The sequence below is a fragment of the Tenrec ecaudatus genome, chromosome 15, assembly GCF_050624435.1.
Source record: "Tenrec ecaudatus isolate mTenEca1 chromosome 15, mTenEca1.hap1, whole genome shotgun sequence".
NCBI classification, from domain to species: domain Eukaryota; kingdom Metazoa; phylum Chordata; class Mammalia; order Afrosoricida; family Tenrecidae; genus Tenrec; species Tenrec ecaudatus.
In genome coordinates, this window is record NC_134544.1 from 2,405,026 (window position 1) to 2,546,216 (window position 141,191).

Here is a 141,191-nt window from a genome sequence, read left to right on the forward strand (position 1 = left end):
GTGTAAGCACTCCTCCACCAGGGCTCCCTATCTCTCCTTGGGGATGGATGATCCCTATGGTCTTTACAGACCACAATGCACCTTCTTAGTGTGCTGGCGGGCGCTTGGAAGTCTCCACCCTTTGGCTATTGTGAGTAATGCTGGGTGACCGGTGGTGCTCTCCCTCTTGAGTCTTGGTGGGGTGGCTGCAGAGGTGGGTGGGTGTCCAGTCCCATCATCCTCACCATTGTTCCTCTGCCCGAACCCGCTGTGTTAGCTCACCTCGTTCTGCTTTGCCAAGCATGAGGTCCTTCTCCAGGGACTGGTCTCTCCTAACAATGTGTCCACAGCATGTGAGCCCGTGTCTCCCCCGCCTTGCCTCTAGGGGAGCCTTCGGACCGTACTTCTCCCCATGCAGAAGCGTTTGTTCTTTTTAGCAGTCCATGCAGTGCTTTGTTCTGTTGTGCTGAGGGAGGGTCGCTGGGGGTCGGAGTTGACTCGATGGCATCTAACAAAAGCAACACCACTCACACTGCGTCGGATCATATCGTGAGGCATCCTGGCCCAGCCGAGCCAACAGGATACCTGACCATCACAGCTGCCAATCAAAACGTCCACTCTTTGAGCCCATCCTTGGCCCCACTCCCTGTTTCCATGAACACTGCTGTGCCCTACAGGGTCCCTGAGTCGGAAATGGTTGGCTGGCGCGCTCAACAGCAGGTGTGAAGGGAGGCCTCTGTGGTTCTGCTCACCATCCTGAGGAGCAATGATGTGGAGCATGGCGCCATGCCCTGTCAGCCACCCGCACTCTTGCACTCACATGGCAAAATGTCTAGTGGATGCGTCCTGTGCGTTTGTTTGTAAAAGCCATGTCAAGCCCTTTGAGAACTGCGGGAGAGCAATCGCCCCAGAGTCGCTCACCATCGTCAGGAGGACCTGCGTGCACCACGTCTGTGGAGGAACCCCAGTCTAAGGGGTGAGGATGGAGGTACACCTGTCCACAGACAGCTCCTCCCTGGAGCCAGTCAGGGAAAGTTGCAGACTGGAGCTTTGCCCTGGTGTCATGGATTGGAAGTTAACTCCCAATGCTCGTTATGAATCCTCATCCCTGTACTTGTGGATAAGGAGCCTTATGATGTCCTGGCTTTGCTGGAGATCAAACCACGTGTCTTACTGAGGAGCCTTGGTGGCATGGCAGTGCCATGTCGGGCTCTTAACTGTAAAGGTCAACAGTTGGAGATCGGCGGTAACTCTGTGGGAGAAAGATGGGACCGTCTACTCTGGTAGATGTACAGTCTCAGAACTTACAGGGCAGTGCTACCCTGTCCGACAGAGTCACCATGAGTCAGCACAGACTCCACGGCAGTGAGGTTTTGTTTTATTTGGGTCTCATTGCAAATGTTCCATTTGGGTCATGAGTTTGGGCCCGTGAGTTTAGTATCTGCCTGGAGCATGCACACACGCCACCTCCCTGGAGCCCACCATGGAAGGCCTGCACCAGCTGGTTGTTCAAGGCAGCGAGCTCTCAGAAACACACGCTGTTGTCTTGTTGATGTACATAACCCACGCAGCAAGACGCACACCGATTCCACAGCAACAGGGCAGTGACATGGCTCCCATTCTTCCAGACCTGCCTCCATTCTCCCCCTCTGTGTTGTTGCTCCCTCATGAACGCCCTGCCCCAGGAGGTTCCACAGCATCCTGCAGGTGGCTATTGCCACTCAATGCTGTCTAGTTTGGAAAGAGCTTGGCGCTCAAGGCAGGTGTTCCTTACTATTTCAGCTAACCTTGTTTGGTTTTAAGAAGCAGCCAGGGGCTGGAGGGGAGGAGATACTTGTGCTTTAAGGTCTAAGGGTAATCTTGGGACAATCGTTTCTGGGGTTCATTGAGCCTTCTGGAATTCTGGAGTCCATGAGTATTTGAAATTTTGCTCTGCATCTCCCTCCCCCTGATCAAGATTCTTCTGTAGGATCTTTGATCAAAATCTTTCCAGATGCATCCAGTCCATGTGATCTTGGAGAAGACGCCAATTATTCTCGAAGACCATTAGCCACACATTCCTTCTACTCTTCCTTTCTGGACGCCCTTTCCTTCTCTGCTCCCACAGGAGAGCCACCAGTTGTGCCTTGGTGGGCCAACAAGCTTGTGTCTTCTCAGTCCCTAGAAAGATACACTACTAACCAAAGGTTTCTCAGTGAAGCCAGGAGGTAGAGGCTTACGGCAATTAACCTCGTAGGTGCCTAAGCTGTCAGCATATCCGATGCCTAGGAGTTTTAATCGTACATGCCTACGTTTTATAAGCTACCACCATTTTTTAAATGAAGCAGTGCGGGCTTTTGTTGACAACAGTTTTATTAGCACATACTATATAGATGCCATACAATCCAATAGTTCAGTCGTATCAAGAGTTGTGCAATCATTTCTACATCAATTTCAGAACATCCCCCCATAAGCAGTGAGTTTTTACTTCACAAATGGGCCTGCCTTCGTGTGGAATTCCAAGCAGTCGCAGCCACACAACCGAAGGAAACACTGCCACTGTCCTTAGGCTTGCACCCACTGTTGCAGCTACTGTGTCCACTCAGTTCCATTCCTCTCTTTTTGCCACCCGTCTGCTTCAGCAAGCATGATGTCGTTGCCTCTAGGGAATGGTCCTTCTCATAACCTGTCCAAAGTGCTCAAGACCCAGTCTCGCCCTCCTGGCCTCTACGGGGCACTCTGGCTGTACTTCTCCCAGGACAGATTTACTGGTTCTCCTGAGGTCTGGGTAGATCCTTTGGGAATACTAAGCAGCGACTCTCCAACTCACATTCTGCCCGAGGTTCCCCGTAGGGCTTCCATGAAGACTTGTGCCTGCTAGGGACCCAGGGGCATGGGAGGTTCACATATCTTCTGAAACCCTTCAGGTGGACAACAACACTGCTATTAAGGAGAACATCTGAGGTAAGGGAAAGAGCCTTAAGGGCTTCTTAAGGACTGATGACGGAGGCAACTGTTGACGTGATAGTGATTTCACTGGTGCCTGGGTTTGACCAAGTTCTGGTCTCTATTAGTGGCCCATTTAACTTATTCCGAGGAGGACGGCGATGTGGTAAAGGCTGCTGCTGCCTCGGAGGCCATTTTGACTCATGGTGACCATGGGAGTTACAGAGCACAGCACCCTCGAGTGCTGTCCCGTCGAGTTACAGAGCACAGCACCCTCGAGTGCTGTCCCCGTCGAGTTACAGAGCACAGCACCCTCGAGTGTTGTCCCCGTCGAGTTACAGAGCACAGCACCCTCGAGTGCTGTCCCCGTTGCCTTTTCATGGGTGCAGACAGCCAGGCCCTGTCTTCCGAGGTACTGCCGCGTGGACTGGAGCTGCCAACCCGGTTAGCAGTTGAGGGCAAACGGCTGGCATCACCTATCATAAAAATTGGCATCCTGACCAACTCCAGTGTAAACTTCAGAGCCAGTAATTCTACTCCAGGCTATGCAAGCAGAAGTGGGTTCCCATCAGGCGCTCCCTGTCCTGCCACTGTCCCCATGGTAACCACCCAGCTCCTTCCTGCCTGCGCCTCTGCCTGTCCTCCATCACCCTGTGTGGCCGAGTCAGTGGGCTTGTAGTGACCCTGCAGCACTGGGTGGAACTGGCTGTGGCCTTCCGAAATGGTAACTCTTTTTTTTTTCTTCCAGGTCATATAATCATTTAATCTCATCTCCTAAACAATGTGGTGGTGACTCTAAGGGTTTTTTTAAATTGTTTTATTAGGGGCTCATCCAACTCTTATCACAATCCATACATGCATAAATTGTGTAAAGCACATGTGTACATTCATTGCCCTCATCATTCTAAAAACATTTGCTCTCCACTTAAGCCCCTGGCATCAGCTCATTTTCCCCTCCCTCCCCCCTCCCCCTCCCTCATGAATCCTTGATAATTTATAAATTATTATTTTGTCATATCTTGCCTGGCCCAATGTCTCCCTTCACCCCCTTTTCTGTTGTCCGTCCCCCAGGGAGGAGGTAACATGCAGATCCTCTTCATCCGGTCCCCCTTTCCAACCCACCCTCCCTCCACCCTCCCAGTATCGCCACTCACACCCCTGGTCCTGAAGGGATCATCCGCCCTGGATTCCCTGTGTTTCCAGTTCCTATCTGTACCAGTGTACATCCTCTGGTCTAGCCAGAATTGCAAGGTTGAATTCAGATCATGATGGGAGTGGGGGAGGAAGCCTTTAGGAACTAGAGGAAAGTTGTATTTTTCATCGTTGCTACATCGCATACTATCTGGCTTGTCTCCTCCCCGAGACCCCTCTGTAAGGGGATGTCCAGTGGCCTACAAATGGGCTTTGGGTCTCCACTTCGCACTCTCCCTCTCATTCACTGTGGTGAGATGTTTTGTTCTGATTATGCCTGATCCCTTCAACACCTCGTGATCATACACGCTGGTGTGCTTCTTCCATGTGGACTTTGTTGCTTCTGAGCTAGATGGCAGCTTGTTTACTTTTAAGCCTTTAAGACCCCAGATGCTATATCTTTTGATAGCCGGGCACCATCAGCTTTCTTCACCACATTTGCTTACGCACCCACTTTGTCTTCAGCAGTTGTGTTGGGAAGGTGAGCATCATAGAATGTCAATTTAATAGAAGAACATATTCTTGCACTGAGGGAGTACTTGAGTGGAGGCCCTATGTCCTTCTGCTACCTTAATACTAACCCTATAAATATATGCACATAGATCTATTCCGCATCCTCATATATAAATATATTTGCATATATTCATGTAATTATCTAGACCTCTATGAATGCCCTTTGCCTCCCAGCTCTTTCCTCTATTTCCCTTGACTTTCTTCCTGTCCCACTATCATGCTCAGTCCCCACCAGGGTTTCAGCAATTCCTCTTTGTTACATTACCCTTGATCATGCCCAACCAGGCCTCCCAACCCCTCCTTACCACCGATTTGGATCACTTGTTTTTCCCTTGTCCCTGGGTTTGTTAACACCACTTCCTTTCCCCCCACCTCCCCCTCTCCCATGTCCCCCCGGAACTGTTGGTCCCGTTGTTTTCTCCTCCAGATTGTTTATCCAGCCTATCTTATTTAGACAGACTTGAGGAGATAATAACATACACAAAAACAAGACAGAGCAAAACCAACCAACAATATACAATAAAACAGCCACCACAAACCAATGACAAACAAAAACAAAACACAACAAGAAAGAAAAGCTTGTAGTTAGTTCAAGGACTGTTTGTTGGTCTTTAGGAGTGTTTTCCAGTCCAGTCTGTTGGGGCACCACGCTGTGGCCCCAAAGTGAAAAGGTAACTCTTTAGGGATAGGGAGCACCTGGTGGGTTCAGACCACTGATCCTGTGGGTCCCAGCCCTATGGATAACCACTGTGGGATACGGCGGGAAATGGGGTCACAGTTGTCCTTTGGGGTCCAGCTCCTCTCCCTCAGTGTCCTCTTGTCAAGCTTCCCCCAGGGGTGGCGTGTGTGTGGGACCTCACTTCTCCTCCAGGTTGACTCAAGTTCAAAGTGAGGATGGACACTCGGGCTGCCCACCTCTGTCTCCTGAGTCTGGCTGCCTGAGGGCTGCTGTACCCACATCTGCCCGAGTCCCCGCTTTCAGCTCTTTGGGGGAGCTGTCTAGGCGTGGGGTGGCTGTGACGGGAGGCACGTGCAGGCCATTTTTTTCAGCTCTGTGTCTTTTCTATAGGAGGCAACACTTCGCCTGACCCTAACCTCCACAAGCCGCGTGGACTCCTTCTGCCAGAATTCGGATCAGAGGAGCAGGCTTTTCATCCCTTTCCAGGGTGTGTGACGTGGCCCCCTAGCCCCACCCACCGCCTAAATGCCAGCTCTGCTTGTCTTTAACCCTGTGCACACCGGCCAGAGATGGCAAGGTACCTGGGGGTGGGTACCTGTTGAAGGTACTTGGAGACAGCAGAGGGACCAAGACATCTCTTAGGAGGTGTTTCGACCATGACGAACCCTGAAGCATGGCCGCCGCATTGGACCCTTAAGTACCCAGTGGACAGAGGTCAGCTCCTTTGCATGTCCTGGGAGGGAACCTGGGCGTGGGTGGCCAGAGGGTCCAGCAGGACTCAGTGTGCTCTTTCATTCCACTACTCTCACTCCCTCCCACCACCACCCCTGCCCCCCAGACACAGGCCTGCAGGTCTTCCAAGGCCAGGTCTCACCCACTGCAGGCGCTGGCAGCCTGAGTGAGTCTCTAGCAACATGAGATGGATGGTAGGAGCCATGGGGACTCTCAAACACAGACCCACAATGTTGGGGATCTAAGGCTGGCCTTAGAGCAGTGGTTCTCAACCTGTGGGTTGTGACCCCTTTGGGGGTCAAACAACCATTTCACAGGGGTTGCCCGATTCATAAATAGTAGCAAAATGACAGTTATGAACTAGCAATGAAAATAATTTTATGGTTGAGGGGTCACCACAACATGAGGAACTATATTAAAGGGTGGCGGCATTAGGGAGGTTGAGATGGAGAATGTGGGTAGACACATGAAGGTAAGGCTTCTTGAGTGGGTGTATTTTGTTGTGTGCCTTTCTCCTCCCAAAACAAAAGGAAAAAATAAAGGCATGGGAAAAAATATATATGTGTGTGTGTGTACATATGTTGTGATTATGGAAAGGTATATATATATATATATATATATAACAGTCATATTATATATAATATAATCAACTATGTAATTATAGATACATTATGATTTATCTATACATAACAATATACATATATATCAACTGCATATAATTGTATATATAATTGATGGTATATATATTTTATATATTATATAATCAATATACCATCAATTATATATATATACATATATATATATAATCATAACTTAGTAGTGGCTCCCAGGTAGGGGCTCCCTCTACATTGATTCCAGAGAGAGCATCCCAGCTGGCAACCCAACGCCCCTGCTGCCATGTTCAGAATCCGAGGGCCCCCAAGAAATGGAGACTAGATAGTGAGCGCTTTTTGGGTACGGTGGGAAAGGCAGGCCTTGGGAGGGCACAGCGAGCTGGTGTAGGGTAAGTCGTCTTTGGGGGCCATCTGTGGCTAGCCAGCCAGCCCATCTCCGTTCGCAACTAGCCAGCCAGCCCATCTCCGTTGCTCTTGGAATGGTCACTCTTTGAGACACAGCCAGGCAGTCAGCACCCTGCCACCCAGACCTGTTGACAGTGTCAGCCAAGGTCTCTGCAGCCCCCCACTCCCATGTTGTGCATTTTAGCTCCTGCCAGGGCCCCAGAGGGTCCTGAGAAGGGGGCGTGCCACGCCACGCCACGCGCCTGCTTCGGATGCAAGTTAGCAAGTCCTAATGAGGTCACGCAGAGACAGAATGAACATTAAATATTTACCAATCAGCGGTGCAGCAAACGGCCTGCCCGCCGCACTCCCGGAGCTGGCATGCGTATCGCACCCACGTGTCTTGGGGTGTCTAGCACCTCCCCTCAGAGGGTGGTGTGTCGGGGCTCTGGCTTTCAGGCAGGGTCTCTTGGGGGGGTGGGTGCAGGGGCCGGATCTTTGTTCTGTATTCTAAGCTGTCCTTCTTCAACGCACCCCCTCAAGAACTTTTCTTCTCCAGGCAGGCACAGTTCCAGACAAGCCCCTGCACAGCTCCTCCAAGGTGCAAGTCTCCTTCCCCCAGCCTTCTCCGTGCCAGCAAAGGACAACAAAAGGACCATTTTGTGCCCCCCACTGGTCTGGGTCTGAGATTAAGGAGAGGCCCACAGACACTCTGCCCCGCCGCCTTCCCCCTCCGCCCACACACTGCAACTTCCCTAAAGAATTCAAAATACGGAAACCTGTCCTGGGGGATTTCCGGTCTTTGTAGAACACGGGCCCTTAACCAGTCAGGTCAACTTTACAGGTGGAAATGCTCCATGGGAGAAACTCTTGGCAATGGGGCGGGACTCAGCTGTTTTCAGGAATCAATGGGGCAACTCGACTAAATAGTTTACAGCAGGTGGGACTTTGCAAAGCTCCTGGACAAATGGAATGAAGATAGTTGACCTCTGCGATGAATTTGCGGAGCTGCCTGTTATTTCTCTCCTCCCAGAGTAAGTCCCCAGGAATAACAAGCTCCACTATAGTCGCTGAGAGGGGAACGGATCCAGCTAGTCGCTCCGTGTACAAAGCAGGCACTGGGACGGGGCTGTGTCAGGCCACAGAGCACAGTGCTCTCTGGGCTTGCCGACACCATGAACCACGACGAGACTGCAGACCAGGTACCTGCCTGTGGCTGTTAGGCCCCTGACCTGGCGCAGGGTTTCCACGTGGGCCATCCCGCCTCTGGGGATGGGGTGCTGGGACCGTGGGGGGTGGATTGCAAAAGCAGATAGCCAGACTTTCTCTGGGAGTTTCAACCAATACAAAAGCTTTTAATTGTGGGGAGTGGGGTCCTGATTACTTTTTTTCTGCAGAGGGGCAGTAGATCAAATCGGATTGGGGGCCTATGAGTTATGTGACGTGGTGACTTGGAGCACACCGACATGAGAATTAGACCCTTATGAGAGAGGGCCGACCTGACCCAGGAGCCAACCCTCCCCCAAGCCCTACAGAAACACGCTGAAGTCTCAAGTGTGCAAACACCAGCCCCACAGACACACACGTAGGAACGCCTCTTCTAGCTCTGTGATTGGTTGAGCTGTGAAGGGCATGACTTTTACACAACAGTGGATTGTGGGATCGGACATGGCTTTTGCACTGAGCCATTGTGCTGCAGGGGCCCCAACCTGCCGTCCAACTGATGCAGCCCCCAATCACAGCTCCATCTGGCGTGTGCCCCTGGGCCCCACTCTGCCTCTACTGTTCTTCCCTCTAAGCACACTGGTCACAGATTGAACTGTTGGCCCGCCCCTACCCCCAGTGTGTCCACTTGGCCGGGCCACGACTCCAAGCAGTGTGTGGTGGTCCACCATTGTGTGACTGAATGTGACCAGCTTCCATTTTGTGCTTCGTGTTGTAAAGCCTCACCTGCACTAAGAAGCGAAGCAGGATTAGGGCCGGGTTGTTTTGAGTCACGGGTTCATAAGTCACATTACCAACAAGAAAGAAGAGCCAGGAGCAGGGAGCTCCCTTTGCAACCCCGGGTCCCAGTGCTGAGAACCTCCTAGGTCCAGGGGCAGATGGATGCCATGACCCAGGGAGGTCTCAACGGAACATAAATGTTGGAAGGATCAGACCAGACAGTCCCTCCAATGGAGCCTGCACCCTAAAGTGAGGGAGAGTACATTTTGTGTGCACACACTAGGCACACTCACACACACTGGGGACAAGTCATCCACTTTAGCACTTCTGATATAATAAAAATAATCAATCAACCAACCCAAACCTCTTGCCATTGGGTCCGTGCCAACCCAGAGACAGGGCAGATCAGTCTGTGACTAGCAGAGGCAGCAACTGTTTATGGGAGTAGAAACTCGTCTTTCTGCCACAGAGCAGCTGGTGGTTTCAAACTGCTGACCCTGCAGTTAGCAGCCCAAGTTGTAACTCCTATGTCACCAGTACTGACACACACAAGCAAAACAACAACAACAAACCCCCCACAGGTATGCATACACATCACGCACACACACAACATACGTCATTAGGTACTTATGCACATGCATACTCACACATGCTATGTATACATGTGCATACTCACATGTGCACACACATGATGAAAGCATGCACACCTTGCAGATGAACACACCCATGCCCATGTACACAAACTATGCACACACTGCAGGGCTTCAGTCGTCATGCACACATGGCACCACGCAGGCAGAGAGGCCCTGGAGTCTGAGGTCATCTGGCTGGCCAGAGCAGCAGCTACCTCAGCAGTGGATGCTGCACAAGGAGAGACGTTAGCCAAAGGTAGCCAGCGAGGCAGCAGTGTGGCTCTGAGGGCAACAGGGTCACTTTGGGCTGTATGGATGGGCTCCAGCTCCATTGCGGAGCAATCACGAGGGGCAGGAGCATGGCGTTGCCAAGAACCTGGAGGGAGACACAGGATTCCCCTGAAGGCCCCCCACAGCCCTTAGAGGGCATCACAGCCTCTGCCATCTTTGCCTCCCTCCTCCTCTCCCCTCCCCCTCCCTATTTACCATGCAAGCTTTTCTGGAGTCCAATTAGAGTCTGTTCTCAGAGTCAACTTCCTGCAACTCGCAATGGCTGACAGAGAGCAGCTGGGCTGAAAAAGTCCGTCTTAAAAACACAATGGGAGTTGAACCTTCTAAGGATGAAATTCAAAGATAAAAACCCCTTCTCAATAGTCCTTCTGCACAATCAATGCTTTTCCAGCGGGGTCCTTTGATCCTAATGGCGGACACTAGAGGATACACACTGGACATTTGGGAGCACCCAGGAGCCCGCTCCAGGAAATGAAAACCAGGCACATGCTCACGGACAACCAAAAAGACATTGTATTGAAACCCATTCCAGGCTTAGCGCTCAGATGCCTAACTTGGTCGCAGATGCGTCCCTAAGGCGTGTGCACGCGTGGACACGTGTGTGGCGCCTTCTGCAGTGGCCAGTGTCCCCAGCCGGCTGTGATTCCGTGCACTGTGGGGTCCTTATCTGTCCCTGAGTCATCAGCGCCAGCCGACTTCCCAGCAGTGGGGCCGAACTTTGTGCGGAGGAGACAATAGTACACTGTGCATTCGCACAGGGCAGACCATTTCTCACGCTGGGGGAAGACTCCAGCTCACCAGCTGTGGCGGGGGCCGTGCCGCCCCCACGCCGGACGAAGCCCCCCGAGCAGGGCTCCAGCCAGGGTCTCCGCGAGGCCGGCGCATCCCGGGCGCGCGCGGCGGCTCGGGGCGGGGCGCGGGGGCTGCCTGGGCGCCGCGCGCTCTCCCGCGTCCCCGCGCCCGAGTGGAGCCGGCGCCGCCCCCAGCGCCGGCTCTCCGCTGGCCGCAGGCTCACCTTCAGCTGGGCCGCGTCCCCGCGTCGCCCGCACAGAGGTAGGGCTGGCGCCGCAGCGCGGGGAGGGCGGGGGTCGCCGGGCGGGGGTCGCGGGCGGGGCGGCCCCGAGCGCTGCTCCGCAATGCCCCGCGCGGGAACTTGGGGCGGCGGGGCTCCGCAGGGTGGGTTACCGCAGTGGAGGGTGAGGTGCGGCGCTGGGCACCGCGAGACTGGGCTTGGCACCGGAACCGGCGGCGCGGAGCACCCTCTAGCCACCGGAGACAAAGAGCAAATTGCGGACTGGAAAGTCGCGGCGCTGGCTCCTGAAGGTGGGTGCTGGGCTTGGGCCCACCCCCGCTGCGGGCGGGGGGCTCAGCACTGGCGCCGGCGCGTGGGGCCCCCACCCGCTGGGAGCCCGGGAGCGAGCCTCACTTCCACCCGTAGGGTCTCTCGGAGGAAGTTAGGGCAGGGCGCGGCGGGCGGGGGCCGCGGCCCAGAGAGGGTGGGCCGAGGCTCCCCGGGCTGCCCAAGGCCGGGCTCTGGGGGGTGGGCATGCATTCCGTTCTGGGTCGGTAGAGAGAAAAGCGTACCTGCGGGTGGGAGGCAGGAGGGCCTGTGAGAGGGTGGGGGGGTATGTGTCGGGCCTGGGGGGCGTCCTCCGCTGCCATTTCCGGGGGAACTAAGAGTTAGGATCCTGATGCCCATCTAACCGCTCCGTAGAGTCTTGTGAAACTTTGTATGAATAAGTTTGTTAAAAGCCAGCCCAAGGGGGGCGGCGAAGCCCTGCTGGGTGTGGGAGGGGGTCCTGGGGCCGCGCTGAGCGGCCCCGCTTGCTGCGAGGCGAGATCTTTTGCGTTTGGGGCGGGCAGTGCAGTGAATAGCCAGCGGTGCGGATTATCCGAGTTCTGGCGCGCGGGCAGCAGCGGGCATCTTGTGGGGGCCGGAGGGCTGCGGGTCACGCGCGTCGCTGCGCTCCGAGGCAGTGAAGATCGGATGCGCGGGGGCCGGCGGAGTGGGCCCTGCTCGGGAGTCTCCGCGCTGGGAGCTTTATTTAATCCAGATGCGCAGAAGGCCATTTGCTGGTGATTTGCGGGCTCATATTTTCTGAAAAGGCGACTGGTGTAACCTGTGGAATTTGAAATGCAAATATGAGCCTGGGAGTGGAGGTTGGCCCCGGTCAGCGTCGGTAAAGTAGGAAAGACCTAAGGTCTTTGAAAATCAAAACAACACAAACACTGCTGGGGGTGGAGGTGGTGCTGGTGTTTCAAGGGAGTGGATTGTGACGTCAGGGCATTTTGGAAAAGACGTCCTTTTAAGATCAGGGCCGCGGCTCGGTCTGGGCTTTAACTGGAAAAAGAGATTACCAGATTAACATCTGTGAACCAGCCCCAAAATAGGTCAGTTCTTTCTTAAGGAAGAGCGGCTGCTGGTGCGTGATTAAATCATGAAATGTAAATGAGGAGCTGGTCCGAGCGCCCACCCTGTGACCTACGATTTTCATATGGAGACCTTAGAAGGTCGGTCCGTTTTGGGGGCCTAGGACAATTTCTACCCGCGCCCACCCTACCTAGGGCTCGCCCCTCCCCCAACCTCTCAGCTCCGCGCAACCCCCCACTCTGGTTTCTAATTTCCCTTTCCATCCGGGGCGAAAGTACAAAATAGATTTAAATGGACATCGTCGGACGCCCCTCGCTTTAGAGAACACGAACTCTGGCCGCCGCGCAGAAGGCTAACTTTCAGAACTTGGCTGGTTTGCCATTAAATGTGGAACGGTGCCGGGGGTGGGGGTGGGGGGGCAGGGAATAGAACAGCCTGGCGAAGTCTCCCTGCGCTGCGTCTCACGGCCCCGGGGTGTGAGTGACGGTCCCGCCGGCCAATCCGCAGCTGCGCCCTCCATCGCGGAGGTAATTTGGGGTGTGCGTGCGTGTGTGTGTTCGTGTGTGTGCGCGCGCGCGCAGCTGCGCCTAGGCGGCCCCACACTGTTGAATCGGCCCAGCACACAATCCGCAGGACTTAGCACCGAAACGGATGAGGATCGCAGACGCGGACCCGCCGTCCCCTGACCCCGCTTGTCAATGGTTGAGCGGCGGGATCCATGGATCCCCAGTCACCCGTGAGTGTCCGTCCGGGAAGAGCCAGCGCCGAGGCGCGTGTAGATTCAAGTCGAAACCTGCCGAAGGGGAAGCCGAGAGGAGGGATGTGATTACGTTTCTAGCGGAGTGAACTGAAATGTGAGGCGCCATCCGTTTCCACGCCCACCCGGCTGGCGCGCCTCCACCGTGGGGAGCCTGGGGATGGGGCGCGCCGCCCGCGCGCGCAGCTAGGTGGCCAGGCCCGGGGCCCTGGTCCCCAGCTCCTGCGTTCTGGGGTGAACTTAGCAGGATAGTGTGGCATTGTGGCTTTGCAAACTTCAGAGAGGATGTTGCCTCTGGAAGCAGACAGCTTGTCCTTGGCACATTGTAGAATGTAACATGTTCCTCCTGGTCAGTTACAAAGAAAGTTCTGCCAACCCCAGCCCGCCCTGCGCCCAGACCATGCCAACCCGAGCGGGGCGCGGGTCGCGGCTAAGAGCGGGCCTTGGGCCACTGATCCAGGCCCTACGCACGCCTCTCGGGGCTGGTCAGGGGCTCAGAGTCTAGCTTCCAGAAGGTCGCGTGTCTGCGGAACGCCCATGCTGCTCCGTGGGGGCGTGCTGGTCGCCGGGAGTGGTGATGCCTTGGTGGCAAGTTAAGGACCAGCGGGGGTCCCTGTGTGGCCGCGGAGATCCAGCCAGTGGTGGACCCTGGGGATTTTGGAGCATTATCGGGCAAATGGGCGCGCCATCATTTGCCTACCCTTAGTTTTCGCCTTTGGGCGTGGGCAGCCGTGGGAGGTCCTGTGTACGGGCTGGAGGTCAAGGAACCCGAAGTGTGTGCTTGGGGGGGAGGTGACGAAGCAGAGGCCGGGGACTGACTTACCTGCGGGCCCAAGCCCCGGGTCCTCTGGCGAAAAGCCCTCCCCTCGGTACCACGTCCTCCGTGCTGCCCCGAGCAGGCCCCCCAAGTCCCCTCCCCCAGCCCCTGTCCAGTCCCGCCCCTCCCGCTGCTCGTTCTTGTGGTACCGCCCCTCTCGGTTCCCCCTCCCCGCCCCCTCCCCTGACGGCGGCTCGTAGCTGGGAGGGCGGGCGAGGGGCGGGCACTGCAGGGCGGGGGCGGGGGCGGGGGCGGGGAGGGGGCCGCCTGGCCGCGCAGTTGTCGCCCCTCCCCGCCCGCGCCCCGCCCCGCCCCGGAGGGGGGACGTCACTGGGCCGGCCTGAAACCCAAGAAGTGAAAGGGACGCTGCGCTCGCACCGCCAACTTCGCGGTAACAAAGGCGGGGTCCGTGCGGGGCGGGGGCGACGGGAGGGGCGCCGTGGACTCGAGTCCGGGCCGCCACCAGGTAACTGCTTTCAATTTTAACTTTGCTCGGCGCCCGCGGAGCGGGGTTACAGAGGCGTGGCCGGCCGCGGCTGGGGCCTCTCACCTGGTGGGTTTCTGGTCCCCAGGCGGGGGTCTGCCCTGTTGGCCCGCTCCCGAAAGTCGCCTTCCACGAGGCCAGCTGCAGGGTGGGCGCCCATGCGTAGTATCCAGTGGTGCCTCTGGGCGTGGGGCGAGCCTCCGGTGGGTAACAAAGGCCGAGGGGTGCTGGGGACCCCGGGGGTCCTTGGCTGCCCCCAGCTCAAGCACAAAGCATAGCCTGGCCACTGCGCACCGGGATTGGAACTTTGTGGAGGACAGGGGTGGGGTTTGCACGCCCACCGCCTGGTGAGGGCACCCCCTCTGCCAAATGGACGCGACTGAAAATGGATAGCTAGCGCCCACAATATGGCTTTGGATTAAATGCTCTTAAACAGTGACCTGGGTAGGGCAAGCCCTGGAACCCTGGAACTGCACCCACAGCAGACCCTTGTGAAGGCAGTTCTTGCTGGGCTGGGGCCTAGGGGCCCCATGAGAGCTGCGTAGGCCTGGGGCATTGGTGCTGAGTGAGTGACAAAACCTCCACTCTGCCCTGGATTTGTCTCTCCCTTTTCTCCTACATTGATTGCGCCTGCAAATAGCTGTGTTCTGTGCCTGCCGGCATCCTGGCTCCCATGGAACACCCCATCCGAGTGAACACCCCATCTGAGTGCCCACAGGAGCAGGGCAGCCACCCCTATGCCTACACCTGGGCTGGTCCCCCACCTGTGGTGCACACTGTGGGAGTTGGGTTACTCCAGGGGAGGGACTGGGGCCGGAGGAGGAGGAAGAGGAGGAGGAGGAGGAGGACATCTTTGCTTTGCTGAGGGTGAGCTCAGGCTATCTTGAACAGGCCCTGGATAAAACCAGCCCTCTCCAACCCCGAAATGGAAGAATCCCAAGTATTGTGGAGTTCGAATTAGAATCTGGATGTGTTGAAATACTTGCAGATGAGGCATGGCCGATGCTGTGTGTGTGTGTGTGTGTGCCTGTGTCTGCATTACTAGGGTTCTGTTTTCTTAAATTTGCTAATGGAAGTGGCCTGAGGTCAACACATTAACATTCTGAGAAAATGGTCAGCCTGCCGAGCTGTAAGTAGGCCAGTGGGGGCAATGGGGGAGTCCTCCTGAAAGGAAGCCAGAGGCCCCGGGTGCTTCTTAGGTGTGTACTATACTCAACAATAAAGAAAGAGAAAGGGGGTGGGGGGAGTTGGCTGGCGGGGGAGGGGGGTGTTTTGCTTTTCATAACTTCTGGAGGCTTTTGTTTATCAGGATGGTCTTTTCAGAATTTCTTAATTCATTGAAATGTACTAGAACAAGAACTTTAACTCTGGCAACCCAGAAAAATAAACCCCCATCCCCATGGAGTTAATTCCAATTCAGAGTAGGGACCCCATAGGACTCAGACGACCTGCCCCAGGGTTTCCAAGGCTGCCTGTCAGTATGGACTGGAGCTTTCTCAGGTGTGGCTGGCTGGGATCAAACCTGTGCCCCTTGGGGTGAGCCTGTCCACTTTCCCCACAGGCACCCAGTGTTAATTCCAAGAGTTGGTCTTTGTAAACAGCTTGCAGGTTGGCTGGCCTCGCCCACTCTGAGTTTTGCCTCTTTTGTAAACTTTATAAGGGGGTGCCCTGTCTGGCAGATGCAGCTAGTGGGGGGTGAGCTGCCTTGGCCACTCCCCTCAGCGCCCCAGTCCGTGGGTTCAGCTGGTTACTAGTATGCGGGTTCAGCTGGTCACTGTGTGTGCTCCTGCCCCAGTGAGATGCTGGTTCAGGGGTGGGCATTCATGGATCTGTGAGAGGCCTAGGGAAGCCTCCTTACCAGATACTTGGAAATGAAGTCTGTCCTGCCAGATGGTTTTTGGCAGTCATACGGAGGAGGGCACATCCACCGTGTGACCGAGGAATTTAATAGGCTTTAGTCACGGACTGTTCTAGAAAACCAGCCCGCAATGGATGGTGCTGTTGTGAATCTCGATTTATTCCTTTTCCAGGACAGCTACGGCTGTATTCATAATTCACCAGGGGAACTCTTGAGAAAGGGGAGTGGCGGGGAGCAGGCAGGAGGCCATGTGTAAGGTTTCAGCTGCCTCCTACCCGAATGGCCCAGAAATCGGAACCTGGAATTTAAGCTGATTATGTCAGGCAGGCAGGGCTTGCTGGAGCACGCAAGGCCGGCTTCTGCCGCCTGCTTGTCGGAGGTTTTGGGACATTGCGCCGGGTGCTCCTCTGCCGTTCCAGACTTGGTGGGGGCAGGTGCTCTTTCCTGACTGTGGTGGCAGAAAAGAGCATCCTCCGACTGGCTTCCTGGCACTGGAGGCCTGTGCTCTCCCGGGGATGGACTTGGGGTTCAGCCGTGGTGAGAGGGCTAATGGGAGAGGCACGAGGGGGCAGAAGAAAGTGGACAGCCTCCCACTCCCACTTCCCAAGGGCATTGCTTTCTCAGAAGCAGGCTGGGAGTGCCTGCTTCTCAGGGAAAACCTACCTTGGTCCTTTCGGGCCACCCCCCTCCAGAGCCCTCGGAGTCGAGGGACATTTCCATCCGGCCCATTAACTCTCATCTTCTGGAATGTGGCTGGGCAGGCGGACCTGTGCATTCTGGATGGCTCACGGGACCAGGGTGCAGTGTTTACCACATGGCTGCCTGGCTGATACCCTGTGAGCACCCTTCCCTTGGTGGGCGCATGGGGACACCTTCGCCCCTCAAGCACAGTGTGGCCCTGCGCTTGTGGCTCCGGCCATGGTTGTTGGGGTGTCCGGTCCCCTGGGTTTGCAGTTTCTGCTGTGGGACCTGTGTGCAGGCCAGCGTGAGGAGCAGGGATGGGGGTGGGAATGCCCTTTGCAGGTGGGTGGTCACCCTGAGAGTCCAGGTGGGAGTGGAGAGGGTGCTCACCTGCGTTTTGTGTTTGGGTGGGGGCAGCAGTTCCTTGGCCACTGGTGGGTGCTGGGTTTGGCTTTAACCCCCTGGAGACCCCAGCAACCTGGTATAACCCCTTTCTTCTCCCTCTACTCCTGCCCTGGCTGCATCATCCCTCATGTTCCCACCCCGGCGGCCAGAAGCCCTGCACCCCCAGCCTGCGGGAAGGCCATGGGTGACTGGGGGCCCTCAGGGAAGCCTGGACCCTGGACCCCGGTCTGTCTGCTTAGGAGAACAGTGATGCTCCAGAGTTAAGATCCTCCATGGGGGTGTGCAGTGTGACTTAGGGGGACGGTGGGCAGCTCCTGTGCTGTTCAGGGGATGTCAGTGCAGTGAAATGTCTTCTTGCAGCTTCTTGAGGGGAGCAGAGCCCCTCTCTCTGGGAAGGGCCCCCGTTTTGGGGTGTGGACACAGGGTACACATGGTAGAGGGGGTGCGGCTAACTCCATTGGGTTTAAGTCAGGGACCCACGGGGGTGTTTTGGCCGGTCTGCTGGAAGCCAGCAGGTGCAGCTGCCCGCTTACTGGCCTCTGTCCCTCCCTCATCTGGCTGCCCCATCTGGACAGCTGCAACTTCTCTGTCTCAGGTCGGGGCTGGCCTGTTTATGCCCAGAACGAAACACACTCTTGCCCGCGCCCGCCGCAGCGCTGGGATCACTGAGGTGTGCTGGTCTGTCTCTGGACCTCAGTTCTTCAAAGTAGTTGCTCTCTTTCTCTCTCTCTCTCTCTCTGACACTCTCTCTCTCTCTCTCTCTCTCTCTCTCTCTCTCTCTCTCTCTCTCTCTCTCTCTCTCTCTCTCTCTCTCTCTAGCGGCTTGTTTACCCTTCTTTCAAGTGTTAAAGGGCACTATTTGGGGGAAGCAGCCCAGAGAGTGTCCCTGGTATGAGACTGAGTGTGGCTAGGGAGGGTCAGGGCTCCAGTCTGCAGGCAGGGGGCCCAGCAGGGCACTCCTTCAGGGTGCAGGCCTTGTCTTCCTCTTCCTACCCCTGAGAGCTCTTTGTTTGGGGGCAGCGTGGACAGGGCTTTCAGAGGCGTGGTTGGAGAGGGACGGCTTAGAGGTGAAATGCAGACACCATCTCCATGGGCGGTTGGTGCAGTAGGACTGAGTGCTGCTGTTTCCAAGGCAGGGTTCAGGGGCGCCTTGCAGAGGTTTACAAACAGGTAGGCTGGCCTCTTCAGGGCACCGCAGGGAATTGCTGATGTCAGCGCAGCCTCCTGGATGCAGCTGCGCGCGCTCCCTCCCTCTCTCTGTTTTTCTCACTGTGAGGATGCTCTGTAGACAGCCTTCTGATGTCGGCCCTCTGCACACATTCCGAGGACACTCGGGAAAACCAAGTCTTTGGGAAATGTACTCATTTGCCCTGTGGTGCCGGGCTCCATGTGATCCAGCAGCTATATTTATCCAGCATTTAATCCGACCCCCCTCCCTGATCTCCACCCCTTACCTTGCTGAGGATGGTCAGAAGCATTTGTTTAGGGACTGGGATTACTTGTTTCAGGGGGGACTGCCTGTTACTGTGTGGGGAGGTGTGGTGGTGGGGGCGTGTGGCTGCCCAGGGCTCAGCTGGGGCCCTGATAGATGCTGGCAGCCTGTGAGACCCTTCTCCGAGCCTGGTGTTACTGCCTGGTAGGGGAGGGGGGCTCTATGGAGTACGGGTCACCTCCACTCCCCAGCCCCAAGCCCCACCACATTTCAAATTTTTGTTCGAAATTATTTTTGTGGGAAGCAGTTTGATGCTACCAGACCCTCTCTCAGGAAAGGCGTCCACACACTCACTCTCCTTGGAGACTGCGGGGAAGGTGGGGTGGGAGTCTTTGGCTAGTCGGGCGTGGGAGGTGGGGCTGCAGAGCTGCCGTGTTTGTTCACGGGTGGGGCAGAGGGGAGGTTTCTGGCCGGTGCACACCGATCACGTTTCCACAGAGTCACCTGAAGCCGCTCTGCAGGGTGACATGAACGGAAAGAGGATGAGCTGTCCATTGTGGGCTGAATGAGTGGCGCCATGGCGAACCTGGAGACCCAGCTGTGGGAAGTGGCACCCTCGTCTCAAAACGGGGACGTGTGCATCAGGGCTTGGCCAAGGAGGGGCGGTGGCAATTCTGGAAACACCTTCAATTAAGCCGAAGAGTAACTTCCTCATGGCCTGGACTCTGGTGGACAGCTCTGCGGGGTGCCTGGGCATTGCCTACAATCAGGGCAGGATCGCCAGGGCTGGCTCCGGGAAAGGTTGGTTTCCCAGGCAGGTTGCCTCCTTCTTGGCCTTTTCCTGGCTGCTGAGAGACAGCTTGGAAGTTTTGATTGGAGAGAGTTGGCTCAGCTCCCTAATACCAATGGAGCGCCATTCCTGGTGTAAAACAATGTGGGGCCATTGTTTACAATCCCGCCTTCCACTTCCTGTCCGCCCCCCCCCCCCTGAGGTGGTGCAGGGAGTGTGTGGACACTGCCCTTCCAGGAAGCCCCTCGTCCACTGTCCACGGGGTAGGAGTGAGTGTTTTGGGGACGTGCAAAGATGCTAAGAGGGTGTCCTCTAACCAGACAGTACCTGTTCCGCCCAAGGGAGGCACGCGTGGTCCTGACTCCGTGTTGGTGTGTTGTTCTTAGTCATTGTTGTTCGGCCCAGCACCGTCCTCAGCGGATGTGATGTGTGAACCTGCGGTTGTAGGCACTGTGTCCGTCCATGTCTTCAAGGGCTCAAGGGTGATGTCCCTCTTCATGGACTGCTGTCCCGACAGCGTGCCCAAAGCACCTGAGAGGGCATCTCTCCTTCCTTGGTTCTGAGGCACATTGTGACTGCCCTCCTTCCAGGACAGGACCGTGTGTGTGTATTTTCTCTCTGTCTGCCCCTGGTGGTGGCATTTATCGGTGTCACCGAGTTGGTTCTGACTCATAACCCATGTGTACCTGCACGACAGAAGGACACCCCGCCTGGGCCTCACGATCATTCTCCTTGAGTCCCCTGTTGAAGTCTCTGTGTCCGTGTGTCCGTCCATCTCATTGCGGGGCTTCCTCTTTCTCATTGACCTTCCACCTTTACCAAGCAAGTGCCTCCCTGACAGCGTCCGGATTGTCCAACGTTTCACCACCCGCACGTCTAAGGAGCATTCTGGCTGGACAGATTTGTCTGTCCTTCCAGATGTTCGTGCTGGTGTCTCTTCCTGCCCTTCCACAGCACCCACGTTCAGATTTCTTAAGTGGGTGCACGGTGACACTCTGCTGCTACAAAGCCCTGTCATTTCTCTTGAGGCTTGTTTTAAAAAGATGGCCCTGAGGACCAGGCCACTTTCCAGGGACCAGACTGCAGAGAGATGCAGTGACCCCTGGAGGTGACCAAGGTGGAGGGGCGTGGATCCAGGTTTCCGGACCTGGGCTGGACCCCCTTGGCTGTGCTAGTCCTCCGGCCTAATGGCCTCATGGCCTCATGGTGAGGGCTGGTCTGAGGACACTGTCAGCAAGCTCATGGCCCCTGACCCCTCGGAAGGCCTGGGTCTTGTCTCGCTGCAGCGAGAGAAACCCGCTCTTCACCCTCCTCCCCTTCAAAGTGTGGTTGTGAGAGGCCCGTGCTCACAGCTAAGCTTGGCCAGGGCAGGGGAAAGGATGCCAAGCAGCCTACCCCGCAGAGCCCAGCAGCAGTTTGCAGTCGGAGGGGGTCCCAGGCTGGAGCTTTGCTTGGAAAACGCAGGAGCCCTTTCCAGTGCACTCACCTCCGGAGAGAGGAATCACATGAGCTGCATGGGACGGCATGTCCCAAGCAGACATGTCGCCCCCAAATCCTACGGGTGAGGAAGCAGAGCGTCAGGGCAGATTTTAACCGTGGTCTCTGGTGGCCACTTTTCTTTTGGCAACATATTTTGGAATGCAGGACAGGCCGGGGAGAGCCAGTGTCTTGAATGGGCCAGCCCCCCAGGGATGGAGCTTCTGGCATGATCACCATTGATGCTGGCGAGAAGAGGGGGCCGGGGGGCCACCAGCAGTCAGTCCTCCAGTAGTTGGAGGTCATGGGACAGTGCCTATCGATGCTGGAGAGAAGAAGGGTTGGGGGGCTGCCAGCAGGAGGCACACTTTGACCAGCAGCATCTTGGTGCAGGTGGATGTGCTGATGCCAGGCAGAGCAGCAGCTGGGGAGGGCTGCAGCCCTGCGAGGCTGTTTTCCTGGTGTCTCAAGAAGGCGGCAGTGGGAGTGGCGGTGGAACAGTCTTGACAACCCGGCCCCAGTGGACCGGCCTCGGCGTCTCCTTGGGCCTGGTTGCTACCCCAGCCTACGGATTGCTAACTGGCGGGCGTGCGATGAGGCACCACTTTTTCATGGTGTTCCGATGCTGTCTGGGCCCCAGAAGGCAGCCCAGCCCAGGCCTTCACTTCCGGGGAAGAGCTGGCTGCGCTCTCCCACACCGGGAACTAGCTCCTCACCACTAGCCGCTTTGCCTCTCTTTTCTAGAACCTTTGTTTTGGGCCATTCTAAAGCCTTTCTAGAAGGTTCTCAAAATGGAAAAGAGGCAGAATTGCCAAGGTGGGTCCAGCCAGTTGGTGACTCTGTGGGCTCAACAGGGGTGACCTGTTTGCGTGTCTGGTGGCACGGGGGTTAAGTGCGGGGCTGCTAACTGCATGGTCGGTGGTTTAAACCCAGCGGCTGTTCCACGGGAGAAAGATGAGGCTGTCTGCTCCCCTATGTGCCTGTTTCAGAACCCCGGAGAAGTTATGCCCTGTCCGTCAGGGACGCTGGGAGTCGGCGTTAACTTGATGGTAGTACGTTTGGTTGCGTTTGAAAGTTAGCCTTGGACAGCCAGACGGAGCGGTTCTTCCGTGTTCTCTAGGCCCTGGGAGTCAGAATGGACTTGATGGCAGTGAGTTAGTTTGTCTGCTTGTTTGTTGGGGCTTAAAAGAATTGCAGTCTTGGACACCCAGAGAGGCAGTCCTGCCCTCCTGTCTGGGGCGACTGTGGGTCTGCATTGACGTGAGGCCACAAGGAGGATCCTGGCGGTGGGGTGGGGTAAGTGCCGTACTGCTCCCCTCTCTCTACTCTGGGGCCAACAGTTCAGTCCACCAGCCGCCCCTTGGGAGAAAGACAAAGCTGTCTTCTCCCATAGACTGGACACCTCGGAAAGCCCAGTCAATGTTGCCGTCGTGTGGGGCAGTGGGCATCGAGAAGATGGAGCCTCACTGTGGCTTTTGGGCAGGTTTTGTGTTTCAGCGAGCCCAGGTCGCGCTAGGCGCTGATCCACCATCGGAGTTGGAATCCACTGTCTGCACCCCTGGAGCAAGGTGAGGCGGCAGTGTGCTCCTGTGAGGATTTGGCCTCAGAGATCCTGTGGACAGTTGCTCTCCGGCCTACCGGGCTCTCTGAGGTGGAATCCACTCCCTGGCCCCCTGGCAGCTCAAGGAGATGTCTGGTTGTGGTGGCTGTGAAGATTGACAGGAGCCCTGGAGGCAGGTGGTGAGGAAGTGGGCTTCAGACCCACCAGCCGCTCTTGCCGGGGAGAGAGGAGTCTGTCTTTGCCCACACAGATGGACATCCTGGGATGCCCAACACAGGCCGTCTGGATTCAGAAAGGCCTTGAGGAGGGACCGGGTTTGGGTACTCATGGAGACAGCATCTTCATCCGTGTTGTTTGGGTGCTGCAGTGATGGAAAGACTAGGAGCGAAATCCCCCAGGCAGTGTGACCTGGGGGACGCCTGTCGCTGCCCAGGTAGAGTGGCCACGCGATTTTGGACTTTGTTGCTTCCTGTTATTTTAATCAAAGACGTTTAGTTTCTATGACTTAGGGCTGACTATAGACTCAGACCAAGCCCAGCAAATGCCCGGACGACCAGTCCCCACCTGAATAGCCAGGTAGCTGCTCGGTTCAGCCACCTTCCCTTTGGAGGGGCTCCGTGGGCAGGCGTTTCCCACGCCCCTCTCTGGGGTGTTTCATTGCCCGTGTCAGGCTGGTGGGTGCTGTGTGTCAGTCCCTCGCTGCAGCCCTGGTGGCAGTCCATCTCATGGGGTTGTCCCTCGTTCCCACTGGCCCTCCTCTTAACAAGACGGGTCCTCCCTGTGGGCTGGCCTTAGCCAGCACCCTCGGGAGCAGGCAGAGAGCCCTTCCTTCACTGTGGCCCACTGACACAGGTGGTGGGCCCAGCCCCTTGTACACATGGAGACCCCGAGACCCATGCCCCAAGGCTGGGTGGCCTTTGGGGGAGGCCACCTTGAGTTCGTGGCCCTCCGCACACAGATGAACGGGTGGTGGCTTAATCTGCATCGTTGGTTGAGCCATGTCAAGTTGCTGGGCTTTCCTTTGCCTGCCCCCACCCCTCCTCAGGGATAGCTGGGCAGCCTGGTTGTAAGTGTACCTGCCTGCACGTGGACGGGCACACTAATCCATCCTGGAGGCTTCCCAGGGCACATGGGCATCCCTGCTAGCAGAGGCCATGGCTTTGCAGAAGCTGCCCAGGAAAGGGTTGAGGTGGAGGTGGTGGAGATGATGGGCATTGTGGTTGTGTTAGTCCGGGTAGACTAGAGAAACAAATTCACAAACATGCACATGTATATAAGGCAGAGGTTTATGTACAAGAGGAATTAAACATTGAGAAAACATCCCAGCCCAGTCCAGTCCAAGGCCATAAATCTGATATTGGACCATATGTCCGATACCAATCTATAAAATCCTCTTCAGAGTCATGAAACACATGCCATGAAGCCAAATTCAGGATGATCTCAAGCCAGTGGTAGAAAGTCTTTGGGTCCAGTGGCGTTGTAAGCATCTCAGCGCTGGCAGGGGTCTCTCTGTGACTTCTCTGGCTTCAGAGGTCTGGTTGCAACCATGTTGCTTGTCTTCTGCCATGTCTCCCAGGGAGTCGTAGAGAGAGAGAGGTGTCTTTTGCCTCCAAGGAGGAAGTAACAGATTTCCCAGAATTGTCAGGAGAAGGCCATGCCCACACAGAAGTCTCATTGGCTATCTCCAGATTGACAGCCTGGACTCCACCCCTACACTCTTAATCCTTAAATTGACACCAGATTAGGTGACTGCCACAGTGGTGGAGGTGGTGGAGATGTTGGTAATGGTGGTGGTGGTGGAGGTGTGAGAGATGATGGTGGTGGAGGTGGTGGGGATCATGGTGATGGTGGCAGAGATGATGGTGGTGGGGATGATGGTGGAGAGGATGGTGGTGAAAGTGGCAGAGGAGGAGGTGGTGATGATGGTGGAGGTGATGGTGATGGAGGAGGTGGTTGTGGAGGAGCATGTGGTGGTGGTGGTGATGGTGGTAACAATTGTGGAGACGGCTATCAGAAGATAAAGTGTCTGGGGTCTTAAAAGCTTGAAGGTAAACAAGCAGTCATCTAGCAGGGAAGCAACAGAGCCCACATGGAAGAAGCACACCAGGCTGTGTGATCACGAAGTGTTGAAGGGATCAGGCATAATTAGAACAAAAAATCTTGCCACAGTGAATGAGGGGGCGAGTGCGGAGTGGAGACCCCAAAGCCCCCTTGTAGGCCACTGGACATCCCCTTACAGAAGGGTCTCGGGGAGGAGACGAGACAGTCAGGGTGCGACGTAGTAACAATGAAACATACAACTTTCCTTTAATTCCTAAATGCTTCCTCCCCACTCACTATCATGATCCCAATTCTACCTTACAAGTCTGGCTAGACCAGAGAATGTACACTGGTACAGATAGGAACTGGAAACGCAGGGAATTCAGGACAGATGATCCCTTCAGGACCGGGGTTTGAGTGGCAACACTGGGAGGGAATAGGGAGGGTGGGCTGGAATGGGGGAACCGATTACAAGGATCTACATGTGACCTCCTCCCTAGGGAATGGACAACAAAAAAGTGGGTGAAGGGAGATGTCGGACAGGGCAAGATGTGACAAAATAATAATTTATAAATTATCAAGGATTCATGAGGGAGTGGGGAAGTGGGGAGGAAGGGAAAAAATGAGAAGCTGATGCCAGGGGCTTAAGTGGAGAGCAAATGTTTTGAGAATGATGAGGGCAATGAGTGTACAGATGTGCTTTACACAATTGATGTATGTATGAATTGTGATAAAAGTTGTATGAGCCCCTAATAAAATGATGGGGAAAAAAAGAAACAGCAATAAAAAACAATTGTGGAGATGATGGCGGTCGCGGGGAGACTTCTCTCCTCCCCTCCCAGGCAGGGTGCACAACACATGCACAGCTGTTGAGTCTGTTCCCACTCCTAGTGTCCCTGTAAGGCAAAGAGCCCAGTGGGCTCTGCCCAGACGCAGGCTAGGCTGCCTCATCTTCCCTCTGCGGAGCGGCTGGTGGGCGAGTGTGAACCACCAGCCCGTCAGTCAGCCACAGAGCACTCAACCAGGATGATTCCAGCAAGGGCCCTTCCTGCACTGACCCTGCCTGCCTGCCAGGTGCTCGCGTGCTGGTGTCACGTGGAGCAGGTCTCTGAGGCGCCTCCCGGCTAAGAGGGACCAGGAAGAAAGGACTGGTGACCTGCTTCTGAACACCAGCTGCTTCAACACTGGATTCTAACAGCCCGTCAGCTGCCGCAGGCCTGGGCAGCGTGTCCCCCGGTGGTGGGTGAGGCTGTAGGGTGGGGGTGACTTCCAGGCAGCTCACAGCAATGGCGGCAAGCAAGAGCAGGCAGGAGCAGGGAAACAGCCCGCAGATTCTCCCCATTGGAGCCCGCGTGGGGCCTGCTGGGCCGAGAGGCGGCCTCAGTGGTCTGTGTGGGTATTGGATGAAGTTTCGTCCACCCGACCCAGGGCTCCCGGATTTCTGGGAGGGCTCACTTTGTCTGGAAAGTACCTGAGAGTACATGCTATAGCATGTGGGTCTTTTCCATGAGGAGGAGCTGCTGGTAGTTTTGAACTGCTGATCATGAGAATTGCAGGCCAGTGCATGACCGCTGTACCACTAGGGCTTCATTTCCAACTACTTCTGAACACAATACCCTCCCTGAATGCATAGAGCACACTCATGCATGCACGCATGCACACACACGGGCCGGAGTGGCTGACTCTGGTCAGGGGCATTGCCCTGTGCCCCTCCTGTGTCAGCCTTGCCATCACGGTGCCATTGTCCTTGGCCATGGCCACGGTGTCCTCCCCTCACCCCTGGCTGCCCTGGGAAACTTGCTGGGTGTTCTCTCTGCCTGGTGACGGGGGTCAGAGTGGCAAGCTCAAGTCTGGCCGTCGGGGCTGTGCTGGGCTTTAGGCTGCTCTGCAGGCAGCTGAGCTGTGTCCTCCCGGCAGCCCGTGGTCTAGTCCTTGCCGATATCACGTGACAGCGCCTGGATCCCTTTGTGAGATCTCTATTTCTGGGTCTACTCTTGCTGAGAAAGCCCTGCTCCCACAGTCCCAACATGTTCCATGACATTGCTACACGTGTGGAGTTGTGCAGCCGTGCCCTCCTCCGTGTCTGAGCCGAGTCTCCCCTGTGACGTAAAACCCGCATCTCTGTGGCTCTTGTAGATGGTCCCCGTAGGGACAGTTCTTACGAGAGCTCGGTGCTCCAGGCTGGCAGGTTTTCCTTGTTAGACTGTTTGGTTCTAAGGAGATTTCTGGGGGTGTTTTTAGTCCGAGGTACAAGGATGATCTCAGGGCAGTCGTTTCCAGGGCTTTTCCATTTTTCCTGGCTCCAGAAAATCTGGATTCCATGAGAACTTGAATTTCTGTCCTGCATTTGACCCCATTGGATGAGGGTGTTTTGATGGGGTCTTTGATCAGAATGTCCACTAAGGGTCCCCAGGCACTGTCCATTGGGGTCTTTGATCAGAGAATGTCCATTAAGGGTCCCCAGACACCGTCCATTGGGGTCTTTGGTCAGAATGTCCACTAAGGGTCCCCAGGCACCATCCATTTCTGCTGGTCACATGGCAAAGAGACCGTGAGCCACATGTTTCACGTCCGCTCGTCCCAGCCCGCTTCTCTTGCTGCAGGCCACTAGAGACCGACCGTGCCTCCCACAGCCACTCATGAGTCTGCTGTCCCATGAAACCCTGACCCTCACCCTCCAAACCATAGAAGCACGCTCGTTACGTTTCTCACCGCATCAGCCTCAGCAGCTCCTCCCGTTTCTTCTCGATCATTATCCGCCGCGCGTTTTGTCAGTTAAACCTTTTGCAGGTGTACAGTGTTTGACAGCAGGTACCACCACTGGCCCTCCATCCCCACCCTCTGTGGGTGGGACAGTCCGACCTCGGGGAAGCCCGCTTCTCCCCGCCCTCCTGGCCTGGTGACCACTCAAGGACTGCGTTGCATGTTGGTCGTTTCCCATCTTGTCATGTAAGCGAGGCCGTGCCGGGTTTACCCTTGTGTCATTGGCTCAGCGTCATGCCCTCCAGCGCCATCCCCAGTGGGGTGCAGACGGGCATGTCCTGCCGGCTGTGCTGAGTTCGTGGTACAGGGAGACTTCTGCTTACAAAGGGGGCTTTGTTCGGACAACTGCTGAATGTGGGTTGTGACTAAGTTATGACAAACGGCCCCTTCCCGTTTCCCTCATTCGTTATTAATGCCTCTTATTATCAGTAGTTTCACAGTGGTGGTGCTGCTGCTAAGCCCACGTTCAGCAGTCGGAATACATCGTTTGTATTTTTCTGTGACAAAGGTGCTTTTCTCCATCTCCTTATAAAGAAACATTTAAAAGGGGTCCTGCTCTGACCCTTAAGAAACTCACATTTACTGCCAGAGTCTCTACTGACCCGTAGCAAGAGGGTAGAGCTGCCCCTGTGGGTTCTGAGACGGGATCCGTTGACGACAGTAGAAAGCCCCGTCTTTCTCCCCAAAACAGATGGAAGAAGATTTAGGCGAATAGAAAGATGTCCCATGTTCTTGGGCTGGATGATCTAATCTCACTACGATGTCAGCCCTACGCAGAGTTCAAAGTGGTCTCTACAGATGCAGTGCCATTTCAATCTGAATCCCAAATCCCTTCTTCACAGAAGTGGGAAGGCCAGGCCTCCCGTGCAGGTGGAATGGCAGGCAGGAGGTCCGGCATCGCTCACGGGAGGCTGAAGAGAAGAACAAAGCAGGAGTACTACAAAGTCCTCCGCCACGACACTTACGAACTGCTCTGCTGGTCCATTCTGCCCTGAGCCCTGTTGCTGCGCTGCCCGCAGCGGGAGCTGCCAGCATTTGTAGGGGCAGTGCTGTCACATGACACCCTACCCCTGCCCACCAGGTCGCCCCTCTGCCCTGGGCCTGGTCCCCTTACTCAGTCATCATCGTGCGGGCAGCTACCAAAAACCCCCCAAACCCAAACTGACATTGAGGTGCCGACTCACAGCGACCCTGCAGGACAGGGTAGAACTGCCCCATGGGTTTCTGAGAGGGCAGCTCTTTAAGGGGGTAGAGAGCCCCTTCTTGCTTCTGCAGAGTGCTGGTGACTTCAGACTGCTGACCTTGCAGTTAGCAGCCTAACACTTAGTCCCGGCACCACCAGAAATCCGGGCAGGCAGCTACGGGCGCTTCAGATTCTCCCTGCAGGGTGGGGTGCAGACTCAGGCTCTCGGGGTGCTAAAACAAGCACATCCCCCTCCACACCTTTGCTATAAAAAGTTTGTCTGCTTTTGAACAAGCTTTGGATTCGGGTGCTCTGGCCTACCTGGTGGGCATTGTGGGGTCTGTTTCTGACCACCCCCTGAGGCGAAGGTGCCGGCCACGGTGGCACTGCCACAAAGCCCGTCCTGCAAACGGGCTCGCGGGGTCCAGCTTCCGAGGCGAGAGAAAGGCATGGTCCGTGGAGTGCACAGGGACCTCCGCAGAAGATCGGAGTCTGCAGCCATGGCCAGACTGCACACGACACGGACAGATGGACAGACATTGACCCCGCTGGAGACCGGCCAGAGCCTTCCATCTCTCACGCCCGTAACAGAAAGCATTGCCTTTGGGTCGCATGCAAGGAGTGTGACGAGCCGAGGGGTCGTCTTACACCTGGGGTACAGATGGTCCCAGGGGTCTTGTTTTGCTCACACGTCGCCGCATTTTTGCTCACACTCCGAGTGTCTGCAGGAGAGAGGTGAGGAATATGTCGACTAGGGAAGGGTTATTCGGTTGCGTTACTTCAACCGCTCTTCCCACCAGATCCAGAACTTCGTCTGGTGCGCTGTTGCGGGTTGAGCCAGTCACTCCCAGCAGCCTGGCCCGCAGCAGATGAGACGTGCCTGTCCCCGCACCACCACCACCTTTGTGGCCGCCTTTGAGCCCGTGTTGGAGCCTCTCTGTCAGCCCATCCAGTTGAGGGCTTCTCCCATTGTCCTGACTTCCTACTGGATCCAGCGTGATGCCGGCACATGCTCAGAGGAAACACTCGGACTGTGAGAAGCAGGCTTACGAGGCGTGAGTGCCGTTCCTTTGCTTGGCCCTTGGTTATTCTGCCTGGCAGGCACGCCCTGGGTGGACTGAGCGGTCACTCTTGTGCAGTCGCTGCTGTAAGAGCCGCTGGATACACACATGCCCCAGAGAACGCGCCTCTGCGTTTGGCTTCAGACCAGCCGGCCTCCGTGTTCACTGACGGCCTCATCAATGGTTCTTCCGTCGCCTGGCTCCTGGAGACGCAGAGGCCTCAGCCCCGAATCCGCTTCCATGCAATGCTCTCGGTCGTGGACTCTCACTGGGTGGCAAAGCGAAATGAAGGATGTCCTCCTCTGAGCGGACTCAGAATGAAATGGGCCTCACGAGGCCTTGCCGAGCACATCAGCCCACTGGTGTGAATGGCAATGATTAAAAATAATAGTGTTTTTTTTTTTAAAGTAGGTAGCGGTGAGGTTTCAGGAGAGCTTTTTCTCAGGAGATGGCCGTCCGTCTGCTGGAAGCACGTGGATCCCTGGCAGACGTGTGAGGAGGGGTTTTGTGAAGCCTGACGGATGACCGTCCTCCCTGATGAGCACGTGCCTCTTCTTTCTGAGTGCCGGGACTTCCCGGGAAGCAGCGCACGGATGCCCCGAGTGCTCTGCCTGGGGAGGGCTTAGTGAGTGAGTCAAAGGGGGCAGATTCTGCACGCATTACAGTGACGGCAGTGTGACGTTTTATTCGTGTTTTTATCAAATGTCCCTTGCAGGCCCAGAGCCCTAGTGGCTTTTAGGAGGCAACTCAATCTCATCTGCACCCCTGCAGGTCGCAAGAATGTCATTCAGAACAACACAGACACGCTGCCCTCGGGTCAGTGCCGACCCATAGTGACCGCCTAGGACAGGGCGAGACTGTCCCTGTGCATTTCCGAGCCTGTCACTCCTTTGGGGAGTAGAACATCTCTTCTGTGGATCTGCCTGGTGGTTTTGAACTGCCGGTGTTTGCAGCCCAACCCATAGCCCCAGTGCCACATTCAGGCCAGTCAAAGTCACTCGGATACCTTCCAGGCTGTTGTCAAGGTGACACGTGGCCCCTCGCTGCCCCCTTCTGAGGCCACGCCGTGCCCTCTGAGGTGACTCTAGGGCTTGGAATGTCTGCCATCCCTGTTCGCACCTCCCGATGTTCAGACCCACAAGTTCACACGTTTATTTTTTGACCAGGGCCAAGTTCCACTTATGCTCAGCTCACCATTGAAGTGCTTCTTGGGGTCCGTCGGCAGGCAGTGCAGTGGACCCTTGTTGGCGGCATCACAGTGTCAGCGTGCTGGAGGCTGACCGGTCATCTTAATGTCTGGAGCTCAGTCAGGATCGCCAAGACCAAGTGGACAGCCAAGGGCCATTTCTTGTTTCCAGTGGGCTCACCGCTCATGAGCACTTTAACCTGCGCAGTGGAGGCAGGAACTGCCTGCTGCAGGGAAGGGTGTGAGCGGAAAGCATTCGGCGGTGGCGGTGGCGGTGGCGGCGGCGGCAGTGGCAGAGGTGGTGGGGGTGGTGGCGGCGGCGGTGGTGGCGGTGGCGGTGGTGGTGGTGGTGCCGGTGGGTGCTGTCAGTCGGTTCCGACTCAGTGGCCCCGTGTACACAGAAGCCTGATACCATGTCCCAAGTATGGGAGACTAAGTCCCACTATCCAAGCATGTAAGAAGCATCCTTCCAAGCTAGATTTGTTCTTTCTTCCGAGCCATGATATTGTCAGTGTTCTTCGCTGACACTGCCATTCCCGGGCTCCGGTTCTTTCTCAAGCTTCCCGAGTCATTGCCCTGTGTCCACACACCATGCCTTGGCTTGGGTGGCCACCAGTGTTCTTTTACCCCGTCAGAAGCGTGGTTGAGGGCCTTTCCCCCCGTAATTGGGCTGCTCGAGGTTTGAGTGGTGTGGTCATGAGTGGTGATGGCGGATCTCAGTAAAATGAAATCCTGACAGCTTCCCTTTTGTAAATCACGGCGCTGCTCAGGGCCCCGTGGTGGGTTTCTGCTTTCCTGCCCGTGAGTCGGCAGCCCTGGGAAGGCTGCCGTGCTTCACTGGTGGCTGTTTCAAGTCCTCTTCACTTTCGACAGTCAAGGCTGTGTTACCTGCTCATGCATCGTCCACCCCGATGCTGCGTTCATTTCCCAGGTGCTTGACTCAGCATCCAGATTGAATAAATATGGGGAGAGACTGTCACCCGGACACGTACTTTTCCTGCATGGAAACCACTGCAGTATCTTCCTATTCTGTTCGAATGCTTGTTTCTAGGCCTGCGGACAGGTTCTGCACGAGCACAGCGATGTGTTCCGGGATTCCCATTCTTCACATCCGTAATTTGTTGTGACCCACACAGCGAAACGAACACCTTTGCACCCTCCGTAAAACACAGCTGTAAACACTTACCGCTATCTTATCCGTTTCTGCTATGACCCAAGAGCCATTTTCAACGATGCTGGCGACATTTGGATTGTGGAGCCGGAGAAGACTACTGAAGGCGGCATGGACGGCTCAAAGGACAAACCAACTGGTCTTGGAAGAAGTACGGAGCCGAGCATGGTGAGCTTTGGTCTCACATTCTGTGGACCAAGTCATCCGGAGAGGCCACCCCTGGAGAAGCCATCGTGCTTGGTAAAGTGGAGGGCGGTGAGAGAGGAAGGCCCTCGCGGCAATGCGTTGGCACGGGCTTCAGCACAGGAACCCCGCGAGGTGGCGCAGGAGCGGGCAGTGCTGCTGCTTTCTGCCATGTGTCAGGTCGCCATGGGCTGGAACCCACTTGATGGCCCATGTCAACGTCAATGTCAACGACATCGATCTCTTCTGAACCTGGCTCGGCTTCCGGGCAGTATCCTCTATCCCGCTTCAGCTGTTTGAGAATTATCTTCAGCGGAAGTTTATTTGTATGTGTCTCTCTGGGCAGTTTCCACGTGTTCTTGGAGCATCTCTCTGGAATGGGCGCAATCATGAATCTCGAGTCAGTTGGCCAAGTAGGCGTCTCCAGCATTTCTTGGCAGAGATGTGCGAGCGTTTCCATCATGGCATCCGTGGGCGTCCGTCAATAAGAGGAGCCTGTTTGTTGGTGTTTGTTTTCTCCCAGTGCCTCAGGGCAGCCGGGGCTTCTACGGACCCACCGGTTCTCCATCATTTTCTACCTCCTGAAATGGTTGAATGTCAACTAGCCCCTTTGGTACAAGACTCTGTTCCTTCCATCTTCTTTTGATACTTCCTGCGTGGTTCAGTAATTTCCCGTAGGACTCACCAGTATTGTTGCTCTGAACTTGGATCTTTCCCCTTTGGCTCTCCCAGCTTGAGATATGCTGGGCATGCCCCTCTGTCGCAGCCTTGGCTTTCTAGGGCTTTACATATGTCAGTGCAATACTTTGCTCAGGCTGACATGTGGCAGGGCACGTTCAGGTTTTAGCACACCCTTTCTCCTGTGTTCAAGAGCAACGTCAGGGTCTCTTCCGCCGTCCGCTTTGCTCTTTCCTTCGTTGCTCTCTTTTTAATACAATCTTGCTTTCTTTGTGTCGCATGTTTCCGAGACCCTGTGCGGGCGTTATCCGTGTTCAGGCCTCAGACTGCTCCTGAGACGGGAGTTCCCCAGGTGGATGTATTCAGGGTCTGCTTTGGCACCCATGGGTGCGTTTTGATTTTCCGCAGCCTCATCCTGACGTGGCATGTCAGCCAGTGATGGTCGGACTGCAGACGCCCTTGGCCTTTGTTGGGACACAGATGGAGTTGTTTGACAAAGCCCACGTGCACAGTGGCCACTTGAGTTGCCCGAAAAAGGACATTTGTGCTGAGTAAGTTGGTGGTCTAGCCGAGTCGTCTCCTGTGGTCACCAGCATCCTCTCTGTCTCTAATATCCACACCTACCGATTCTTCCTCTTCGTTTCCAGCTTTCTCCTCATCCCAATCACCGGAAGTCTAGACCGTGGGTTTGGTCTGGGTCAGAGAGCATGAGGCGGTCTCACCTCCTGTTTCTCATTGCTGTCATCCGTGGTTGCATGTAAATCTGAACACTACCTGCACCCACTGGTCTTCCTCAGAGGTGTGTGCACACCATCCCGCCATGATCTTCCTGAGGACGGCGATGATGGCCTTCCCTGTCTGTGTTTCTAGGCATCACAGACCATGCGACTGTGAGACTTAAAAGGCCAGCTCACGCCAGCTGGCCAGGGCCTAGGATGTCCGTCTTCATGCATTCATGCATTCCATTTCACTTCTGACAACTTCAGTTGTTTCATTAAGATCTGAGCTTCAGACACCACGTGTTCTGGTGAGGAGTGGGTGCTTGTCCCTCCTCTCTCCTTTAGCGTCCGGCCCCTTCAGCACACGGGGAAGCTGGAAGCTCTGTGGCATTCACGTGGCTAAGGGCGGCTCTGGGAGCAGGACACTTGTCCCCAGTGGTGTTCTGAGCGCCTTTCAGCTAGAGGGCTCGTCTTTCAGGACTGTTACCAGACAGTTATCGGCTGTTGTCCCCTGTGCTTTCATCGGCCAGCCTGCTTCAGAAGCAGGTCAGTGGGCCCTCTGTCTACTCTTTCTTCATGTGCCTGCCCACTGTGGTGACCCTGCTGGCCTCTGAGTTTCCAGTGGCCTACAACGGGCGCATTGGAATGATGGCGTTAGCCAAGACTGTTGGATGTACCCCAGCTTCCAGGAAGATGAGCACAGCTGTGTTGGAAGAAGTGCAAGCAGAAGAATGTGCTTCAGGAGCGAGGGTGGTGGGACCTCATTTCACGTACTTTGGACATGGGATCAGGAGACACCCGTCCCTGGAAAAGGACACCCTGCTTGGGAACGTGGAAGGTCAGCAAAAAGAGAGGAGGCCCCTGGACGAGATGGATTGACCCGGTGGCTGCAACAGCGGGCTGCAACGTGGCAATGACAGTGCGGTTGGCGCAGGACCGGGCAGTGTTTGCCTGGTGGTGCGTGAGGTTGTTGCCTGTCGGCACCGACGCCAGTGCCCCTGGCAACAAGAGTGACCACAAGTCACAGCAGTACAGCCAGTGGACAGAGGAGTGGTTGGTTCCTATGGGGACCCAGAATCCCTCTGGGAATTTCACAGGTTCTCCGGAATCCTCACAACTGAGAGTTCCTATGAGGGTCCTTCCTTTGCTTAATGGTGACTTACACACCGCCCCCCGGCCCCTGGCCACTGCCCCCCTCTTGGCTACACATCTGAGACTCACTCATGAACCTGGCGCTTCCGATCCCGTGCTGTGTAATTTATGGTTTCTCGATTGGCCTGGGATCTGCTAGTCAGATGGGACAGAGTGTTGCAATGTTAAGGTGGTCTGATGAAAAGCCCTTTCTTGGGCACACCCAGGCTGGCTCTGGAAGCGAGTGCAGACAGAGCAAGACCGCTCACAGCGAGGGACTCAGGGAGAGCGTCTCTCAAGGCCTCTTGATGGTCACTGTGTTGAATCCGGTGCACAGAGCCTGAGGTCGGAACGCCGAGGGTGGGCTGTGCCCTGTTGGAGCAGAGGCCTTCTCCTGGACCGGGACCAAGCTTGGTTCCTTCCGGAGGATTTCAGCTGGTTTCTTTTGGAGAATTTCCTTTGCTGGCAGTGAGGAGCCTGGAATGCCACGATTCCAGGGAGTTCATAGGAAGCTACGTATTTTAATTAGTGGGCCAGAGTCTTGCATCTGGCAACTCCTGGTGCCCGGTGTCTCTTGTGTGGCCCAGTTGCTGTGCTCCTAACGCTCTCTCTGAGGCGTACAGGAAAAGGTGCCTCATGGTGCCCACAGTGGGGTGCAGAGGCTGCCCTTTGCCGAATGCACTATCGAAAGGGGGAGGCTGTGGAATTCCCTGGGCTGCCTGCTTCCTCACCCACCACCTCTTTGCTCTCCTGGTTCACTGGTCGCCCACGACTCAGTGGCTATTTCTTTTCAGATAATTATACAAAAAGGCACAGTTTAGAGCAGGGTTGGGAGCATCCGACCTGAGGGCTGTCTAAGACTCCAGACTCCATCTGTACCGGCTAGCATCGCCCGCCTCACCACAGGCAGTTCCCGCTGCCACATCAGGGGTGAGTGGATTAACTGACCGGCATGGCCTGGGAATGATGTTACACGTCTCCAAATGGCCTTTGGCAGAGAAAAGGTTCCCCACCCCTATTTACAGACTGGGGCTGCAGTGCCTTAAGACAGGGACACTTTCAAGAGGGCAGTTGGGTTGTGGGAGCAGACATCCCCAGAACTGGCCATGCCACCATCACTGGACCCAGCAGTTCCCAGCACGGCTGAGTTTTCCTTCCTGTACACGGTGGTAGACTGGCTGCCTGCCGGGTGCAAATACAGGCTTGAGATTGTAAGTCTTTCAGCTAGATGGGCTTATTAGGGACCTAAAAAAATAAGTTGATTTAATGAAAAAACTCACAATACTGCTGGGCTTTTCACCCAAACCCACTGCATATCCTTTTTAAGGACTGCATGGGGCTTTGTTTGCATGTGCCCCCAAATGCCGAGCCCCCCCCCCACAGTCCAAGCACCAATCCCATCAAGACAGATCTGTGACATCACCATCAGAGAGGCTGGGGCGGTTTGCGGCAGGTGACTGGCCGCCCAGCAAAGACCTGTTGACAGCAGGATGCTCCCCTGTATGTGAGACCTGGTTGACTAGGGAAACAAATCCAGAGACACCCATATGTGTGTGAGAGAGCTTCATACCAAGGACAGTTGTACATCAAAATATCCCAGCCCAGTCCAGATCAAGTCCATAAGTCTGATACTAGTCCATCAATCCTGCTTCAGACTCAAAGCGCAGCACATGCAATGATGCAGGAAGATCACGGGCTGGTGGGTGAAAAGTCTTGTGGATCCAGTGGCGGTGGAAGAATCACAGGGCTCATGCAGGTCTCAGTTCCTGCTGTTGGCTCCACGTGGCTCACCAACAGGAAGGTGAAACAGAGAGGGGAAGTTCCCAGAATGCTCATGAGAAGGCCATACCCTCAAGAACCTGATGGACAGGCTGGGACCTGATGGACAGGCCGGACTGCACCCCTTCATGCCGCTTTATCAAGTTACATGAAATTCTGCAACTACACATGATTTTTCTGTAGAGCTCAGAAAGCACCTTGGACACACAGTTCTGCCCTCCCGTGGGGATATCTTATGAAGGTGGATGCTTCGGCAGGAAAGGACGTGGTCATTAGATTGTTGTGCTGTCCAGCCAGTTCTGACCCACTGCAAGCCCTGTGCAGCAGAACGGCACACTGCCCGACCCTGCACCAGCCGCAGTTGTGCATGTGAGCCCATCGGGGTAGCCCGTGTCCATTCATCTGGTTGAAGACTGTGGTCCTTTCTCTGCCTCCCTGCTTTCTCAAGCTTGACTCCTTTCTCCAGGGACTAGTCCTTGATAACAGACTCAGAGAGTGTGAGACAAGGGGCCACTCTCGCCCCTAAGGAGCACCCTGCCACCCTTCTCCCAGCACGTCTGCTCGCTCCTCTGGTGGCCCACAGAACCTTCAGTAGCCGTCACCGACACCGCCGTGCAAACGCACTGGTTCTTGAAAATGTCGTGGCCTGGGCCATGCTCACCTTAGTCCTCGGAGTGACAGTCTCATTCTGAAACACTTTAAAGAGGCCTCTCTTGGGCGGCAGATTTGCCCAATGCAGTGCTTTGTTGGGTTGGCTAACAATTGTCATGGGTAGGGTTGACGTTCTACCAGCTTACACTCCGACCTCCTAGTCGTCTTCTCTCCTTGTCAACCCTAACTGTGACCCGTGTACGTCTTGGCCAGCTCGGGGGCTGAGCGGCTCTCGGAGCGCCGAGCAGCCGAGTGGGCGTGGGCATTTAAAAGCATCTGAGGACCGTCTGAATCCCTCTTGTTGGCCGTCTCTGTCGTCCTCCCTAAGCTGCTCACCGCATGTTGGTCTGTCAGGACACTTTGTGGCTTAGTGGGTCATGCATTGAGCTACTGATGGCCAGGCCAGCAGTTCGACACCGCTAGCTGTGGGAGAAAGGCTTTCTGGTCCCCAGAAGAGGGACAGTCTGGGGAACCCCCCGGGCAGTTCTGTTCTTCCCCACAGGGTGGCTCTGAGGTGAGTCGGAGAGGACCTGATGGCCACCAGTTTATCCAGGAGACCGGCCCTCTGCTGATGGGCTGCAGGGCCCTCCTCCTCCTCCCCCATCGTTCTTGCCCAGAAAGGCTCAGCGTCCACCCCCTCCTGCTCCCCTGTGGACGCCGCGCTGCCTAAAGTGGAGCAACATTCCCGCGTGAGCTTGGCCTTGTGCACCATGGGCGGCTCACCTGACTCGTGGCCCGCGGTCCCTCTCCAGGCTGTTCCTGAGCACGCTGCGGGCTTTCGTATTCTACCAGGAAGGGGTTACTTCTCCCACCCCCGGCTCTAACGTGCTGACCTGGAATCTAGTTTCTGGGACTTAGGAGTTCCCAAATTGCTTTGGAAAAGAAGACTACTCGGCGCCTCCTGGCAATTACAAACATTTGTGCTATAGCCTGCGATGCGGGATTGTGTGTCGGCATTGGTGTTGGCAGCCCCTGGCATGTTCTATCCACCCCCACCCCCCCCGTGTGTGTGTGTGTGGGGGGGGGCTTTGCCCACTGACCTTTGCTTTAGGTAAAGGTTTTCATTGGTATTTATTACCCATAATTGTTGGTCACCCATCCCCCTGTCCTAAATTAGGCCTGCTGCTCCTTTATCTAATTAATTATGGTCAACTAATAAATAATTAACTAATTTTATCTATCTGTAATACTGTTCCTCTGATCCTGCCCCCACCCCCTCTTTCTCAATGTTGCTTAGTTTTTTTACTTTAAGTATTTTCATATTTTGACACTGATTTTTAACTCTTTTTGCAATGTATCAGGGAGCCTAGTGGCAGGGTGGGTCCCAGGTTGAGCTGACAACCACAGGGTCAGCAGTTCGAATCCAGCAGCTGCTCTGAGGGAAGAAGATGAGGCTTTCTGTTTCCATAAACATATTTGTGTCTCAGAAACACCCAAGGACAGTTCTTCCCTGCCCTCTGTGAGTCAGAACTGACTGGTATCAGTGATGGTAGCTTTTGCACAATTTATATTTTAATCTTCGGTGACTCCCGTCCCTTTGGAGATGATGAAGGTCCAGCTTGCACGTTGGTGTGTCTGGGCGTCTCTGGAAGCTGTGCTGGTGGGTGCTGGTCTGGTGTCGGGCATATGCCTGCTTCCGCCCCTGTGCCTTCGCAGGGTTCCAGGCTCAGACCTCTGGCCCGTCGGCTGCCTATGTGGGCTGCGCTGCTGCAGGACACAGACTTCGGTGCTCACTTGCTGTCTTGGCAGACAGACAGACGGACCCGGCTTCCCATTCCAGTTCTGAATTTTTTGTCAAGTTGTCTGATGTGCCGGTGTCTCAGGGAGCGGCTAGTCCTCCTGGGTCCACTGCCCTGGAAACCCACCAGAGCGTCCCCTCTGCCCTGCCCACATGGTTGCCCTGGAATCGGACTGGAAGTTTTCTCCTGGCTGCTTGCTTTGGGGTTTTTAAACTGTGACCATTGCATGATGGATGCCGGCTGGTGCTGCCCGCCCCCAGCTGCGTGCCCCCCGTTTTAGGTCTTCTTGTATTCCCTGTAGCATTTTGACGGGCTTCCCCACGCTTTGGGTGGTGGGTGGGTCAGGCGGAGGGCCGGGCTGGGTTAGAGTTTGATTCTTGGCTGAGCCTTTGGAAGTGGCTTCATGCCCCTTCGTGCTGAATTGACTTTTCGAAGGGAGAAGCCTTTCCTCTCGCTGCAGGCATGCGGCAGGGCTTGGTCTTCAGATCGTGTGTTTATTAGGAATATTAGTGCTTTTCATTCTGAGTTCTTGCCTGGACCGGTTTCCCAACATGTGCGCCTAGATCCCGTGTGCGCTGCCTTCCCTGTGGTGGACAGTGCAGGAAAACATGTCCACTCACACTGCCTTCTCCGCCCCCGCCCCTCCGACTGGGGTCCTATTTGCAGGAGAGCTAGGGGGTGGCTGCGTGGACCCAGTCTGCTGGGCTGGTTTGGGGCTGTGGAGGCGTGCCTTTCCCTTGGTCCTGCCTGAGTGAGCGAAGGGCTGGGCTGGCTGTGCGGTTTGTGATGGACCTGTGGGAGGGACTCAGGGTCCGGCTTCCTGTGCGGGTCGCCAGCCCTGGGTCCAATGCTCCTGGCGGCGGCGGTCCTCACCAGGTTTCCCCGCCTTCCTGCTGTTTGTACTGCACCTGGCTGCCACCACAGTGCACATGCTGGTGGGTTGTAGAGGACAGAGTGGGGCGTTGGTGTGACTGAGGGGGACAGAAAGGACCCTGGACATGGGAGAAGGGGGTCCCTGGGATCCAGTGACAGGACAGTCCAAGGCAGGTGGGGAGAGAGTCGCGTGGTGTGTGAGTGTGCATGTGAGCAGGCACGCACATGTGCAGTGTGTACGTGTTATGTCTGAGCACTCAGTAAGTGAGCATGTGTGAGCCTGTGCACCTGACATGGAGTAGGTGGGTGTGAGGGGACATATGCGCAGGCATGCAGGTGAGTGTCTCTGTGTGAGCATGTGTATCAGGGTGTTAATGAGCATGTGTGTTAGTGAGCATGTACTGTATGTGTGTGAATGAGGGCATACAGTGTGGAGTATGTGTCTATTAACATGTCTGCATGTGCAAGTGTGCCAGATATGGGTGTAAGCATGTGAATGAACATGCCTGTGTTCTTGAACATGTGTGAGTGAACACGTGTCTAGGTGTGTTATCATATGTGGATGTGCAGGGACATGTGTTAGTGTCTGTACATTTGCGTTAATGAATGAATGTGGGCATTTTAGTAAAGAAGTGTCTGCCTGTTTGTGCAAGCATATGTGTGAATGTGCACGTGAATGTGTCTGGATTAGCATGTGTGTGTGAATGTGAAGGCATGTGTGTGAATGTTAGTGATCATGCATATGTGTGCACAGGCGTGTGTACATGTGTGAATATGTAAGTGTGCAGGTGTGAATGTTAGTGTCTTTCTGAGTGGTCGTGAAGATTGTGTGTATGTATCTGAATGTTAGTGAGCATGTGTGGGGAGCCACATGTGTTTGAATATCAGTGCATGGAGGCATGTGTGTACTTGTGTAATGTGAGTTAATGAGCTTGTACCCGTGTTATGAGCATGTGTGTATGCTTGTGCGTGAGTGTGCAGGCACATGTGTCTGAGTATCAATGAAGATGTGAGTTTGCAGCCTTGTGTAAGTGTGTGGATGTGATTTAGTGAGCAAGTGTGTGTGTGTGACTGCAGACAGGTATGTAAGGGTGAATGTGGGTTAGTGAGCATATGTCTGAGTGTTAGTATATGTGAGGAATGAACGTGTCTGAATGTGCGCATGTGAGTGTGTCTGTGTCTGTTAGTGAGCATGTGTGTATGTGAGTGCAGGCAGGCATGTGAATGTGTGAATGTGAGTTACTATGTATCTGAGTGTTAGTGAGCATGTGTGAGCCCATGTCTGGATGTTGTGAGTGTGTGAGTGTATGTGCAGGCAGGTGTGTGTGAATGTGAGTTAGTGAGCATGTGTCTTGAGTGTAAATGTTTATATGTGTGTCTGCATGTATGCCTGTGTGTGTGTGTGTGTGCAGGCAGGTGTGTGTGCATGATTGAGTTAGTGAGCATGTGTCTGAGCGTGAATGCGTGTATGTGTGTCTGCATGTATGCCTTTGTGTGTGTGTGAGTGTGTGTGTGTGCAGGCAGGTGGGTGAGTGAGTCCTGCCCGTCAAGAGTGGGTTGGTGGGTGAGTGGGAAGGCTACGGTGGCAGAGAAGTCCTGTGAGGCCTGTGGAGGCCCAGAGGCAGGGCCCAGGATTTGTGGGTCCCTGGGTGGAGGCAGAGAGCCAGAAGTGGCTCCACCTGGCTCCCGCTGGAGGGCAGTCTACCTGTGCGGTGGTTTGCCAGGTGATGAGAGACGCGGAGGAGTCCAGGCTTTGGGGTCTTGGTGCCTTCTGAGGGTGTTGTGGTTCAGGTAGACTCCGGTGAGTTCGAAGGACCAGGAAACTGCACTGGGGTCTCTGTACGCAGCTGGTGTCTGGGTCTCCTTTCTGCCAGGTGGTAGGGTCACAGCTGCAGCCCTGTTTGTGGGTACCCCTTTCCCAGGACACGAGAGCCATGGGGCAGGCCTCCCGCTATAATGGGGCCTTTCTTGTGCCCTCAGGATGTGGAGAACCCTCAGGATGTGGAGAACCCGACATCTCCGGCCTCCAATTCTGTTCCCTGGACGCCCCCAACCTCTGCCGTCCTCTCTGCACCGCTGTCTTTGGAGGAGAGGGGACTGAGAGGGGCTCTATTTAAAAACAAGTAGTAAAGCTTGCCCAAAGTCAAATAGTTCCCCCGGTTTTGAAAAGAGAATGGAACCAGGGTCTTCAGAGTGTGTGAGAATCCCACCATCGTCTGGCCCATCTTCTCAGGAGCCGTTTCAGCCCCCAGTGCACAGCAAAACGTGTCCCCCACACCAGTTCCCACAGGGGCTTGTCTGTGTGCAGCCATCCTGAGCCTCCCCTCCGCAGTCGCCCTCCCCCTACTCCCACGAGAGCTCACGGTGCCCCCAGCTCCTAGCTAGCCCTTTAAGGGGCTGCCACCGCTTGGTCCCACTTGGATAATTCCGCAAAGAGCACATTGCTCAAGGTAGGCCTTCCTGATGGTTTCAGCCAGCCTGGTGGCCCTCTGCGGCGGGTCTTGGACTGCTGACCTCGAGGTCAGTGGTTCAAGCCCACCAACCCCATACATAGGAGAAAGCTGTGGCTGTCTGCTCTCAGGAGGATCTATTCTCAGAAATTCCGAGATGGGCTATGAGTTGGAATTGACGATGCGTTGGAGTGGACTCTGGGAAGTGGGCCTGGTCTTTGCTTTTGGTTGCTACAGGGGGTTCAGTGTTGGTCTGCTAATGACCCCCCAACCCCTGTGATTCGAAGCTCTCTCCCCCGCCCCACCCCAGCTGCTCCATGGGAGAAGAGGAGGCTGTCTGCTCCTGGGAAGCTTCCCAGTCTTGGATGTATGGAATTGCCTTCTTGGAGTGGTGGGTGGATGGGGCGGTGGCGGGCGGGTAGTGGTTTTTTTGATTTTAAGAAGACATTGGGGGATCATTTTTGGTCTGGAGTTAGAGATTCTCTCAGGTCAATCGTTTTAGGGGTTCATCCAGCTGCCACAGCTCCGGGAAGTCCTGGGGCTCATGAGAATTTGAATTTTTGTTCTGTACCCCCTAACCCTTTTGGATCAAGAGTCTTCTATGGAATCTTTGATCAAACAGTTGAGCCAAGGTCAATGGGCGCCGGTGAGCATTAGCCCCACAGCCCAGGCCTTGCCCTGCGCCCTGCTGTCCATCTGTCCTCCATGGCCCCACACAGTGGAGGCCAGCTGTGGTGCCTGGAGGGCCACTTGTACGATGAGTAGGGTTAGAAGGGAAGCGCTCACACGGGCTGGGAATTCTTCCAACCCTGCCCTGGATGTGAGCAGGCTGTGGCCCCTCGTTGTGCATGATCAGCACATGTGTGGGACCTGAAAGGACCCCTGCGGGCCCGCCTGCTGAAAACCCGGTGTCCTGCCCACTGTCCCAGACAGCCACAACTCAGAAGCCCGGACTGAGCACCGGGTCAGAACGCGAGGGCAGTGGGTGAAGGAGTGTGTCCCCAAATCAAGTGGATCAGCGCGAGGCCAGGGGGCCGGCTTCCTGTGGCTTTTCCAGCGGGAAGAAGGAACATGCCCAGTTGATACATACAAGGGCCCCTGGGGTGGAAACTCCAGTGTCTGCTCAGGGCAGCTTCTAAAATAACCTCGGCTTGGAGTCTCCCTGCAGCCGCCATGGGGAAAGGCCCCTTTGTGCAGGATGGAGGGGGTGGGAGAGAGAGAGGATGGCGAGAATGGCCCGATTCCTGGAGGCTTCCCTGGCTAGGAGCAGACCATGGGAGCTGGGAGCTGGCTGTGTGTCACGGCCCTCGGTAGCCTGGCTGCCCCACATTCTGGGAGAAACTCGCTCCGTGTCCAGAAAGTCTACGTTTGTTCTGTTTTTAATCGAAAGTGACGTGCCATGTGTACGTTGCTTCCAGTTACGGCCTATGATCCCGAGACTTGCCACCCCCCCCCCCCGCCTTGTGAGACCCCCAGATGTGCGACCCTGTGCTTGATTCCCGCGGGGTCCTCAGCCTCCCGTTTCTGATGGTGACTGCACACACCCTCCTCAAGGGCAGCGCCCCGTGGAAGCCTTTGGCGTGAGCCCGAGCCGAGCTAGACATGCTGGTCAGAGGTGCCCGCCCGGGCGGCTCTGTTGCCGCCCTCCGGCCTGCTTGCTGGGTGCCTCTCAGGTCCCAGCTGAAGCAGGGTGAAGGATCAGCCCACCCGGCACCTCTGCCCTGGGCTGGGCCCTCAAGCTTCCCAAGCCCCTGTGACCCGAGAAGTGGCTCTTCTCCCTCCCAGCCAGCCCCTGTTGTGTTTATCTTCTGCTGCTGCTGAGAAGGAGCTTGGAGCCGGCAAGCAGCCGTGGAAAGTATTACGCGGTGTGGGGTTATTTCAGTGTGGGAGGGAAACTATGCCGCCGCAAAGCCTGGGGAGGGGTAGACTTTTTTATTTTTAGGTTTAAGCCCGCCACTGTGCGTGTTACCAGACTCTCACGAACAGACTTGCTCAAGGACCTCTTCCTGCAGGTCCCGGGACTGGGAGGGCTCCCTGGGTGCCCCGTAGGCCTGGAGGGCACGGCCTCTCGGGCTGGGGCGAGGTCTGGGTGGGTGACTGCAGTGGACGACAAGCTGGCCTAATTTGTCATCCGCCGCGAGGAGGCCCTCCTCCCGCACCCTGGTTTTGGGGTCACGGTTATTGATCTTTAGGCAGCAGGAGCTAACGGGTGGGGATGCAGTGACCCCATGACAAATAAAGACAGGTGGCCTTCCAACGTTCCTCATTCTGGGCAGGGACCCCAGACAAAACATTCCGGGACAGCAGCTTGATCAGCCGTCCCCCACACCGACGACCCCGTGATGTCCGGGGTCTGAACCCCATAGGAAAGACCTGGAACAGGGGTGGCCTGGTCAGCACCATCAACAGGGCCTTGATGGACGGCAGTGGGAAGTTGTGGGGCCTGGGATAGCTGGAGTGGGGTGCCACCCTGCAGGGAGAGTGAAGTGCTCCCCGCCTGCGCCAAGCAATCTGGGTTTCAGGATCTTGAAACACGAACTTGTTGCCATGAGGGGCAGCAGGCTTTGCCTGGCCCTCTGGGACAGCCACTCTGAGTTGCTGACTGCCAGGAGCCCTGGGGTGCAGTGGGTTGGGTGTCAGGCTGCTAACTGCAAGGTCGGTGGTTCAAACTCACCAGCCTCTCCGTGGGACACAGATGAGGCTGTTTGCTGTCATGAAATGGATAGCTTTGGACGCCTGCAGGGGCGGCTCTGCACAATCATTCTGGGTCGGAAAGAACTAGAAGCCTTGGTTGGCCCACAGGCCTGTGGGGATTGTTCTTCAGTGGAAGACATGGGGTGATTTTGCCCGAGTTATGGGCCCTGGAACCCTGAGCTCCTGAGGTGTGGGGGGGTCCATGAAGAGCTGGACCTAGTGGCCCTGGAGAGGGGCAGCAGCTCCAGGGGTGGGGGTGGGGGGAAGGCGTGGTCATGCGGCATTCACTGGGGCACTGACTGCTCATCTCCATGGCAGCTCTTGGACTGTGGTATCAGGAGCCCAGGAAGAAGCCGGAGTCGGAACAAGCAAACATGTCCCGGAAGAAGTATGGCCAGAGTGTTTCTTACCGACAAGGATGGCAAGCCTTGGGCTCACGTGCTTTAGACACGTGATCAAGAGAGACCAGTCCCCGGGGACAGTCTGCTCAGTAACTGGAAGGAAGGATATGCACTGGGGGGTGGGGGGTTGGCTGCAGCAATGGGCCCCCCACATCACAGCAGTGACTGGCAGCATTTCTTTCTGTAGTGGGGAGGCGGCTGTGAGTCACACCGAGTGACCAAGGTTGGCCCTGGGGGTGGGGCGGCCAGGCAGTGGGCTTCTGACCTGTGTCCCTCATGTTGCTCTCATCACAATCACACTACACAGTGACACCAACGGCCCCGGCTGCCAGCACCTTGACTTGCCTGAGAAGAACAGGGTTCCGTGAGGCGGCTGACTTTGGGAAGTCAGTGGCCAGTCCTGTCCTCTGTGGTCCCTGTGTGGGTTCTGATGTCCACCCGTCTGGGAGCTGCTGGTGAGTGCCCGAGGTCGGCACGGAGGGAGGGTGCCTGAGTCCCTGACGCCCTGACCTCACTGAGGATGCGCCAGGAATTAGCAAACGCGACATCTCAGTTATTCCGAGAGACACGGATGCAGAAGGAGTAAGAGGCCCGGCAGGACTGACACCGGTCGGGATGTCGTGGGGGCTCAGTCTCTGCGTGCGTCAAATCCCCGTGGTTGATGTTCCCCAGGGGCTGCCCACCTGCCAGGGTACCCTGTCCGTGGCCTGAGGTCCTGGCAATAAGAAGCCAGGGCCCTGTGCTGCATGTAGCCCTCTGGTAGTACAGCAGGTCAGGCGCTGGGCTGCTCTCCTGGGAGCTCTGCTCCGAGGCTGTATGCACGAGAGGCCCTGGGGGCAGGGGAACAGGTCTCCAAAGGCAGCAGCATCTGAACCCTAGTTCCAGGCCTTAGACCTGGCAGCACCGGCGAGCGGGCCCTGGGGAGCCAGGCACAGGGAGGGCGCGCCCCAAAGGGGCATCTGAAAGCTGGCTGAGGGTTTGTGGTGCTTTCTGGTAGCTGCTACGACGCCTGCGTGTGCCCACCTGTCTGTGTGCACGTAGTTTCCATTTTATTGGGGTTCGTACAACTCTTAGCACCATCCATCCATCCATCCATCCATCCATCCATCCATCCATCCATCCATCCATCGTGTCAAGGACATTTGTATGTTTGTTGCCATTATCATTCTCAAAACAGTTTTCACTCTACTTGAGCCCTTGGTGTCAGCTCCTCGTTTTCCCCCTACCCCCCTCAACCCTTGATAATTTATAAATTGTTATTTTGCCAGGCCTTACACTGTCCGACGCCTCCCTTCACCCACTTTTCTGTTGTCCGTCCCCCAGGGAGGGTGTGTTATATGTAGATCCTTGTGATTGGTTCCCGCTTTCTCCCTCACTTTTCCTCCACCCTCCCGGTATCGCCACTCTCACCACTGGTCCTGAGGGGTTCACCTGTCCTGGATTCCCTGTATTTCCAGTTCCTATCTGTACCAGTGTACATCCTCTGGTCCAGCCAGATTTGTAAGGTAGAATTGGCATCATGATAGTGGTGGGGGGAGCATTAAAGAACTAGAGGAAAGTTGTATGTTTTATTGTTGCTACACTGCACCCTGACTGGCTCATCTTCTTCCCACGACCCTTCTGTAAGGGGATGTCCAATTGCCTACAGATGGGTTTTGGGTCTCCACTCTGCACTCCCCTCATTCACAATGATATGATTTTTTTGTTCTTTGATGCCTAATATCTGATCCTATCTACACCTAATGATTATGCAGGCTGGTGTGCTTCTTGCATGTGGGCTTTGTTACTTCTGAGCTAGATGGTCCCTTGTTTACCTTCAAGCCTTTAAGACCCAAGACGCTATATTTTTTCATAGCTGGGCACCATCAGTTTTCTTCACATTTCCTTATGCACTTGCTTTTATCTTCAGCGATCCTGTCGGAAAGGTGAGCATCATGGAATGCCAGTTTAATAGAAGAAAGTATTCTTGCATTGAGGGAGTACTTGAGTGGAGGTCAAATGTCTGTCTGCTACCTTAATACTAAACTGTGGAACGTACATATAACTGAGTACTAGGCATCACTAAAAGCAGTGATGAACGCATGAAGCACATCGCCGCATGGGAAGAACTGGAGGAAATTAAACTAAGTGAAGTAAGCCAAGCACAAAAGGACAAGTACCACATGAGCCCACGTAGGTAAGCTTAAAAAATGCACAAGGGACATAGGGAAAAAGCTACTGTGCACATGGTTTCCATGTTAAAAGAAGACCACACATATAAGCACACCTCTGCACATAGGTGTGCATACACCCAAGCACACACATGCCACACATACACACGGATGTGCACACATGCAGGTGCACGTACTCCAGTGCACACAGAAACACAGATGTCCATCGTGCAGGTGTGCAGCCCGTACACACAGGTGGACATCCATACCCTTGCATGTGGGCTTGTAGCAGGGCTTTGAATGGCCCTATTCGTTCCAAGTTGACGTCTTGCTGAAGTTGGCATTTTCACTGCACCAGTGTCCACTGTGCACAAGACCTTCCGGAGACTCAGCAGCCTGGGGCGCTGTGGATCATGCATCTGGACAGCTGCTTTGCAAATGTGCATCAGGAAAGCCAGATCCTGTTTTGGGGTGTCTCCTGCTACCGATATGGGTTGTGCATTGAGTTCGTAACCACAAGGTCAGCAGTTCTAACTCACCAGCTGCTCTGCGAAGAAAAATGAAGCTGTCTGCTCCCGGAGCGAGGTACACTCCCTGAAGCCCACTGGGGCAACCCTCTCTATCCTAGGGACCTCTGCTTCAGCATCGACTCCACGGCAGTGAGTGTGTGCTTTTGGGTTTTGGTGTGCAGACTGAAGAATCCCTTGGGGACCTTGTTAAGTTGCAGATCCTGGTTCTGATTGTCAGGATGGAAAGCACCTTCCCAGCAGAGGGCCGGGCCAGCTCTCCTTGTAGTGGGTCCAGGTGTGCATTCACATGTACACAGTCGGGAGACAGAGCCACCAGGTGTGAGAGCCTCTGGCTGGTAGTTGCCTGCCACTTAGCTTGTCTCTGGCCTCACTGATGTCTCTTTGGAAGTTTCTGCAGATCCATACCCCTGTCTGACAGGTGTGTGTGACCCATTGCTCACTCCACATGCACATAACCTCCCAGGACACAGACCCCTCTCCTAGGCTTTCTTTTGGGCCGACTCCCCTGCAGGGTGGCCTGCCTAGTGGTCAGGCAGCTGTGTACACAACAGCTGCGCCTGGGAGGGGTCCTTCGTGGGGGCGCTAGGACCACAGATCACCCCAAGGAAGCACTTGGGCAGACCCTGTTGAAACCCCAGTGTCGGGAGTGGTTTTAGCTGACCGTTGGCTGTGGCCCCTGGGCCTGGGCCTGGGCGGTGGGCACTTAATTCTCCGGAGTCAGCTGATGACTTCCTGTCATTCTCAGAGGCTCCGAAGGGCCCGTTTTGGGCCCACATGCTCTCAGGATGGTGAGTCTGGTGTCCTGTGCCTGTGCTCCCTGGGGTGGCGGGGAGGTGGGATGGTCGCAGCAGTGGCCCAGGCCTGCATACTCACTAAGGCAGCTATTACCCTGGCTTCAGACCCAGCTTCCCTGCCGTGCTCTGACTGTGCTTGCTCGGCCCAGATTCTGCAGATCTGAGCAGCTCCTTTGAGGGAACCAGCCTGGGGGGCCGGGCTAGGAGGGGGGGCTGTGAAAAGGAGGGAGCCCTGTGTCCCAGCTCTCAGCAGGGTGTCCTTGCACACCGTCTTAAGCTGGCCTCTGCCCTCGGCCATGCATGTGCCCTCATCTGCGGAAACAGAAGCGGAACCCTCTTATTTGGGAGTGTCTGACGAGAGGGCCACCACATAGTGGTGTAAGGGCTTTGTCCGTGACCATCCTCCCTGCCTGAGATTTTGGACCCTCGCCCTCTGTACCAGCGGACATTGGTGTAACCAGCTTTGGGGAACAAACAGAAACCTCCTCCTTGGGGCTCCCCAGGCGGGGATCCTACGGGGCAGGTGGCCAGCCCTTCTCCTTCAGGGCTGTGGGGTGGATTCAAGCAGCCGACCTCTGGGGCATCTGGGGTGCTTAGCAGGTGCATATCCCGGGCTCTTGGGGGTAGGGCAGGGCTGGTATCAGGGTCAGGTGCAGATCTGGAGTCTCCTACTCCTGCAAGGCAGGTTCCCGGACACCTGCTGGGTTGGTGAGGCTCCCATGTGCCGCTTCTCCGACTGCCGCCCCGAGCCGCAGCTGGAGTGGCTATAGCTCTGGGTCCCCGGGTCCCCGGGTCCCCACGGTCCAGAGAGGCAAGGGATGGTGGATTAACATGGAAGCTGGCTGCCATACCTGCCACCCACAGAGGGAGCGGCTGGTGGGTTTGAACTGCGGACCTTTCAGTGCGTGGACCAACTCAGCACCGCTGCCCCTCCAGGTCTCCCCGTCGACACTGGGTGTCCGTTCCCGCCGTCATGTCACAGGCTGCATCCTAGCTGTGGCTGCCTGCGGGATCCCCAACCTGCAGCCCTGCTCCGGGGGCAAGGGCTGCTGCCAGTGCTGTTTCTCTGCAGGTGGCCGCTGGTTGCCCCCAGAACTGCTAGTCCAGGCCTCTGGGTGCGGCTCTGGGGGACCTGAGGGCGGGAGGCGGGGGAGTGGGGCAACGGATTTGTGACAGTAAGATATGTACCTTGTTTGGTCGCCGTTTGTGATTCGGATTCTCACCCAGAGTCACTGCGGGGTGAAGATGCCTCTTCTCCCCTTCCTCCTTCCGCCCCTTACACTCCCTAGTGGGGCTGGGTTTGATGATGTTCCTAGAGGTTCGCTGGCTTCCTGTCGGGGTACCCATAGCTGATCTCATGGCCTGCAGACTGGCTGTGGTAACCCGTGGTCAGTGGGCCAGGTGATGGCCGTGGAGACCGGCATTATGTCGCTGTCCAGACCTGTGTGGTGGACGTTGTTCAGGGGCAGAAAAGCCGTGCCTTTGGGCAGTGCTGTGTGGATAAGCCCCAGGCCGGGCAGCTCTCGGGGTGTGCTGAGTCCAGGAGGGGTCTTCGGAAGCACCTGTCCTTGGATACTTCTGAAGTCCCTAAAGGTCAGGGCTCAAGTAGAGAGCAAATGTTTCGAGAATGATAATGGCAGCAAATACACAAATGTGCTCGACACAATGGACGTATCTATGGATTGTGATAAGAATTGTATGAGCACCCAATAAAATGATTAAAAAATAAATATCTAGAAAAGAATGATGGCAACATATGTACAGATATACTTGAGACAATTGATGCATGGAGTGTTACAAGAGTTGTAAGAAGCCCCAATAAAACGATCTTTTAATTAAAGGAAAGATACATTATCAAGGGTTCATGAGGGTGGGAGGGTAGGGGAAGGGGAAAAATGAGCTGATACCAAGGGCTCACGTAGAAAGAAAATGTTTTGAACATGATGATGGCAACATAATGTGCTTGACACAACGGATAAATGTATCAATTGTGATAAGAGCCGTAAGAGCCCCAACAAAAAGATTTATACACACACACACACACACACACACACACACACACACATATATATATATATATATATATATATACCTGTGCAAAAAAAAAAAAAAAGGAAAAGAAATCCCTAAAGTTCGAGGGGGCCAGGTAGAGAAACTCCAGCATCTTCTCGTTCTGTTTCTCGTGCCCTGCTTGACTGGCATTGGCAAAAAGGCAGCAGCAATTTCAGTAACCCCTTACAGGCTTGACCCTCCCCCCAGCTCCGTCCAGATTGCCTCCGCCCAGAGGCCAGGCTATGCTGGGGGCTCAGGATTCATCGGGTTGGTGTTTCCATTCCCCGTTTCCCTGGGCACTCGGGGTGGGGTGGGGTGTGGAATGGGGTCTGGCCCTGCCTCTGGCAGGGATGGCATGCTTAGCGCACACACTCTGGGTTCTTTGGCATAGTCCCCTTCTGCTCCCTGGTGGAGTCTCGGGAAGTTCTCGCACGGACATGGACCAGAGAAAGTGGCTGATGTAGAGGTGCAGCAGTCATGGGCTGTCTCTGATACTGGGGAGAAGCATGGCTTTTAGGTGTCGATCAGAAGACACCTGTGAGTGTGTGCAAGTATGTAGATGTGGGATGTACTGTGTGATCACATGTGTGAGCATGTACATGTGTGCAGGCACATGCATCTGGCATACGCACGCACACACCGGCATGTAAACGTGGTTGAGCATGTACGTCCAGGCCCAGGTGGGCATGTGGGTGTGTGGCTGTGTGCACACATACGTTTCAGTGCATTGGTGTGGCAGGCCAGCGTAGGGGTGCACACACACAGGGGCAGTGACACTGCGCTTGCTGTTCTCTCACACAGTGCACCATGTGTGCATTCTTGTGACAAGTTTCCCTGTGTGTCTCCAGCCAACCAGGGGCCTCACATGATGGGGAAGTGGCTGGTTCTCTCGGCACCTTCTTTTTACAACAAGGACTTGGGTTCAGGTTGGGGACCCCGAGATTGTGCTAGGGATCCCTGAGATTGGGCTGGGGTCCCCCAGGGCCATGCTGCTGACTCTGAGATTGGGTTTCCAGCCACTTGGTCTCCTAGCTCCGGAGTGGCCCTGTCTAGGCTGAAGCTGTGGATCTTTTGTTTTCTCCGACCGCGCCCCCCCCAGCTTTCCAGGGTGCTGACCCTGTGCTGCTGGAACCCCCTCATGCCTTCTGTGAGGCTGGGGGAGGTGAGGGTGTGTCGGGGTATGTGACCTTTTGTGTCCATCCCCGGTGAAGATGAACAGACATGGACCTGGGAAGCATCTTAGAGCACCCCCCCCTCCTCAATCAGATGTTTCACAGGGGCCTGGGGGAATCTGTAAATGAGATCAGGTAACTGACTAACTCCAGAGAGTTTACAGACACCAGGAATAAAGACAAGGAGGCTTCCTTCCTTTGAAATGTGGCCCCCTCCACACGTGTGTGCAGAACCTGGGGGCTGCTTCCTGCCGCCTGGTGGCCTCTGGGATATCCCACAGGGAGGAGGGCCCACTGGCTGCTGAGTGGGATCCATATTCGTGTTGTGTAGTGGCTGCCCCCTCCCCCGAGGGCCTCGTGTTCAGCAGGAAGGCACCTGGACTCTGTGCAGCAGGGCATGCTGGGAGGGCCACCCCCATGCCCCACTGGGGCCTTCTCACCAGTCTTGGTGCCATCACCCCGTGGGTGGGGCTGGGTGGGGGGCCTTGGCAGTTCTTGGCACACAGCTTGGTTAAAGATAAACTGCTGCTTGCCTCGTGGCATCTGGGTCGGAGAAGTGCCGTTCTATAAATAGAAGCCCCAGAGCCGGCCTGAGCTGTGTAACTGAAGCAGGTCTTGCTTAGCGGATGGACAGCATCTCAGAGTTTCCAGTGGAACCCTACCACCGGCGGCCGTGGCCATAGGTAGACTTGGGGAAGCGCCAGAGGTCCCGCTGACCCCTGTCCTGCTTCCCCCAGGCCGAGTCCCAGGAGGCAGATGCCAGACCTGCGTTCCTTTCCACCCTTTTCATAGTCCCGGCACCACTGCCCCTTCCACAGCACTCTGCCTCTGCTGGACTCCCTCCCTTCTGCAGGGGCTGCTCAGAACTCACAGGCCACGTTTGCTCACACCGATAGGGAAGTTCTGGTGCTGTTGGGTAAGCATTAGGTGGACGGTTCAAACCCACTAGCTGCTCTGAGGGAGAAAGAGAGGCTGTCTGCCTGCATATAGATTGACAGCCTCCCAAACCATGGATTTGATGACTGGGTTTGGTTTGGAATAGGGTATAATTGGGTATAATTGAGTCATCAGGAATGACTCCGGGATACAGTTCTTGGGTCAGGACAGCTTGCAGGACGGCTTCTCCTTGGCCAGCTGGTCTTGCTCGGGCAGATGTTGAGTCACCCGGTGCTCAGTTCCATGGGTCAGTTCACCCACGGTAAGCAAGCCCCCTGTTTGATGGGTCAGGAAGTATATACTGTATGGTCAAGTGCCAGTCTCCTGGTTCTGCTGCGGCCACCTGTTGCCACCATCTGGCTCCATCTCAGTGTCACAGATCCCCACCCCTTGCGTGTGTGTGTGCGTGCGTGTGCGTGTCCTGGGTGGTCTAGGAGGGGCTCAGTAGAGGCACCCAGGACTAGATGACCAGCTTTGCCCTCCTCTGTCTCGGTGGTAACGAGGTCCCTCATTCCCTTCGGCTCTTGTAACCATGTGGATGGCAGAACTAACCGACCCCCCCCCCCCCCATTACAGCTGCAAGCTCCTCACTTGCACGGCTCACCTCATAGCACTGCCAGGTGCCTTACTTGCATCATTAGCACGCTGTCTGATCCCCTTGGTAGACTGCAAGCCCCTCATTTGCCTAGCACCACCCAGTCATTTGGTGGGAGCTACAAGACCTCTGTCCGATTAAAAGTATCCAGTTTTGCTCTTAGCAACCCCTTTGCCTGTGCCCCCGGGGGCTGGGTCCTTGATCGGGAACCTTTGTGTGAGGAGGTGGACTTACCCCTTTTCACTCGCTGACTCACAGACAAAGCCTAGTGGAAAAGTAAGTACCTTGTCCAAAGGCTCTGTCCCTTGGCTACTTCCAAATAAGGTTTGTTCCAGGCGGGTTTGCAGGCCCACACCGGCTGGGGGTGGGGAGAGGCCTCTGGTGGGCCCTCCAGCTCCGGCTCCCGCATTCACCCCTTCTCATTAGAGGGGAAGTGCAGTTGGTTCATAATGGATTATTGATTGCTCGGAGGACAGCCGCGGCCCAGGGCCCTGCCATCCCTGGTACTTACTCTCTGCGGAGTGAATGCCACAGTTCACGAGGCTCTTGGGGACCCCGTCTGGGGACTATAGGCCTGCGATTGTCTGCCCTACAGAATGGGCCCCGCATTGTCGTGGGGGATTTGCCCCCATTTGTCTGGAGAACGGGCCTCTTGTCTGGCGGCAGGAGAGGGCTGTGGAGGACGTGAAGGATGGCTTAATTCATGGCTTGGAATCCCGCACTGTAACCAGGAGAGCACACGCCGCTGTCTCCCAGGAAACAAGCCACCGCAGTTATGGGGTGCCCAGCCGCCCGTGCCCACACAGACGCGTGTGGACATGAGCCCACCAGGCAGGGCTGCGGGGATCCCCTCCCCCTGCTGGTGATGGAAGCAAGCCTCCCCCTGAGTCCCAGGGGCCCCCAGCCCGCGGACAGCCAGACCCACAGCAAAGCTGCCCTCACAGGAGGGTGCCTTGGGTGGGGGTGAGGGAAGGGAAAGCATGCTGGGGGTCACGTGTGACCCGTTGGGGGAGGCACTAGCCCAGCATGGTCAGCTCCACGTTTTCTCCTCCTTGCAGAATCACTGAGGCTCCCGGGCGGGGCAGGCAGGCCAGATGCCCGGCCTCAGCGCTCCATCTCTGATGCTGTCCTGGAAGGGGCCTGGTTGTCAGGTGTGGGGAGAAGCCAGCTCTGGAGCCCGCCTGCTCGGTGTTGGGCAGGGCTGCAGGGCCGGGCAGCTCGCCTCCACGGAGCAGAGAATGAAGGCTCAGCTTCAGGCAGAACCTGGCTGCGTCCAGTCTGCCAGCAAAGGCTTGTTTCCAGGGTGGACAGGAGCTGTCAGAGCCTTGCTGAGTCTGCCAGGGTCGCTCTCCTTCCTGGGACCCCAGGCTGCTTTGTGGGTGGGTGGGCGGGCGGGCACCCTTAATACTTCTCACCAAGACTCTGAAGGCCAGAAGTAGAGACCCTACTGTGCAGTATGTTGCTGCTTGCTTCACCAGACCCAGAGGATGCTGGCAGTGGGGAAAGACAGAGCGAGACAATGAAAAACACCTCTGGGTGTCCTGGGAGCCCTGCTGGTCTAGAGGTGACGGGTTGGGCTGTGATCTGCATGGTCAGCAGTTTGAGACCACCAGCGGCTCCGTCAGGGAAAGACTGGGCTTTCTACTCCCGTTGACAGTTACATTCTCGGCAACCACAGGGGTCACTGTGAGTCGGCATCCTTCATGGCAGTGAGGTTTTCTTTTTTGGTGGTGGTGGTGGTGGAGGGTTATGTCTGTCTCCCAAATTGTCAGCGTTCTCGCCTCTGACCGCTGGAGCACAGGTGAGAGTCGGCCTCGGGAGGGTTTCACGTTTGTGAGGAGGTCTGGAGCGGTGGAGGTGTGGGCATGTCTGCAGGACCAGGGTGAGCCTGTTTGCTCGTTGAAGGTCTGCTCACTGCCCCCCAGAAGGGCCTTAAGGGGACCTTGTGAAGTCAGGCAGTCTGGGGCCCCATCTCCAGGGCTTCTTTTCCGGGGGATTTGTTGCTGCTCCCTGAGCGGTCGCTCCAGCTCTTCCCTGGCACTGTGCTACATGCCACGTACTCTGTTGGCTCACGGTTACAGTGCCCAGCCTGGGCAGTGACCGTGCTTGGGCCCTGCAGCAGCCAGATGTGGCCATGGGCCACAGAACGAGCGAATCAGAGCCAGTGGCTGAACTAGGCCTGAACTCTGACCTCAAACTCTGATGAGCCAGGTGTGGTGCCGTGCTGACCCTGGGGGCCCAGCCTAAACCAAACCAAACCAGGCCCACTGCCACCTTTCTCCTAACTCCTGGAGACCCTGTGCCCAGAGTGCCAGAGGTGGAGGGCCCCACAGGGGTGGCTTCCAGGTGAAGTCCAGCAGGGCCAAGTGGTGTATTATGGGATATGTGGGCCAGGGATAAGCTGGGAAATACGTGTATTTCCCACTTGGGCTTTTAGGAACACGGAGCCATTTTAATGGCAGTGATGACACCCATCCCCATTCTGTCCCCAGACCAGGTCTCTGTCTCCATGAAGGCTGGGTCAGACCTCGCACATTGTTAACCACATTCTGCCCGACCCCCCAGACCCATCTGTGTTCTGGTAGGATCTGTCTGATGGCCGTGCGGACCTGCGTGTTCCCTGTGTGGGCGCCCGTGCCTGTGTGCAGAGCGTTGGCTCGGGGATGTGGGCCTGGCTCCATGGGTGGCACAGCCCTGGCCTGAAGGGGGCTGTGAGGCTGTGCCATGGTGGGGGTGCACTCAGAATGGCTCAGCAGAGGGACAGCTGTGACCCGGCACATTGCTTGTGGTCTTGGGTCTCCAGTTCTCCTCGCTGTTCTGCGGGTTGCTCTGGTGTGAATGGGGTGACGGCATGCGGGTTGCCTCTCCGGGGACATGCCCGGCACCAGGCCGGTTTGAGGGAATGGCTTCTCCGCATTGTTGGAAGGTCAGACAGGCAGCTCTGGCAGCAGGCGGCACCTCTGTGCCGGGACATGACCGCCGGCTGCATCTGCCACTGCAAGGGGTCTTGGGCAGATCTCTGGAAGGAAGATGTGAGGTCATCTCACTCTTGTTTGAGGTGGTGCAGGGGGTGTGGTGGTGTTGCCATCAGGCTGCTAAAGTGTAAGGTCGGCAGTTCAAACCCAGGCTTCCTGAGAAAGCTCTTCCTGTCAAGCTTCAGTCGCCAAAAACCCTGGGTGTGAAACCACGTTGGTTTTGAGTTGTTGCTTCCCTGTGCTTGGTAGGGTTATTTCAGTTTTACCACCTGTTGTAAGGCCCTTGGGCATGGCGAGTTACACAGTGGGCTGACCACAAGGTCAGTCGTTTGAAACCACCAGCCGCTCCGTGGGAGAAAGAGGAGGCTCTCTGCTCCCATAAAGAGTCAGTCTCGGAAAGCCACCCCGTCCTGTAGGGTCGCTCTGAGATGACCCCTACATGTTCTGTTTGCAACTTTTCCTGGTTTAGGGCTTTATTTATATATTTCTATGATTAAAAAATGTTCACAGTACATACTTGCGATATTTTCATATTTTTAAACACTTATATTTTGACCTCTGTTTATCCAGTATAATGTATTTTTAAGGAATGCATTCCTTTGTTACTTCCTTGCATCACCAAAGAAACCCATGTGCACACACCCAGTTACACACATATTCATACCCAGACCCACACTAACACACACACGTGTGCACGTGCAAACAGTTACTGGGAATCTATTTTAAAACCCTAAACAATAAGTCATTTTTACGCTCCTAAACAATTGAATCCTGCCCATTTGCAGGTTCTCTCTCAGTCTCGGCCCGGGGAAAGCCATTGGGATGTATTTGACAATCACATCAGGGATGCATGCTCTAGTAGGCTCTGCTGTGGGTGTCCAGAGACACGGTGCCTGTCAGCCCCGGGGGGGTCTTGTGGGGCCGGTGCTGTGTGCTCAGAATTTCTTCTCTCTGCTCTGGGTAGCAGGCCAGTGTTGACAAGGCACCAGGCCCTGGTGGCAGCTTGACTGCTACCCGTGAGGCTCTGGCTTGTCCGGAGAAGGGCCTGGTGAATATTCTCCTCGCAGCAGTGCCCTGGAAATCTGCTGTGGTCACTATGGGCTGGGGTCACTGGGGAGACCCCTGCCAGCAGGTCTAGGTACCCTGTTGATGAGTTTTCGGAAAGGCTGGCACATCGTCTGATGAGGTGAATTGGGGGCAGCTCAGATATTGAAGCATAGTTGATCAGACCAAGAGGGACCCAGGTGGCCTATGGGTTGCCAACACTCCGAGGCAGGAAGAGGAGGCTCTGTCCTCCCACAAAGAGCCACAGTGCCAGAAACTCACAGAGGCAGTGCTGCCCTGTCCGGTGGGGTCACGTGAGTCGGCGTGGACTTGGTGTCAGGGAGTGGTGCTCAGAGTGAGCCCCTCCCATGAGGGACCCGAGCACATGTGAGAAACCCCATCTGAGGACCTTCTGCCCATGGAGCTGCGAGCAGTTTCTGTGAAGAGAGTAGGGGGGGACTGGTGTAGCCACCCCACCCGACCTTGTTGGGGAGGCCACTCTGGGAGCCCCTCCAACTGGAGGACTGACTTCGACTCTGTGGTTCTCTCTGGACGGGCTTGTCCCGGGCCGCGGTCCTGAAACCGAAGGGTAACTGGTCAGACTGCAGCCAAGAGAAGGCCGTGGACAGCTCTGCTCGGCCTCCTGTCACTGCATGCTCTGTGCCAGGACTGACCCAGTGGTACCTAGCGGCAACTGCTCAGTGAGTGGCAGCACGGACGAGAGGTGTGCCCATCCTCTCCTGCACGGACGGACCGCAGGACCGCAGGCCTGCTGGCTGCCTCTCCTTCCTCAACACCCGGCTTGGAGTCAAAGCCTGGCCTGCTGCTTTTGGGTCCGTTCCAACTCCACCTGACCCTGCAGGACGGGGAGAGCTGTCGGTCCCTGTGGGTTTCCGAGGCTGAGACTCTTTACCAAGGAGGAAAGCCTCCTCTGTCCCCCAGGGAGCAGCGGGTGACAGCCAGCTGCTGACCTTGTGGTGCCCAGCCCAACCGGAAACCCACTGTAGTCCCCGGGCTCCGGAACTTGCCCTGCAGCCCTTTCCTGGGACCACGAGCTGTCTTTCTCCTCCTCGTTCTCTTCTCAACAACCCCTGCCCCCCATTTCCCACGTGCACCCAGCCCCGTCTAGGGCCTTCACGGAGTGTTCCTCTCGCACCCCACACACTCCACCCACCTCCACAGCCAGCCCTCATGGCCTCTTTGCTTGAAAAGTTACTTGGGCACACAGGCACATGCACACAGTAAGCCCTGTGACATGCAGATGCGTGCGGATGTGGTGAGGAGTCCCTTCCAACACAATGACGCCATGTTCCCCAGCATACAGCACTGCTGGTCCTGTGCCACCCACGGGAGCGTGGGTCTGTGTGAGCCCTAGTGCAGCCTTTGTGTCTGCCCACTGTATGGGGGGGTCTGCTCCTTTTTTGCTGCCCTTCCACTTTACCCACCCTGATGTCCTTCTCCAGGGCCTGGTATGCCAAAGTACAGGAGACCAAGTCCTTGCTTTCTAAGAAGCATTCCTGCTGTACTTCTTCCGGCCCAGGCTGCGCCCTCCGCCAGCACCATCAGTCACGGGCGTTTTTCTTAAGCACACGCCTCCCAGCTGCTCGGGAGTGTTCCTAGACATGCATACAACTAACAAGGCACGCTTGTACACGACCACAGGACATGAAGCTGACCATTTTACAGTGTCCAGCATGGTGGCACGGATGATGTTCACCGTGGCATGCCCCCAGCACTACTGTCAGGTCCCAAACGAATAGAATCGCCCTTAACAGAAATGTAGTCTCCTTCGGGCTCCGGTGGTGCTGTGAGGTGATGGCTAATAGTGAGGTGGGCAGTTCAAGACCACCAGCCGCTCTGTGAGAGAAGGATGACGCTGTGTGCTCCTGTGAAGATGGGCGGTCTTGGGAACTCCATGGAGCAGCAGTTCTCAACCCCTTTCACAGGGGTTGGCCCATTCTTAATGGTAGCAAAATTACAGTTACGAAGTAGCAAGGAAAATACTTCTGTGGTTGGGGGGCGGGCACCACACATGAGGAACTGTATGAAAGGGTTGTGGCATTAGGAAGGCCAAGGAGAACCACTGCCATCGAGGGATGGACTCAGTGGTAGTGGTAAACAGTAACTCGGGAGCCCTGGCCACTAACAGGAAGGGAGAGGATGTTGGTGGCTAGAGCCATCAGCTTCTGCAGGAGAGAGGTGGCAGTCTTGTAAACCTGTGTAGCAGGTGGCATGGCTAGCAATCAGGATGGTCTCAAATGGTAATCTTCTCTGGGCATGCCTCTGTTCTCCTCAGAGGAGAAACAGAGCCCGGGTGATACCTGTCTAGCATATCAAAGGCTCCCAAACTCACTGTCCCCTTTGCAGAAAACAAAGTACTCAGTGCCTTCAACCCCCCCCTGCAGCCCCCGCCCCCGTCAGTGAAAAGTGTCTGTACTACAGCCTGTCACCCAGGACCAAGTGTAGGTACATGTTTCTGCTGCTCCCCCGCGACCCCCCCCCCCCCGAATTCTTCCAGCGCCCTCAGGGGACCTTGTCGCCCATGGAGGTAGATGGATAGAGAGGCTGGTTTCCTTGAAGGAAAGAGCTCTGGTAACTAGTGGGGACTGCCCTGTCCCAGCTCTGTTGGTTGAGGGACAAGAAGACCTGGGAGGCGGTCTCATTGTCCAAAAGTCGAAAACATTCCCAGGGACTTCTCTTCAACCTCTTCATGTATCAGGTCACGTCACAGGCAACACGGAAGGGGATGGCATCGCAAACAGATCGGGATGGCAGCTAATCTAGTGCCCGCCCACGCCCTGGGTATCATAGCCTGTCCAAGTGGACACATGACATTGTGTTTCCTTTAGATGGGACATTGCGCTGCTCGCCCCGTTTCTTATGCACAGTGCATTCCCCGTTAGTGCCTGCAGCTGCTTGCGTGGGAGCGTTGTGGCCAAGTGGCCAATGGCAGGGTCCGGAGGAGTCGGGGGGCTCCCTGCACCTGGGTGGTGTTGCCTTGCCCTTGTTTGCTGGAAGCTTTGCTCACCTGACTTTCACCTTCCTTTCTTCCAGGTGCTGTCTCTCCTAGGCGGCCATGCTCTCAGCTTAGGATATGCAGGAGCGCAGCCACGCCTCTGGCAGCTGGGATCCAAAGCCTTGCTTGAAGATGGAAAGATAGGGCCGGCTGCTGCTGGAGTGCCCCAGGAAGCCCCCGCCCTCCGTGGACAGCCCAACGCGTGCCTGTCTCCGGCCCCATGGATCGGGGCAGAGACTCGGAGATGGAGCTGGACGGGGACAAGGCCGTGAGCCACAGCTGCTGTGTCTGCGGCAAGAGCTTCCCCTTCCAGAGCTCCCTGTCGCAACACATGCGCAAGCACACAGGCGAGAAGCCCTACAAGTGCCCCTACTGTGATCACAGGGCCTCTCAGAAGGGCAACCTCAAGATCCACATCCGAAGTCACCGCACGGGGACCCTGGTGCAGAGCCACGAGTTCGAGGCTGGCGGGGCCCCGCTGGGGGAGCTGCGCGCGTCTGGGGGCCTGGACATGTGCGCCAGCCCCTCCAAGACCCCGTCTGCCTGCAAACAGATCCTGAACGGGGCGTTACCGGGCGACGGCGGCAAGATCCTGCTGCGCAGCGGTCGGAAGGAGACGGACGCGGTAGGGGGCGGTGAGGGCACCCCCTTCTGCAAGGGTGCCCTGGAGCGCAAGCGTGGTCCCGATCTTCCCGCCCCGCAGGCCCCGCGGCCCTTCAAGTGCCGGCTGTGCAGCTACGTGACGCTGCGCGAGGACTCACTGCTCAGCCACGTGGAGAAGGACCACATCACGGCGCAGGCGCCCAGTGGTGGGGGCGTGGAGACGGCCACCGAGAACGGGCGCAGCGAGCTGCCTGCCGGCGAGTTCCCGTGCGAGGTGTGCGGCCAGGCCTTCAGCCAGACCTGGTTCCTGAAGGCGCACATGAAGAAGCACCGCGGCTCCTTCGACCACGGCTGCCACATCTGCGGGCGCCGCTTCAAGGAGCCCTGGTTTCTCAAGAACCACCTGAAGGCGCACGGCCCCAAGGCGGCCGGCAAGAACCGGCCGCGCAGCGAGCTGGACCCCATCGCCACCATCAACAACGTGGTGCAGGAGGAGACCATCGTCAGCGGCCTGTCCCTCTACGAGATCTGCCCCAAGTGCGGCAACCTCTTCACCAACCTGGCCAGCCTGAGCGCTCACAGTGCCGTTCACCAGCGCACGGAGGGCGGGCCCGAGCCCGGCCCCGCGGACGCGCAGCAGCGCTTCCTGCACAGCCTCAGCCTGCAGCCCGCCGGGCGCCTGGAGGCGCGGACGGACGGGCGCCGCGTGGCCGAGCTGGACCCGGTCAGCAGCTACCAGGCCTGGCAGCTGGCCACGCGCGGCCGGGTGGCCGAGCCGGCCGAGTTGCTGAAGGCGGGCGGCGCGGAGGAGGTGGCAGGAGGTGCTGAGGCGGCGGGCGTGTACCGCGAGCTGGAGCTGTCCAGCCCGGACAAACGCAAGCGCGACCCTGCCGTGCCCGCCGTGCCCGGCCACCCGCGCAAGAGGGCCGGCGGCCCCGGGGAGGCCGGCGTCGCGCAGCCCGGAGATCTGGACTACCGCCCGGCCTCGCGCCAGGGCCGGCGCTCCGTGGCGCAGAGCAAGTCGTCCGAGTGCTTCGAGTGCGGCAAGATCTTCCGCACCTATCACCAGATGGTGCTGCACTCGCGCGTGCATCGCCGCGCCCGCCGCGCTGCGCACGGCCACCCCGAGCCAGGCCGCGCCTCGCGCGCCCGCTGCGGGTCGCTCAGCGAGGGCGACTCGGTCAGCGGGCCCAGCAGCCCCGGCTCTGCCAGTGCCGCGGATGATTCCCCGGGCTCCGGCCTTGCCGACGAGGCCGCTGACGACAGTGGCGAAGAGGGCGCACAGGAGCCTGTGCCAGGTGAGCCTGCGCCCCTTGGCCGCGCCTCAGCACCCTGGGCAGGTGGTCCAGAGCCTGGGTTGGTGTCGCCCTGTGTAGCTGTGTACCGGAGGAAGACCCTAGCCCCTCTTGTCCCTCCTCACGGAGCAACGCACCGAGTCCCTGTGCCCAGGGCCTGGGGGGCAGCTTCGCCCAGCTCCGCCCCCTTCCCAGGAAGACCCCTGCTCTTGTGGTATGGTGGCCCTGGCCCAGAAGTGCAGTGCCCAGGTAGCCCCCTGCCCAAGTAGTTTCCACGATTTTCCTAGGCTGCTCCTACCTTTTATTTTAAATGAAGAAATTTTAATTTCAAAATTTTCTTCATGGACTGTTGGGTTGAGTAGCTTTTCTTGTAAATAGGGTGTCAGTCCAGGAACTCAGAACGTCTCCTCCTTGTGGGTCAAGGGCTTTACCTTCCTGTGGCCTTCCTCCAGGAAGCCAGACAAAGACTGATTCTGGGCTGAGAGGAGCCATGGTGTGCTCGCTTAGAAACAGAAAACAAAGCACAGACATCCCCCCTCCCTTTGAAATGTAACCAAACCACCTGTCTGTGGTTAATCATTACAGGTGTGTCATGCATTACCTGGTGGCCTGCCCATTCCTGCTCTTTCCTGCTCATGGGCCCTATGGGACAGTAGCCTTGCCCACAGACGTTCTTAGGTTGTGTCGTGGGGAAACGGACTGGCTCGTCTGCCTCCCGAGCACTGGCTGATGAGTTTGAACTGCCAACGTTCTGGGTAGCAGTCCAACACCTAACATGTGCCATGATGGTGCCTTAAGTGAGAGTCTCCATCTGGACCCACAGTGCACAACGGGGTCCCCAGAGAGGCCCCCACAGAGTGTATGCCAGTGTGCAAGGCTGCCCGCGGCAAGTGGCTGACAATACAGTCTGTCAGCTTGGGTGCCTCCTCTCTTCTCAATCTGGGGCACAGTGTGGGCAGGACCTTCAGTCCCCCTGCTCCATGGTGCTCAGACCGGGGGCCCTCTAGCCAGTTGTGGGGTGAATCCTGCTAGAGCAGGTCTGAACCCTGGGTGGCTTTGTCAGCTTTCTTTTTATGGTACGTTGTACTGCTAACAGCCAGCCAAACCAGGTCTCCGTGGTTGAGCATGTGAAGAAAAAGTACCAGGAGAACCATGAATCTCTCTCTTCACCCCACTTTGAGAACTCTGTAATACGTGGGACAGTACATATCCTCTCCCATCCCAGTCCAGTCAGGTGATTAATAACGAGCTACTCACGTGGTGCCCGGGAAACGAAGCTGTCAGGAGAGGGTGTTTCCAGGGTGAACTGTTTGTCCAATTCCTTGCAGCTTCTGTGGGGGTTGGGGGCGACCACGGACCTCTCTGCTGTATATTTTCCTTAAGAAACTTAGGTTAGTGTTAAGCAGGCCCCATGCCATAACTGAGTTGCACCGAGAGGTGGCAGTAGAATGAAGTTGAGTGGAGCTTTGTCACTTACTGGGAACCCAGGTTCAGAAAGTCAGGGTTGGGCGCGGAAGTTCTCGGGTCACTTTGGTCACCCTAAAGATGTCACATAAGCTGCCCACCCACAGCTTAGCTTCTAGTACTGGTGCGTGGTCCCCTAAGAGAGATGCAGGCTGTGTCCACGCGAGGGCACACCTGTGGGCCACGCGAGGCTGTTGTTCCAGGAAGAACGTGGGACATGGAACCTGCGCTGCATCTGCAGCTGCCCAGGGAGACGCATGCCCGGCAGCCCGGCTGACAAGATGCTGAACCGAGAGCTTTAGCGTTGGCTGTGGGAATGCCGTCCAGCTATGCCCGGGGTGGGTGTCGCTGGTCAGGTCAAATGTAGAGACGCTGAGGGTCATTGAGAAACTGGGCCTCCTCATCGCAGACCGCACTGCTTAGGACCGGGGGCCCCTGGGAACTGGGCCTCGGTGGCCTTCCCAGGAAAGACAGTCCTGTGGGATCACGCAGTTTGTCCATTGACCCCAGGTGTGGGACTCTGATTCCCCTGTGGCTCTGAGCCATGGGTATTGTTTCTGGTGCTGCTGGTGGCTGCTGCTTCTGCCCGATGTGCCCCCTCTGCCCATGTCCTCACTGCTCCTGAAACACAAGAGCAACATCTGGGTGAAGTGTGCTTACCGGTGCTTCCCAGGTCTGGGTGAGCCCTTGGCAAAGGCCACATGGTGGTTACGGACAGGTTATAAACAGTCCATCTTTCCAGGGCAGCAGGGGGGCCACATGCAGGACACAACATTCAAGCTGATAGAGGTTGGTGTTTGCAAGTGGGGGGTTGTAGAACCGGGAGTGTGGGCGTGGTCACCTGTTGACTGAGCCTGTGTCCCAGGGCCGTATGAACAACTGACTGAGAACGACTTCCAGAAATACAGCTGTGTTACATTCTGGGGCCCCAGGGTCTGTGGGGTCAGCTGGCTCTGGAGGGCAGCTCGGAGCTCTTCTGCGAGTCTGCATGAACTGGAAGCAGGCTCTGGCTCAGTGGGACCTTCAGCTCTCAGTCTGCGTTGTTCCCGGCACTCAAGATTTACTGGTGAGCAGCTTGCTTGTCTCCTCTTCATGGGACAAGTTCGGCACAATTTCTCGCGTTGGGCCTCTGGTCTCGTGTGTGTTGCGTGGAGCCCATCCACGGCCAGTGTCTGTATGCACAATTTACAGGACCTCCACAGGGTAGAAGGGAGTGGGGCTTCAGCTTCATGTTTCACTGGCATTTGAGAGAGCGGGTCATGGGCTGAAGGAGCCTAGGTGGCATGGTGGTGTGTTGGACACTGGACTGTTGACTTCAGGGGCGTTGGTTCAAACCTCCCAGCAACTCTGCAGATGAAAGAGAGGCTGTCTCTTCCTGTAGAGTCACAGCCTTGGGACCCCACGTAGGCTCACTCTGAGTCAGATGGGTCTCAAAGACAGTCAGTCTGTTTGGAGCTTCGTCCTCTCGAGAGAGAGCCTGGGAGCACGGTGCTTTCAGCTTTGGGCTGCTAAGGGCAAGGCCAGCGGTTTGAACTGCCCAGTCACCCCAAGGCTGGGTCACCGTCTGTGAGTGTCGTCTCAGACCAAGGCTGGAGAGCAGTACTTCTGCTATGGATGGGACTCAGGTCCTCTGCATAGCCACAGCGTGCCGCCTGCCTGGTCTGTGCCTTAGTGACCACGGAAGCCCTTCTAGCAGATGAGGAGGTAGCTGTCAACCGTGTTTCTGCCCTGAGTGTCCGTGTGTTTCCTGCTCCCTGCAGACACCACGCGATGGTGACAGCCAGGGACTGTAGCTGTTGTCAATGCCTAGAAGACTCAAGTCCTTACAGCTGGACCAGGAAGCCACACCGTGATTTATGGAGAAAAGATCGAAGTTGTCCAGGAGTTCATTTTGTCTGGATCCTCCGTCAATGCTCGTGGCGGAAGTCACAGTCCGCAGATCAAATGACCCAGGCCGTGGTCTGTCCAGTCTCCCTGTGTGTTAGACAGGGTTCTCTAGAGAAGTAAAACCAGGACACTTCGGATTATGTATGTACATATAAGTGTGTGTGTGTATATACATATAGATAGATATATACAACTGAAGAAACATAAACAGCTAATTAGTCCACAGAGCAGTACAAATGGCTCAGTACGACTCACTTCCATGAGACAGTCAATACACTGGCAGTTCTTCGACTCACGATGGCTACTGGGTGAAAGTCAAGGAAGCAGACAGCTGAGTCTTCTGTGGAGCAATACAGGCAGTCCGGCCACAGACATCAAACAGCAGGGCAGGTCACCAACAGTCAGCCAGATGACAGGGTCGACAGTCCCTGGCTCAAGTGATGTATACACCAGCAGTATGGCGAAGCAGTCCTTGAAACCTCACACTATAGCGAGACAGTCCAGGGGCTGGGTGTCCCACAGGTAGTGTAGCTCGCAGGTTGAGGTGGAGAACTAAGGCAGCTGCACACTGGTCTGGTCATCAGAGAGCAGGACACAGAAAGGCGAGGCTTGCCAAGCCATTTATCTCTTTGCCCTTCAAGGAAAGTGCAACCTTATTAATCCCACATGTGTTTATTGGCCAGGTTGGCACAATGAACCTACCTATCACACCCGCATGCATGTGAGAGCTGGCCCTTGACCAAGGAAGACCGGAGAGGATGCATGCACTTGAACCACAGTGCTGGTGAGCAACACTGAAAGGACCATGCACTGCGGGAAGAGCAAACGGATCTGGCTTGGAAGAAGTCCAGCCAGAGTGCTCGCCTTGAAATGTTGACCAGCTTCCCGTCTCACTTCCATTTTTTGCCAGATTTCCTTAGATTTAAAGCAAATCTGTAAAATTAGGAATTAAAAAATCATTTTATTGTGGGCTCTTTTAGCTCTTAAAACATCCCATACATCAATTGTATCAAGCATATTTGTACATATGTTGCCATCATCATTTCCAGAACATTTTCTACTTGAGTCCTTGGTAAAAGCTCCTCTTTTTTCTCTTCCTTACCCCAACCTTCCACCCTCCTGTATCCTTGATCAATTATATATTGTCATTGCTATTTCTTATCTTTACACTGGCCATTGTCTCCTTTCAACCAAATTTCTGTGATTGGTCCCCTAATACTAGGAAGCTTTAAAGGCGTTCTCCTGATTGATGGGCAAGATAAGATTTATACAGATCATCTTGAGGTTAATCTAGAAAGGGGTCATTGGGGATGGATCGCCGGTGCTCCTTTGGGGGAAATATTGGGTCCTGGTGGTGCTGCCTGAGTGATGAGAGTTGGCCGGGCAGGACCCTGAGAGTGACCACAACTTGGGGGTCTTTTCACACTCCCTCACTGTGGGGAAGAAGGGTGTGAGGACGTGGGGCTTTGGGGGCAACTCTGAAGTAGTGATGTGTGATGCATGACAGTATAGGGCAAGGACAAAATCATAAGACCCTCCCCACAAAACCACAAATCAACCGACCAGACACACTGCCCTCTAGTCGATGCTGACTCGTAGCAACCCCCCCCCACCCATACGCCCCCTGTGGGTCTTCAAGACTGTCACCCTTTATGGGAGTAGAAAGCCCCATCTTCCTACAGTCCTTCCGTTGGTGAAAATGGCCATCAAGCAGCAGGTGGTATAAGATATGAAATAATGACAACAATATATAATTGATCAAGGATTCACGAGGCGGGGAGGGGGGAAGAGCGATACTAAGGGCTTAAGTAGAAAGGAAATGTTCTGGAAGCGATGAAGGCAACATAGATGCAAATACGTTGGATGCAGTGGATACATGGAATGTTGTAAGAGCTGTAAGAGCCCCCAATAAAAGGATTTAAATAAACAAACAGATCTTAAGTTACTAGAATAAGAAAACAAAGAGGCCAGCTTGGGCTTTGATCACCTGAAACCGAAACCAAGCTCGCAGTAGCTGCTCAGTGCAGAATCACGAAGGTGCTTTACAGAACCGCCCACGGAGGTACGGCATGGGAGGCTGCTCTTCCTCCACCAGGCCCGTGTGCCGGTGATCGAGCCGTGTCCATCGCTCTTGCCCTACCTTCCCCGGAGAAGCCCCTGCCCCTCGGAGGCCACAGCAGGGCAATGTTTGGCATCCTCCAGGACTCTGCTCAGGTTCCTGTAACTATGCTTTGTGGTTTGGAATGCTCCCCCCGCCCTCGCCGATCCCCAATAAGAAGTCTACGGCTGATGGACCCTGGAGGTGCATGGCCGGGGCAGGGGCTCTGGTGACAGCCAGACAGGGTGACAGGGTGTCCTGGGGGACAGCCCTCATGGGAAGTGGATTCTCAAGATGCCTTTCCTAGTCCCTGTCTCCAGGTGGTTCTCCATGTCCCTCACACTGCTTCCCAGTAAGCTCCGTGATCATCCTTTGTCCCTGGGGAAGATCTCCCAGGATGACCTTGTGGAGTCGGCACAACCTGCGAACCCTCCCCTCTGCCATGAAGGTCACTGGCCCAGCCGAGCCTGGAGCCACTGACTCGATCGGTCCTTTGTTGTGCTTGTTGATGTGTGAGCGCCACGGGGCAGCTTCGTGGCCGGGGGTGGGGGTCTAGTACAGAGCCCAATCGGTGGTGCTGTTGGTTCACCCTTGGACTGGGGACTCCTGGGTCAGCCGTTCACATCCACCAGCCGCCCTATGTGCACAAGCAGAGGCCGCCTGCCCCGTGAGGATTGATGGGTTCGGAAAGCCTCCACAGGGTTCCTACGAGCCAGGATGGGCTGGATGGGTGCGGAGAGATCGGGAACGCTGTGGAATGTCGTGAGACTCAGAGAGCACCTGCTGCTGGGACACAGGCCTGGGCTTGCTCCAGGGGGGCTGCACGGCCTTCCGGTGGTGAAAGTCGCAGTGAGGCGGATGCCGGCATGGGCTTTGAGCACCAAGATCTCAAACCAGACTCCCTGACGTCCAGGTGATGAGATGCGAACTCAGCGACCCTGTTGGGCAGGGCCAAGCTGGCCTGTGCGTGGGTTTGCAAGTCTGTAACTGAAGCATAGAAGAACACTTCCTCTTTCTCCCATGGGCAGCTGGTGGGTCCAAACTGCCGGCCTTGTGGTCCACAGCCCAGCAGGCACTCACTGAGCCACAGGTCCTGCTGTATAAAGGAGGTTGGGGCTTTGGGACATGCTTCATTTTCTTATACCCTCAGTATTCCTGCTTCTTGCACATGCTCTCAGTCCTGCTTGTGAGAGAAGAAAGAGGCGTTTTGTTGCTTTGATTGTGCTGGTTTGCTCTGAGTCACAGTTGGAGCAGGCAGGCTTCAGAAAGTCCCAGGGAAAATCCCATGATCCTTCTCCCCAGTGTCCCACAAGCTGGAGTCCCTCCCATGCCTGTTCACGACCCCAGCCACTTGTGCTTCATCTGTGGTTTCCCTGTGAACACACTTGGCATGTGTTTTCTCACGTGCTTGGTTTCCCTCCTCTTGTTTGTTTGCGGGAGCTCTTTACATAGTGTGGGCACTGATCTTTTGTTGTGTGCCTTCCAGCAGGCGATCCTTAGGTTTTCTGTGAAGGAACATGTGGGCGGAGTTTAGTTTGTCAATCAGGTCACAGCTCGATTGGAGAGCAACTGAGATAAGTGGCCTTCCAAGGAGGCTGGCCGCACCCTCTCTTTGTCCCTGGAGGCGGGCCACACCCCCCTTCTCTCTCCCTTCACCTTCCTGTTGAAGAGCCACCCTGGAAGCTGCCAGAGCCCTGTAGTGCCACCACCACCACCACTGGATCCACAAGACGCTGCACCCCGCGGCCTCCCATCTTCCTGCCCCCTGCACCATTGATGTGGCTGCGTGAGTCTGGGTTGTTTGCCTGGTAGACAATTACTTCTTAACATAAAGCTCTCTCTTACACAGATGTATGAGTGTCACGACTCGTTTCTCTAGTCAACCCGGCCTGACACAAAGGACAGGCACTTTCTCTGCTGTCCACTCGGCTTCCTGGTGCCCGCAGGAAGTCCCTTTCTGTGGAAGTTGTAAACAGGCAGACTTGCTGACCTTGACCACGGAAGTTTCTGGGTGTTCCTGGTTTTCATTGACCGAGTTGAGTTTGACGGCTGTGTGTCCTGGTGCACGTTGCCTTAACCTTCCTGGCCTTTATGTGCGCGAGGCTTGCAGAGCTTCCCCACGTTCAGCCCCAGGCCCTGTGGCCTATGTTATGAGCTAGTCTTCTGTCTGTTACCTGTGACTGTCGGCCTCGCTGTGTGCCCCAGGGCCACACACCAGACTCTCTCCTCATGCTTCTTCTAACTGACCCTCTGTTCCCAGGGAGATGATACGGGGGTGTCCACACCTGTGTCCAGACCTGCGCTCCGCATCAGGCTGCTAACTGCAAGGTCAACAGTTCGAAACCACCACCACCCTGCGGGAGAAAGGTGGGCTATCTGCTCCCATCAAGTGCGACAGTCTTGGAAACCCACAGGGCTGTCAAGTCCGCTCCCATGCTGGGACCCTGTCTGGCGTTTCCAAGATTTGTCTCTTTCCAGGAGCGGATGGCCTCGTCTTTCTCCCTTGGAGCGCCTGGTGGGTTTGAACTGCCGGCCTAACCCACAATGCCACCAGGGCTCCCTGCTCAGCTCAATTCCCCTAGAATCATGGTTGCGTGTGGTTGACTGTCTGGGTCGGTGATTTAGGTGCTGTGGTGTGTGTGAGCGTGTGTGTCAGAGGTGTGTGTGAGGAGCATGCAGGGCAGGGAAGAGATGGAGATGACCAGTGTTGGGTGTGTCCCCCAGACACATTTTAAACAGAGTCCAGAGCAGCTCTGTGCATGGAGCCCCTGGGAGGTGGGAGGTTTGGGGGAGCCCAGGCCCTGCCGGAAGGGGCTTCTGGGGACCACAGCTGCTTAGTCCCTGGGAGACCTGGACTCTGTCCCCTCTCATGCGCCCTTGGGCTTTGGGTCTTCTGCAGGGAGTACTGACCCCTCTGGGCAGCATTGCGTCCCCTCACACCCAGGTTTGCACGTTGGAATCAGCGGCAGCAGATGCTGTCTGCGCGGGCCCTTCCCGGGAATTGATTCGTTCATGGTTCCTGTGGTTTAGACCAAGACTGCGCAGGGTGTCCGGGCCTTGGTAGGAAGCAGGAGGACTCGGAGTGACGGCAGCTGGCACTCCAACGGACGAGCATGGCTGCATGGCAGGAGCGTGCCTGGTATGTGGGACCCACGTGCGCTGAAACGTCGCCTGAAAATCCGTGAGCTGCACGCCTTGCGTCCACCCTGGAGGGTGTTTGAGTGGACGTCTCCTCCTGGTTGGGGTCGTTCGTGGTTTGTTTTGGGAAATGGCGGGTCTTGCTTCTCGGCTGGCTAGTTGACTGGTTATCTGGGTAAAGGTGCCTGGTCTCGCCATCGTTAAGCACCGGGCTGCTAACCCAAACGTTGGCTGTACAGACCACCCAGAGGAGGTTCCAAAGCAGAAAGGCCTGGCCGTCCTGGACAGGTGGCGTCTGGGCCCTGTGGGCAGCTTACCTTGCCCCGTAGGTCACTGAGTCAAAAGCATCTAGAAGCCTGTGCAGGGCCACCGTCTTCCGGGCTTGTGTTGAACGCTTGTCTGCTCAGGAATGTGGGGAGCTGCCCAGGGTCTGCCGTCTGTATCTGCTCCCAGGGCAACAGGTGCCCCTGCCAGCTAGTGACGGGCTGAGGCTGGGGGAAATTGAAGGTCACCTGCCATCTGTTTGCTCGAGTAGAAACTGGCATGCCGCTGGCATCTGTCACTTGGTTCTGCGACGTTCCTGGCGGGGGCGGCCTGGCACACTTGGATGCAGCAGTGATGTGGTGGTCCTTTCTCTGCGTCCATGTGGGGGTCTTGAGGGTCTGAAGAATAGGCGGAAGCCCGTGGCCTCAAGGACGTGTGTCTGTGGCCAGAGCAGAAGGTTCCCCAGTGAGGCAGGGTTTCATCTGTCTCAGTGTACGGAGAAGGGTCCACCTGGAGGCACAGCGGTTACGTGTTGAGCTGACACCACCAGTCGCTTCTAGGGAGAAGGCTGAGGCTGCCGGCTGTCTACTCTGTAACGACCCCACACGGCAGCTCCACCACGTCCTATCGTGTCCTAGGTTTGGTGGCCACTCCATGGCAGCGGGCAGTTTTGTTTGGTGGCGCCATATGGGTTAAGCCTGTCCCCGGACAGATGCCGACAGAGACCCCCCGCTAGGAGCACTAGCTCAGAAGCCCCCTCACCTGGCTCCAGCAGCCCACGGCCGCACACAGAGGCTGAGATCAGGGCCTGGCTCCTTCCAGACACCTATCTCTCCTGGCTTTAGCCGGTCCTTGCTGCGTGGTGTCACCTGCCCCTATTTATTCTTGGCTCAAGAACCAAACAGGCAGAGGCGCGTCCACAGTGAGAATGGGTGGGAAATGCGTCTGGCAGTTCCTCTGTCCCGAGTGCGGGCCACGTGGAGAACAGCTTCTGTGTTCCTGTGGATTCCAGGAGCAAATGCAGAAGCTCCTTCCTCCCGTCCCTGCGTCACATTGTACTGAAGTGGAAGGTTGAGGGGATCCAGGCCCCCTGAGAAAAGACCCTTGCTGAGTCAGCTGCAGCTTCTCGCTCTCCCGGAGCCCCTCAGAGGTGGGCCTCATCTCCCCCCAGCGTCCGCCAGGTCCAGCCCAGCTCCACTGCTGAGACTGAGCCGGGGAGACACCTGGTGGGAGATGCTGGGGGGACCTGGTGTTGCTGCTCCCCACCGGGGCCCAAGGCCCAGCTGCCTGCCTCCTGCCTGTCTGCCTCCTGATTGGGGATACCAGGTGGCCAGTCCACTACACCTTCTGTGCCCTGCTCTGGGAGTGGGTGGTTTTGAAACTCGGCTTTCATTTCTGAGTGGGTGGTTCAAATCCAGAAGCCGCTCTAGGGAGAGAGATGGGGCCGTGCGTGAGCATGGACCCGGAGCCTCCGAAACCTCGTGGGCCAGCTCTCCCCAGGCTGCCACGTCAGACCAGGCCCCGCGGCGGCGGACTGGGTTGCGCTCTGGAAATCCCCAAGGGAGGGGCTTTAGCAAGGGGGCGGAGACACGGGGCTGGAGGACAGTGGGGTCCCTCCATGAGCTGGTTGAAGCCAACCCAGACTTGGACTTCACTGCAGGCATGGCCTGTGAGTGGGCTCACAGAGTTCACCGGAGAATTCCCTGTTCTTTGCGTCCCGCTCCTCCACCTGCTTTGTGACAGTTGGGGGCTCTGTGTGTTGGTGGCAGGGTTCAGGGAAGGGGCGGCGAGCGAGCCCAGAGTTCGTGTCTGACGCCTGGCCCCTCTGTCCCGTGTGTTTCTGTGGGCACACGTGCTAAGCACAGGCCCATGAATTTATGACGTGAGTACACACACGGCCCCCTGGGGAAGTGATGGCTTTGTAGCCCCTTTGCCTGGCCTGGCCAGATTGCGACTTCTCGACATCTCCGTTTTTCTCAGGCTCATGGGTGACTCTGGCCACTGACAGCTGTGGGGACGACTGACTCCCGGGTGGCGTTTGGAGAAGCGGGTTGGTGGCCAGTGTGCGTGCGTGTGTGTGTGTGTCTCCTCTTGTCCTTGTGGGTGTAGGTGGTGTGCGTGGTGAGGCTCATCCCCAGCACTGTGTCGACTGGCCACAGACTTCCCTCTCTGAGTGACCCCATCCCTGTCCCCTGCTGTTCGAGGCCCCGGGGCCACATTGTCACATGGGTTCCCTAGCAAACCCCTGGTTCAGTGTTGCCTTCCAAAGTGAACTCGGTCTGTCTTTAAGCCAGCAGCTCACACAGCACCTCCAGGTGGGGAGAACCCCAAGCCTTTCCTTCGAAGACAAGCTTGGCCACGGTGCCCACCGGGCTCTTGTGGCTTGCCTGCAGGCCGAGTGTCTGAGGGAAGGCAGGCAGCTGCACCTGGAGCGAGGCTGCTTCAGTGGGACGTCCCCACCTTGCTCCATGCTGGCTCTCCGGCGTGTGCACAGGTGGCTCTGTCCTCAGGGCACAGGGCCTGCTGGGGGCTGGTGTGCTGTCCACACGCTGGCGCCTCTGGGGAAGGGCGGCCGGAACTCAGCTCCATGAGACAGGCTCTGCTCTGTCACTGAAGAGCTTCCCCACAGCAACCCTGGGGGGCGGTTAGTGGTTACGGGTCGGGCTGCTAGCCACAAGGCCAGCAGTTCGAAACCACCAGCCACTCCGCAGGAGAAGAGGCTGGCTGTGCCAGTAAAGAGGTCAGTTGTGCTCTGTGAGTGGGGGTGGGCTCGATAGCGGGCAGTTAGTCTGAAGAGGACACCGAGCCTGTTGGAAGCTGCCTGGGAGCCCCCGGCTAAGCAGTCGGAGTGGGAGCTCTTCCAACCAGAAGGATTGCTGCCCATGTGGGCATTTCATGGCCGTGGCAGAAGCCTGATTAGCGTGGGGCTGTGTGGAGTGGAATTCCCGATGTACGGACCCATGTAGGCTGTGGGAGACCCCACACACGGGCCGGAGATCTTCCTTAAACCAAAACCACCCCCTCCCCAAAGAAGGTGTCTTCATAAGGGACAGCTGCTCTGAGCGTCCTGCGGTCTGGTCATTGTTTGTGTTAGATGCGGCCGACAGTGACCCGTGGACGCCTGGGAGGGGCAGCTCAGGGACAGTGTTGCCAGTTGCTCTTGCCGTCGTTAAGAGCGTCCAGTCAGTTCTGGCTCAGTACGGCCCCAGAGCAGCAGGACGGGGCACCACCTGGGCGTCCTCACAGGGTTCTGTTGGGGCCCGCCCCGTGGTGCAGCCGCTGTATCCAGCCACCGTGTGAAGGACCGTCCTCTTTCTCTGCCCTGTGCTTTGCCAAGCTTGATGTCCTCCTCCAGGGACATCTCTCTGGACGTGTCCACAGTGTGTGAGACCAGGTCTCTTCAAGGACTGGACTGTCTCTCTGGACTTGTCCACAGTGTGTGAGGCAGGTCTCTCCATGGACTGGACAGTCTCTGGACGTGTCCACAGTGTGTGAGGCAGGTCTCTCCATGGACTGGACAGTCTCCGGACGTGTTCACAGTGTGTGAGGCAGGTCTCTCCATCCTTGCCTCTAAGGGGCACCCTGGCTGTCCTTCTCCCAAGATGCCGCGTTTGGTTTCTTGGCGGCCCTTGCACTTCCCGTATTCTTTTCTGGCACTCAAATGCATCCACGGCCCCGCCCTCGGCCTCCTGTGTTCCCTGTTGGCACTCGCCGTCCAGGGCTGCACAGGTCCGTGCCGGTGGTGGGAGGATGGGAGAGAACAGCCATCATGGGGGCACCAGGAAGCATGGACAGTGTCACTGGCTTGTCCACGTTGAGACGGTGTCTCTTTCTTGGTGCGAAAACCAAACCAAATCCTGCCGCCATCCAGTGGATTCCCCACACAGGGCAGAGGGGAGACCTGTCCCTAAAGTCCCACAGAGCAGAGGGAGGTCTGTCCACAGGTCATCCAAGGCCGTCCATTCCCTTTAACGGAGTGCTGGTGGGACTGGTCTACCACCTTACCCATGTCTCCTTTCTTCTAAACCAAAGGATTAAATTTAAAAGTTACTGAAACGAACCAGCTGGAGTGAGCTCTGCTCTCGGCAAGGTTTGTGTGGTCACAGCATCCTACCAGCAGGAGGTCCTTCTTGTCCTTGTAGGGAGATCCCCCTGAAGCTGGCCGCCACGGGCAGGTGGGGTCCCTGGGCTCCAGGGCCCAAGGACACTGTCCTGGGCCCCCCCTCCTGCCTGTATTGGGGGAGCTCTTCCCTGTCCGCACCAAGCACAGATGCATACACAGGACACCTACAGGACCAGGTGTGTCAGAGACCATGTGCAATGACACCTGACCCCGCCTGTCATCGGTGTCCCCTCTCCGCCTACCATGCACACATCAACCAACATGACATAGCGGGCAGTGCTTCTAACGGGGATGAGCAGCGTGGGCACCCGTCTCAGCCGAGTCAGGCCTGTGCAGAGAGGCCTGAAGTCTGAATCTCAGAGATTTCTGTTACAGAAATGCCCGTCAGTGCGTTCGGTGGGATTTCTGCCTGGCTGGTGCTAAGTTTTTGTTTTTTCCTCTAAAGTCGACCATAACTCAAAAACTCGCTGCCATCTAGTCGGTGCTGACTCACAGAGGCCCCTGTGGGTTTCCCAGGCCGTACCTTTTTATGGGAGTGCAAAGCCCAGTCTTTCTTCCAAGCAGCCCCACCACGACGCTGCCAGGGCCCCTGTGCTTCCTGCTCCACCCCCATCCCCACCCCAGCCAGGCGCCCTGACCACCTGCCCCTGGGCTGGCGGTGCTGGCCACTCCCTGAGGCCTGTCTGCAGTGGCCGCTGGAAGGAGAGTGTATGTTTGCTTCTCAGCCGTGTTCTGGGGGGGGGCATTTCATGTTAGGTGGGCTCTGACCCACCCAAAGCCGGGCCAGCCTTCCCTGGGGCTGGTGGCGGGGGTCCACACTTCCCCCTCCCCCTCCCCTGCACGCACACCCATGTGACTGGGTGCGTCTCCCTTTTCCCAGCATGCTCCTTGGCCCATGTGGCCATGGGAGGGCAGGTCCAGACTAAGGGCTGTCGTGCAGTGACCTTGTCCGACCAGCAGATGGCACTGCGTACCCTCTCCCAAGGACACAGAGCTCCTGCTGGGATGGTGTGTGCTGATAGCTGACTGTCTGGGCCCTCAGCTTGGTGGACTCCTGTTGGCTCATGACAAGACCTCCATACATCTCCTCCATGTGCACGCACACACAGGTGCTCACACACACAGGCCTTACAGACAGAGCTTTACACGGGAAGGCTGGCTTCGGCTTGGGGCATAGGCCCTAGGAGGGCTATGGCCCATTTGCTGGACCACAGGCTTTGGGGGTGATGGGGGCAGAGTAAGGATTTCCTGACTGGGCCCAGACAGCTCCGGGCTGGGCTGAGCTCTGCAGGGTGGGTGGGGAGCACCACTCAACTTTGGGGCTTTGTAAACCTTTCATACCCTAGTGGCAGGGCTACCCCTAGGCCAGCAAGCTGCTGGCAGGGTGTGATCCTCCCTGTCACAGGGTGGGGAGTCTGGTGTGAGGTCCCCAACATCTCAGGTGTGCTGGGGATGGGGGCCACCCATGGGAGGAGCATGCACACTGCCTTCTCTAACACAGGCGGAAGTGACTAGCATTCACTGAGATGCACAGCTCCGGGAGCTCCCAGGGGATACCAGCAGTGTGGCCCAAGGGAGAGCTGCCGACTGAATGAACCAATGGCGAGCATGTCCTCTCCCCGCTGGTGCCTGTCGGGGGACACCCACTGGAATGTCTTAAACTGAGTGAAGCCTGCCTCCCTGTGAGTCAGCATTGACTAGGTGGCAGGGAGTTTGGTTTGGTTTTTCTTTCCTGGGGAGAACAGTAGATCCAGTCAACCAGAGCCCGGTGATGCCACGATCAAGCACTTGGCTACCAACCCAAGTCTGTGGTCTGAGCCACCAGCCAGTCCAGGGAGAAGGCAGAGCGGCTCATTCGGCCCCGTGGATGCTGGCAGGTGACTTTGCCCAGGTATCTGGGGTGAGTGTGCCAGCCCCACAGGCTGTGGCTGGTTCGTTTGTGTACTTATGCAGGTGCTCAGCTCCCAGCCACGTGCTGGACAGCCTCCGCTGGACCTGGAGGGCACTGTTGGTGGACTCTGGAGGCAGTCTGCTGGGCACTCTGCCCGAGTCCAGATGGGATGCTCCACTGTCACCTGCCCACCACAGAGCACTGCTGGGATTTGCTGGTGACGCCCCCACCACTACCGCAGCACAGTCACTTCAGTGCCACACATCCTGTGTGTGTGTGTCTCTGTCTGGGAACATGCCTTTCTACCTTGACCTGAGAGCCATGGGGAAGGCACTTTAAGACAATTTAAATCATTTTATGGGGGCTCTTACCAGAATTCCATCCATCCATCCATTGCGTCAAGCACATTTGTACATACGTTGCCATCACCATTTCCACAACATTTTCTTGCTACTTGAGCCCTTGGTATCAGCCTCCTCATTTTTTCCCTCCCTCCCTCCCACCCTCTTGAACCCTTGCTAATTTATAAATTCAAGGACCCAGCATTCACACACACTGGGCGTGCATTTGTAGGGACCGTAGTTGTTAGCGACACCACTAAGCATAGTCGTGACCCCCTCCCAAAGGCCACCCAAGGTGCAGCGCCCACCGACAGCCCGCAGGCCTTCCTTGCAAAGTTCCTGTGGGGAAAGCCCCGTGCCCCGTGGTCAGCCCATGAAGCACTTCCACCAGAATAGCACTGCTCTCACTGACGATCAGCCACGCGGGTGTTTCAGAGAAACGGTGTGCTTATGTAGACAGGCCTGAAGCTGGGCTCTGGGGACACCCACTGAAATGGGGGACCCGCTGTTGAAAGGTAGTTGGTACTGTGACACCCTGGGTCCACCCAGGACGCCCAGGGAGGGCAGAAGTGGGGTTTACATTGTGAGCAGGTGCCATCTAGTGGTCATCTTGGTGCATTGCATCTCGAGTCCGAGGCCACGTGTCGTTTAGCCTGCAATCCAAGCTCCGCTCTGAAGCCATCACTGGAAATGACAGATGTGTTCTCTCCTCTGGGTGTACTAAGGTCGCCAGCCCCATCACTCAAGGCATCGACTCCTTGGGTCTTCCTTACTCAGTGTCCAACTTTCACATGCAGTGTCCAACTCTCAGCATGGCTGAGAGTCACACCCTTGCCTTTCTGCCCTGTAAAGAGGTCTTGCGCAGTAGACGTACCTAGCGCATCGTGCCATTTGATCTCCTGACCGCTGCTTCCGTAAGCCTCGACTGTGGATCCAAGCAGGACACAGTCCTGGACGACTTGAGGTTGTCACGATGCAGTCTGTGGGTCTAGTGGTGAGGAATTGACTTTCTTTACCCTGAATTGTCATCCAGACTGAGGCTGCAGCAGGTGCTTCAGGGCCGCCTCACGTCCAGCGAGCCAGCTCGTCATCTACGTATCCCAGGTTGTTAAGGAGCCGCCTCGTTCTTCTGCACACAGTCCAGCACACAGATGGAAGGAGTAGGGTGAGAGGCTATGACCTGATGCCTACCTGTCTCAGAAGAAGCACAAATCTGTGTTGGAGAAATAGAGTCAGAATGCTCCTGAGAAGCAGGCATGGGGAGATTTTAATATTATAAGATCATTTTATTGGGGCCTCTGATAGCTCTTAAAGCAATCCATACGTCAATTGTATCAAGCTTATTTGTACATATGTTGCCATCATTATTTTCTAGACATTTACTTTCTATTGAGCCCTTGGTATCAGCTCCTCATTTCCTCCCTCTCTTCCTCCCCCACCCGCACACCCCCTTGATAACTTATAAATTATTATTATTTTCATATCTAACAGTGACTGCCGTCTCCTTCCCCCACGGTTTCTGCTGTTCGTCCCCCTAGAGGGGATGGTGTGTGGTTATGTGTCGATCATCGTGATCAGCTCCTCCTTTTTTGTCTCGCTCACTGTGGGGCATTTATCAGGAGGGGCCAGTCCCTGGAGAAGGACAGGATGTTTGGTAAATTGGACGGGGCAGTGCTCTTTTAAAAACACACCGCTACCATTTCCATGTAAACACTTTGAATTTGCACTTCACGTTCCTTTTTTGATAATTAGCAACAGAAAAACTTGGCCACAAGCACGACTTAAAATACAATAAGCAAAAAAAAAACAAACCGATTTTCATGGGGAAAGTGTTTTGGGATGCACGTCCTCTGAATTCCCACCCTGTTTTTCTTGTGAAGCACAAGGTGTGAGAGACAAACCGGGGGGTGCTACTTGGCTCTGCCCGTCCTCCGGAATGTTTGCTGAGAGCTCTTAGTTCACCGGGGGAAGGAGGAACCCCCTGAAGAAATGTGGGTAAAGGGAGACAACAGACTGTAAGATACGAGGTATTGATAATATATAATTGATCAAGGACTCACAAGGAGGGTGGAAAGAGGAGCTGATACCAAGGGCTCAAGTAGAAACTGTTTAGGAAACGATGATGGCAACATATGTACAAATGTGCTTCTATGTTTGCTGTGTGAAATGTAAAGGCTGCAAGAGACCCCAATAAAATGATTAAAAGTTGGCTGCTGTTGGGTCAGTTTGGACTCCCAGGAAGCCCTGTGCAGCCGAAGGAAACCCTGCCCAGGTCCGTGCCCTCTCCAGCCTCACAACTGTTGTGCTTGGGCCATTGTCGTAGCCCCGGTGTTGGTCCCTCGTGTCCAGGGTTCAAAGGGTGTTTCTATCTCGCTGCCCCTCCACTTTACCAAGCATGACATTCTTCTCTAGGGACTGGTCTCTCCGGACCCAAACCAAAACCAAACTCACTGCCCTGCAGTCCGTGCTGAGTCACTCACGCGACCCCCCTGTGGGTGTCTGAGACTCACTAGCTATGGGAGTAGAAAGCCTAGTTTTTCTCCCACGGAGCTGCTGGTGGTATCGAACTGCCGACCTTGCGGGTCGCAGCCCGAAGTGTAAGCAGGCTCCTTTGGTCTCTCCTGTCGACATGTCCGAAGTACATGAAGCAGTCTCACCACCCTTGCCTGTAAGGAGCATGCTGGCCTTACTTCCTCCAAGGCAGATTTGCTTGTCCCTTTGGCAGCCACGGCACTTGCGGTGTGCTTCCGCAGCACCGACACTTAAAATGCTCAGCATCCTGTCTTTCCTTACTTGCTGTCCAAACTTTGACATGCCCGAGGCGACTGAGAATGCTGCGGCTTGGGGTCTGTCTTCAAAGTGGCGTTCTTGCTCAGAGGCCTGGGGCAGCAGACCCACCCACCCAGGACAGTGGGTCCTGCCATCCCCGGCTGCTCTTCCCTGCACCCTGCCTGTGGGTCTGAGCCAGGCAGACTCCTTGACGGGTCAGTCTCTCCTGTGCTTCTCATGAATACTATTATTTATCAGCACTTTGGGAGCCCTAATGGCACCCGTGGGTGCTCAGCTGATAAACGAGGGGTGGTAGCGGGAACCCCCACCCCCCACCCCCCTGGCAGCCCTGGGGAGGAAGGCCTGGCCCTGGCCTCTGCAAACACTGCAACCTGATCTCAAGCAGGCGGTCAGTCCTCTGCCTTCGCTTGCAGGTCCCCAGCGCTTAACATTGCCTGGACGGTGTGAGGCAGAGCAGCGGGAGCGGTCTCACCTTACAAAACCTGACCCCTCAGGTGCCTTCTCACCGTGCCCTCCCCTGTTCTCAGCGGGACCCCGTGCCCTTTCTGCCAGGCTCCTCGTTGCTGTCGGGCCCTGGAGTCCGTTCAGACTCCTCTCCCCAGGCACGGACTGCAGGAGAAACTGCACCCTCCTCAGTGTTGTCGCTATGCCGAGCCCATCGATGCGACCTCCGTGTCAGTCCACTTGTTGGGGGGGGGGGCTTCCTTTCCCCACTGGGTCCTGAGAGGTGTTGTTAGGGGGCAACCCCTCTTTTTGGAATCAGTTTAGGACACCTGGCTTTGTCTGTGGAAATGCCAATTTGTCAGTGGTGGTGCCAAGGGGGGAGGCGTGCCAAGTTGTGCCGAGATGTTTGGTTTCCTTCTTGGCATGGCTTTGCCTCTTCCCAAGGGGCCACCGACGGAGGGGTGAAGCGGGCGTGGACATGTCAGTCGCAGTGAGGTCCGGGCCCTGCGCAAGTCGCTGGTGTGAAAAGCAATGACTCGCTCTCCGGGGGCGGGGGTGGATGCGGGCGGTTGGGTGAAGTTGGTGAGCTCTGGGATTCTGGGAGCCGACTCTGTGGTGAGGGATTGCACCCCCATGATGTGCGGTCTAAGGGGGTCGGTCCTCTGTGGAACTCGCAGCTGATGTGTTTGTCAGAAACCTCGTACCTCTCCAGATGTCAACCTCTGGCCCCTGAAGTGTGTACTCATTTACATATGATCCCATCAGCACAAGTGACTTGCAGGCTCGCAAGTTGTGCATGGTCACGGATTCATGACCACTGAAGAAGGGAGCGAATGTACTTGGGCTTATGGCAGGGCCGGGGGACCGAGGGTTGGCTGGCCCCTAGGCTGAGAAGCAGACAGTGGACTGCAGAGGAACGTAGGGCAGGGCTCCTGGCCGGCCCCAGTCTGTCCTTGTCACTTGACCTCACTTCTAGGCTGGTTGGGTTTTGTGGTTTCATAAGGAGCCTTGGTGGCACTGAGGGTTAAGCACTGCCCTGGGGATCGAGGAGTCTGTGGCTGGAACCCAGCAGCCGCTCTGAAAGGGAGTGGTGAGGCAGCCTTAGAGAGGCACCGGGCGGTTCTGTTCTGCCTTTCACCTACTTTTCTGTTGTCTGTCCTCCAGGGAGGGGGTTATATGTAGATCATGGTGATCAGTTTCCTCTTTCTCCCCCCACCTAACCCCTTCCCCTCCTGGTATCGATACTTTCAGTATAGGCCCTGAGGGGCTTACCTGTCCTGGATTCCCTATGCTTCCAGCTCTTATCTGTACCAGTGTACATCCTTTGGTCTAGTCAGATTTATAAGGTAGAATTGGGGCTCATGATAGTAGGGGTGGTGAGGAAGCATCAAAGAACTAGAGGAAAGTTGGATGTTTCATCGGTGCTATACTGCCCCCTGACTGGCTCGTCTCCTCCTTGTGACCTTTCTGTAAGGGGATGTCCAGCTGCCTATAGATGGGCTTTGGGTCCCCACTCAGAACTCCCTCTCATTCACAATGATATGATTTTTTGTTCTGTGATGCCTGATACCTGATCCTATTGATACCTCGTGATCACAGAGGTTGGTGTGCTTCTTCAATGTGGGCTTTGTTGCTTCTGAGCTAGATGGCTGTTTGTTTATCTTTAAGACCCCAGATGTTTTATACGTTTTGTCTGTCATTTTGATCAGTGGGGAAAGGAGTCTGCCTGCCTTTTCCTCCGATCCTCATATGGCTGTACAGGGCATGCTGTCCATGGAGGTGAGGTCGCAGTAGATACAGCCTCAAGGATGGGGCTCTTGTTCCAAAGAAGAAGTGCATACTTTTCTGTACTTTTGGCACAGTGGGGTTAACCCTAGGCTGCTAAGGACAGGGTGGCCTGTTCAAACCCCCCAATCGCTCTCTTCTGCTCGGTGGGGGGAGGGGTGGTGGCTGTCCGCCCTTGTAAAGATCTGCAGCTCCAGAAATCCACCGGGGTGGGTTCTGCCCTTTCCTGCAGGGTCACTGTGAGTCGTGCCTGACTCTGTGGTCGTGGGGTTGGCCCTCCACCACCGAAGCCCCAGGGGGATTCGGACAGTTAACCTGCCCAGCTGATGACCAGAAAGGTGGGCCAGTGGAAGCCACCCCGAGGCACCTCGGAAGAAAGGCCTGGTGCTCTGTGTCCGAAAGCGCAGCCCCTGCCTTCTGCTGGTGGAGGGCAGCCCTGCTCACGTGCGTGGAAGCGCCCGCCCTGGCACTGCTGGGGCGCAGGACTTCGGTTCCGCGGAGGGGTAACCTCAAGTCTCGCTTCACGTTTTCCAGGGGCAGCATCCTACGGCTCCCCCGAAGAAGCAGAGCCAGCGCTGCTGGCCCGCGGAGCCCCGAGCCTCGCCCTGGGGGAAGCTGAGACATCGGGGGTCCCAGCTCTGGTCCACCTCCTGGAAAAGAGTCGCCGCGACGCTCCCAGAAGGCTGGAACCACGGGTCAGGGTGCTGCTGGACCCGAAGACAGCAGCCCCACGCCCTGAGCCCGAGGGTGACACCTCCGGGCACCCGGCTGGCGCTGACCACCCGAAGGAGAAGCCACCCTCGGACATGCCAGGCAGGGAGCCCCCGGGGGCCGGGCCGCTGGATCTGAGCGCCCTGTCATCGAGGGGCGCAAGCAGCGGGGAGGCGGCGCCCCTGCCCGTGCACCCCTGCCCCTACTGCAACCACCGGACCCTGTACCCCGAGGCTCTGTGGGTGCACAAGCGTATCTGGCACCGGGTCGGCGGCAGCGCGTCCGTGCCCCTCTGGGTGCAGCCCAACGGCGCCAGGAGCGTCAAGAACCACCTGGTCTACCTGGCGCGCAGCGGCCGCACGGGGCCCCCACCCGCGCTGGGTGGCAAGGAGTGCCAGCCTCTGCCCGTGGCTCGCTTCGCCCGCACTCAGGGGCCTGGCGCAGGGCCCGCCCCCAGAGGTGGCTCCTCCCCGATGGTGGGCGTGACCACCAAGGCCACAGGGCCGCCCCGCGCCAAGGAGGCTGCGTCCTCGGAGCCAGGGGCCCAGGGCCAGGATGGTCACCGGCAGGCCCTGCCGGGCCTCACCCCCGCCGCCTCCCAGGCGCAGCCCAAGCCTGAGCAGGGCGCCCAGCTCACCCCCACGCCCTCTGTCATCGCCCGCGCTGGGCCTCTGGCCCCCAGCAAGCCGGCCGAGAAGCAGAGGGCGCCCAGCCCGACCCCCACTCCCAAGCACAGTGCCCTGGACTCCGCAAAAGCCAAACTCAGCTCCCCGCCACCATGCCAGCCTCCTGGGAAAGGCGACGGGGCGCAGCCTCTACCTCCCCGAGAGACCGTCTCCAAGGCCACGCCTGAGCCCAGGACTCTGGGCGGCGTCTCAGGGGCCAGGGCCAGCCCAGCGCTGCAGGCCCCACCCACGGCCAAGCAGGAGCCAGCCGCCGAGGACCCGGAGAAGCACGTGGACATCGTCAGCATCTTCAAAACGTTCATTCCAAAGGACCTGGCCACCCTGTACCAGGGCTGGGGCTCCAGCGGCCCTGCCCTGGAGCACCGAGGTAAGCCTGAGCTCACCTGGCCGTCCCTGGGAGGTGGGTACCCCCCTTCTCCAGCCCCACTCAAACCCAGGTAACACGCTTGGGTCAAGTCGGGGTGGCTATCCCTTCACATTGGGACCCACCTGCCTCCCAGCTGGGTCTGACCACCCTGAACTTAGACCCTCTCCCCTCCTACTATGCGCCTTCAAAGCACTCAGCGGGATCAGGGGGATGTTCCCCCCAAAGGACCTGCCGTTGCCTTTGAAGAGGGGTAGATTCTATTCCATGAGAAGTTGAGGGGGGTCTCTCTAGTCTCCCCGGGTCCACTAACTCTCATCTCCAAGGGAAACTTGGAGTTAACTTCCTCTCTCTACTGGACCCTGTCCCAGCAGGTCTCTGTTTAGACCCTCCAGTGCTGTGCCTGGGTGGTAGAAAGAGGAGGCTGTCTGGGCCCATAAAGGTTTACAGCCTTAACCTTGACCATATAAGGCCTGTGAATCTGGACCAACTCGACGGCAGGGAGCTTTTTGGTTGTTGGGTTCTTAAGGAGCCCTGGTTGGTGGCACTGTGGGTCAGGCACTGATAATCACAACATCGGCGGTTCAAACCCACTGGCGGCTTCTCTGGAGAAAGAGGCTGTGTGCTCCTGTGAAAACGTAGTCTTGCAGAGAACCCAGTGATACAGGGTTGATTCCACAGTAGAGGGTTTCCTGGCTCTTTGATACACGTTGGGCTGCTAACTGCAAGGTCAGCTGTTTGAATCTACCATCTACTCTGCCTGCAGGAGTGAGACCGGGGCCTTCTGTTCTGTGAAGAGTTCTTTCTCAGAAACGCACAGGGACAGTTCTACCCTGCCCTGTAGGGTCTCTGAGTCGGCATCGCCTTGATGGCAGAGAGTTTATTTTTTGGCTTTTAATTAAAGCACTTGATCGTGGTGGCTGGGCACCATCCAGTTCCTCTGGTCTCGGGGACCCACAAGGGCAAACTGACTGCCTCGATTCCCAGTTCTCCTCCTTCCTCTTATCTTGCGTCTGGCCCAGTTGCCTTCCGGCTCTCCTGCTGCGCAAGGTTCCAGGGCTTGTTTCCTACTGTGGCAACCTGGTGTGCTTCCCCCTGCCCATTGACAGTCCAGGCCGACTTCAGGGCACTCCGCCATCTGTTTTAAAGCATCGTAGCTGGTCTGCTTCTCTCAGAAGACGGTCGTTGGAAGGGGCCATGTTGGCAGTTATTCAAAAATACTTGTAAGGGCCAGGGGGCATAGCCGCTCAAGAGTGGGGGCCCTTCCGGAGTCATTCTGGGAGGACTTTGTGCTGATAGCCAGGAAAAGGTACCCCTTAGGCTGGCCTTGCCCCTCCTTGCACACACCCTAGTCTGCCCGAGGCCCCTCCCCCCTCCACACAGGTCTGGTGACGCTTGCTTCAGAAGCGGAGGTGGTGGCGTCCCGAGTGCTCCCTCCTTCTGCACTGACGGTCTGACCCCACTGACCACCTGCTGAGCAGGCAATCCCAGAGTTTTAGGAACAAGTGAGGGGAGCCCCTGTGGGTGCTCTTGCCGGGCCCCTGGGTGGCCCCGGCCTTCTCTGAGCAGGGCGTGCGTCTGCCCCTGTGCTGTCATTTAAGGGGACACCTGTGATCCCAGGATCAGTGTTCAAACCCCCCAGCTGCTCCGTGACTGTCTGCTCCCATGAAGACTCAGCCTGGGAACCCCCAGGAGGCAGTTTACACTGTCTTGCGGGGGTCCCTGTGAGTCGGAATGGGCTCCTGTGACCAAGAACCCCAAACTCCAGGCCACTAGGAGCCCCGGAGGGCAGAGGGTTGGGGGTAGTTTTTGGGTCCTCATGTGGCCTTCCCTGTGGCTGCACTTCTTCCGTCTGGACAGGTAGAAATCTGCAGGACGGCATCTTCTGCTAGAACAGCAGCTCAAAACTTGCGGGGCGCAACCCCTTTGGGGGTCAAACGACCCATTTATAAGGGTTGCCTAAGGCCCTAAGACCATCGGAAAACACGTATTTCCTATAGTCTTAGGAACCAGGACACCGCTCCTCTATCCGTCTCCAGGTGGGTCTGCCCACATGTAGACCCGCCCACATGCGAGTACCCTGCATAAAGACCGTTATCCATGCTACACCATGCTTTAAGACAAAATTTCATTTATTTGTCATTAGAAATAAATATCTCACAACATATAGTTACAGATTATTTTATGATTAATAACTATGATCTAATTATGTTCAATTTGTAACTATGAAAATGCACCCTGCATATCAGATATTCACATGACGATTCATAACAGTGGCAGAATTAGAAATGAAAATAATTTTATGGTTGGGGTCACCACAACATGAGGAACTGTATTACAGGGTCGAGGCATTAGGAAGGTTAAGAACCACTGGGCTAGAAGAACCAGGAGGCACTGTGTAAACGTGAGCAGTCGGGCCTGTAGCGCCTCTGGTTCTGGGTATGTGGGGAGAAGGGACCTGGGCCTTCAGCGATGCTCCTGCGACACAGACTTGTGGTCTACTCCAGACTTGGGTGGTTGACTGGGAGACGCCACCTCAAGAGATTTGTACCAAGAAACCCCGCCAGACAGGAAGGGCAGGCGTGACCTGGACATGATTACCACACTTCCCACGGAGTACCCCAGGGGCCCGGGTTCTACCGTCGTTCATCCAGGCTGGGCCGCTTGGGAACAGCCGTGGTGGCAACACACTAAGGCCTGTGTGTGCCCACGCGTGGCCAACCTCGACTGCGAGAAAATGCGGTGTCAGAGTAAAATATGGGTGTCGCGGTGACGATGGGATTGGACCTTGATGCAGTGGGATCCTGGCTGTGGGACCTGGGGCAGGGTGGTACAGTGGACGCCGCAGGGGTGGGGTGCCCCTGTTTCTCTCCACTTCTTCCTGGACATCTTGGCATAAGTGGGTTTCAAAGTCAGAGGGTCGTGGTGTCTGCTGGCCTGTTCGAATGGCTGTGTGACCTGTGTGTCATTCTGCCCATCTGGTCACTGGGACGAAGCCTCCTTTACCACAGTGGGCAAGTGCCCCTGCGTAAAGAGAGGGAGAAAGTGTGGAGAAACACGTGTGGACAAATGTGCAAGTCAGTGTGATGGTGGTGATGAGTGTGTGTGTGTGTGTGTGTGTGTGTGTACCTGAGCGTGGCTGTGGGTGAGCCTTTGTGAGTGCTGTGGACATGCGTGTGTATGGATGACTGGATGTTGGGGGGTGTGTGCACGCGTGTGGGTTTGTTGTAGTTGTGTGACACAACAGAAGGACCCCCGCCCCCGCCACCGTGCTCAGTCGTCCCCGTGCTGTGCGACTGCTGTTGGGGCCACAGGGTCAGTCCATCTCCTTGAGGTTGTTCCTTTACCCCGCCTCCCCTTCAGCAAACATGATGTTCTCCAGGGACCGGTCTTTGCTGATGTGTCCACGTACGTTAGACACAATCTCGCCATCCTTGCCTCCGAGGAGCACTGTGGCCATCCTTCTTTCCAGCCAGATCGGTTTGTCCTTGCAGCAGTGTGTAGTTCTCTCCAGGTCCTTCTCCAGCGTCAGAGTCCAAACACGTCCATCTTTTTCGGTCCTCCTTACTCAGCATGTGACTTTCACATGCACATGAGGTAACAGGAAGTGCCATGACGGGTCAGGTGCACCGTAGTCCTTAAAATAACAATCTTGCTTTTGCTTTCCCTAAAGAGGTCTTGTGCAGCAGGTTTACCTAGTGCAGCGGGTCTTTGGATCTCTCGACTGCTGCTTCTGTGCCATGGATTGTGGATGGATGCACTATCCGTGGCAGGTCCACCCTTCCCGCTGTTGATCATGACATTGTCTGTTGGTGCAGCGGGGAGGATTTGGGTTTTCTTGGCATGGAGTTGCGCCCCACACTGCAGGCTGCAGTCCTCCATCTTCAGCAAGCAAGGCTGGGCCACCTGCCTTTCCCACGTTGTTAATAATCAGCTTTCCTCCGATCCTGATGCCACGCTTGTTTGGTTTTTCATATAATCCAGCTTTTCTGATGATTTTCCCGGCATACAGATTGAATCGGTGTGCATGCGTGTGAGATCTGTCTGAGTGTGTACAGCATCTGAGTGTGTGAACATGAATGGGACTTTGTGTGTAAGAGCTTGCAGTGTTGCACACACAACTCAGGGCAGTGTGGACGGTAGATGGATGGCCAGCCTTCTCTGCTCCTGAGTGTGCACGTGGGTGCCTGGGATCATGTGCGGAGGGCGTGTATTGAGAACACCCAGAGGGCGTGCACACGAGGAAGCAGAATCCAGGTGACGTCCACAGGAACACCAGTGGGCAGTCACTCTTTGCCCAGAGCTGATGGTGGTGGCAAACGCCTTTCACGCTCACCATGCCATGACTGACAGTTGTTCACCTGGCCCGTGGGGTGCAAGGGCTCCCCCACCCTCCCTGGGCCCTGACTGTCCTATGGAGGCTAGGGAGAGGCAGCGGGTAGCCCTGGTGACAGCTGTCAGGAAGGTTCTTCATGAGCATCTCACTGCTGTTTTGTGGAGAGTCTGCTCAGCAGATCAGGGCCCCATCCCTCCTGTTCTGGATGCTCCTTCGGGGGCACTGGCCCCGCCCACCCCATCTCTGCTCACCTGCATTCACCCACACTCCGGCTGCCCCTCCTTGCGGTCTCACGGGGACACTTGTGAGCCCAGCACCGCTGCAAGGTCATGTGTGTGCTTCGAGAAGGGGGTTTCAGGAGCTACTTTCTGCTCAGGGGTTCAGAGCCTCTGGAAATTGCCTCGGGGCCTCCAGGCGTGTCCAGTCTTCTGGGCTTCTGAGGGCCAAAGTGACCTTGATTCTGCCAGTACATAGGACCCGTCCTGCAAGTTGCCTGCCTGACCTTTCTGTCTTTCCAGACACCGTGTTCAGATGAGGGCAGGAGAAGCTGAAATGACGTGGGCTGGTCCAGTCACTCGGCTGAGGCTCGCTCTGCATTCCTGCCCCTGGGTGGCTGGCAACCCTCCCGCCTCCCCCCTTAGGTGCAGAAACACTCAGCCACAGAGAGGGTGTGTCAAAAGACACATCACTCGGAACTAACATTCCCACCCCCCACCCGCCCGTGGATCGGACTCACAGCAGCTGTGCTGGCCTGGGTTGATTAGAGAAACTCATCTGGAGACATTCATGTGTGTAAGGGAGGACTTCCTATACAAGAGTAGTTGTATATCGAGAAATATCCCAGATCAAGTCCCTAAGTCTGATATTAGCCCATCTGTCGGTTACCCGTCTGTAAAGCCCTCTTCGGACTCTCAAACACATGCAGTGACGCCGAATGCAGGAGGATCACAGGCCAGTGGTGGTGGCGGCATCTTGGTGCTGGCAGAGCCTCCACGTGGCTCCTCCAGCTCCAGGGCTCTGGCTCCATCAGCATAGCTCCATCTGGCTTTTCAACAGGAAGATCAAGAACAGAGTGTGGGTCTGACCTCCAGCTCGCTGTCGATCTCCGCAGCGCCCTCAAAGGAGGTCTTTAAGCTGCAACCTGATTGACGGGCTAGGCTCCACCCCTTCATTCAAGTTGACAGAAGATTATTGACCTGCCGCAGGAGGGCGGGGGTTCTGGGTTGGATGTCTCTTGGGAGGGGGCAGCCCTGTCCTCCTCCTGTGCACGGTACCTTCAGGTCCACCTTTCAGGTGTCTGGTTCTGAGTCCCACTGTGTGTTGGTGAAGCAGAGCTGGGCTGCCTCTGCATCCCACTGCTGGTGAGCGCAGGCTCTTCTTCAGAGAGAACGCGCTGAGATGGGCAGATGTCAGCCAGCACGGGTGCACTGGGCAAGCCCATGCTGCTCACATGGCAGCCGGGTGGTTCCAGCCACCTGTGGTGCCTGGGAGAGGGCCGTGGCCATCAACTTCCATGGTGACAAGGCCCAGAAGGCTCCACCCATCAGGCTTGCTGAGAGTGGGGGCTACTCCTGTCACACAGAGACCTGTATCTTCTGTTGAGTACAGTTGGGGGTTGGGAGCATGAGTACAAGACGAGGCAGAGGTAGGGTCCCGGGTGAGAAACACCGTGTGGCTGGCGGGGTGATGGTGTCAGGGTAAGGCACAATGGCCTGAGAGACCTGGCACCCTGAACCATCGGTCAATGCCATGCTGGCTAGACTCGGGGACAGGGCTGCTTACCTGTGCCCAGGCCGGGCAGGGACCCCTGACTAGCACCCGGGACAGCAGCTGCTTTCTTCTATCTGATGGGGACAGGGGCCGTGGCCGACACCACGAACAGATAGCTCAGGATGATTGATACGTCCTTGAGCTGCATGCGGCCTGTCACCAGACCCGGGACTGACACTCTGGGTGACGCTCTCCCCTGCCCCCCCCCCCATTCCCCCCACGCTGTCACCGCAGGGACACTCCGCCTGCAGGCCTGCCAGGGAGACCTCCAGTGTGCTCAGTGCGGGAAGCACTTCACCCAGCCCAGCCACCTCAGGGCCCACGCCAGGGCGCACGCAGGTATGGCCACCCCGTACGTCCCTAGCCCGGGTGGGCGTGGGTTCCCAGGGCTGAGACCTGGACAGTCGAAGACAAGGTTTGCTGCTGGCCCCACACCAGCGGAACCCAGGAAGGGGGACTAGAGGGTCGGCCCTCTTGAAGCCAAAGGCTGAAAACCTTCCCTGGCCACCCTGCCCTGTTAGGTGTGTTTTCCACCTGGCTGGCTGAGGTGTCCTGGGAGGCCAGTCTCCTCAGATGAGGAGGCTCAGTATGTCACAGCACACCAGGGTGCCCCCCCTCCCGTCCTCTACCTCGTGGGTGCCGCCTGGGCCCAGAGCTCAGGACGTCCTGTAGAACCCAGCTCCCATGACAGTGCCCACCACTACCTGTCGGGCGGAGGCTGTGCACCACAGACTGCAGGGCCGAGCAGTCATGGCAGCACCAGGCCCCGGAAGTTGTCAGAGTGGAGGGCAGGGGTCCTGAGCGTCCGTTGCCACCACACTGCCCTGACGGCCCGCTTTCCTCTCCCTGCCCTTGTACCCACAGTGCTGCTGGAGTCTAATGGGCTCCGAGCTACTGACGTTCATGCTGCCTCGCCCGACGCCCCCAAACAAGTAGGTGTCCCCATGGGTGGATGTTGGGGGTGGGGGGCGTGACGCTGCTGGTCCCCCAACAGGTGGGTGTGTGGCCCCTGCACTGCTGCCAGCATTGGCTGGGAGGAGTGTGTCTAGAAGGAGGCTGTAAGGATGGAAAATGTTACAAGTGGTGTTTACCAAGCCCCGTGGGAGGGAGGGAGGGAGGGAGGGAGGGAGGGGGACTTCAGCCTGTCCTTTGCGATCCGGCCTGGCTGGGGGCCACCGGTGCAGGAGTCCTGGCTCGGTGCCTGGGCCTGCTGGCGTGCGGTGGCCGTGTGTACGGAGACATCACATGTGTTCACTGTCCTGTGGCTGTGTACTGCGGTCACACACAGTGTGACGGGGCCTCTGGGGTGCTCTTTGGGGGATTCTCTGGGCTGCCTACTGTGCCCTTGCTGTGCTCCTCAAGGTTGGCACACGGCTCTCAGCCTGAGGCCTCAGAAGGGCCTAAGACCAAGTTCCCTCCCCTTCGCCAACTGAGGAAGACGGGTCAGTCACCAGCTACAGCGAGTTCCCTCTGAGCCTGAACGTCAACTGCGCCCAGCGCCCAGGGTCGATTCCCACTCAGAACAGGCTGCTCTGGGGGTCCTGAGGCCGAAGCTCTTTAGTGGGACAGACAACCCCTACTTCCTCCCGTGGGACTGCCGGTGGCGTTGAACCACCAACCTTTGGTGAGAAGCCCAATGGTTAGCCCAGTGGGCCGCCAGGCCTCCTGAGGCATTGGGCTAGAGTGTCCAAAAATGGGTGAGCCCCGGGGCCTCCCAGGCCTGGTGAGCTCTTTCAGAGGAGGGGGCCGTTGAAAACCGGGGCACGCAGGCTGCTGGTAGGCAGGGCCACCACGACCGGGCAGACCTCACTTGTCCCATGTGGGCGTGGGGTGATGGCAGTCCTCAGGATTTGGGTTCTGATAGCAAGGAGCCCAGAGGCCAGCAGTGTGGACCTAGCCGACTGCTCGAGGCAGAGACAATTAGGCACCTGCTCCCGTAAAGGGGAAGGAAACCCTGTGGGGCTGGTCGCCGCTGTCACGTGGAATGTGGGGCCCCTGCTCAGGTGTGGGCACTTGCATCCTGGCGTCCCTCTGTTTGCCGGGCCCTCAGAGACCCCCGTGTGGTATGTCTCTGTCTTAAGTCAGCTGCACACGGCGTTTGAGCTCTCGTTGGCATGAGACCCTTTTCATGACCGTTCCACACTTTCTGGGACTGCCTCGAGCCGCCCAGCAGGGCGCCGTGTCTGTCATGAGATTTGAGTGGCCATGTTACTCAACGTCCTTCAGGTTGGGTGTCCTGCTCTGATGCTGAGTACTGTGGTCGTCATGGGCAGCAGGGTCTGCAAGGGGCCCAAGACTGCGCATGGGGCCGCATGCGTCCCAGCGCCCATTGCTCTGGGAAGTTCCAGGGCTTCGACGTTTGTGGGAAAGTGGAATTAAGTACAAGACAATGGTTGTGTTTCTCTAACGGTTTGAAGCCTCCCCGTATGCCGGGTAATGGAGTTGCTGGATAATGGGGTGCCCATTGCTGGTTTCTGAACCATTGCTGCCACTCGCTGCTGCTGCTGCTGGGTCAGCTGGGCCTCATGGGGACCCCGGGGATGCAGCATTGACCTGCCCCATGGGGATCCCAAGGCTGTGGGCCGTCAGAAGCAGACCTCTAGTCTTTTCTCTGGAGGCACCTCTGGCAGTTGGGACTGTTAACCTTGGCTAGCTGCCAGCCTCTAGGGATTCTTGCCCCTTCCTCTGTAGGGTGGCCGGGCACTCTGTATCTCCCTCCTGGGGCTGGGCGAGAGGGCAGGTCGGGGCGGCTCTGCAGAAATGAACTCTCTCTGCTTGTGTCCCTTCTGTCCCGCAGGGGAGAGTCCATCCTAAGGCAGAACCCATCGAATCAGTGCCTCTCAGAAAGGGGACCTAGAGACGCGTGTCCAGCGCCTGCCAGGCCCCTCCGACAGCCGCCGACTGGCCGGCAGCAGCCGCCCTCCACCCCCGTGACCTCACGGAAACCGAGCAGATACCTCGTGTCCTGGAGCAGGACACAGGGAGACCAGAGGGAGACGCTGCCCTGGCCCGGGCCATATGTGCAGAGCGCCCGCACCCGCCTGGCACCAAGGAGGGATTCGAGATGAGCGTGAGATACTGGGAAAACGAGACCGTGGACAGGACCGAGCACAGGCATGCGCGGAGCTGCGTCTGGCCCCTGTGCTCAGAGCGCAACCCGGACAAGGATGTCAGCGCCAGCAGCGTGGGGTGGGGACTTGACAGCACCACTGCCCAGCCTGGGCCCCCAGGGCACCCGTGTCCGAGGACCAGGCTGGGGCTGGGGCGGGCTGTCCCCGCCACACCTTTTCCCCGAGGGGGAAACTCACCTGGGGGTGGGTGGGTGGGTGGGAGCTTGGATTCTGCTTCTGTCAAGAAAACTGAGTGAACACTACGCGGGCAGGCTTCTCTGCTTACTCTCAGGGCCTTTTGTACCAGGGCTACTTCTGCAGATGGCCCCCGGCCTGCCTGTGCCCTCCCTGCAGGGGACCTGGAGCGGCTGGCCGGGGGCCCTGGTCACTAGGGTGCTCGTTCTCCGGAGCCTTCTGCCCCCTCCCCGCAGCCAGGAGCACCTTCTGCTTGGGCCCAGGGACTGTCAGAAAAGGTCCCCTGGCTGGTGCGGGGGTGGCCGTGGTTGTGGGGCTGGGGGGACACTGCTTTATATACCTCTTCCTCATGACGCTTCTCAATGCAAGGCTTTTGCTGTCTGTGCGGTGGGGCTGGGGGCGGGGGAGGCCTGTGAGGAAGGATCTTGAATGACGTGGGCGCGCAGTGGCAGCTGTGGATGCCGCGTCCCGCCGGCCGGGAGCTCCCTGAGGCGCTCCGACTTTGCACATGTGATTTATGCATTTTACCAAACAAGTTACTGCTGCCTTGAATGAAGATGTTCCGTGGGATGTTTTTGCGAAAGCTTTACTCGGCTTCTTCTCTTTTTCCTTTTTTTTAAGTGACATTTTGTAAAGGCAGGAAGTGGATTAAAGCAAGCATGCTAAATATATTTTTCAAAAAGGAAAAAAAGCAATAATTTTACATGTACAGAGATTAACCTTTAATACTGCAAGAGCAACTGTTTACTTAAACTACAGTCATGGATTAGCGTGGGGTTTGTAGCCCAGGGGCTTCTGATATAAAGACTTCGTTGTTTAAACACAGGCGTGCGCGCGCACACGCCCACCCTGAAGCGTGGTGTCCCTGTTCTAATGACTTGTTGAATTACATTATTATTATAATTATCGTCGTTTTCGTTAGTTAATGTTTGGTTCTGGATTATACTTGTGACTGAGTTTAAATCACTCGATGGTTCCATGTACTTTGCTACACTTGCAAGTGATGCAGCCTCAGTGGCTGGCTCATCCCTCTCTCTCCCCGATCTACTTTTTTTGACACAAAGTTTGCCCCTGCTGTCAGCGAGCTGCTGCAGGGGCTTCTCTGAGAGAGCCGGCTTGTAGCCTTGCTGCCCACATTCCTGTGCTGGCCTCTCTGGTTGACTCGGAGTGCCCATCTCCACGTGGCCCCAAAGTGGTCTTTTCTGGTTTGCTGGATTTTTCTTTCCCTGCCTGAAGGTACCACGTGGTCACCGTTGGGGCACCTTCAGGCGAGAGTCACCCTGTCCTGCATGTCCCCCTTCTGTCCTGGTTATTCAACCTGGCCCCCAAGCCACACGAAGGTCCAGCCTGCCTTTGCAATGGCAAGACTGACCTGGGGAAACCCAGCTGGACCCTGGGTGTGGGGTGAGATGCCCTGCTGACTGGGCTCTAGGGCCCCACCCCCAGAAAACACCACCCCACCCCGGCTGAAAGGCTGTTTTGACCAACTCAGGACACTCCCACCCAACCCCCGCCTGCCCTGGGCACTGCCTTCCTCTAGGGTGTGCCCCTCCAAGGTTGGGGTGGCTTGTGTGGGTCTTGAGCCTGGTCTCTGCTTGGCCGACCTACGTAAGATGGTCTGTGCTTTCTTATTTATTTAGCCGATATGTTTTGACTTTATTTTGGAATGATCAGTTCCACGTGAGACACTCCTGTGACCCATGCGTGACTGTCCCACTTTCTACTACCTCTGCAGCCTGCGGTTTCCTCCTTTCTTACCGGGTCTTTACAGTGTTGCCTCTCCTGTCACCGTCACCTGGACAGTAAAGGGTCTGTGTGCCCACCCCACCCCCGCAGCTTCTCTGGTCCCTCCCGGCCCCACCCCGAGCTCCTCCCCATCGGAAGCCATGCCCGCGCCGAGCTGCGCAGAGCTGTTCTCGGGCAGGGCTTCACTCACAGTCCATAAGCTGAAGAATGAGCGTTGAAACAAACCCGGAAAATCATGGGTCCAGCACCTTCTCCGGGAGATTTCCTGCAGCCCCGCTGCCGTCGGGCCTGGTCCTGGGAGGCTGCGCTCTGGGCTGGGCGTCACAAGACAGAGTGGTCACCTTCTTATGATGACGTTTGTCTGTTGTCCTCCACAGGAGAGGCAACCCCAGTATTTATTTATTGTCTCTACGCCCAGGAAGACAAATTTCTGAGAAGGCCGGTGCTCAGGTGCCACTCTGCCACCACGGTGCTTCCCTGGTGTCGGGGAGCGTGGCCGGCGTGGATAGGCACATGCTTGAAGCATGCAGCACACATATGCAGAAGCCACGGCTCACGCCTCTGGAGGACTGTGGGTACAGCCAGGAGCTGGTCTTGCTGCGTGGGCTGGATGCCCCTCGGAGGTAGGTGGACACGGTGCTACCTGGATCTGCCACGGCTGCCCGTCTACAACAAGACGCACCTTCCGGAGGTTCGGCGACTGTGACACGGGAGGGGCTCCATCTGCCTCACTCCTCCCTGCCCCCTTCCAGACGCTCCAGGACCACCCTTTGGCTATACTGCTTTGACTTGGGCGAGTTCTCATCGCGGAACGCACTGTTGGCTGCAAACAGAAAATCTCCCACGGCGCCTGACACGGGCCAAGGGTTCAGCAGGTTCCTAGGTCCGAGTGGGCCAAGGGCTGCCCGCATGGCCCCTGCTGGATACCGGCCCACTGAGCCACCTGTCACCCAGCGTCAGGTGTGCACCCCTCACCCACCCCTCATGCGCCTCCGAGGCAGTGAAAGTACAAGAGACCGTAGAGTTTGTATTTCCTTTTTTTTTTTTTAAGATACAGTTTATAACATTATATTTTGTACTCTTTATATTAGAATTTGTAACTAGATGGATGTATTTAACTCTCTGGAAAAAGTCATTCAATGCTCCAGCTGTGTGATAAAAAGATATTTAGATAAAACATATTCTATTGGAATTTGAAATAAATAAAAAAACCTCTTGGAGTTCTTGAAACGTGTAAGGAATACCCCCCGGTGCCCCATTCAGAAGAAGTGGTTTAAACTGCTGGAACCAAAGGTGTGCGCGCACAGACACAGGCACGCATGCATTCATTCTCCCTGGCCACCCCCACCCCTGTACCCCCACCCAGGATGGAAAAGTGACCGAACACAAAGTGTAAGGATTTCAGGAGGATCCACCAAGGTTATTAGAAAAAGAGGCCAAGGTGGTAACATTGGCGTTTCCCCTTCGTATAAGTGAGTTCATGGGAGGCGGCATAACCGCCTCATCTTGGCCTGCCACAGCATGTGCTCCATGGTGCCCCACCCAGAACGGGGGGACAGGGCCGCAGGGACCCCAGACTGCCGGACGTGGAGGGATGGTTCACGGAGCTGCCAGGCCAGCACGGAGGGCACTGAGCACATCAAATGCATGAAGTGGACTCGGTTAAAGGACAGGGTCGAAGCCCACACTCAGGGGCATTATGTCCACAGGCATGTCCACATTTGGGGAGACACAAGTCCCTGAATCTGGCTTTCCAAGGAGGGATGGGGGGCACCAAGTCACACCCCTGGTGTCTGGTGGAGTTGGCATGGCCAGCAGAAATGGGGGTTAGAGAGCGATGGGTCCTACCCTCCAGGTGTCTCCTCCATCAGCCCAGGTTGAGACGTGGATGTCTGGGTCTTCTCTGGTGGGCAGCTGGGAGTTAGGATCCAGGAGAGCCCTGGAGGTGGTCTGGCCACATGTGGGGTGGCCATCAGCATAGCCCGACTGCAGTTCGAAGCCACCAGCTGCTCTGCCAAAGACCGGGCTTTCTGCTCCCAGAAGCAGTTACCGTCTCAGAAAACCCACAGGGGAGGCGCTTGGAATTGGCATCGCCTGGATGGCAGTGCACCTTGATTAAGAACGGAGAAGCCACAGTCCACGATTTTTATTTGGTTTTAATCATTTTATTGGGGGACTCTCACAAATCTTAGACATCCATCATTTGATTGTATTAAGCACACTTGTACATTGGTTGCCATCAGCATCTCCAAATCATTTCTTTCTACTTGGGCCGGCCCTTGGTATCACCCCCTGTGCCAGCCCTGGAAGGCTACAGGAACTCCAGCCCCTTAGCATCTCCACCCCTCCTGTCCCCAAGCCAGAAGGACACTGTGCTGAGCCTGTGCTGCTCTTAAGTCCACCCAGCCCCAGTGGGCACTCTGCTGAAGTCCACTTCCGGTGGGTGACCCCCAGGGTGCCTGAAATAACGGTGGTGGAGCTTCCAGCCCAGGCCACCAGCTCCGAGTGAGTCATTGAAGAAGGGCAGAGGGTGTTTATACAGCACCTTATCACCCCCTCCTTATCGTGCCGCTTGAAAACATGCCTGGGCATCCAGCAAACTCACTGCCGGCAAGTGGATTCTGACCAGTCTCAACTGAAAAGGTCAACGTTCTAGTTTCGAGAGTGCTCCGAGGAAGGGAACGCTGTGACCTCTTCCATGTGGAGGATCCCAGGTGGCTCGGTGGTCAAGTGGTCGGCCCCAAAGGTCAGTGGTTTGGAAATCACCAGGGGGCTTCTGACCGTGAAGGTGGCAGCCTGGGCACCTCAGGAGGCAGGTCTCTGACCTGTGGGGTCCTGATGAGTCAGAAGTAACTGGGAGGGCAGTGGGGGTGGGTTTCCAACCCTGCCCTTGTCACCATCCTCATCCTGGTCCTCATGGCTGATAGAGAACAGCCGGGGTAGGGGGTGGGTCCCGAGGCAGCCAGGTGGTAAGTAAGGGGGTGGGGGTGGGGTGGAGGCCACAAGAGAAGGAATTGATTTTTTTTGTTTTTCAATTGAGGAAGATGATGTGGGATTCTCGTTCCAAGGACACCTTTTTAAAAGACTTTGCTGTGAATCGGGTGAAGGTGAAGAGCGCTTTCCCATTGGGCAGTTCACAAGCTTCTGTGTCCGTGCTGGCTGCAGCAGCTCCCCAGGGCCCCGTGCTCCCGGGCCTGCCCTTTCTGCCCTCGGAGCTGGCTTCTTGGCTACCTGCTGTGCTTTGGGTCTCCAGTGGTTCTTTTGGAGCCTGGTGGTGCTGCCACTCACGCACTGTCAGCAAGTGGATTCTGACGCATGGCAACCCTTTAGTACTACAGCTGCTCATGGGGTTCCCATGGCTGTAAGTACTCGTGTCCTCAGGGGTCGGTGGTTGGTTCTGACCCATCTCGACCCCACGCACACAGAAGGAAGCACTGCCCGGTCCTGCGCCGGCCTCACAGTAGTTCCTGTGCTCGAGCCCATTGATGAAGTGCGTCAATCCACTTTGTACGTGGCCTTCCCGTTTTCCGCTGCCCCGTCCACTTTACCAGGCATGATGTCATGCTCCAGCCACCGATCCCTCCTGACAGCATGTACATTTTCATGGGAACAGACAGCTTCATCCTTCTCCCATGGACCCGCTGGTGGATTTGAACCAATCTTTGGGCTAGCAGCAACCCAGCGCGTAATTACGACAGCACCGGGCTCTGTATTTACAGCCGTGGAAACCTGAGTCAGGGTTAAATGGATGGCAATAGGTTTGAGATTTGGTTGATGACTGAAGGGGTGCATCCCCCTGACAGACCTGACTCTAGTTTGGCTGAAAGCTGAGTCCCCCGGGTGTGTTCAGTCCAGGGCTTGAAGGGTGGGGAAGGGCTGTGGTCTCTAGGGATTTTGCCCATTTCTGCTCACGATGTCATGGCATAGCCTATCGGCTGAACGCAAGAGCTTCGGATAAAACTTGCCCACCCAGACTGCCCGCAATGCTGGCTTCTTAAGGACCAGGCCACCTGCGTTGTATTGTGCCCAGACTTATCAATAAAAATGCTACACTCAGGTCGGAGGTGTTATGCCCAACCTGCCCCCCACCCTCAGCCCTGCCACCATCCCTGGGCATCCTGCAGGGATGCCTGCAGCCCTGGGGCCTTTGCTTCCTGAAGAGCAGCATGGGGAAACCAGTAGTCCTGGGACAGGGAGGCGAATCAGGAGAGAGTAGCCCTTTATGAAGAAAGACTGCCCACGATGCGCGGACACTGGCCCCATTTGCACGGGCTACCTGAGAAATCACACCCGAAGACCGAAAACGTCTGCGCTGAGCCAAACTGCAAAGCTCTGGCCAGTAGGAGTCAAGATCAGTGGGAGGGGCCACAGGGGCAATGTGAAGATTAACTAGGCCAGCGAGAGGGCTCAAAGGGTTACTAGGAAGAGTCACTGGGATGGTGGGAGGAGTCACAGGACCAGTGGGAGGAGCTACAGGGCCAGTGGGGGTGGGCACAGCCAGTGGGAGGAATCATAGAGCTAGTGGGAGGGGTCGCACGGCCAGTAGGAGACATCACTGGGGCAGAGGGAAGAGCTACAGAACCAGTGGGCGGGGTCCTGGACAATCCTGGGAGGAGGCTCCCAGAGCTCTGTTCAGGTTTTCAGGGTGCGGTCCTGGAAGCTTCGCACAGGCATGGTTGTAGCCCTGCTCTGTCTGGTCTCCCCCACAGCCTCCGGTCACTGAGGTGGTTGGGGTTTCACACAAGGGCAGTGGCCTCAGCGATCCACTCGGTGAGAGCGCAGTCTGTCTGCTCCGCCCCTTGGTCAGGCCTGCTGATGGCAGGTGGGCAGAGGGACGCGTGCTCCTGGGCCCCCCAGGGAGCAGGTACAGGGTGGTGTCTCCTTCAGAGCAACGTGGGCTGTGGGCATGTAGATGCGGAGAGGTCAGGGATTTCGGAGAGTCAGGGCAGGGCACACGCCACCAGGACCAGGTGGTGCCTGGCTGTAACTTTGATGGGCAGTTAGTTACCCAGAGATGACCATGTGACCTTACACCTTTGCCGGCTTGATGATATGTAGGAAGGGCCAATATGGCATCAAAGACATGCCCGTGGGGCTTGAGTGGCAGTTGGAGGCTCTGTGGGGACCCTGGATCACCAGGGCCACCTGGCCCTTGTCCAAGTCCCAGGGTTCCTTGGGTCGATTTCACACCCTATCAAACACTCCCTTGATAGCCTGTGGGCACATGCAGGGCACAGCACCCTGGAAAAGCACAGCGTCTTTAATCCCATGCACCCACTGACTTTGTGCACCCACCCTGTCGTGGGTCGGAATCGACTCGATGGCAGCGGGTTTGGGTTTTGTTAAGTAAAAGGTGCTCTGGCAGCACTGTGGGCCAGGTATTAAGCAGAATATCAGCAGTTCAAATCCTCCAGCTACCTGGCAGTAGGAAGATGAGGCTGTCTGGGCCTGGTGAGATTCACAATCTCGGGAACCCCAGGGAGCAGTTCTGCCTGTCCTTGGGCGGGGTCACGATGAGCCACAATCGACTGCCTGGTAGTGGGTTTAGCACAGGTGAACAGCTGTTCCCTGCCCCGGGATACCAAAGCAGTTGGTGCCTCCAGCTTCCTGGCAGTGGTGGGACCCGGACTTCCCCACCTGAGGCCTGCCTGGACCTGGGGAGGAGCCCCCCACTGTATTCTCAGCCTGTTTTGGGTCATCAGGTCTGACTGGAGAGAGGGATGGGCAGCTCCTCCGCAAAGTGGGACTTGTCTGGAGGGTCTAGAGCAGTGGTTCTCAAACTGTGGGTTGCGACCACTTTGGGGGGTCACCTAAAATCCTTGGAAAGCACATATTTCTGATGGTCTTAGGAACTGAGATACAGCTCCTCTTTCTGTCTCCAGGCGGGTCTGCCTACATGCAGATACACCCACATACAAGTACCCGCATGAAGACGGTTACCCATGCTACACCATGCTTCAAGACAAAATTTCATTTATTTGTCATTAGAAATACATATTTCACAATATATAATTACATATTGTTTTGTGATGAATCGCTATGTTTAAATTATGTTCTGTTTGTAACAATGAAAATACATCCTGCATATCAGATATTTACATGACGATTCATAACAGTAGCAAAATGACAGTGATGAAGTAGCAACAAAAATTCTTTTATGGTTGGGGGTTCCCCACAACAGGAGGAACTGCTTAAAGGGTGGCAGCATTAGGAAGGTTGAGAACTGCTGGTCTAGAGGGATGGAATGCAGAACCAAAGAGGGAACCAGAACCTGTTGCAAAACATCAGGTCTGCTAACAAACGCCCAGAGGGGCAGGCTGCTCCGTCAGCCTCAGCCCAAAGGCACTCAGCTCCCCTTCCCTGGCTCAGCAAGCCCAACTCCCCCAGTTAAGTGCCCAGAGGCACTCTACCCTACAAGCCAGCCTCCTCCACAAAGGCCCTGAGCTTTGCTTGCTCAGTGGACTGCAAAGCCCACCCCTCTGCTCCGTGCTCTGGCTCCTGGTTCTGCTGATGGTAGAGCCGTCTCCGGGATCCAGGTGGCTCACTGCACAGGGATCTCAGGTCCAGAGGACTCCTTCCACTCACTCCCGGCTCTGGCTGATAATGAGATCCCCCTACTGCTTATCAGATCCCTCGTTTTATACACTCCAGGATGGCATTCCAGGCAAGACTGTAATTACTCACAGGTGAATCCTATCAGTGTCTTTCTTCCCCCACCTTCCTCCCAGGCCCAGGCAGGGAAAGATCCGCAGTTGGTGGGAGTTAGAGAATTTGACTTGAGAGTTGAAGAATGCATGGCCCCGCTTATACATTAAAGAATGCATGGCCCTGCTTACACACGCCGTCAGGCACGGACAAAGAGCCAGAGAACATTGTGCTTTGAGAAATTAGTCAATTTTTTTTTTTAGCAAAAGGGAAGAAATTTATTGGAGCCCATACGGGAAACCCTAGAGAGACCCAGCATACCCTACTGTGTAGGCATGCCCAGCAAAGGGTCATAGCATTCACTGAACCCCCTGTCCCAGAGGGACTCCCCTTGAGCCGAGCTCCAGAGCCCCAGGACTGGCTGGGGGTGGGGATGAGAACTTAGTCAATCGTACAAAGATAAACATGTAATGCCACCTTTATTTTAAGGTAAAACAAAGACAAAGAAATGTGGTTTTTACACCCACAGATAGGACTTTGAAGATTATGAGGGGGCGTGGGGACGGGGAGAGCAGAGGGGCAGGAATGTACAGAGGGAGGGAGGAGGATGGGCACTGGGAACAAAGAACGGATCACGTTTATGGGTGGGAGTGGTTTGGGATGTAATGACTGACTTCCTGTGTTGAGATGGACTGAGTCACTATGTGGAATATACTTCTTTAAAAACCAAAATGAACTAAAAAAATAACAACAACAACAACAAATGGGCGTGCAGGCTCACAGCCTGAATGAGGAAGACAACTGCCTCCAGGTTCCTGACCCCCGATTCCTGACCCAGGGCCCCACTTTCTAGCTGGACTGGGTACGAAGAAGGGCAAGCAAAGTGGGGGGCTGGGGTGGGCTTGGAGTCTGTAGTGGCAAACAGTTCCTTTCGGACCCTCGGAAATAAATCCACATGCGCTTGGTTCCTTGGCCCCGCAGTCAGCAGAGGCTCTGCTACAACAGGAAGTCCCGAGACAGGACAGATGGACACATGGCGGCTGGAAGCAGGTGAAGGACTGGTGTGCTGCTGTTTTGCACGGGGGTCATTGTGAGCAGCCTGGAGCCCCTTCTCGCGGTTTGTCTGTGAAGCAGGAAGAGCAGCCCCTCCGTGTTTTCCCGTGCCGTGGATGTGTGTCTGACCCCAGACCACATGGAGTGAAGTCCCAATGCGGGGCTGGCCCCAGTAATGGCTCTTTAAGAAACCTGGTAGTGCGAGGGCTGGCAGTTCGAGACCCCGCAGAGGGTCCATGGGACCAAAGCCCTGGTACCCTGCCCCTGAAGATGACTGCTCCTGGGGTCGCTGTGAGTCGGGGTGCCCTGCCCTCACTCCCACAGGGTTGGAGGTCAGCTTCCCTGGCTTCCTGGGAATGTGTGTGAGGAGAGGCAGATGAAGGTGGAGTCTCTTCAGAACTGCCGGCCCTGAAGTTGCTCTCCTCCACCACTAGATGGTGGGTGGTGACCACCTAAGAAAGCAAGCTCCCCCTCCTACCCTTTCCCTTCCTTCACTTTGTCACAAACACAGCCCACCAGGTGGTGGGCTTCCTGCCGAGGTGGAGGCAAGAACCATACAGAACAGCCCTGGGGCACCAGGCTGAGGTCCAGGTCCAGCTAGAAGAGCAGCAGAGGAAAGGCCAGCTCATCTACCTCTGGAAGTCTACATGGACAGCAGGCAGGGGCTGGACATGGGAAAGGTGGGTGGTGGGCAGGGGTCAGACACTAGGGACAGTGGGCAATGAGAAGAGGCTAGACACTGGGTATGGTGGGCAGGGGTCAGACACTGGGCATGGTGGGCAGGAGTTGGAGCCGACTGGACAGTGGCTGCTTAGTTTGGCCTTAATACAGGTCTGGGGACTGTAGGGGGAAGTGTGGGGCATGGGTGAGGACAGAGGCTGGGGCAGCCTGAGGCCTCAGGAGAAACTGTGGGAATTGTACTTCTGTAAACAGACCAGGGAGTGTCCACCAGAGAGGGTGGGGACAGTGGGGATGGAGGGCCTAGGCTGGGACAGCATTCCCGGTGGATGGGAGAGGCTGGGGGCACTCATCTCAGGGCCAGGACCTGTGGGGGCCTACCTGCCAGCCCGGGTCAGAGGGGAAGGTTTGTTGCCAGACCCTCCGTGCTTCAGGCAGAGTGGGTCTCCTCACCTGGGCCCGCAGCCTTTCCCGGGGTGTGTGGGGTGCACTATGTCCCAGGTGGAAAGACAGTCGCGGAGACTCCCAACTTCAGGCCCTCCCTAATGCTGACCCCTCCAACTGTGACCTCATTTTCCTGCTGCATGCTGGCTCGTGACGTAATGGGCCCTCTCAGCCAGACCCCCTGTGGCTCACCACCCGCCTGCCCGGGGTGCCCTCTAAGGTGGGACCCCGCAGCTCACTGTCCAGGGTGCTTTCCTCAGCTTACCTGCCTGCCTCCTGGACTCAGAAGGCTGCCTGGCCCTACGGATCATGGCGTCCTGCCGCTGCCGGGCTGGGCGTTCCTGAGACTAGACTGTAAGTTCCTCTGCCCTCTGGTGAAAGGCTCGTCCACTGTCACCGCCCTTCGGCCTGCCCTGACCGAGGATGGACCTGAGGTCCTCAGGCCATGGAGATGTGGGGCAGCCTCCCAGGAGCAGCCTGGTGTGGGGGCAGAGGATGCCTGGCCCTCTGAGCCTGGTCTGTCCTCGGCTGAGTCTGTCTGTCCTGGGCTCCACAGGAAGAGGACCTTCCTCACAGGGAAAAGAAGACAGGGACGATTGTGGGACCCCTTCTGCGGAGGGAGATGGAGAGGCTGATCCCAGCCACGTGCTTTTCCGGGTAAAAGTGTGAGTTAGCCCACCTCCAAAGGTTGGTGCTGCGGCTTACGTGCCGGGCTGCCCACTGTAAGGTCAGTGGTCCCAGTCCCCTAGGCTCCCTCCTGGGAGAAAGATGGGGCCGGCCCACAGCTCTCCAAGACTGAGTCTCAGACCCGAGATATGGCTGTGGGGAGGCAGGTCGCCTCGGTGGCAGTGGGTGTGTGATTTTGAAGTGCGGTTGTTGAACAAATGCTAGGGACATCTACGGCGTGCAGAAGGGCTCTTCTGGAAGTTGTGCACATGGCCTCATAAACCCTCTGCTTTTCCATGTGTTTCCCACCTACAACCCCCTGGCCACCCACTGCCAGCAAGCAGGCCAATCCCATGAGTGTCTTCTTGGTCTGGACTCCGCCAGCCCTTCTGCTCCTGCGGGGCTCAGCCAGCACCCCATCTCTCAAGGGCTCCCACTCAGCTTCTTTGGCAGGGACTCTCTGTGCGGCTCTCGCCTCTCCTATCTGCTCCTTTTCCACCATGTGTCCTTGAGGGCACAGGTTTGCAACCCTGGGAACTGGAAGGTTGGGCCCAAGCACCCCCGCAGCATCCCAGGAAAGAAGTGCAGGCCATCTGCTTCCGTGAGAGTGTGGCCAGTGCAGGGCCTGGGAGGCACCTCGGGTGGCTGTCAGCCAAAGTCCCGAACTCCACAAGTGACCTTGCCCTGCCTGGGATGGTGAGAGGATGGGGATGGGGAAGATGCTGATAGGATTCACTTGTGAGTCATAGTGAACATGAGTCCCTGGAGAGCCATCCTGCTGGGTCTAAAATCAGCCCTCTGAGGAGCAGGAGGAGGGATCGCATGACCAGGAAGAACCAGGAGCGGAGCACAACCCCGGTCCCTGTTCTCTCTGCAGAGGGAACCTCCTGGGTCTGGGAGACAGCTCTACCATTAGAGGAGCAGCAGCAGAACTGGGAGCCAGAGCATGGAGTGGAGGGATGGGCTTCCTTGCCCATGGAGCAAGTAAAGATGAATGATTTTGTTCCAGCAGGTTGGCTGGTGGAGTAGGGTGCCTCCGGGCACTTAATTGGGGGAGTTGGACTTGCTGAGCCAGGGGAGGGGAACAGAGTGCCTTCAGACTGAGGCTGACACTGAACAGCCTGACCCTCTGGGCATTTGTTAGCAGACTTGACACTTTGCAACACGTTCTGGTAAATAACGACCCTGGTCCCACGTTGTCATTGACTTCCTTAATGTACCCTATCATCATGCTTGCTCCCTGTGAGATTTTGCGTAGGCATTGTGATGGGCATGCGGAACTGAAAAGATCAAGTGGTGGGCAAAATGAATAGGATACACCGATAAGCCCTGTGGATCTTCCTCCTTCGGCCCCGTGGCTGAGGCAGTGGCAGGTGACAGTGTTGGCAGAGTGAAGACATCAGGACAGCCATGTCAGTCATGCTCTCTCCCACAGCTGAGAAGACAAACTACACGTGGGGGAGAGGAAGGTTGGGGTGCGAACAGCCCTGTGCTCCACTGGGACCATGGGACCCAGTGACTCTTGATCTCCAGCCGAACAGGCTGACCTGCTTCAGATGAAGGCAGAGACGTAGCATGGATTCAGAGGTGGGCAGGGCTCCTTACTAGGTCTAGTCTCTTCCATGGCTTTCCATTGGCCAAAGCAATTCACAGGACACCTGGATTCAGAGGGTGGCAACAGACCCCATTTATTGATGGAGAAATGATGAAGCTGTGCTGTGAAGAGGGGATCCATGAAGGCTGGAGAACTGGGCCTACTTTGGCCATTGCCACCACAGGTAGTGCAGAGCCCTGGCAGAAGAAAAGAGGGGTTCTTAGCCGACTCGAGAGAACAGGGAAGGCATCAGGGAGCAAACATGTCTCCCTCACCACACCCTGGATCCAAAGAAAGACTGGTCACAGTCACCAGACTCTTTCTCCGTGTCATCCGGGTGGACTTCCATTCTGGCAGCTCTGAGTCCACCGGTGGTTCTGCTCTGAGCGTTTGCTCCACTTTGACACAGAGTTTCAGTGTTACAGCCTCCCTTCCACGAAAGTGTAAGTCCCCGTGACATTCACCAAGTTCATGGATCTGACTAGACTTGGGATTCAAATGCAGAGTCTTTATATTTTTGAACTTTGCAGGATTATTAGAGAAGGTTTGTCCTCTGTACTTCCCATAAATTATCTTTTGATAATTTATCATCACCAATATCACCACTGTCATCTCCTCCTTACGGCATTACCATCATCCCTGTCTTCCTCATCACCACCACCATCATCACCATCACGACCATCATGTTCTCATCACCCTCTGTATCATGATCCTCCCATCTGCATCACCTTCTTCATCACATCACTACATCGTCTTGTAATCACCATCAACATAATGTCACCATCATCGCTGTGTGAGGCCAAGTGGACTAGAGAAACAAATCCAGTGACACTCATATATGTGTAAGAGAGCTTTATATGAAGAAGTAGTTGTAGATCGGGGAAATATCCCAGTCCAGTGCAGGTCAAGTCCATCAGTCTGACACTAGTCCATAAATCCCTCTTCAGACACAGGCAGCCACAAGCAATGATGCAGACTACAGGGAGATCCCAGGCCCATGGATGAAAAGTCTTGTGGATCCAATGGCAGTGGAACCATCTCCAGGGCTCAGGCAGGTCTCCGTGTGGCTCACCAACAGGAAGGTAAAGGTAAAGAGAGGGATGTGTGTGTGTATTCCCCAGACCCTCCTTATGAGAAGCCCACACCCACAAGGAGGTTATGAACTGGTTGACAGGCTAGACACCACCCCTTCATTTGTATATCTCCAAGCTCACATGAAATTTTGTAGCTAGCACAAATCACCATCATCATCTCCATCATCATCATTAGTGTCCCCACCATCTCCATCATCAGTAACACCACCACCATCTTCATCATCCCCTTCATCACCACCACCCTCGTCACCATAAATACCACCATCTGTGTTTCCATCATCAGCATTACCACCGGCATTGTCACTAATCTCTTCCTCCTCCTCCTCCTGTGTGAATGATACTGGATCACAATCACCCGGAAACACAGATGGATGGCACAAGGGAGGAATGGAGCGAAAATGAAGATCTGCCTGTGATTCATCACCTGTGGATGAAGTCATGCAACTGCGTGAAATGCAATGCGTGGCGAAGCTCCTAAGTGAAGTGTAACCAGCTCCCGCAGCCAGAGACGTTCCTCAGGGCAGATGCGGGAGGGCAGAGTTGCAGAGTGGTGGGAGGGGATCTGCTTGGGCTGCGTGTTCTGCAGCCCCAGATGCTATTGAGTCGACCCACCTCTGACATGCGCTGGCATGCGCTGCCTTTGCAGAGATCCATTGGCCTTGGGATGGGCCAGGGTAGGGGCCTCCTTCTGCCATGCTGCATTGTCCCCAGCAGGAGTCAGCAGCCACTCTGAACCAGCCACAGCGTTGGAAGTGGAATATTGGAAGACAGTTATCTTTGGGTATTCTCGGGCGAGTTCTTTTTCCATGCCACTGTGCCAGAACCCCACGGTGCCTCGGAGACGCACCCCAAGCTTGCTGCTGAAGCCCGTATGATGGGCTGGCGATGACACGGGGGTGTTTTCTGAGCAGAGTAACTGGCAGATGGATAGGTCAGTGATGGAAACAGGAAGGGCCTGGCATCGGTGAGGCTGCTCATTAATCTTAGATACATCTGCATTCTATAGCCCTGGCTGCTACACTGGGAGAGTTTCGTGAAGGCACTGTCATGTGGGATGACACCTTACTGGGCTGAGGGAGGGAGGGAAGGCAGGAGAGGACAAGGAAGGGGCGGGGAGAAGTGTACATGAGATGCTCTGTCCTGGATCAATTTCATCTGCAGGCAAGGACGTTGTCGGGGACCTTGGAGGGGCTGGGAGAACGGTGGACATGACAAGACAGAGACGAATGTCATTCCAGTTATCAAAAATAATAAGATGGTAGATTCTCAAACTGCATGCCGGCTTGCTTGAGCAGCCTTCCGGAATGCATTATCACAGAGCTGGCCGGAGAAGTCCTGGAAGAGAAGATAATGCAATCCTGGGAGGGCCAGCGAGACCCACCCCCCGCCCACCTCTCAGCTGGGCGCTGACACCCACGTGGAGTCCCGGGGGTCTGTGGAGGAGCAGGAACCAGTGGGATCAGCACTGAGAATCAGCCTGCATCCTACTCTGCAAGCTTGCCATGACCCGGAAGCATGAACAGGAGGCGAGATATCGGAGGTTTGAAGAGGAAGTCATTCCACGAGGCAGCCATGCAAAAAGATGGAGGAAGTTAGAGCTGGAAGTTAGAATCAAGAAGGAGGTTGCTCTATCTCTTACTTATTTCTTCACCTGGAGGCTTTTGGGGAGCCACCTACCCAAACACACTTGCCGTTGATGGCCTCGACTTTGGTTCCCACCCACAGCGACCCATGTTGTGCACAGTGGGACTGCCCCCATGGGGTTTTGGAGGCGGGACCTTTCTGAAGAAGATCACCAGGCCTTTCTTCCAAGGGGTCCCCGCGTGGGTGAGGCTGCTGGTCAAGGCGAGTGTGGGCAGCACTGAGGACAAGTGGATACATGGGTGTGCTGACTTCGATTTGGAGGAAGGGCTCAGGGATGAGGAGGGATTCCCAGGGGACAGATCAGAGAAGGACTTGCCAAAGAGTGCAGCCCACATAGTAGAAGCATTGGGGGATGTAGGTGTAGCTGTATGGTAAACGTCTATATCTATCTATCATGTGTATACAGATACATATATATGCATATAAGTGCAAGATATATGTACACATCCACATCTCACCACTTGTCAGTTACTTTGCCACACTCTGGTGGCTTGTGTATTGTTGTGATGCTGGTTGGAATGCCACACATCAACAGGGTCAACCACAGTATATAGGTCTCAGTGGAGCTTCCAGGCTAAAAACAGATGATGAAGAAGGACCAGGCTGTCCATTGATGAGGGATTAAACAAACAAACCAAGGACAAAACCCAAAGTCACTCAATCAAGTTCATTTGAAACATATGAAAAGGAAGCAAAACCAAACCAAAGTCACTGCCATCAAGTGGATTCTGACTCCCAGCAGCCTAACATCGTCACATACAGTGTTGAAGATGAGCTGCTCAGGTTGGAAGGCACTCAGAGGACAGGTGAGGAAGAGCTGCCTCCTCAAGGTAGACTTGACCATAAAGACATGGAGAGTCAAGCTTTTTGGAACTTAATTTGCTGGCTCAAAATCAGAAGAAATACTGGCAAACACCTGCTAATCAGAGCTTAGAATGCACAAAATAGGAGTCTAGAAAAATTACAGGTTGCCAAAAATGAAATAAGATGCACAAAGACTGATATCCCAGGCATTTATGGACTGAAATGGACAGGTGTTGGTCACTTTTAATCCGATAATCGTAGGGAGTTACAAATTCAAAAGCAAGGGCACTGCGTTCATCAACAAGAACATTCCTGGATCTATCTTTAAGTACCATACTATTTGTAAAATAATGATGTGCATACAAAGAAATCCAGCTTCTGCAACTATTATTCACATTTAATCACCAACTACTAAAGTTAGTCATGAAGACATTGAAGAAGTCTACCCACCCCCTCAGTTTGAAAACCGGTGATTGGAATGCAAAAATGCAAGACAAAGAGGAAGGAATGGTGGTTGGTAATGGTGGCCGTGGAGTTAGCAATGAAGCTGGGGATGGCCACATCAGGTTTGTCCAGACCAAAGACTGCTTCAGTGCACCCACCCTTTTTCAACAACACGAACAGCAAGACCTGGCCAGATGGATGTCACAGGAACCCAGCTGACTAAGTCTGTGGGGACAGATGATGGGGAAACTCATTATCAGCAGCCAAAACTGAGATAGTCAGTCTGAAGTTGAGTAAAATTAAAACAAGTCCATGAAAGCTAACACACAACTTTGAGTATCTCCCGCCAGAATGTTGAGAACATCTCAAAAACAGAATTGAAGCGCGAACACTGATGGTCCTACTCCTACTCCTGTACGGTAGCAGGGCATGAAAAAGACGGAAGAAAGCTGCGATGAACATGGATGTCAGGAGAGACTCTGAAAACTTCACTTACATGCGTAGTTGCTAAAGTGAATGGGAAAAAATGATGAGGTAACGGATGAACTGTTATCAGGGGGACAAAGTAGAGTCTAATGAAATGTCCACTGACCCAGAGTGAGAATGTCGAAGACGAACAGCGCTGTGTGAGGTGAAGAAAATGTTCAGGCTTGAGTTGAAATGTTGAAGGATTCCATGGGCGATAGATTGAACGACCCAGGAAGCAACCAAAGAAGGTGGGAGGAGTATGCAGAGTCACTGTACAAAGAGAGCTAGTCCACATGCAACCTTTTCAAGAGGTACACATGGTCAAGAACTGATGGTCCTGAAGGGAGAAGCTCTAGATGAATGTGTTGGCAAAAAAACAAGGTCCCAGGAAATGATTGAATAATAATGGAAACATTTCAACTTGCCGAGGAAGCACTGGAAGCACTGTCTAAGTCAGGGATTTGGAAGACAGCTACCTGGCCAACTGACTGGAAGAGATCTAAACTTTTACACCTTCCAAAGGAAGGTGACCCAACAGAATGCAGAAACTATCAAACGATAGGATTGTTTGATATCTCACGCAAGTAGAATTTTGCTGAAGATAATTTGAAAACGGTTACGGTAGTAGTACATAGGCAGAGAGCTGCTGAAATCCAAGCTGGATTCCCAAGGGGATGTGACCCAAGGGCCGTCACTGCTGACATCAGATGGATCTTGGCTGAAAGCAGAGAACACCAGAAACATGTTAACTTGTGTTGTATTGACAGCGCAAAGGCATTCAGCTGTGCAGATCATGACAAACCAGGGCTAGCCTTGAGAAGAACGGGGTTCCAGAGCACCACTGTGCTCATGCAGGAACTGCATATGGACCGAGAGAGTCATTTGTACAGTACCAGGAAATACTGCAGGTCACATACCTGAGAGCACTCTGAGATGATTCCAGAATGAGGCCAAGGGGCAAAGTCATCTCTGTATGGGGTGGTCCTTGCTTATAGGGTGCAAACCCCTGCTCCAGGTGAACCTATTTCGACCCATTTCCCTTCTGCACATCAGCCTGTTACAGATTTGTCACGGCAGCACTGTCCAGCTTGGAAGTCCAGGCAGGTGGCCTTCAGAAAGCCACTATTGGAAAGAGATAGAGGAGAGGCGCTGTGGGAAGAGCTGTGGTGAGGGGCAGGGCATTCAGGCCCTTTTTAAGGGGAACAGAGGGCCATCTCAGAGTGCTGCCTGAGCACCTGGCCCTGGTGAGGTGGCACAGTGTGGCTGAGTGGCATCACACCCCCAAACGCCCAGGGCTTCCTGGTCAAGATGCACAAACCACAAGTGCATACCCCACTCCAAGGCTGTGTAGATGCAGCCTGCAGGACAGCAGACCGCTGGCTTCATTGCCAATCCAAGAACACGGTTCTATTCCATGAACTGGGAGTGGGGGATCTTCAGCCACACAGGCTGATGTCAGAGACAAAGCAGGATTCGGACCACCTCCCGCCACTCGGGGAGTCACTCAGATGTTTTGGTTTGCCCGTGCTTAGACGCGTGAGGCGGACCCTAGACTGACGTCTCGCAGTGTGACCTGTGGGAAAGAGTACCTGCCCGGGAAACAGAGACTCAGGTGAGCAAAGGCTGTCGGACAAATGGTGCCCATTGACCAGGTCAATGCAGGGAGGCCACAAGCCTGCAGTGTGTGACAAACACAGCCTCTGTGGAGTGCGGTGACTTGCAGCACCATGACATGTGATGCGCCTGCATAGGCCCTGTGCTGGGGTCTGGCTGTAATGAACTGGAAGACCCTGCGTGTGTCCCCAAACTTCTGGACCCTGCCAGCTCCTGTCCAGTGGCCTGTGGGGGTTGGTCGATGATGACTACCTTCAGAGGCTGTGGCCAGGGTTCGAGTCCCTCTCTGTTCATAAAGAAGCCAGCCTCTGGAAGGCCTGGTGGGTGGGGGAGCTGTGCTGCTCTGTTTCACCCTGGCGGCTCCATCTTTCGGGGGTCTCCCCACTTTAAATTTATCTGAAATGAACTTATGTGACACCGAAGGACCCACGTCTGCTTCAGTTTGACTTTCCCTCTTTTATAGCCCCTCAGACCCATGCTCAGATCCGAGGGCGGAGGGATCCAGCAGGAGGGTTTCAAGGCCTTCACTCTCTCATAGTTTTGTTTACTTATTTATTTTAAGAAACGCATATTTGGCTTTGTGTGTGTGTACTTGTGCCATTATCGTTAACTGCTCTGGAAAAACGAACCTGATGGGATTTCCTTTTAATATTAGACCGGCTTATAGGAGTCCTGGGGTGCTGTTGGGTCAGTGTTCGATTGCTAACTGCCAGGTCAGTGGTTCAAGCCCACAAGCTGGTCCATGGGAGAAAGCAGAGGCTGTCTGCTCCTGTGAAGATTTACAGCCTCGGAGATCTTACAGACGGATTTCCAACTGTACATTGGAATCCACTCTATGGAAGTGGGATGGGTGTTCTCTTAGAAAACTGGAAGACAAAAACCAAACCAGCAAACCCACTGCCCTTGCTTTTAGCCCCAGATAGCAACCCCGCAGGGCAGATCTGAACGGAAATTCTAAGGGTTTCCGAAGCTGTCCATCCCTCTGTTGCAGGGTGGCTGGTGGGTTTGAACTGCTGACCTCTAAGCAGGACAACTTGTAACCCGATGCTGACCTAGAGCTCCTGCTACAACGGATACAACGGCAAACCACAGCCATGGAGTCGATACCGACTCAGGGAGACCCTGCCCCTGTGCGTGGCTGAGGCTGTAACTCCTTAGGGAGTAGAAATCCCTAGTCTCTCCCTCAGAGCAGCTGGTGGTTTCCAGGGATGGAGCGTGCGCCGACCGACGGGCTGTCAGTCGCAGGTGAAGTCTGCGCTTGGGGTTCCAGCCATGGTGCCCAGGTGATGTGGTCTTGCTCCCTGCCCTCTCGCGCCCCACCCCTTTCCGTGCGCACGTGCGCGCAGTCCCGGCGCGTCCCCGCGTCCCTCTTGCGCCCCAGGTGTGTGCGCACGGCAGGCTGCAGTAGACTGTGCCCTCCGCCCGTCGTTTGTTTAGCTTCCCGTGGAATGGATTTCGTTTTTAAAAAAGAGGAACAGGTTTATTTGTTTTGACAAGCCCATGTGCTCGCAATGTCTTGTGCCACGAACCTGTCATAATATAAAATAGTCCCTGCAATTAGCTCGGCAGTGCCACCGCGCCGAACATGGTTGTTGTTGAATTTTTGACAATTTGAAACTCAACCCCAGAGCTCCCTCTCTGCGCCCTCTCTTCTTTGGCTTCGGTGGAGCCGTCGCTGTGGCCCGAGGGCCGGGGAGGTTGTGCCCTGAGAATGGTGACGTGACGGAGGGTAGGGTTGTTGTGCTTTGCTTCAGCAGCAAGCAACTTGGTGTTTTTTTAGTGATAATATCCCTGTATTGAGTTGTAACAACAAAGATATTCCGTAAGAGCAGCTTACAGTTCTCAACAGACCTATGAGACGAACGCTGAGCGGATCCGCACTGGACCTTCTGGGCTCCAGCCAGAGCTGTCACCATGACCCCATAAACATGAGGCTTCAGATCAAGTGATTTCGTCGCCTGCCGATGTCTCTGCTTGCAGGCTCTGGCGTGCAGCTGCAGGATGGAGGTGAGCCGTATCTGTGAACCCATCTGTATTAAGAGCGTCTTCAAGGATAGAGTCGTCTGGAGACAGAAAGAAGCCTTCGTTCAGCTACTAAGAATGCGGTATCTTCATCAAGCCATTTGTTGTGCAACAAACACCCCCCCAAGCTCACTGCCATCGAGTCAATTCCGACACACAGCAACCCCATAGGACCAGGAAGAACTGCCCCTGGGTTTCCCAGGCTGTAACTCTTTTGAAAAAAAAAAAAAATCAGTTTTATGATCACATTATCTACATGTCATACAATCAATCATACCAGAAGAATTGTACAATCACCACCACATTCAATTCTAGAACATTTTCTTCTTCTGTGTACTCAATGTTATTCATGCAATTATGCTTTTGAAAAAATCTGGCAAAAATATACACAACAAACATTCTCTAATTCCACACCTTTTACATGTATGATTCAGTGCCATTGATAACGGTACGCATCCTGTTGTACAGCCTTTCCTGATGCGCCTTTCCAAACGACTCCACCACCATTAACAGAGTTCAGTGCCCCCTCCACCCGGGTAATCACTGGCCAGATTTGCTTTCTTTTTGATTTTTTTAGTAGTTTACATATATATTTCACATATCATACATTTCCATGGTTAACTTGCTTTTAAAAAGACTTGTGTATCCATCACACAATCAGTTCTAATTGGAGTAGAAAGCTTCATCTTTCTTCCATGGGGCAGCTGGTGGTTTCAAACTCTTGACCTTGTGGTTAGCAGCCTAACAGGTGTCCTCTATGTCATTTGTTGTTAACCTTCATCTAATCTAAAAAATACGGTGCCTACGCAATCTACAGCCATGTCTATGGCTTGTGGCTCTGTGACTGAAATGATGGGACGTGTGACTGGGACCCTGTGGTCTGGGCCAGGAGGCAGCCCGAGGAGGCTGGGTGACCACACTGGTGGCTCCAACCTCGTGATACCACGTCTCCACAGAGCACAAGCCACCACATCAAGGGAGTTGAGATGACCCCCTGCGCGAGCAGCAAAGCACTGCCTGCCTGGGCGCTACCCTCCCCAGGTTTAAGCCCACTATGTTGGCACCACTGAGGCAAGCCATGTCATGGAGACGCCTCTGGTTTCCCACTGGCTTTCCCTCTGCGTTACCAAGCACAGCGTCCTTCCTCAGGGACTGCCTCATCCCGAGGCATGTCCAAAGTTGGGGCCTTGCTGCTCCTGCTCTTCCTCCCCCTCCTCTTCCTCCTCTCTTCTTCTTCACATTTTCATCATGCAATGTCTTTTTAGACTTAAATTAGAAAGTCATATTTTAAATGCCATTTTAAAGTCTGTCCATCTATTCTCTGACACCTTTCTCTCCTAAGCCACCTCTTCACTCTTTGGTATTTGTGGTGAAGCCAAATGTCTTCCTTTCTTTTGTGGATTAAACAGCTTTATTGTCATATCATCGGAGTACTGTGCAATTCAGTAGTCCAGTCACCTCAAGAACAGCTGTATGATCATCATCACAATCAATTTTGAAACATTTTCTTCATTTGTGGGCTCATCCTTCTTTGCTCTCAATTTCTCCCCAGTCTCCCCTGCCATGCCCCCATGGGAACCGTCTCTGTAGACTTATTGCCATCCCTTCTTCTAAGGGGCATTCTTGCTGTACGTCTTCCAAGACAGAGTGATCTGTCCTCTTGGCTGTCCATGGTCCATGCATTCAGTGTGATTTGCCAGCACAATAATGGAGCTGCATTAATTTGCCCTTCATCGTCCAGCCTCCACGTGCATTTGAGGTGGTTAGAAATAACCTTGCTTGGGTCAGGTGGACCTTGGTCCTCAGAGTGGCGTCTTTGCTTTCTTCCCTGTTTGAGAGTCTCCCACAGCAGGTAGGCCTGATGCAGGACATCATTTGGATTCTTGATTGCTGCTTTCATGGGCTGCATGTAGCTTCATAGAATTTTTTACGTCTCTGGGGAGTGTGTGTGTGTGTGTGTGTGTGTGTGTGTGTGTGTGTGAGAGAGAGAGAGAGAGAGAAATAATGGGAGCTGGCCAATCCCACTTGGGCGCTAGCCAAACCCAAGTACTCTCCTGTGTTTGCTGATATTTCTCTGGGTTTTCTGGAAGGATTGTGGGAACTTCCTCTGCAGACATAAGTCACGAGGCATGCTAACGGCAGGACACAGTCTTCTTCCTTTGCTGGGGAGCGTCATGGAGACATAGGCTCTGTCAGACCGTCCGTGGGCTGGCTTGATGCCTTTGCTGTTGTTAAGTAAAAATAGAGCCCGCATCCATGTCTGTGTGAGACATGTCTTACCCGCGAGGTGCTTTATAAATACCAGCGGTGACAATGGAGAGCGTGGCACAGCCCCTGTGTGTCCTCCGAGTTCTCGCCCCGCTCAGCGCTGGCTGCTGGTGGCCCCTCTGCCCACGCACCCTTACTCCTTGTGGCATTTCCATGAGTTATTTCCGTCTGAAACATATTGTTGTGTTCCTCACATACACGGCTTATTTATATCCATGAAGAGCCGTTTATCTGGGGAGTCAGAGAGATTAATACTACTGCTCCCTCTGGGATGCGGGGCGGACCGTGAACCGGCAGACATCACACTCCCTGGGAGCGGCAGAGCCCAGATGTGAACTCTGTCCGTCTGCTGCTAAGGCTGAAGTTTGTCACCACCACACGCTGCTGCTCCCTGCCTGCCCTCAGTGTGTCCGACAACTGAGATCCTCTCTGGGCTCATGGTGGTTGTGGTGTGTGGTCTTGTCAATTCTGACTCTTAGTGACCCTACAGAACAGAGTAGCACTGCCCTGGCGGGCATCCACTCTGCCCTCTTTATGAAAGTGTATCACCAGGGCCTTTCTCTCTGATAATACAACAGCCCCCTACCCCAGTCACTGGCATCCAGCTGGCTCCATCTCTCAGGGACCCACCCCCCAATAGAATTTCCTAGACTGTAAATCTTAACTGGAGCAGCCCACCCCAGCGTTCTCCCTTGGATTGACCACTGGTGGGTTGGAACCACTGCCCTTGTGCTTGATAACCCTAGCACTAACCCACAGGGCCAACAGGGAGCCATGCCTGTGATATTAGGGAGCTCTGGTTTACCTTAGGGGTTGGAGGAGCACATATAATCCTGAATGGTGTGACTGTCACACTCTGGAAATGAAATTCACTGCTAATAGATGCAAGAAAGTGAGAAGTCTCGCTCATGCTCTCACTCAGTGGCTGCATATCGTATATGAGCGCCTGCACCCCATCATTTGCATCGATATATTTGTTTGTTTGGGGTCTTCTGACGCTTGATACTGTTGACACCTCATAACCACACAGGCTGTTGTGCTTCTCCCAGGTGGGCTTTGTTGTTTCCCTGCTAGAGAGCTGCTTGTTTAACTTTAAGCCTTTAAGACACCAGATGCTATATCTTTTAATAGCCGGGCACCATCAGCTTTCTGCACCACATTTGCTGATGCACCCATTTTGTCTTCCGCGGTCTTGCCCAGAAGATGAGCATCACAGAATGCCAGGTTATTCGAACAAAGTGTCCTTGTGTTGAGGGAGTACTTGGGTAGCCCAATGCCCATCTGCTACCTTGTTACTTAACATTTAAATCTATGTACATAGACCCATATCCCTACCATTATATATTAATATGCTAACATATGTGCATGCCTGTATTTATACCTCTGTGACTGTCTTTTGCCCTCTATTTCCTTTACTTTCCTCCATTCCCACCATCATGTTCGACCTCCATTAGGCTCCCAGTACCTTCTCCCGGCTACATTGCATTGATCAAACCTCCCCCAGGCATTCTATGCCGTCCTGGCCATTGATTTTAGATCCCTTGTTGTTCTCCCGTCCCTGCTCACCCACTCTTCAGGACACTGCATGCTCAAAGCTGAGACAGGTAAGGTGTCGGCCCTCATGGGGTCAGGAGAGCAGGCGGGCCACTGTGCCCACCATGAGGACACAGCGTGATGAATGCCACGGACAGAGGGTAGAAGCTCCTCAGGCTTGTGGCAGCATCAGAGAAGGTATCTAAAGGCGCAGACTGCTGGTGGACTGGGTCGGTAGTTGCCACCGAGTCGGCGCAGGTTCATGGCGTACTTTCTGTCACTGAAGGAAGGAACAGGCGCACAGTCTGGCTCCATCTTCCCGGGCCTTGCTGGGCTGGAGTCCACTGGCCAGGGCTTCCTCTCGCTCGCCTTTGTTGACCATCTACTCGCCCAGTCTCTGCTTCCACCCTTCGCCCTTTCCCCATCCCGGCCTTTCCTAAGGGCGTGTGTGGAGCAAATGTCCTGCGATGCTCACTTCAAAGGGGCATCCTGGTTGTGTTGATCTGCAGGCTGGCCTGCCCTGGGGTGCTGGTGAGGGCTATTGCGTGTACTGAGCGCTTCCCAGAGAGCAGACACGTGGAGCCCTGATGGCCACGAGGGCATGTCGCCAGGGAAAGCTCTCAGGACGAATGGGAATCAGTCGCATTGCACCTGCTTTCTTGGGTCCTCAAAACTGCTTCCCAAGGACGTCAGGAAACCACCAGGGCAGCCCAGCCACTGTAAGCCCCTCTCCCCAAAGGCCACGTTGTTGGTACATTTGGTGATGCAGATGGCCAGGGTGGACCAGTACGATGCTAGTGTAACAGTTTGTATCTTTAGAAAATACTCATAAAAATATTTTAGCCAAATTCTGTCTTCTGCCATCATTTTTTATCCCCCCCCCCCCGGGTTTGTTTAATTTGGGTTTATCTTTCCCAAGAAGCAGCGTTCTTCAGGCTCTCCTTCCAGCCCGCAGCGGTTTCAATGCTGTGGTCACATCTGTGTGAGGGATGGAAGCAGCTCCGGGCTTGGCTCACCCTCATCACCTTTTCCCTGACCAGGTAAGTCAGAGGAATTCTGGGCCAGCCACCTACTAGGACATCAGATATATACCAATAGCTGCCAGGCCATTGTTGGACGTTACCCACTCTGCAGCGTGCTGCTGGCTCCAGTGTCACGCACCGCTGCGTCCAGGGCAGGGCTGCCCTCTGCACTGAGGTCTTCTCAGTCTACAAGGGGGGCACCCAGCATGCAGAGTCCTGTGAGCAGCATCTACTGGTGCTGGTCTCCCTTCGTGAGAGCAGAGGAGGCAAGAAGGAGCTGGGCCCTCTCCTTCCTTCCAATGCCCAGGGCTGCCGTCTAGTCCATCGGTGCCAAGCCCCTTGAGGCTGCCTGCACCTCTCGGACAGCCTGTGTGTGTAAACTAAGCCTCTTTCTCACTCACGCTGCTGCTCCTGGGGCCACTTGGCTCTCCCAGCCCCCTTTAGTGTATGGCACGGGGGTGGTGACAACAGTGAAGCCCACGCCGAATCAAATGATTTGCCGGCAAAGTGGTGACTGGTGCGTGGGCCCTCACACACGGCCCTCGCCCATCAGCTTGACCTGGTGCTGCCTTCCCGGTGGTGGGTCTCCTATCTAGTTGCTTTCTCATTTTTGAACAGTTTTCCTATTATTTGTTATCTATAGCTATCTTGTCTGCAGTTCCACTATAGCAAAAGGAGTTGCACAAACATTACCACGATCCATTTTAGAACAGTTTCTCTGTGTCAACTTCTACAAGGCCCTTTGTGTGGGCTATAAGCAGGGGTTGTGCGTGGGACAGACTTAGACCTTCAGTGCTTAGGATGACAGTGGAAGCGTGCCCCCGGCGGGCTGCGAGGCACCGAAGGAGGACTGCAGGTGGTTTCTGAGTGTGTGGTCCAGTCCTGCTGAGTTCCCGTTTAATCAGGCACGCTGCTGCAAGTGGAGGTTTTCGAACGGTTAGCTGAGGCAGGGGTGTAAGCAGGAGTCTCTCTGCCCCCCTCTTCACTTGTATCTATTAGCTCTATCTGTACCTCCACCCCTCCTTCTACCCCACCCTATCCCAAGCTGGCACCAACCCATGTCCATTCATGTCTGTCTCTCTCTATATAAACTACAAACCTACTGCCTGCACATGGTGGATCCTGGCTCACAGCAACCCTATAGGGCAGGTAGAGCTGCCTCTGTAGGTTTCCAAGACGCACAGAAGTAGAGAGTCTCATCTTTCTTCCACGGAGCAGCTGCTGGTTTTGAACTGATGACCTTGTGGTTAACAGTTCAAGTTGTGATCCACAACGCCACCAGGACTCCTCTCTCTCTCTCTCTCTCTCTCTTTCTCTCTCTCTCTCTCTCTCTCTCTCTCTCTCTCTCGCTCTCTCGCTCTCTCGCTCTCTCGCTCTCGCTCTCGCTCTCGCTCTCGCTCTCTCCCCCCCAGCCCCCACCACATTCAGGTCACCGTAGATGCAGGAACAGAGTACACTGTAGATTTGAGGATCCAAGGCACAGAAAGAAGGGAGAAGTCCCACAGACGTGTCAGTGTGCAGTTCACACTTGCAGGGAGGCAGAACCGTGGCTTTTCACCGTCGCTACACTGTGGCAATGAAGGGCGAGGACTCCGGAGACCTCAGTAGGTCTCTGTGTGTCCACACAGGCCCTTTGTGGCAAAGCCCTTCACCGAGGCGCTGCCATGGGGAAGAGCTTGCTGTCTCTGCCGTCCTCAGCTTGATGGCAAACCTCCTCCTTCCAGAAGTGACCGCTACGTGGACTTCCCCGCGCCTACATCCAGTGACCCTCAGAGACAACTCTGTGTGACTTTGGCTTCGTTAAGCGTGTCCCTACCCACCCCCAAATGTGTAAATGTGTAAAATCAGAGGCAGGAGGCTCTGTCTTACTTTCCGCCCCCCCGCTTTTTTCTGAATCCCACCCCCCCTTTCTTAATTCAATCCTCGCTGGTAACAGCCCATGGCTCAGAGAGAACTGGAAGGGGAAATACAAAGAAATGTCACTTGTCTTCACGTCACAGAACGAAACCTGCAGACTGGTGACTGTACTGTCCCAAGTGAAGCTGGGAGTGAGCTCTGCTTATATTGGGGACAGAAGAGGGACACGGGGTTTGGCGGGAACCAGTACGACACTTTGCTGTTGTTTTTGGGTTGTTTGTGATTTTTATCTTTTTGTGTATATGAAACCCTGGATAGGTAAATCCAATGGAACTGTGTCAGCTTATTGGTTCCTTGGGGGTCTGGCAGGTGAGTTGGGGAAAGGAGGAGCTAATTGCGAGGAGCTCAAGAAGGAAGACACACTTCTGAAACTGGTGGTGGCGGCTTCACACCTCTCTCGATGCTGCTGATCAAGAAGGAAAGGTCTGGTACACGACTCACAGGTCAGTGAGACACACTCTGGAAATGTTGTGAGGGTCCCTGAAGGTGTGATTGAACATCGCGAGCGGGGCTCCACCCAGCACACAGAGGGGAGGGGAGGACACCGCGTCCATTACCAGCAGTGATTTGAGAAACATTGCCCTCTGCTCTGCGATCAGATTTGGTCAGATGTCCACCCTGTAGTCAGTGTTTCCTTGGAGGTGCTGGGATTCCCCCCAATACCTGGCCCACTTGCTTTCTGGGCCTCTGAGTGCACACGAGGGTGACCTGCCCGTGGCGGTGCCCATGCTGGGCCGCTGTAACAGAAGACCACCACACGGCTGACGTTACACAAGGATCTCCTGGGTCCCCGGCCTGGAGGCTGGGAGTTCGAGACCAGGGTGCCCCATGTGAACTGACAACATCCTCAAAGACCCATCTCCAGAGAAGGTCACAGGTACCAGGCTCGGGTTCAACCTGTCATTTTTTTTGGGGGGGTGTTGGAGGTGGGCATGGTGTGGGTTGCATCCATACTAGCAACTGAGTACAACATTTGACGTCTCTTCCCTCCCGCTTTCCTTCGCCGTGGACATCAGCGGCCTGTTGGAAAGGTCTTCTTGTTTTCGTGACGGAGTGGAACCCTTGCCTTAAAGGAAGCTGCCCCCCTCTCCTGAGAAGGCCTAGGAATGTCCAATCCTCCTCTCACTGCCATCCAGACATCTCAGTGACCTCGCTTCGATACATTCCTAGAAATGGAACACATGTGGCTGTCCACAGAGGGCCTGCCCTCCACCCTGCGCGGTGCCCAGTGTCGCTTGAAAATGAATCCCAGGGAAGGCACGAACTCTCGGTGGGGCGGGGCTGCAGCCTGGAAACAAAATCAAGGAGAATCCACCATGATCGCCGGCTACAGGAGGTGTGAGGCCCAGATGGAATGGAGGTCGCTTCTGAACTTCCAGCAGTGTCTGTGGAAATGACATCCCTGCGGGTCTGAGGCTGGGCGCGGGAGAGAGAATCGGGGGATGAGGGACAGCTCCTTCCAGGCATGATTCTATTTCTCCTTTCAAATTGGGTGTATGTGTCTGCGTTTTTAAAGAGGGGTGGGGTATTCAATAGACAAAAGTTTGACAAAGGACAGCAGTCTAATCTTCTTTCTACTAATACCCATTTTTCTCTATAAAACTATTATATCCAGTTCCAAAATGTTAAATATGTCAGCATTAAAAGGGAGTAGCATAAAGCTCTCGGTTAATAATATTGAAACTCGTAGCGGGGTGCGGGAGCCATCCCCTCCCCCACAATTAATCGATATTAAACTTTTCTCGCTGTCCATCTCCCTCTAGTTTTGCACTCAGTGTCATTGATGGGGATGTGGTCTGTGCCTGGCTTCTGTCCCAGCTCTCTGGGCGGCAAGTCTGGTCACCATCCCATTCTGAGACATCTCTAGCCCGTGCCTGAAAGTCAGGGTAGTGAGCGGCAGCGGGTGCCGCGGGGCACACACGTCTCGGTAATTGCAGCGCCCCTGTGCTTGGCTGTCCTTGAACAAATGTAGATGCCGAGGAAAAGACTTGCGTCAAGTTGCGTAGGTTGGCAGAAATGGAGAGATTCCTCTTCGAAGGTTTCCGTTTTCTATCCGCACGTCTCTTTTTAATGAACCCTCTGAATATGTTACTTTCAAGGCAGAGCAGCCGATCAAACTTAGAGTTATTTTTTAAATAAGCATGCTAATATCGCTTAGCAGCAATGATCTCGCTCCATGAATCTCCCTGGAAAATGCAAACGGCGAAAATATTTCCCTGTGAGTGTCGAAGAACGTCTCTGTATGGGGACTCATTATATTCCCTAAGAGAGGCGAGCCAGCAAAAGTTTCCTTTATTGTACTTCTGCACACGTGCGTGTTGTTGTTTTTAACCTGTGTCCACAAAGCAGCTGCCATGCCCAGAATCTTCATGTGCACAGCTTAGCGGAAAAATGGCTTTTAAAGATTTTACTAATAAACGGGGACATCTTTTCAGAATCAATGTGATTAGGTGCTGAACGGAGGACGATTACACATCAAACCGGCTCCCACTGGCTCAGCTCTGCCTCCCCGGGCTCACCCCGGCCATTCATGGAGCAGGCAGCCTCTTCTCTCCCCTGCAGCGCTGCAGGTGGGCTTGGATCGCAGACTGGGGGGTTAGCAGCCCAGAGTTCAGCTGACAGTAGTGCCTAATTACTTAATAAAGGGAGACCAAAAAAGATACATAATTACTTAATAAAGGGCGACCAAATTTCCTTCCTTTGAGATGGTGACCTGGATGATCTAATTCATCGTGTCAGATTCTGTACCCCAGTTTAGAAGTTCATCTCTCCCAGCCTCTGCTAAACCCTGGGCACTGGGTACAGTGTGGCTGTTCTAGAAATAGGCTCCTCGGTGGGGGCCTGGATGGATTTCCTGTAGAGGAGTGGGTGTTCCAGGCCAAAGCAGGGCTCCCTAGCAGTGACAGTCCTGGGTGTACACCCCAAAGCAGTGAAGGCAGGATGCAGAGAGCCAATGTGGCCTTACCTACGGTTGGCCAGTCAGTTGCCCATGTGTCCACGCATCCATGAATGGAGAAGCACCACTTGTTCCTTGGCCGTGAAGGGAAAGGACGGGCTCATGCCACATCATGACTGATACTGTGCACTGCAGACCCTAGAGGGCAAGTACTGGGTCCCCACCTCCAGGAGCTTCTGGAATAAGCAGGTGCATAGAGACGGAATGCCCAGAAGGGGTTCCCAGGGCCTGGGAGATGCTGTTTAAGGGGGCAGAGGCCCTCTTCCGAGGGGACGTAAAAGTGTCATGAGTCTCAGTTTATAGTTACACAGCGCCGTGGGTGATTAATGTCACTGGGTGGTCCACATCACGGGAATTGGATGTGTGAAATGGCAAAATGGCAATTTTCATGTTGGGTATGTGCCCCTACCACCCACCAAAAAAAAAAAAAAAAAAAAGAGTGCCAATGTGGCTGGACCAAGCTTCTCTGGGGTAGCAGTTACGTCATGAGCCCCATGACATCATCTGATGTCATCAGCCATTTAGTTGTTTGGGGATTAAGTGTTTGAGGCAACACCCTTGATTTCTGTCCCCACCCGGACTTTATGTGTGGCTGGTCTCCCTGCATGCGGCCTGTAATCCCTTTTATCTTTCAGGAGCTATGAGACAGAGGAGGAAGCAGGAAGGGGAGTGGTCCTTATGTATCTACGAAAGAAGAGCCAAACGTACAGTGTGTCCTTCGGGTCTGGGGTCCCTGTGTTGAGAACCTGCTAGACTCAGGCAGTCTGATGCCAAGACCCCGGAGCTGCAGGCCCACAGATGCCCAAAGGAGACAAGGGCGTCCCCAGAGCCAACGGAGACTTGAATTCCACCTCTAGCGCAGGTGCCCCGAATGAGCCGGCCCTTCCAGCCTCCTAAAGGAGGAAGCCGAGTGGATACACATCGGGCTGCTCACCACAAGGCCGGAAGTCCTTCCAAACCACCTGCATCTCATCTGGAGGAAGATGGGTCTTTCTACTCCTGCAAAGAGTAACGGCCTCAGGAAACGACAGGGCAGTTCTACTCGGTCTGTGAGCCGGATTCTGCTCAGTGCCAGTGAGAGCGCACGGCCGGTTCCGAGCGGCAGCCGTTCCGCTCGTGGCGTTTGAGCTTTAGCAGCACTAGATACCACGGCGGGTCTGTTTCACCACCACGCGCGAGAGACTGAAGCAGAGACCCAGGGAGAGGTGGTCTGTGAATGCGGTGGCCTTGTTGGTGAGCGCTCCTCCTCCGCTCCGTTTGAATGCACCGTGTAAGTTGAATGCCTTTGACATTTCTGTTGGTGGCTGCCACTCGGTGAGTCCAGGACAGTGGAGTGGAGGGCCACCAGGGCCCCTCTGGGCTGCTTCTGCCCATTATTGGGCGTGGTTCTCCAAGAAAAATCCCAAGGAGCAGTGAGTGTATCAGGCTGGGTCGTCTAGAGGAACGAAGCCAGGGACACTCACCCAAGCATAAGAAAGAGCTTTCGATCAAGAAGGGACCTTATATCAAGAAAGCAGCCCAGTGCAGTCCAACTAAAGCCCATGGGTCGGATGCTGCCTGGCGCCCCCTAGCTGCAGACAGATGACACTGAATGATGACTGCACGCAGGTAGATCACAGGTCTTTGGGTGCAGCATCATGGGGCTCCAAAGGCAGTGGAAGCACAGCAGGGTGCTGACAGCTCTCAAGATGGCCAGCCCCAATAGGGCTCTCCCTGCAGGTAGACACGTGGTCCCAGCAAGCAGGGCACCGAAGGGGCAGAGCAGAGACCTCTCCGTGCAACCTCTCTCTTATACAAGAGGACACACCCCCAAAGAGGTGTCATCAGGCTAGCAAGGGGTTGACAGGTGGAATTCTGTCCCACCCAGGAGTGTTAGGTGGACAGAATCCCTAACCTGTGCACACAGTAACCTGAGACTTTGGGTTGTGTTCACAGGCTGGACTGCAAGCCAGGCTGGAGTCCTAACCCTGGACCTACGGCGGAGACTGTGCTGGCAGAGGCCTTTGGTTGACGTGAGGTCGCACTGGCAGAGGCTGGGTCTGATGCCCCCTGAGCGGTGCTGTCATCAAAGAGGAGGAGAGACACAGAGACACGCAGGGCGAGGGCGGCCATGGATCTTCAGGCCTTGTGCACTGTTGGAATGCAAAGTAATTTCTCCTGGAAACTTTCCTGTGTTATTTTTTTTGAAAACTAAGTAGATTTCACTTGTCTTAAAACTGCTTTCCAACAAGCTCCTGTGATTGTCCTTTGCCCTTGAAGAAATCATATCAAGACGACTCTTTGGAGCCGCAGAAAGAGTCACCACCAGGTTCAGAGCCAGTCTCTCTGCCTTGAGATAACTGGCCCAGCAGATGCCCTGGGATGCCACGCTCTGATTGAACCTCTCCGTTGGGGTGCCCTAATGAGAGTAAGAAAGGGTATGGCTGAGAGAACGGGTCCGCAGCTAGCCACCCATCACAGAGACGTCTGTGAGCTCTTTGGCTTGTCATATGCTCACGTGTGGCCGCTGGACCTGTGGTCCCAGGACTTTTGGACTGTACTCATGGAGCAGAGCCCTTCACGGGTTTCATCCGGCCGCAGCTCTGCTGCTGGGATGTGGAGACAAAGCCAGCTAGTGCTGAGCCCAGGATCCTTGCCGGGCCCTGCTCTCGGTGGACAATGAGGGTACTGGATTGAGACTGCCTGAGGTTTCCTCTAACCCTGCTTTCAAAACCCTCTCTAAGCCAGGGTCTAATCGCGCACCACGCCTCACTTCGGTGAAGGGTTTCCACCACGAGCACAGTTTACATTGGTGGCTGTGAGAACCGCCCTGTCTAGACGGGGCACAACGTACACTGTGAGGCACTCATTCACACAGGCCGTTCTTCTCTCTGCAGTCTACTGGAACGCACGCACCCATGCCGATGGCTCCGTGGACCATGTCTCAGGAGGACGCCCTTGGGGATTTCCAAGAGTAGGATTCTCCCTGCATTTCCTTGACTGATCTGTCAAGGCTGGCACTACCCCCCGGGAAGAACTCCAGCCCAGAGAGAGCGCCCAGGTCACGGGGAGCCCAAGACAGTTTGCTCAAGACAGCTGAGCAAATGACGCCGAGTCAACCCCGGCCGTCCGTCGCTGCCTCTGCTGGGAGTTCCATGCTGGCAGGACGGCGCAGTCGTGGTTCGCGCTGTGCATTTTGTGGACGACGCCAGCATGAAGCAGAGTTGTTTCCCGGCCCCCACAAGGCCTGCTTGGCATCTTCTCTGCACAACAAGCCCAGGAAAGCAAGGACAGACCAGTGTCCACAGAGCAGATGATGTTGACAGAACCATTTTGAGCTTTGGCTCTGTGATTGTTTCCTTTCTGGGCACGGGTCCTTGGCTGAGGAGGAGGAAGAAGGTGGTGTTCAGGGACAGGGTACAGCGGGGTACAATCTGGTGATTGTGTGCCGCCATTGCGGTGAGATTTGGGGAGCAAACACCCTGGGCACCTCTGGGATGGGACGGAGGTTGCTCTCTGAGGGGGGCTGCCCGACTGCACATGGTTTCATGTCAGGGCTGCTCTAGGGCAGGTGTCTTCGCGGGCCACGGGGCATGGCTTTGGATGGGCACAGCACTGAGTGGAAGGCCCAGTATTGGTCTTCACCACAGGACTGTGTACCTGGGACCTCTTCCAGGGAGCTCAGCCAAGAGGAAATCCAAGCCACGATGATGTCATCTTCACGGGCTGGGGCCTCTGTGTGGCTTTGTTTCTCTAGGCAGATGCATTTGTGCTTGCTTCTGACTTGGTCATGGGTCGGGTGAGTAGGCTTTCCAGGGGCAGAGAGAGATAGAGAGAGAGAGAGAGAGAGTGCAGTCAGGGAGTCATCGATGTCACCACTAGTTTCGCTTGGCACACCAACTCCCCAACTGCAGCAGATACTGTGGGTGCTGGGAGACACGCCGGGGCACTTCTTATGCTCCCATGCAGGTTCCCTTCCAAGATCGCGTGTGCAGTCTCAACCACGCGTGCTTCTCTAAGCAAGCTGGACGCTGAGCGTGTGTTCTGAGAGTCTGTGTCGGTCCTTTTGGTATTGGCACACAGAGAGGATCTGCTCTCTGTCCTCGTGGGGTGGGGCACAATACGGTGTTGTTCTGTGCTACCACCACACGGTGTTCGGAAAGGGTGGCTCTGCTGGATGTGCCTCATCTGCTTCCCACAGTCTCAGTGGGCAATTAATTGGAAGCATGGAAAAGGGTCTGAGCAAGGAGGGGGGGGTGGTAGCCAGGTCAGAGTGGGAGAAGGCGAGAAAGGAAGAGGAGGGGAGCTGGACATGCCCGATCTCCTGCCTCCTGCAGGAGGAGGTGTGAATGGGATCGAGGGGAGTAGAGAACCCAGGCCACTGCTATTGTCCTTCCTTCCTGTTGCCGCCGTCACCCACCCTGATGGCTCATGCCAGACCGGACAGTTTAAAAACATTTAAAACAATACCTGGAAACAGACGACCGCGGTGTCTTCAAGGAGCATGCCTCTGAACCAAGCTTCTTCTAACAGACGACCCACGTTTCCTGTGGGAAGTAGGACCCCTCTGGATGGCCCTCCCTGTGGACTTCCCAGGAAGGAGAGGCGTTAGAGTAACTCATCTGGCTTTGCCAAGCCCAGAGCCACGGGAGGACCCAAGCCGAGGAAGCGGGCCTTCAAGGTCCACCCTGGCCAGCAGTGTTGTCCATCCTGCAGTTCCTGTGGGCCAGGCATTCCGGGAAGACAGCCTCTGTGTCCCCGAGGACAGAAGCTCACAGCATCTTTCTCTGATAATATTCTGTCAGGCGTCACTCCACAAAGCGACATGATGCTGACCATCTGTCCAGTGATGGTTTTCTTGCTGAAGGATGTCGACCCTCCGCCCCCACCTGGCCTGCACCCCCACTGGAGAGCCATCTCAGCTAGTGGAGCAATGTCATTGAACAGGGACAAGAAAAAGAGCATGTATCAGTCACGTTGGGCCAACAGAGGTGTCCCCCTGATTAGTGGCAGCCCAAAGGGAAATGCTTAGGGGCACACCTTTCTCGTGTGGCAAGGCAGAAACTCAATCCTGCTCTTTGAACTTGCAGTAAAACCCCGTGGTCTGAAGTCCTTCTGAAGCCAGTCAATCAAGGCTGGCGTGGGCTGACTGACTCCTCATTCTCTTCCCCAGAACAATGGAAACGCAATCAGGTGGTCACCATTGCTTTCATGGAAAAGTAGCCTCCCATTGGATGCTCCTGTTCGGAAAGGCTAGTTTGTAACAGGCCCATTAGTGCAGGCACTGTGAGGAGGGAATGGGATGGGAAGATGCTACCTGCCCTTCAATGACAGGTGGATTCGTCCTCACTCTGAAACGGGAAACCCCAAACGCGTTGTCCTGAGTCTCTTCTGACAACCCGATGTTCACCCCCAATCCATCCTCACTACCACCTGCACCCACAGCGTTTAGCTCACTGAAAAGGCTTCGAGCCTCCTCTTGCACTGAACCTGAGCCAATGCCCCCCCACCCCGCCATGTCAAGTCCATTCTGACTTATCATAGCAGCCTTACGGAACAGCACCGTCCCAGCCATAGATCTGTACAGCACAAAGTCTCATGGCTCTCCCTCAGAGCGGCTGGTGGATTTGAATGGCTGACCTTGCGGCGAGCAGCCCAGCACATTAGCTACTGTGCCAGGAGGGCTTCTTGGGGTTTGCAGACTGTGCATCTACGGGAACAGACTGCCCCCTCTCCCTCCCGCCTCCTTCTCCAGCACTGAATTCAGGCGGAACCAGAACCGCACATGCTTGCTCCGACTTCCCACCAATTCGACATGGAGACACACTTAGAGGGTAGCATCCTGCTCATGACCAAGGACTGCCTGCTGTCGAATACGCCCAACGTTCGAATAAGCGTTCCCACCACGCAGGCTACAGGCGATATTCCCGCACTGCGTGCATTCCCGGAGAGGAACATTTCCCCAGGAGGATGTGTCAATACTGCAGTGATCAGAGGTCCTGCAATCCAAGTGCCATCTGAGGTGAAGCCCCCAGATGTGTGAAGGGACCCAAGGGTGAAGGCGGAGCTCGAACCCCAGGGAACAGCAGCACCAGGGCATGGTTTGCATGGAAAATAAGCACATGTACGTGACCTCAGAGGACAGTAACGAGCCCGCAGGACCGGCGTGCGGCTCTCTACACCCAGACAGAGGAGGCTGGTCTGAGCGGGGGTTGGGGGTCGGAGAACCCGTCTCAGGAACGTGCCGCTCTCCATTGGAGGGCTTACACACGCGGGTAAGAAAAGCCCACCTGTAGGGGGGTTAACAGAGCGCCTTACTTGCTAAAGAACCTATCCTGGGGGGGCATGACACCCCCACCCCTTACAGGCTTTTCAGCCAGAGAAGGCAGGACCCTCATCCTGCCCGGCCAGGGAGGAGGGTGCTCTGACAGCAGGCAGCAGAGCCCGGAGTAGACTCTTCCGCGGCTCTGGATGCTCCATGGCTGGTGCACTCCGCTCCGTTCCTCATCCCCAAAGGATCCCTTTTCTGGGTCACTTCTCCGGGTTCCTCGGCTGTGACCTCCCTTCTGCTCGGTTTCCCTTTCTTGAAGCTGCCCTGGAACTAAAATGCTGCCTGGGGAAGTTAGGCTGCCTTCTCTGAGGTGTTCAGAAAGCCACCCTGCCTGGGTTGTCCTGTGTGGACCCCTCTTTCTCCCTGGCCCCGCACAGACCAATTGCCAGCTCCCTTGCAAAGGGGTGGCAGTGATGAAGAACCAGGGGACTTTGGAGAGAAATTGAACCTGGGATCCCTGGGCAGCAGGGGAGGTGGAGAGAGGAGGGCCAAAGGTCTGTGGGCCACTTCACAGTATCCCAGGCACTGGCAGGTCCCCTCCTCCATCTGCCTGCAGGTGTCTCTTCCTGGCTCTGCACCAGAATCCTCTGCTGATGGGCCGGCCCGCCCACTGGCTCTCACTTCCCAACTCCCAGCCCTGGGGCCATGCAGAGTGGCTTCACCACATCCCAAATGGACCATGTCTTCTAGCTCCATGGCCACCACGGGATCATGCCAGGATGTTTATATAGCTCAAAGGTCATTACGAAATGATGTGAACCAAACCTGCTTTTCTTAAAACATCTCCGTCAGACCAAAGTTCCCCAAGGACACTTACGGTCCTACTGATACAAGCTGACTCCATGGGAATTTCAGAGAACAGAGTCACTGTCCCTGACTGCGTAGCCTCCCAGACTCTCGTGCCTGGAGCTGGGCAGCAGCGTCACCCACAGAGCCCAGCTCCCTGCCCAGACCCTCACCGAGGGAGATGGAATCCCTCTGCCATGACGTCCACTCCCACAGCGCCTCCATGCAGTCGGGATACCCTGCGACTCCTGGATGAGATCACAAGTGTGGTGATGGGCCCCACCCATGGAAGCCCAAGGAGGAGCGAACAAGAGGAGATTTGTTCCAAGGAGAAGACACACCGGAGAGCGCCAGTCACTGCTCAGCAGATGATTCGAGAAAAAACAAACTCAAAGCCCCCATGAGTCCATTCTGCCCCTAGCAGCCCCTTAGGGCCAGGTGGAACTGCACCTTGGGTTCTGAGATGCCACTCTGCAGGAGCAAGGGGCCTGTCTGTCTTCTGTGGGGCAGTTGGTGACTTCAAACTGCTCGGCCAGCAGGGGTAAAATGATCGGGGTTGTAACTGCTGGCTGTAAGTGCAACATCCGCGCTCTCTTCCCTCCTTCAAGCTGGGGGAGCTTCATTTGTTCTCAACACATGTGTCTCTTGGGGCCACAGGCAGTATTTGAATTCTGGCCCCATAAAGTTGTGGTCTCAAAACTCCACTCTGTCTGATGGGGTCACTAGGAGTCAACTCGGTGGCAGTGAGCTTGCTTTGTGTGCCACCACAAGTCCACAAGTCAAAGGTCCTCCTGCAGTCTGTCTCACCTGCCGTGTATTACCCAGCAGTCTATCCCACCTGCAGTCTATCACATCTGAATTTAGAGCCTATCTCAAAAATGAATCTGATGCTATGAACATTAATGACTGGACATGAGACAAATTGTGGAAGACATCAGACATGAAGAAAGACTTCAGACATGAAGACATCAGACACGAAGAAAGCAAAGGGCCACTAAAAAGACAGAAGAGACCCAAATGGATGTCAGGGAGACTCTGAAACTTGTTCTTGAACAAAGAGGAACCAAAGTGAATTGGAGAAACGATGGTGTGAAAGGACAAGCAGGGTCCTGAAGAGTGACTTGAGAAGACAGAGCAAAGTCCTGCGGTGAAGTGCATAAGAGCTGGAGCTGGACCATCCCCAGGGGAAATGTGCTGGGCAGATTCCGAGCTGAAACAACTGGAGCGAATTCAAGCCACGAGTTGAAGTATTGAAGGGTCCTATCGGTAAACGATTGAACTGCACAGGAAGCATCAAATGAAGAGGGAAGGAATGAGCAGTCATTGTAAAAATAACTGGTTGCTGTTCAGTCATCACCTATAGTGTGAGTCCAGGTAGACCAGAGAAACAAGATCATAGACACTCACATGTGTACAGGAAAGAGCTTCATAGACAAGAGCTATTGAAAACATCCCAGCCCAGTCCAGATCAAGTCCATAAGACCAATATTAGCCCATATATCTGATATCAATCTATAAAGTCCTCGTCAGACTCACACAACACCGCAATGATGCTGAATGCAGGAAGATCACAGACCAGTGGGTGGGAAGTCTTGTGGATCCAGGGTGTTGTGAGCATCTCAGCGTTGGTAGGATTCCTGTAGATTGGGTCTGGCTAGATCAGCCTATCTCCATATGGCTTGTCAACAGGAATCTCTTACAAGGGCCTGGGGCTGGGGGGTGGGGGGAGGAAGGGAGGGAGGGAGGGAGGGAGGGAGAGAGAGAGAGAGAGAGAGAGAGAGAGAGAGAGAGAGAGAGAGAGAGAGAGAGTCTCCTGCCTCCCACAAGGAAGACAGGAGTCCCTGGGATCCTTAGGAGAAGGCCAAGCCCACACAGAGGCCTCATTGGCTATGACCTGATTGACAGGCTAGACTCCACCCCTTCACTCTTAATTCTCTCAAATTGACAAACAATTATATAACTATCCCCCTATGATCAAGAGCTGATGGCATTGAAGGAGGAAGTTTAAGTGCCGCTGAAGGCCGTGGTGTTAAACAGGAACGTCCGGGAAACCCATTGAGATGTGTCGACAAACGATGCAATGCTGGCAGTGCTCACGCGTGCTTACCGAGAACGGCGGAAGGCGGCTACCTGGGCAATGACTGGAGGAAATCCACACTGTGCCCAGTGCAAAGGTGACCTGAGGGAATGCAGGGATTGTCACAAATATCACTAACACCACAAGCAGATAAACATTTGGTGGAGATAGTTTGAAAATATTTATGACAATACATTGACGCAACTCTCAGAAATTAAAGCTTGATTCAAAAGAGGATATGGAACTGGGGACATTGTTGCTGATGTCGGGCAGGTCTTGGCTAAAAGCGGAGAGTATCAGCTAGTTGCCCGTGTTGTATTGATTATGAGAAGTCATTTGACTATGAGGATTCTTAAAAGAGTACAAATCCCAGAATATTTAATTGTGCTCAAATAGAACTCGTGCACAGACCACGAGGCGGTTGTCTGAGCAGAGCAAGGCGATAGACGCGGATTAAAACCAGGAAGGATGTGCATCCTTTCACCACATTTGTTCTGTCTATGTGCTGAGCAGACCGTCTGAGAGGCTGGGTGACATGCAGAAGAAGGTGGCATGAGGGCTGGGGAAAGGATGATTAATAACCTGCGGTGTGCAGATGACAAGACCATGCTTGCTGAGGTTGAAGCACCTAGTGACTCGGACCAAAGACGACCCCCTTCAGTAGGGGTCCCAAGCAACATACAGCGCTGCACCAATAACAGCATCCCAATACGGAGACAAGAGTTCAGGTGCCAAGAATTTCCTTTTTTTTCATATCCATGGAAAGAAAAGTAAAAAAAAAAATCAAATGATGCATTGCATCAGGCAAATCTGCTACAAACGATCTCCTTCCGTAAGCAAGATGTTGCTTTGAAGACTGAGGTGCCTCTGACCCCAACCATTCTGAGAAATGAGCAACGAAGATGGAAATAGAATTGACGTACTAAAACTCCGGTGCTTTTAAAATGATGATGGCAACAAATGTACAAATGTGCTTGACACAATGGATGTATCTGTGGGTTGTGAGAAGAGCCCCCAATAAAGTGATAAAATAAACCCCAAACTGTGGTGTGGGTGATGAATATCGGCTATTTCATGAATGACCAGATCTATTTTGGAAGGTGTACCTTTGAGCTCTCCTCTGAAGCACGGAGGGTGAGCCTTCATCTGATGCCCCTTGGATGCTTCGCGCAGAGACCTGTCTCTGGAGAAGGAGACCATGCACAGTCAAGTAGAGTCTGTGGACAAGAGGGCACCCGCCAAGGGGAGGGGCAGACAGTCGCTGCAACAACGCGACAAAAACGTAACCGTGCTTCTGAGGACGGTTCTCCAGTGCCTGGGGTCACTAGGGTCAGAACGGACTCAAAGACCTTTCACTACGGCATCACCACCCAGAGCAGTGGGCATCCGGTGCGCTCCATGCTCAGTCCTGGGAGTATTTTGTCTGAAATCATTTCTGACATCAAAGATGGTAAACAGTCAAGGGAACAAATCTAAGTCATCATCAACAAACACTGCGCCCGAGTCCACTCTGGCTCACGGGACAGAGCAGAACCACCCCCGCCCTGCCCCCACCCCCAAATCAGGTTTCCGAGGCTGTAAACCTTGACCGAAGGTGACTGACACAGCGTTCTCCCTCGGAGTGTCTGGTGGCTTTGCACCACCGACCTTCCAGCTAGCAGCTGAATGCTCAATCCCTGAGCCCCCAGGACGTTTTTAGGAGCGAGAAGACAGTAATAAGAACCCTCTGCTTACTAAACCCATTGTGCTGTAAGTCTATGGTACAGCACATTGGTGGCTGGGCGTTGGCTCTTATGCTGGCATTTCGAATGCCAGTAGGATCCCCGTGGTGGATGCGTTTCAGGAGCGTTGGCCTAGAGACCTACTTCTCAGAGTGAGCCAGCCCATCCCACTGTAGTGTTTCAGCCTCGACTCTGCCTTCGGTGCATCTGGAGAAGGCATGCTTGCTGCAGAGAGACCCTGCCGGGTGAAGGAGGGCCCGAAGGTGACCGAATCCCTCAACGCAGCCGACTGACATGCCAACCACGATGACGATGGGCTAGGGCTGGGCAGCGTCCCCTCTTCCAGGCACGTGGCCCCCATGAGCGGAATCCCACTCCACAGCAACAAGTGACAGCAGGCTGGGAGGCAGGTAGGGGTTCACACAGTGAGGTGGACGCTTGGTAGGCTTACATTGGGCACCAGGCTCCAATGCCGTCTCATGTTTCTAAGCTTCCCCTGGGAGCTCCTTGCTCCTCCGCCCAGGCAGGTTATCCCAGAATCTGTTCCTCCTCCTCACCCACCACCAGCCATTCAACTAGGCTGAATCCTACGCTGCCCTGAAGGAAAATATGTAGACGGCATTAGTCTTTTCAGGACAGATTTCCATGGGACTAACAAGACACTGAGACACCTGTAAGGTGGGAGGGCTCACTTTATTGCCTGGGGTGGATTGATTGCCCGATAGGTTGCTGCCATGCATTCTAATGTTCTCTTAGACTTGTCCCAGTGTCTCCCCTGCCTTGGGCCAGGCCTAGAAGGCCTGTTCTCCACTCAGCTCTTAAAGCCAATTTTGGTGGGATTTTCTCTCTGCTCATTTTTTCTCAGCAGTGAGATCAGCCATCCCCCCAAACACAAACAAAAGGAAACCCAATCGCCCCGCTCCCCACTTCCTCCACTTACTTGAATTTTAGTTTGTGATTCTTGGTTTTCTGAAGAATTCCCTGGCAGAGTGAGTTGGAATATGAAATATATGAAAACAAACAGAAAGGTTTCAGGCATCCATATCCTCTCAGTTTGCATGAACAAGATTCTGCCATTGAAATACGGAGCAGAACTTTACTCAGTTGAAGCTCTAAGCCGGACTCTTCCTTCCCTTCTGCCCTGTGGACCTGCTGGTGCAAGCGTGCATGAGGGCGGAGCAGGCAGGGATGGCTCTCAGCCCAATGGGGGACCAGCCACTGGAGATTCTATGTTGTAGCTGCCATGCTCCAGTGGTGTGATTTCTTTGTATGTATCTGGAGATTTTAATCACCATGTTGGCTTCAGCCTGGGTTCGTGGGTGAAGCCACCCGTGGGTGCCCCGTGTGAGCCCAGGCTCACTGTCCTCACCGCTTTTGGACTCAGGGGTGGTGATCTGGGGGCCCTGCTGTAGTTAGCCTCGACCAATACCAGGACCAAGCGTACACACACACACACACACACACACACACACACACACACACACACTAACTGCCACTCATAGTGACGCTGTTGCACAGGGTAGAACTGCCCGGTGGGTTATGGCGAGACTGTAATTCTTAAGGAGTAGACAACCTTATCTTTGTCCCAGCGAGCAGTTGGAGGTTTTGAACTGCTGACCCTGCTGTTAGCAGGCCAATGCCCTGCCAAGTGGGTCAGGGTGAGGGTCTGGCTCTCGTGAAGGCCTCCTGGTTTCACACTTGAGATGGAGAGGAAGGGTCACTTCCTGGGACTGTCACCACAGAAATGTCTACATCATGATTCAATCTGCTTCTCAGTCAGTCTGTACATTTTGGTGGTTGTTATATACATTTAAAATCTACTTTATCTGTTTGTTTTTCATTTAAATCTTATTTATTTATCCACAGTTTTATTGGCATATACCTCACGTAACCTACAGTTTAATAATGTAAATGCACTTAGAAGAGTGGTGGAATCATTACTACAATCAGTGTTTAGGACACTTTCTCATCCTTGTACCCATTATTGACTCCACATTCCCCCCAACACCCTCTGCCATAACCCCCAAACAACAAAAAAATTAAAAATGTTACGGCCGTTGAGTTGATGCTGCCCTACAGAGACCCCATAGGGCACAGGGTAGAGCTGCCTCAGTGGGTTTCTGAGACTGTGCATCTTCATGGAGTAGGAAGCACCGTCTTTCTCCCATGGAGCGACTGGTGGTCTCAAACTGCTGATCTTGCAGTTAGCAGCTGCCAACACGTAACCACGCAAAGGAACAATTGGTCTAGTAACCGTCTCTGTGGATTTGCCTATCCTGGATTTCATAGAAAAAGTCATACAAAATTAACAAGGCAGAAACACTACAGTCCAAGAGAACTCAGAGGATAACAGAAACTAGAACAAGTTCCCTCTGCTCTGATCTCCGGGTTTCCCTGCGAGAGCTGGGCGGACGCAGTGGCTGCAGCGATGGACTCGGAGAGCACCGCCGTTGTGAGAATGGCCCAGGGCTGGGCAGCGTCTGGTTCTGTTGGACAGGGCTCACCATGAGTCAGAGGCAATTCGATGAAGCCCTTGGCAGTGCCCGTGTTAGGCTGTGATCTGCCGGGTCAGCAGTTTGAATCCACCAGCCCCTCCTCGGGAGAGAGACAGGGGCTTTGCGCTCCTGTAGAGAGTTACAGCCTCTTAATCTCATGGAAGGCATTCTACCCTGCCTTCGAGGGTCACCATGAGTGGGCATCAATGCCACACCGTGGGTTGGAGAACCACACCAACCAACAATAACCTGTTGGTCAAAGATCACAATCTGGAAGCTCTTGAAGCAGTCTCTGAGCACTGGCATTTTGCCATCAACCTTGGTGGCCTTGACCCCTATTTGGAGGAAGGCTTACTTTTGATGGTCACTCTGAGACGGGAGCGGTCTGACTCAGTCCCAGGACAACACCTGGGGCTGTGCACATGGATTGCCTGCGTATTTGAATAGCCTGTGAACTGAGCACATCTACTGGTCAGATTCTACTTTCTCTGTCTCAGCTGTGGGATCCACACGCTGGTTCCGTTTACTGCAGAAGAGCATTGAGAGGTCACAGTGCAGATGTGTAGGTGTGTGCGTGTGGGGGGGCAGGGGCTATGAGCACATGGGCATGCTATTTATCTGGGCCCTCTTAGCAGATGGTGCCCAGATAAACACTCCTCCTATGTCTGTCTGCCAGCCAGTCTGTTGTTTTATCTATCTGTCTATCTATCTATCTATCTATCTATCTATCTATCTATCTATCATCCATCCGTCTGTCATCCATTTATCCATCAACGTTCTGCATCTCCCAGGCCTTCATCTACCGCTATCTAGCTTGCTACCGAGTTAACGATTGAAGAAGCACTCTACCGATAAGTTTCAGCTCAGACTAAAAGCATGGTAGCTGCCTTCCCCAGCGGGGAGAAACACGCCCCCGTTATGCCGAGCCTACTTGTTCATGCGCAAGTCCTAGCAGGTGGAGACGGCAGGTTCAGTCTCTAAGCCGTGCCGTGCAAGAAGAAACGCGACCGCAGTCCCACGTCGGTCAGTGGGTGGAAAGGTAAAGCTTTAGGTAGAGCGTAAAGCACACGTGAAGGATCACATGGGTGAGAATCCTGGGGCGCATTGCCTCAACAAGTCAGAGAGCATGATTTGAACGATTGTGATCTCTTCAGCTGTCTTAGGACTTGTTTGATGCGCCGGCCGGGGGCAAGCTCCGTGGGCTTCCCGTGGCCTTGGAGCGTGCAGGTAGTCTGCTGTTGTGGAGCGGTGGGCAGTGTTGTTTGGGAGGCTGGTCGGCTTCTCAGACAGCGGTGTTGGTGTCTCCTACGATGATGGAAGAAGTGTCTGTTTCTCCATTTGGCTCTCTGAGTTCGGCTTCAGCTATTTTGAACTTCTTTGATGAGTTCTGGAGCCCGGATGGCACCGTGCGCAGGGTAGGCACTGGCTGCTCACAGAAATGCTCTGGGAGAGCTAGAAGAAGCTGCCATCCCCTGGGAGGTGTGCGACTTCAGAGACACTATGGGGAGCCAACCAAGAGTCAAAAGGGACTCCGTGGAAATGGTTTCTTTAATAAAACCAAACCCAACACACATACACCCCTTTAGCAGGTGCTCCCGTGCATGCGCTTCCTGATGAGCTGGAGGGTCTGGCGGTTATGAAAGGTCGCCTTCTTAGCTCTGAACATCCTGGTCCTGCACTCTGTGTTTCTGCTCTTCTTTCAGCCCCTGCCACTCACCGTGCTGTCACCGACAACTCAAGAGCATGATCTCTGCAGGCCAATCTCTCTATCTACTGATGCAGAGGGCATGACCTCCTCCCTCTGAGGGCTCTGACCCAGGGAAGATGGTTCGGATTGTGACTGAAGGTAGGCTTGTAAGGGGGAATCCCACCCGCTGGCCCAGAACGTTCTCCTTAAGTGATCCTTCTAAAACCATTGTTTGGAAGAGCTTCATGGCCGGGATTCGACGTTGCCCATGATACAACGAGTGGAAGCACTGTGAGGATAAGTGAAGAAGACCAGAGCCCCTCCCCCTGCCCTTTCCCATCCTAGCCCCGCACGTGGGTGTTGTCCTTCCTGAATGTGGAGTCCACGCTGGCTGAGGGCGACCTCACATGTGCAGAGCAGAATTGCTGTGGGGAGTTCACGACCATGACCTTTCCGAAGCACATCCCCAGAACTGTCCTCTGAATTGCCTCCAGAGGGGTGACAATGGCAGCGGATAGTCAAGCACTTAACCGCTGGTGCCAGCAAGGGGCATCTTGCATTGTTGTGATGCATTTTCAACCATCGGTGGATTAATACGGAATCCATATCATTCACTGCCATCTGTCGTTTGCATCAGGGTTCAGCCTGTGAGCTGAGCCCCTATTTCAGATCTGACAGCTCTGTGGGCAGCATCTCCATCTCTCGCCGAGCACTTTCATGGCCCACCGTCTCCTGTGCTCTGCTTAAACCTCCTCCCTTCTCCCAAACACCCAGTCACCACTGAGATTGCACGTTCTACGATCTCCCTTTTGTAGTTAGTGTGATACAGTGAGAGGCCCTTTTAGCCCTTCAAAAATGGAACTTGCTGCCATCAAATCAGTTCCCACTTCCAGTGACCCTGTAGGCCAATGTAGAACTGCCCCACTTGGCAGAATACGAGGTTGGGACACTTTACAGGAGCAGAAAGCCTCGTCTTTCTCCCTAGGAGCTGCTGGAGCTTTCCAAGCCCCGATCTTTGGGTTCACAGTCTTACATGCCACCATGGTGTCACCAGAGCCCCTTTCTACTGACCTCACAGCATGGATTTCAGCTGCCTCTGAGCCCTCCCGTCTATCAATAGCTCCCTCCTTTTCTGGGACATTCCATGCTATGGGTGCACCAAAGGTCTTCCAGCCATCGACAGCAAAGCATCTGGCATCTTCCATCCTTTGGTGGTTAGAAACAAACCCACGGCCATCCAATCAAACCGGATGCACAGCGAGCCCATAGGACAGAGCAGAGCTGCCCTGTGTGTTTCTGAGACTAGCGTGGGAAACCTGATCTTTCCCGTGGAGAGTGGGGCACGTTCATGTACATGGTTTCAGGTCGACATAGATTTTAGCTCATTTTGGTAAATATTTAAGATGCAATTTGGGGATTATATGACAAACCTATGTTTAGCTGTGTAAGAAACTGCAAAATTCCCAAACTGGCAAATTAGTCATGCTGTCTTGTAGTCGCATCAGAAGTTAATGAATTTCTATGGTTCCATACCCTTGTCGGCAGTTGGAGTTGTCAGTGTTTTGGATAAAATAGCTAACGTTCATGCCACTCAGCTGTCAGTTTGTTGTACTGTGGTGGCTTCTATGTTGCTGGGAGGCTGGAAGCTTCATCACTGACTTTTCAAAATACCAGCTGGGTTGCCCTTGGCGAATGGTTTCGGAGGTACTTTTAGGTGAAGAACAGA

The 141,191-nt window shown here is 55.4% G+C and overlaps 1 protein-coding gene and 1 long non-coding RNA gene across 7 annotated transcripts; one reads left to right on the forward strand and one right to left on the reverse strand.

The window, feature by feature from the left end:
• Positions 1–10,374: 10,374 nt before the first annotated feature.
• LOC142427985 (uncharacterized) lies at positions 10,375–13,888 on the reverse strand. Its single transcript, XR_012780128.1, has 2 exons — positions 13,836–13,888; positions 10,375–12,004 (listed from the first exon to the last, which is right to left on the reverse strand). It is a non-coding gene; the product is annotated as an uncharacterized LOC142427985 (long non-coding RNA).
• ZNF516 (zinc finger protein 516) lies at positions 10,568–96,738 on the forward strand. Of its 6 annotated transcripts, none has more exons than XM_075533110.1 (6): positions 10,568–10,937; positions 60,521–62,383; positions 83,140–84,369; positions 90,707–90,811; positions 91,337–91,404; positions 93,270–96,738. In XM_075533110.1, the coding sequence occupies exons 2-6, from the start codon at positions 60,703–60,705 to the stop codon at positions 93,327–93,329; spliced, it is 3,144 nt and encodes a 1,047-aa protein (XP_075389225.1). In that variant the 5' UTR covers positions 10,568–10,937; positions 60,521–60,702; the 3' UTR covers positions 93,330–96,738. The 6 variants fall into 6 exon arrangements, with proteins under 6 accessions (XP_075389225.1, XP_075389226.1, XP_075389223.1 ...); XM_075533111.1 differs by lacking the exon at positions 10,568–10,937 and adding an exon at positions 11,030–11,207; XM_075533108.1 differs by lacking the exon at positions 10,568–10,937 and adding an exon at positions 12,842–12,991.
• The last annotated feature ends 44,453 nt before the right edge of the window (positions 96,739–141,191 follow it).

Bases quoted from the DNA above. Each gene is read 5' to 3' on its own strand.
- ZNF516 (XM_075533110.1), top strand. From the start codon at position 60,703: ATGGATCGGGGCAGAGACTCGGAGATGGAGCTGGACGGGGACAAGGCC. The intron at 84,370-90,706 runs GTAAGCCTGAGC...CTGTCACCGCAG, and splicing joins CCCTGCCCTGGAGCACCGAG to GGACACTCCGCCTGCAGGCC. The intron at 91,405-93,269 runs GTAGGTGTCCCC...TCTGTCCCGCAG, and splicing joins CGCCCGACGCCCCCAAACAA to GGGAGAGTCCATCCTAAGGC.